This window comes from Blennius ocellaris (assembly GCF_963422515.1).
Source record: "Blennius ocellaris genome assembly, chromosome: 8".
Classification (NCBI taxonomy): domain Eukaryota; kingdom Metazoa; phylum Chordata; class Actinopteri; order Blenniiformes; family Blenniidae; genus Blennius; species Blennius ocellaris.
Genome location: NC_137657.1, coordinates 8,520,369 through 8,642,264, shown reverse-complemented (window position 1 = coordinate 8,642,264; position 121,896 = coordinate 8,520,369). Strand labels below are relative to the sequence as shown.

Here is a 121,896-nt window from a genome sequence, read left to right as displayed (position 1 = left end):
ATGGTTTAGAAAAAAGAAAAGCATCACTTCCCCTCATTACAACAGAGGTGCTGTAGAGTTTCTGTGTTTTTCTGAGCAGCACTCACATTTACCAGCTACTCCCATGCGATACAAGTGTTTTGTTTTTGGGTTTTTTTTTTATGTAATTGCACTTGACCGTTTCTTCTTTCAGCCTGTCACACATTGCTGCCTGTGCCATAACATCGATGTGGCACTTTGAACACAAGTGCTCTACAACCAAGGCTTCTCTTTGTGCCCACCGCAAATCCTATGTAACAACAATAAAAAAAAATTTAAAAAAAAAAAAAAAAAGGTAATAAAACAACCTTTTGGCTAGTTTCTTGAATCTTTTAATTGTGCTGGTGTGTCCAAAATAGACCATCTTTTTGGGGGAGGGGACAAAAAAAAAAAAAAAATATCACATGTAACACTTGGATGAGAAATAGCAAGCAAAAAGAAAAAAACTTAAGCCTCTTTATTTTTAGTCCACACAACCCATGCTTCAAGTCACTTAATGTTCAAGAGCGTACAGAGGTCGAGCTCATCGGCTGTTTCCACATCACACAGACCTCCTTTGGTCTTGTTTTCAAATTTGTATACATCCACAGGTGTTATGGATCTAACTGTGATTATGGTATGCTTTCTTTTTCTTTCTTTTTTTTTTTTTAATAAAAATTGCAGAGACATTACGATGAAACAAGACGGCTATCTAAAAAAAAAAAAAAAAAAAAAAAAAAAAAGAAATACAACTAAGCATCAAAATAACAGCACAAAAAAAAAATCAGCTGAAACAGTCTCAGCAAATCCAGTGCAACCCAAGACACGTTCTGCTTTATACTAGCTGAAAAACTAAAAACGGGCACATCTTAAGAATCATAGAATTTGTATTTCCTGATTATAATTCAAATTTCTCAATGTACATGTTCCCTGAACAATTACTTTTACACAGTACCTTAAAAGATAAATTACAAAATGGAGTATTCCCTTTCCACTGGACATGATTTACTTTGTAAAACCCCTGAAAGAACTTGACAGGCTTACACAGTTTACACTTGATATTGCTACATTTCTCAAAGATTTTTAACAAAAGGAATTCTTTTAGTTTTGCATATATTCTTAGGTTTTTGTGGGTTTTTTTGGCGTGCGTCTGCACCAGTAATGTCAAAATTATCTTCAAATAGCACCAAAAAAGACGAGCGTGCGGCCCCGCGAGCGGCCGGGCGCTCGTTAAACGTCGCTTTTTAGAAATAGTACGTAGCAAGTGTGCAGTGCAGTCAAATCATCAACCACAAAGAGATTTGATTTTTTTTCCTTTTTTTTTTTTTTTTTTTTAATGGTAAAGAAGTAAACAACACTATCTGTAGATGCACAAAGCTGACCCTCAATTGACTGACTTGACTTCACTTTGAGATCTTAAAATGTTTCTTCCGAGTTGGACACAGCGCTCACTGACTTGTTTGGTACAATAATGCACTTTTCAATCTGGCTTGAATTTGAAATTTCTACAAAATATCTTTGCCCATAATTCAGGTTGCCTGCCTGTTTTAAAAGGAAGAAGGGGGAAAAAAAAAAATAATAATAATAATAAAACAGGCTTTCGGGATCAGTTCAGTCAAAAGAAACGGCTGACTTGTAATGTGTGAGGCGTCTAAAAAGTCGATATAAAAACATATATCCAAATTTTAGCTCCTGCAAGTGAAGTATGTAAATGTTTACATTTCCAAAAAAATAGTTTCTTTTACCATAATTACTCGTGACATTATTTCAACATATAGCACCAGCTTGTAGATCATGCCAAGCCTTGGGTTTGGTCTAAAGAGCAAATCTGTGCTGCACTACAAGTGTAATGCAGACAGCAGTGAGACAAACTGACAAATCTTCAAAGAACTTAAAGTGCCACTCCAATCCCACGCCCGCTTCCCAGACTCCAGCTATCTAACACCACAGTATGTGTTTTCCTATCTAAGACAACTGATGGGGCGCTTCAAGCATTTCCATGAGGAAAGTGTCAATAGGCGTGTCGCCGATCAGCTTGAAGAAGAACAGATGCTCCAAACACTTCAAGCCAATGGATCTCAGTGCCGGCAGTCGAAGGAGGAGCTTTGCAAACCTGCAAGTGAAAGAGGGGGGGAAAAAAACCCAAAGATCAGTTCCATTGATTGAATAAACGATCCACCAGATGAGATGCAGCCCGAGAAGAAGCGCTGGATCTTTACCTTCCCTGCTGCTCTGGATACTTCTGTTTGCAGTAGGCTTCCAATGATGCATAGACCTTTTCTCTGAGCAGCTCCACCTCGCTGGTGTTGGACAATCCTTTAGCATCTGCAGGAAAAGCTCATTAATGAACGCAAAAGCAAACGGTTATCAAAAAACGTGTCCTGGATGCGACTCTCGTCACGTACCTGGGTTGAAGAGGACGATGGCTCGGAGGCAGCCCAGTTCTGTTTTGTCCATTTGCATATCTCTCATTTTATTGACGAGCTCGGTGAGAACCCTGAATCAGGGCGGGAGAGGTTATTGTGAGACGACAATTCATGAGACGAATTCAACGTTAAACAGTAAAAGATGATAAATACCTGTCAAATATGGCGCCGACTTCTGCACTCTGCACGCTCTCTCTGCGTATAAACACGACACAAATGAGTACTTATTCAGATACTTGCTGTTACGTTGGGTCGTTTTCTAGAGGCAGCCCGAACTCACCGGTCAAAAATGGCTCCCACTCCTGCGCTGTGCGCGCTGTCGCGCTGCAGCTCTGAGGCCAAGAGGACGCCGTCCTTTAAGGGGATGGAGCGATGGGAGAACGATGCAATCAGGAGCTCATTCCACCCTGACAAGGAAAAATAACGACACGTTAACACGGCAGTGAAAACAGAACATTTCAACTGGTCACATCCACTTAAATATTCTTTGACTCCAGTGGAAACGAGCTGGAAAACAGTCTTTTATTTTGATATAGGATTTTCGTTCACCGTGTCCTCAAAGTTTCTTTTCTACACATTAATATAAACAATAACTCAGACTAATTAGACATCACCAGAGGCAACAAAAGTGGCTGGAACGTGTTCTCGAAGATCATCCTGAATATAGTTTAAAAAAAAAAAGTTATTTAGCAAAACTCCTGCCAGTTCAAACTTCCCACGTGTCCATGTGAGGTAAATCTCAGGAGAACGCCTGTCGGCAGAAGTGGAAATATCTTCTGGACCGCCATTTTGATTAGAATTCCACAAGTGTGCAGCGTGTTTGTCCACGCATGGACGAATGTGCATGCACGGAACGCGTACCGACACCAAGCCTGTAGTATGAATGGAAGTAAGTGCGGTCTGCCAACGTCTAATGCATGAAGTATGAAATAGCCTTCACAATAAAAGCTTCATCTGACGGGTGGGGGGCTCACAGATGGTTTGTGCAACAATGGTGAAGATGGTTCAATGTGTTTGTACCTGCACGCAGAAGGATGACCTGATCATCAAGCGGTAGCTCGGAGAAATGAGGGATCCTCTTGGCCCACTCCACCAGAGCAAACAGCTGCTTGTCTGCTGTCTGACAGATGTTGGTGACGGTGTCATGGGGCTGAAATCGGGGAAAAAAAAAAAAATTAAAAATTAAAAATAACATCAAATCTTCCCGATGACTTTTGAAGCAGCTTTAATAATGTGCAGAGTCAGCAGTCAGACACTCACAGAATTCCCCGCAGAGCCTCCGTCAGAGTGAAGCTCAGTCTTCTGGTCCACGGCCGTCTCTGCCTCCAGAATCTTCTCCACCGGCATCTCGTCATTCACTCCGATGCTGAAGTCCATCTCTCCCTCGCGCTCTCGGTTCCTCTGGCGCTCCTCTTGAACCGCTGCATGAGGGGGGGAAAAAAAACAACAACACACACACACACACAAAAAGAATAGAAAATTTAGGAATAGAAAATTGAAATCCAGAAGTTTCACAGTAATTTATATGCAAAATGTATTTTCAGGGTTTATGATGAAAATGTCAAACTGAGACATTTCCAAATCAGTAAACTGTCCGTTTTCAATGAAACGTCAGTCCTTTAAAAGTAAATGTGTGTGAAACAATATCAACATTTTCTAAATTACAATTACAAGCAGAGCTTAGCTGTCAGAGTTAAGTAATGACTTCTACACTCTGGATGCTCGCTAAGGTGCTGGTCAATAATCAAGTTCTTTACAGAGCAGAAAGGCTTCAGATTGAACAACACTGTCATTCACAAGAGTCCTAAGAGTCCAACAATCACGAAGCCAAAATAGTTCTGGATGGCTTCACAGTTCACAATGTCTCTTAAATGTTTAACAAGAGCAAAAAAAAAGTTCATGCAAACAACACGTGTTTAGTTCAAGCTCATCTGTAGAAACCAATGCTGATCGTATTTCAGGAGAAAGGATACTTCTGAAGGTTTTTCCACTTTTTCTTGTCAAAGTATATGAAGGTTGACAAGAACTTCAGCCTCAGCAAATTTGATGTAATTGTTTTTATTTTGACTGAACATTCATATCAGCATAATTTATCAAGCAACTGGCAGGATAAAGTGGATAAAGTGGAGCATGATGTGAGTTACACTTAAAGAATATTCTACAACTTCAGATTGAAGAGCTGAGTGTGGTTGTACGTCTTACATAATGAGAGTTAAGTTACTGATTTGTAGAAACTGTTCTCATAATGTTAATCTACTTATTTGTGTACAAGTCAAATTTGTACTAGTTTAAATATTTCATTTGATTGTATTTCTCGATTAGAGCATTAAAGCCGTCTCTGATCTGGACGCCTGCCTCAGTAACTGAAACAAATAATGATTCTGCCATTATTGTTTTTTGGGTTGGATTTTTTCTTAACAATCAACGTCTTACACTATGCAATCATATTACAAAAAGTCTGCTTTTTAAGTGACATTAAAATCACAGTATCTTAAGTATTTCAATGACATACTCATCCATCTCTCATCTTTTCCATCTTCTTCTATCCACTTTGCATGTTTGATCGCTATTGAAAAATGACAAGAAGGTAGAATTGGAGAAATGAAGGGAAGCTGCGGAGAGGGGATCGTTCTAGAAGCCAGCCCCGATACACTCGTCTCTGCCCTTTTGTTAAGCTCATCTAATGGCTAGTGGAACCGGTGTCAAACACAACCTCAAATATCACTTCACTGGCCTTCAGTTCACAACTATTTACAACTTATTTTAAGTCATTGTACAAACATTAATTTAGCCAAGCGCTGTCACTGCATGTCAAATAACTCACAACAAAACATGACCCTTTAAAGTTACTCTACCAGAATCCACAGAGGAAACATTTTAAATATAGGAGTCAGTTTTGGTTGTTGAAGTCCATCTCTAATAGGTTGTTAACTTTCTGAAGGAAATTCGTCATTACACGCACACAAACACGTATTTCCAGCATTCAAATTTCGCAGAACAGCCCCCAATTTGTTGACATCATGGCGGCCACTGAAACTCCAACATTCCCGAGGCGTTGTGTGCAATCGATCTCAACTTGCAATGGGAAAGACCATCCATGATCATTTCACCACATTTAAGACGCCCGTGGCTTGAAAACGCTTGCTTTGAGAAAAGTGGCTTTTTTCCACCCCAATCGGTCAAATTTTGTTGAGATTTTCTCTGCGAGCTGCCGCAACGCCTTCTTTCATATCCCAGAAACCCATGCGCACAGTTTTTTGAAGATCACGTCACTTAGCGAAACATAAACACAGTTTGATGGCTACAAATTCCGGTTTGTTTCAACATATTGATTTTGGCGTGATCGATTTAGTGGCAATGGTCTTGTTTTCATCTATTGTCTTTATTCTCTGTGATACCTTTTATACGAAGTGTGTTTTAATAGATTTTTTTTTCTTTCTGGTAGAGTAACTTTAAATGCCGAACAAGTTGTCAGTGTGCTTCGCATACCTTCTCTCTTCATTCCCATGGCCAGGCACTTCTGGTAGCGGCAGTACTGGCAGCGATTACGCTGGCGTTTGTCCACCAGGCACTCTTTGTTATCCCTGCAGGTGTAGCTCAGGTCTTTACGTACAGTACGTTTAAAGAAGCCTTTGCAACCCTCACAGCTGTACACTCCGTAATGTTTACCTGTGAATCACACAGAAAAATGCAGCCACATTTAGAACGAAAAAACACCCAAACAGGAAACAAAGGCATCTGACTGTAAAGGATTTAAACTAGCACGGCACAACTTAGTCTCCTGCTGATGTTCTTTCACTAATGGTAATCCTGTTCGTAGAAAGTTAACTCACCAGACGAGCGATCTCCACAGATGACACACATTCGTTTCTGAGACAGCATTATTCCCGGGCTGTGAGCCGGCATGGGCCTCAGGCCAAACGGAGGCTTAATATCTTCAGAGCTGCTGATTGAGTGCATCGCTGATGTGGGCGCTGAAGAAGAGATCTGAAAAAACAGGAAAACACGGCAGAATGTCATGTAGGTGTGTTTAGGTAGTTTATCCAACTATGAGCTTTTCTTTGAGCAGACTACACCTACTGATAATCACAACTTACAATTATCATTTCAGCAACAGAGATACAATCCAAATGCAGATTATTTGTTATATAACACAGTTAAATGCACAATAGCATCGACTAACAAGCTATACACATGATCATTTCCTTATTTTAGCAGTCATCAGTTTCCTAAAGCCGCTCAAGAAACAAGTTTAATTATGTATTATCATTATACATAAGTGCATCTCACATTATGACCCTTGCAAAGCAACTATGTCTTTCCTCCTTCGATGCTCTAGTTCCCATAATTGCGAAGTTGTCTATGAAAAGGAGCTACTGTTTGGCCGACTGTGTTCGTTTCTGTATTATCTGGGCATACTTTTTTCCCATTAAACAATCATTACAGATTTTGCCTTTCGAATTGGCTACCTGGCTGTTGCTGATGGGTCCAAATCCCACAGAGGGTGAGACAACGGGGGAGTTCAGGGAGGGACTGATGACCGAGAAAGGAGAACCCAAGACAGTGGCGGAGCTGTTGGCTGTTGAGCTGTTGGGTTGCTGTGAGGACATGGCTTGTAAGCGGCCGGTTGAGGAGAACGTTTGTCCTGTCTGAAGGATATCAATCTGACAGGGACAAAACAACACGTCAGAGACAATGCTTCATATTATCAAGCAAACATCTTGTTCATTATGTCTTAACCAGGTTTTACTGTGGCTTGCAGGTGAAACAAAACAGAGCTTGTCACTTTTTAACCGAAGCTGCAAAACATTGCCAGCCTCTCTGCAAGAAGGGATCACTTTGTTCTTTGGCGTTTATCATTCATTTTCTGCAACTTTGAGTAAAAACTGGAAATATGCCGACTTGGATAAGGGGGCCTATAAATGAAGTATTTATTTTAATTGGAGCAGAATAAAAAGGAAACGTGATTAGAGCCTTTTGGCTGCGACACACTGAGACTAACAAACGTAGCAGTTAACGTTAGATAGGCCACGTATTAAACAACTACGGCAGGGAAAAATGGCCTTTAGACAGACACCACACGGGTTTAATAAATGCGTTACACAAAAGACATAATACATTAATAATTAAACTGTGTCTAGCTGGATAATAGATTTTTTAAGTGGTATGTGAACATTATGTGGTGTTTGTTGTCGTTAGCCTTTGCGTTTCAAGCTAACGAGACGCAATAATGTTACATAAAAAAATTAATCCGCATGCAACCGCTTTAATAAATGATTGAAGTGCATCTTGAATGTCAATATGAATGACCAATTGAGATGATTCAAATCGATGGTGTTGTTTCGTGTCATTTGACATGATTGGCTCGGTGTGGAGCAAGCTAGCCTGCAAACCCATAAAAACTCGACGGAGCGGAGTTAGCCTCGGTTAGCGTCAGGCTAGCTGTTACTAATGTTTCGTATATGTGTAATAAAGCAGAAATACAGCAAATGTAGAGTTAAAAATGTGAAGTTTGGCGATTGCACGGTCATTAAAAAAATCACCTGGATATTATTCCGCCAGACAAAAAGACAAAAAAACGTGTTTTCTATCTTACGAGCGTTAGCCTGTTAGCTCCGGCCGCCGCTAACATCGGCCCGACGCGCAGGGTTCATGCTGTTAGCCCGAAAAGAAGCCGACGAAATAGTCCAAACGGCCTCATTTAAAAAAAAAAGAAAAAAGAAAAGAAAATCAGATTCACTCACCAGACACACCGTCGAAGCATGGTTGGGTAAGCAGTTGTCCGTGTGCGCGTGTGTGTGTGCGGATCCTAAACGGGCGGCGGACAGCGGCACGACCGACACTCAGAGCCGGTTCATCCTTCGGTTTGACGCTGCTGTTGTTGTTTACAGGCCATGTTGGCTCCGTGCCAATCTCCAGCAGAGCCAAAATGTCTCATGGGACCACCCATAACACACAGTCATATGACACCCCGCAGCACTCCCTTCACTCCTTTATCACACTCAGTCTCATTCTGTTTTTAATATTTACACAATTGTATGCACAGTTTAGTCCGCTTTCCCCCCAACTCGTGTTGCTTTTAAACTGGTTAAATCTTCCGACAACAATTGTAACAAAGTGAAGCTATTTTTAGACTAATATGATATGTAGGACATGTCCCTGAAGTAATCTTATTTATTTATATAGATATAGATAGAGAGATAGATAGATAGATAGATAGATAGATAGATAGATAGATAGATAGATAGATAGACGGACAGACAGACAGACAGACAGACAGACAGACAGACAGACTGACAGACAGACAGACAGATAGACAGATAGACAGATAGATAGATAGATAGATAGATAGATAGGTAGACAGACCGATAGAATATGTTGTTGCGCAATGTGTCTGTGTGACAGCACAACACCAATATTATAAATTCACCAAATACATCCGAGGTCAGACATGCCAAATGAACAACCGTCAAAAATGAATGTGTACAATCACAAGTTCTATCTGAAAGGAATGAGAATGAAAAATTTAATTATGCGCATATAATATATTGAGGAGTTCCCAAGGTGCTTTTACACTATTAACCACAATATACATAACTTTAAAGTACACTGTAAATCCTCTATCATTTCTTTCTACTTGAACTCACTTGTTTGCACTATTTTACTGTTTTGCACCAATCCCACCAGAACAGATTCCTTGTATTGTGAAAACTATAATGGGCAACAAATCCATTTCTGATTCTGATTCACTCAGTCACACATGCATTCACTACAACTGTTATTGTTGTGGCTGTTGTAGCAGTGAAAACATATAATCACATACTGACTGTGACATTATTTACATTCTTACAAGAGTTAAAAGTGCAGTGTGAGTCATCCATGTTGGGGAATGTGAGGAGGTGGGAGGGTGTGACCGAGAGCAGAGCTTGTGTGTCATTTTAGAGACAATATCTGTGATTTCTATTGCAGATAGGCTGTCACACCGCTGTGTGTGTGTGTGTGTGTGTGTGTGTGTGTGTGTGTGTGTGTGTGTGTGTGTGTGTGTGTGTGTGTGTGTGTGTGTGTGTGTGTGTGTGTGTGTGTGTGTGTGTGTGTGTGTGCACAACTTCTTCTTGCCTCACCGATTTTTGTTCAGTAATAGTTTCCACTATCCAAAATATTCAACCCAATGCTTTTCAACCATGGTGAAGAATGACTTGCTGTTTGGGGTATGACTGCAGTTCTTTTTTTTTTTTTAACCACATTTACAGCACAATTTTGAATGTAATTGAATGTTTTCAATGCCATTGCTTGTTCTGACAAAATTACCAATCATGTAAATAAACAATGAAAAATCACAGTTTTTTTCCACTATGTCCATTTTAAGTCTTTTTCTACTCAGCTCATAGCTGACAGATGGTCGACTGAATATACTTTAATACAGTGCATTTGCATTATTTTGTAATGACATCTGAGCATATTTTAATATAATCTTTACCTGGCAGCATTTCACCATACACACATGACAAGGTAACTTGAAAAACTGCTTTGTCTGTATCTGCTCCTCCGGAGGAGTTTCAGAACTCGACAAGTGGCATTCTTAGTTCAGACACTGAGCTGCTCAGAGCAAACAGCACCTCGTGGTCGGGGCAGAACCAGAACATTACGCTGATATTGTATTTTTGCTTGATTTTCTATTAATTATTGTGTTGCTGTTTCCCATCAGAATGACTGAAAGTCGACTTATTGTGATGAGAAGGACTTCAACACAGTCTTTAATTCTATTTTCAGGTTTGTACCACACATGACTTTTTTAAGTCTCACAATGTTTTTTGACTATTGTTAACCGCTGTGACTGCTTCTTGTCCCACAGTATTTTGTTCCCTCACCCTGGGATCTCTAGAGTACCACTTCGTTGATCTCTCAAGAAGCTACATAGACGCAAAGAGCTATTGCAGAGAGATGTACACTGATTTAGCGACAGTTCCCAACTCTGAACATATGCAAAACATGATCGCTTTGGTTTCAAATAAAACGACAAGAGCCTGGATAGGACTGGAGTCCAGAGGAGTATGGATGTGGCATTGGTCTTTGATTGATCAAAAGACTGACTTTTTTAAGTGGAGATCTGGTGAACCGCAAGGAAATAACGAAGATACGTGTGCAGCAATGGATTCGAATGGCGAGTGGTTTGAGAGTGACTGTGGAACTAAAAGAAAGTTTGTTTGCCAGAGTGAGTAAAGCGATGACATCTCAGTGAAGTTTTTCTAAAGATCACAGGCATGTTTAAATACAGCACAACAACACTGTTGTTTGTGTTCAAAGTGCAAAACTTTGGTCTTGCAGATAATGGTGATACCGGCGGTCACATTTTTGTTGCCGAAGCCAAATCGTGGAGGAACGCTCAGAGCCACTGCAGGGGCTTATCGTCAGATCTCGTGAGCATACACTCAGCAGAAGAGAATACAGCGGTGCAAAATGTGTCCGCTTCCCAAAACGTATGGATCGGCCTCTTCAAAGATCCATGGATCTGGTCGGATGGGAGTAATTCATCATTCCGCTTGTGGAAACCCTTTCAGCCCAATTACCTGAAGGGCCAGAACTGTACAGTTGCTCTATTCAAAGATGGAGGCAAGTGGAACGATCTAAAATGCAGTGGGAAACGTGATTTTGTTTGTCATGGAGGTAAGTTTTAACGTTTTATATTACTATTAGAATCTGATCGAACAGAAAATCATTACTTAAACACAGTAAAGAAAAAAAACCCTGTCAAATCAATTACTGTGAAAGTGTCCTAGTTAAGAGCTTGTGCTACAACATTTCTTTCTATTCTTCTTATATGTAAATGAGACCTCATAAGATATTGGAAAAAGTAGAAAAACTGCTGGAGGTCATGTCCAAGATTCATGTTTCTGTGTTAACACATTGTAATTAAAGGTTTTTCTTCAGGATATTATGTGCCCACATCAGACTTATCTTCTTACGTAATGATCGTAAAAAAAAAAAAAAAAAAACATTTTAAAGAAGATTTCAGAAATGAAACATGACATAAATACTTCTATAAATCAATCACTGAATTACTATGCAAGACCTCAGAATACAGATAGAAATAAAGCTTAACAGTTTAGTGTCTGGAAATTCTCCTTAAGCGATGATTTCCCAATTTGCATGTTAAATTGAATAGCTTTATTGTCATTATATGTCACATATAATGAAATTAGAGATGCTTCTCCCTTTATAAAGTGTATATAAAGGAGACAAATTGTACATGAGACAAATTATAAGATAAAATGATACTGGATTGAATGGCTGGAGATTAAAACACTAATGTCCAGGTCAACAGTTATTTAATGATCTGTTATTTGATAATATATACATGCATCATTCACTCAAGAAAACAGCCTAAATTTTAAACATTATCACAATGAAGATTGCTCTTGGGAGGAACTGAGTGATAGAATTTCATACATCAACATTGGAATATTTATCCTCATAATCTGAGATTTCTGTCTAAACGCTTTACAACTTCAACCAAATGACAATTAAAATAAAAACAAAATGTGATTTTATTTACATTCCCACAAAATGAACTGATCTCAGAAAACGGTTAGTAATATTGCTCAAAACATAATCCAACAGCTGTCTTCACTGTGTATGTTAATAGCTGTTTGTTTTCACAGCAAGGAAATCATCAACAGCAACAACAACAACAACTGCAAATTCAAGAAGCACAGCAGCAGCAACGTTCACCACAAATTACACAGCCACTCTCACTCCGCCTCCAATTACTTCTGATTCCTTTGGGTCCACTGCCGACCCGACCACCTCGCCTGAAGTCGTCACCACAGCGACAAGTGCCACGGGGCCCACGGGGCCCACGGGGCCCACGGTGCCAAACACCACCCGGTTCGTGTCAAGCACAGAACTCAGCAATGCAACTACGCAAATGCCAAATGTAACGGTGAGCACGGAGACCGTCTCGGCTGCAGCAACACACATAAAGAATACACAACCCATAAATCAATCGTCCACCATCAACACTTGGCATTCAGGTATGTTTATGCCATGATGTGCTCTTTGTGTCTTTGTTGTTGCATATGAATATAAAATAAACAGTGTGTTTGCTGCGTTTCTGCAGGAAATGTTATTTTGATTCAGAAAAACATGACATGGATTGAAGCCATGAGCTACTGCAGGGAGCACCATGTGGATCTCGTCCACGTCACGACCAAAGACCTTCAGGATGAAGTGGCTGAGAAGGCAAAGGACGCCTCATCGGCTCACGTCTGGCTGGGTCTGCGCTACACCTGCAAATTCAAGTTTTGGTTCTGGCTCAGGTCGCTCCCCGGCTGCTATCAGAACTGGGCCCCAGGACATGGACCTGAGGGGGAATATGACTGTGGAGCGAGTGGCGCCGCTGAAGCCACTGGGAGGCAGCGATGGGTCGGTTTACCGGAGACAGAAAAACTGAATTTTCTGTGCTCCATGTGTGATGGATGACAGTGGAGGTCCAAACGTCTTTTCAAATCACAAATATGTTGAAATCTCATACCTGGTGGAAAATAATATATTTGTAGTATGCGTGTTGTATGCACCACAGTCAAGTCTTTTTGTGTGTGTTTTTTTTCTTTTCTGTGTCGCCACATGATGTCATGGCTCTGGCTTTGTTGAAATACATCTGCCTGCTCCATTGTTGAGCCTGAATGTCATTAGACATAAAAAAAAAAAAAAAAAACATTATGCGATGTGTAGGCGTGCACATTCACAGTCATGGGCAGCAAAGAGTGATGTGAGAAAATTGATCTGCTCAGGGTTTTTCTTCCCAGAGGTTACTATTTGCATGTTGACCCCCTGCATTGGGCCCCCAGATAGTCTTCTTTCTTCTGGGGCGCTTTGGCCGATGCGGCCCACGGTCCAGACTGCCCGCTGCCCTTACTGACCTGACCTTCACTAGCAGAAGACACAGCTTACAGACTCTCACCTTCCTGTCTGCAGCCTTGAGGGACGCAGAGCATCAACCGTACGAGGAGGCAGGATATGATTCGACATGTTTAATTTTAACAAAAGCTTGTATGTGCGTCCTCAATGACGGTATAGTTGAATCAATTCAAGCTGTGAAACAAAAAACCTGTTATGATATGAGACCATGTGTCGCAATAAAGTCATTTTTAGTAAGATTTCTCTTTTTGTAAACACTTTTTTTTAAGTTTCAACGTGCCAGTGGGTAAAATCTTTTTGATTCAATAAAACAATATGCGAAGAATATTACTGTAAGATGTCTAAAAATGTTGTATTTAATCCAAGTATTAACATATGTTTCTGCTTCTGAGAAACTAATAAAGATCCTTCTTAAAATTTTAACATTAGTTGATCTAAAGGTTACTTATTTAATGCTACTTTTGCTTGGCAGGCTCAAGTTACTCCACACAGGCCGTGAATGCCAGCACCCATCACTTGTAATTCACCGCTGCATTTTGATAACTGCTCTTGCATTCGTAATGAGGGTCTTGTCACTTGTCAATTACTACGGACCATTACACGAGTGTGTCGCAGCTTAGCGAACCCCCTCCACACACACACACACACACACACACACACACACACACACACACACACACACACACACACACACACACACACACACACACACACACACACACACACGCACACACACACACACACACGAGTGGGTATTGGTCAGTGAGCCTCCCGTCAGTTCAATGTTAATGTCCCATTGGGTCCAGTCAGTCAGCCTCTGGACTCCCCCTCCCCTCCTTTTCTCACCCTCCGCTCCTCTTGTGTGCTGTCCAGCTGGCTCTGACCTTTGACCCCTTCACCCTCACTCCCGACCCCTGGCCACATTCCCACGCCACACCCTTTTGTGTATTTCTCTCCTTGCGAGCCCAGTGGTCACTCCCTCTGAATATTTAGAGATTATGGTTAGACATAACTCATTTCCAATGGGATCAGTGTAATGCCACCTCATTCAGCCTAATCCTCCAGCCACGAGATACTCCAAAATGTGAAACTTGTAATTAAAAATGTGTGTCAAAATCACAAATCCAGGTTTTAAAAAATATATATATTTTTAGTAAACATTAAATGCTTCAGGTTAAAGTCATTTTCACCCCAAAATACAAATCAGATGATCACATAAAACACTCAATGCCCCAATTAAACAATGTAACTTGAATGAAGATATTAGTAACATTCAAATAAATTCCGAATAATCATTTTGGAACCTGATTTGGAAAAAAGATTCAAACTTCACATCTCACAACCTGCCATGCGCACTTCTCCCTTTCCTCTAACTCCTTTTTGGTTTTTTTACCCCAGGCCTGCACCCCTCTATAGATCCCACCCTTCTTTTCCTTCTGTCACTTTCCCAGTTAATTGTAGAAAAGGAGATTTTCTCCATTGAAGGCCGGTCTCTTAGGTAACCTCACTACTGCATGAAATGAGATGGATAGTCGGGAGAACATAGAGAGGACAGGCAAACTGAAGCAGTAGCAGTCGAGGATGGACGCAGAGCGGAGTGGACTTCACACGACATACTTAGAAAATAGAAGAGTTTAAGACACAGTGATGCCGGTTAATATCTCTGGGACTATCATTACTATATTAGAGATTGCTCACGATGTAAGTATTGCAATAGTTTACACTGCTTTATCTGTTTATCAGTAAGTTTCAAATCAACTTTCCAGGTCAGCTAATGAGCAACGATTGAAAACCACAGATTTTACAGCAGATATCTCAGCACTTGTTTCACTTGTATTTGAATGACGCGCCATCTCATCATCCATCTGTTGCAGGATTTGATCCCTGGACTAAATGACGCTATTGCAGCTCAATCTGACTCCGACTGGGAATCTGGAGCTGATTGTCCAAACGCAATTCTTGAAATACTTCTCTGTAGTCAGGAGTTGTGGATGGACATCATGCCCCCGGCTCTCACACACTTCCTCTGAACTGTTAAGATTAACAGGAGGATTCAAGTGATCAGATGCAATGTAACTCATGATGAAAAATGTTTTGGGGGCCTTTTCTGGATTTAAGGATGTTTGAAGTTAATACCAATGATGACATGAGAGACAGAACTTTCATATTTTCATTACGTAGTGGTCAAAAGTTATTTAACTATCTCCAGCACTGCTGCAATGGATGTCAATTTTAGATAGATTTGACATTTTACAGCAGAAAGATTTGGGAATTTTTGCATTTAGTTACATCTACTTCAAAAATTACCAGTATCAACCTATTTTATCTCAGTTTTCTTTTTTAATCTGTCCACTTGCGCAGAAGTCCCACATTCATTAAAAGGAGGGGGTTTGTGCTGCCACTGTTGTCCCACTGGAGGGGTAAATCAGTGTCTAAGCTCAGTAAAAAAAAAAAAGAAAAATCACATTTAGTCCATTAAAATTAGTTTTTTTATTTCAAATATTCATACTGCTTAATAATACAAAACTGTAAATTAAAAAACAAAATGCTCTTGCTGTCTTTCCTCCTTTTAATTAAATAACAGTTTTTTTAATCATTTAAAATTGGTTATTAGAATTGTTGTGGGACAAAAACAGGAGGGAGTGACCAGGAATGTGAGACTCCAGCCCGAGTAAAAATATTCATAGATCAAGATCGTAGCTTTTTGCAGGCAAAGAAAAATGAAGCCTGACGTACAAATGTCATCACATTATATTCACCACTTTACCCAAATTGTCTTTATAGTCTTGCAGCACATCTTCGATGTTAATGATGAATATGATGAAAAGAATCTAGAAAATCAAAACCAAATTTCCTCAGCCCTTCCAGACCTTTAAAAATGACCTCTGTCTGAAGCTTGGATCAGAAATTCAACTTGGATAATTAAAATGTATTCAACTACATTTAGAGCATAACTAATTGAGATAGATTGTTGCAACCATATTTATTTTATTCAAAATGAAAATGCAATTGGTGTGTTTATAATGTAATTGAGATGAAGTGATTGATGCTGTCACCTCACACCAGAAAGGTTCCCTTTGAAGCCGTCAGTCATTGACCTGGACTCTTTTCTCAATGCCTTTCTTAGTTTTGTTTTTTTACTTCACTTTTTATTTTCAGCTACACAACTAGAAATTGTCTGTTTATGTGTGTGAGTGACTGTGTGTCTTTCTGCAGCGATCTGTCATCTATAGCCTGTGTGTAAGATATACATGAATTCATGTTTCAAAAAGATACAAGTATTAAGTTTTCTCCTACTTTACCTTTTTTAAATGTCTATAAACATACAAACATACTGGAACCAAGTTATATTCAGTGTGTGTGTGTGTGTGTGTGTGTGTGTGTGTGTGTGTGTGTGTGTGTGTGTGTGTGTGTGTGTGTGTGTGTGTGTGTGTGTGTGTGTGGGTGTGTATGTGTGCACTCTCGAGAAATAACATTTACATAATATTGATGTTAACCAGGATTTGTTTTCAGCCTATTTGGGGAGTTGTCAAAGAGAGAAACCAATAAAAACAGATGACAATCATCACATGGTGACAAGCCTTCAGGACAACCATGTGGAATACAAAACAAATATTTGTCACTTCCCTTGTTTTCTGCCACTTTCTGTTGAAGGAAAATAAAGTTTTAAACATTTTTTCTGTGTGTTTGTCTATTCTCTTCAATCTGTATTGGAAATATGACATGATGCACTAAATAGTTGAGAAGTTTATGAGAAAGTCAGCTCATTCTATCATTTTCTTCTTTTTTTTTTCTTCTGTTATTTTCAAATCCTTCTCTTAACTATTTCCTCATAACTATTTCCTCACCCTCTCTCACAAACCCAGGTTTTGTTTTCTCTGATTTCTTTTAAATCACGTGATTTAGGGGAAATCCCACCCACTGGCAGCGACCGATGAGAGATAGTGAGGGACGGTTACATATTGTGAAACAGAAACAAACACTTTTCAGTGCTGCAAGCCAAGTAGGGATACAAGATGGTCAAACATGTGTTAGCACCTCCATTATAACCACATTTTTCTTTGTTTTTACACAAATCTGCAATGATTTGATCCTTTTTTATTTCTCGCCCTTGTCCTGTTCAGCAACATAGGCAGACAATATGATGTGATTGAGAGCCTTCTGATGACTTAACAGTTTTTGCTCTTGCAACAGGAGGAGACTAAGAGTCTTCTTATGTTGCTGCCTTTATTAGAAGTTGGCATGGGGGGCCCAAAGAGAGAGAAGATTAAGAAGAGACAGAGGGAAAGGGGGGGGGGGATCCAAATATGTTCCAACTGTTATGAGGTTAAACCAGCCCGGGCAGCTCTCTCTAGAAAGTTACACGATTTTCTAGATTAAATCAGCCTGAGCAGCTCTATCAAGACAGTAACAGACTGGTGATAAATGTGTTTCAAGGTTGGATCATATCCGAAGGGGAGGGTAGTGAAAGAGCCACATATTGAGAAATTCACAAGACTTACAAAACTCACAGTCAATGAAAAGCCGGAGTCAGTGCAGGAGAAGAAACAGATGCTGCACAATGGAGGGACACACCGTGTTGCTGCTGCTCCTGATCGTGGCTGTGGAGGCTTCAGCACAAAACAGGGACACGTAAGAACACCTGATTGCATCTGAATGATGAGAATCTGAGTCGTGATTTCACAATTGTTTGGCTGTTTGTGATTGATACAAAATGCTTGCAGTCCAAATCGTAAGTAAACATTTATCAAATCTTTGCACTGGTTTCCTGTAGTTCAATTCACAACTGCGTCGACAAAACTGTGAATGGCTTAATGGAAGGATATGTCTGTGATCATTGTTTCTTATGATGGATTTCCTTTATTTCCCTGCAAAGCACAGTGGTCTACCTTGTGTGTGAGGGGTGCTTTATCAATGTATTTGCCTTTGTCAATGTAATCATTTTACTCTGTATTAGAGTTTCACATTCATACATGTACTATAGTGATGTTGTTTAGGATGTTACATATCCTTCATATCTTAATCAGTACTGTTAATCCCAAAACTTTTTTTTTCAAAATAATGATATGAAATTCCACTGGCAATTTGCCATCGGCAACTTTGATTATTAATTTAAACTTTTGCCAATCCCTTGCTTTTATTTTTTTATTTATTTATAGTATTTAATGCAATTACTTCTAGATATATTTATTTATTTATTTATTTATTTATTTATTTATTTATTTATTTATTTATTTATTTATTTATTTATTTATTTATTTATTTATTTATTTATTTATTTATTTATTCATATTTCTTCAGGATTCATTTTCAACAGAACGAGCCAAAGATTAAAATTTTCGTTGTCACACTTCCAATCATCACTATTTCCACAAAGTTTCATCCATGGGATTTTTGAAGCTCCTATCTGAAGTCTTTTTCTGAACAAACTTTTAGCTATATATTGCTTGAGTGTTTTTACTTATAAGAAGCCAGTATCTGTTCATCATATGTTTGTTTCTTTTCCTCCAGCTTATACTTAATGTAGTACTGTTTTTAAGATTGAACCTGTTTAAATGACTTGCTGAGGTGATGTCAATTATTTTTATGTCAATGGGTTTTACCTCAATAATAAAAAACAAAAAGAACGTAAACTCTCAGCTCATCTGGATCAAACATGCGGAACCTTCTTTCACTTTTTCATGGCAGAAACATCTGGAACAGATTCCTTTGAAACCTGCAGGGTGGCTCCAAGTCAAGCTCATTCTATAAAGCGATGCATCTTTAATTATTGTATTGCATTTGCATTCTGTCCTGGTTCATATTTGAAAAAAGTACTGCTAATGTAAAGCATTTGTATGGCCTCGTATTTGAATGTAAATAAAGTTGCCTTTCCTTTTCCTATGATTATTCATTTGAGACTATATGTGACTGTAAATTGCCCCTCGGTGTGAATGTGCATTTAGAGACATTTCTCCGCTTCATGTGCAGATTCTTCATCTCAGCGCCGACTGTGTTTCATCGGGGTGTGAGCGAGAAGGTGGCCGTCCAGATGGGAAGTCTTCACCTGGGAAACACCGTCTCTCTTTACCTGGAGGATGAGACTTCTGGTGTTGTCGTATCTGCGGTCAAAACTGTTACATGCCAGACTGAAAGTACCATCACCACTGTTGAACTGAAGGTGTGGAAACTTTCCAACTTCTAACGAAACAAGATACACAGATGTGACATGTCTTTAACTTTCTTTTTTTTTTTTTCATCTTCACAGATAAACTGGGAGGATTGGTCAAATTTGAATAAGAAGAGTCGGACCCCCTACCTTTTGCTCGTGGCAGAATGTCCGTCTTTCAGTCCTCGGCATATAACAAGGGTCCTGGTATCACAACACAGGGGACACATCTTCATTCAGACCGATCAGCCAGTCTACTACCCGACACAGCAAGGTGAAGTGAACACACATGACAGGGCAACATACTTTGAAAACGTTTTCATTATAATACATTTTAAAAGTTGTTTTGAGATGATTTGTGTTGTGTTAGTGAGTTACAGGATATTCACTCTTGACCACACGTTGAGGCCTCACGAGGAAATGTTCTATCTGTCAGTATTTGTGAGTATTGCTTGGCCAATAAAATATTTTATTTTGTTTATTTTGTTTATTTTTCAGGGACCATGTGCAAAAACATTCGTCTTGAAGAAAAAATGCTTCACACCAGATTTTAGCCATTTTAGCAGTCCCTGAATAGATTGAACAAGAAACTACAAATAAAACATTTTAGTTGCTTTTATTTCTGTTGTCACTTTTTTCAGCTTGTTTCACTTCAAACCTTCTCTAAACTATCAAATAAATACATTTTGGCCACAAGGAGGAAATGGGGAAAATTTAGCACGACATTAAAAAAAGATATTAAGTTATTCATTGCTGTTTTTTATGACAATCGTTTGATTTAATTTGATGTAGTTTTATTTATGAATACCTTCAAATACACAAAGGTGTTTAATCTTGAAGATGATTGAATGTTTAGTCATTTTGAGACTGTTTGAAGTCAATGAAGTGATTTGTGGGGGGGAAAGCAGAGAAATTATACAGCTTTTAAGTTAATAGAGTTTTTGTATACTTTTGGTAGTAAATGTTGGGGGAGCATAAGGCTGCAGGTTGAGATTTGAGAACATTATTCACAATGTTCTCATGTTCTGATGACGATTCAATACACTTGTTTCATCTCTCAATGAAGCAATTTGTGCTTTTACTGACAGAATGCTGATGGAAGCAGAGTATTGAAGATCTTGAGGTCTGCATTGAGAGGAATGTACAAAGGAACGTTCCCCATACCCAGCGTGTCCAAGTATGTTCAAACATATTCATCTGGGACAAACCAAGCATTTAATTTGACTTTGATACGTTTGCTATTTTTTCTTGAAGAACTGGAACATGGAATATAACGGCGCATTATGAAGGCGGTGACGCAAATGCTGCTTTCCGAGAGTTCAGTGTGCAAAAATTTGGTAAGATATAAATAATCCTCCGAACCTGATTATATTTTCTCCCTCTAAAAACATTTTTTACTGTTATACTCTAGTTCTACCCAGTTTTGATGTGAACATCGAAATGGAGCAGAAATACATTTTGTTGGGAGACAAGGAGCTGGTTTTCAATGTCTCAGCAATGTAAGTGTTGTTTCAATACACATTTACAAGAAACTGGGAAAGCTACCATCATTTTCCAGTTAAGTGTGTTCACATGACAACAAGGAAACACGCCATTACATTTTCTCTCTAAAATTATATTCAAGTCATCGCATAGCTCTGAATAATTTCAATTCATTGGAAAATCCAAGTTATCTTTGTGCTGCTTGTTTTAAATCTGGTAAAATAAATAAAATAAATAAAACTTCCATCATATGAAAGAACCAAAACATGCTTGACCTTTAATGTCAACAAATTCAAGAAGTACACAAACTACATTAGATTGCATTCATGAAGTACAGACATAACATTATAGTTTCAACTGTTTTTTTTTTCAATGGATTGAAGCTGTTTTTGCTATTTCATAGGTTTTGGCAGTGACATTCAAATGGTTAAAACTTTTTTTATACATCTTCAGCTGTTTTGACATTCAAGATGTTTCCTCTGTGCAAATAACAAATACATTAAAATATTTATTCCTGTTTTACCTCCTTGCATGAAATAATTGAGTTTTTGTCTTTGTTCATAAATTCAACTCAACTGAATGTTTCAGGGAGCCTCGAGGCGACGAGAAGCCAAAAGTGGCCACATGTTGCAGACCACTGGCCTATATGTTTAAAATATGTTTGCAAGCTGTCCTTGTGTCTGTTTCAACTCCAACACTTACTCCAATTTTTTCTGTAGGTATTCATATGGTGAGAAAGTTAATGGAGCATACCACTGTCAAATGGGAGTCTCAACAAAAGATGGAAATACGTATAATATCATAAAGGGGCTGGAAGCATCTGGCTTGGTGAGATTTGAATGCATCTTTCTAAAAAAAAAATTCAACATCTAATCACCTTGTATTACATTGATAATATAACATACAAATTCTTGCAGGTCCAAAATGGAAAGGCGACAGTTTCTCGCCAGTCAGAAGAGATAGACTCAAAGCTCCGTGAACACATGAAGAAAAGCCTCGCTGAACTGTCGAGGAACGAAGAAAAACTCTATGTGAAAGTGTTTGTCACCAACATTCGAAGTAATGCACTCACCCTCACTCTGTTGTTTTATTCCTGTAAAACTCAGCACTCATGAATGGGATGAAACATTGTCATCTTATTAGAGGAAATCCAATGACATTATGATGATATGTCATTATGTTTAAAGATTTAACTATATAAAGCATCACTGTATTTAATAGTAATAAAAAGTATAATTTCTAGTGTAGAGCAGCATTATTTAATCACATGAAGTGTCATTCTTAGTCCAGATTGAAAATACCTTGCAGAATATTGAGATAAACTTAAATATTTATTTATAAATATGTATTTATAATTAGAGCATGTTTCATGGCGTTATATGTGAAATTGAATTGAACTGAAACTGTAATTCAACCAAAACGTTCCTATAAAGTGACTGTCCTGGGTAAACAAGAACAGTTACTACATATCAGAAGTAGTAAAAGTAGTAATAATATATTTATGATCCTATAAACATATTAACCTCCTTGTACTTGTCTAAAAGAAGAAAAACAAACAAACATTAAGAGTCCAATATTTTTCTTTTTTAAATATATTTTTTTCTATTAGGTGGTGAAATGCAAGAGGCAGACATTGACCTTCCTGTTTTCTCCCACAAATACACCATGGACCTTTCTCGAACTCGTTCTCATTTTATTCCTGGATTTCCTCTGGATGTGGTGGTACGGCTGAAATCAACAAATGGGCTTTGCTCGAGACTGGTGATAATATATCTCAGGTTTCTTGTTGTTGTAGGTTTCCTTGCATCTTCCAGACGGCTCCCCAGCAGCCGCTGTTCCTGTAAAAATTGAGCTACAAATGCCTTCAAGGGAAGCGACAGAACGCATCACTGATCAGGAGGGGGCAGCGTCTGCGCTCTTTAACGTTGATGCTGACCTGACTGAGATTACAGTTGAGGTAAGTATCCCTGAACTTACTTTGGGGATACTTCAGGTCTGTTTTGATGGTTTTCACCTCCGTTGGCTCCAATAGGTGTCTGCTGGTGACCTTCGAGAGAGGAAAATAATAAGAAGTGTCTCATCTCCAAGGAACAGCTACCTTTACATGTCTGTCACCAATAGGATCTACTCAGTTAATGAGGCACTTTCTGTGATGTACAGCGCAAGAAATTCTCCTCTGGAAGGGTACATATACTACATGGTGAGGGGAATCTGATTGATATGAGTTGTAAGAGTGTGTTTTCCAGTATGATGAAACACTGTTGTGTGTGTGTGTGTGTGTGTGTGTGTGTGTGTGTGTGTGTGTGTGTGTGTGTGTGTGTGTGTGTGTGTGTGTGTGTGTGTGTGTGTGTGTGTGTGTGTGTGTGTGTGTGTGTGTGTGTGTGGTGTGTTTTGCAGGTGCTGAGCCGTGGGGTCATTGCTCAACAAGGTTCTATTAGAATTGGCACATCAGTAAAACAGATCCTGCAGATAACGTCTGATATGGTTCCATCTTTCCGTCTGGTTGGCTACTTTCACGACCTGGGTGGAAACATCATAGCCAACTCGGTGTGGGTAGATGTCAGGGATGAATGTAAGATAAAAGTCGAGGTGAGTAAACAAAGCAGATAAGAGTGAGGCAGTAAACAAACAGAACTTTACCTCCGCGGTTTCTGCGATTGAATTCATTTGTCACATAGGTGGATTTGTTTTATTGTTAGGTAAAGCTCAGAGAGAATAATGTCAATACTGCAAAATGTGATTTATCTTTGCAAACAGCATCATTTGCATGTTATTTGTCATATTCTGAAGATTTATCAACAACATTATCTTAGGTGAATCAACTCGGACCATCCCAACCTGGAAAATCCTCGACACTGTTCATTGATTTGCATGGACAACGGGCCACAGTGGCTCTGCTGGCTGTAGATAAGGCCTTCTACGCTCTCAATACCGACAATAAGCTCACTTCGAAACAGGTCACTCTTACACACTTCTTGTATTGTCACTTGTTTAGCATATATTTTAAGAACGATAGAAGAGTCTGAGTTTTTCTCAGGTGTTTTCCAGTATGAAGTCTTATGACCTTGGCTGCTCATACGGTGGGGGCTCTGACTCAGCGTCAGTACTCGTGGATGCTGGTCTGTCTTTTGTGTCTCGGCACCAGTCAGCCGTCAGAAAAGGTTAAAAAAAACTTTACTTTTTAATAATTTTGTCACTTTTAAAATAACTTTCTTGTGACTTTATTTCTTTTTGAGTTTTATAAGTTAGCCCTTTAAATCAACAAGAGATGACACTGCTGATACATAACAAGCAAAAACAAAATTAACACACTTTAATCATCAAAAATAGATATAATGAATAGGATGGCTGTTATATTTATTCATTGCAGATTGAGGATATTTTTAACTATTTTGACATATTAATGGTTATTATATTATTGGCCATCATTATGTTATTGTTACATCCATTTTTAGTTAAAAATACCACGAACAACATCCAAACTCTGTTGAAAACCAGGAATCTTCTCATTTATTCCTCACTGATGATGTTTCTCCGTCACACAACTCTTCCAGATTTCAGCTGTAATCCAGCGCCTGCCCGTCAAGGTCGCTCGATAGATCTTGAATTGGAAAGGATGATCTTAAGTAAGAAAAGTTTCTTACTTTTCTGTGAAGCAGCTTGAAGTCAGCTACGTTTGATGAAGTGAACGATCAACGCGTGTGTTGTTCTTCTCTGAATGTGACTTTCAGAGTCAAACTTTAACGACACCCAGCTGCAGGACTGTTGCCTTCAAGGGTTTTCTCTCATCCCGATGCGGCGGACCTGCGAGGAGAGGAAAGCGAGGGTCCTTCTGGTCGGGGGGAATCATGCTTGTGCCGATGCCTTTCTAAAATGCTGCACTGATGGAGAACGTCTGAGACAAAAAAAAATGCGAGAGGATTCTCAGAATGGCTTTAGCAGGAGTGAGATGATAGTGTTATTTTTACATTCGAAAATGATCGTCCAGGTTTGGTCCGATTGTCCTGATTGAATAGTTTTTCTCTTTCAGCTGCAACCGAAATAGACATTGAGCAGTTTTTTCTGGGAACAGCAAACCAGTATATCCGTCGATATTTCCCACACAGCTTTGAATTCAAAGAATTCGACGTGAATGGCAAAAAAAGGTTAGCGCAACATTTAATGCATTTTTTGACCACAATTTGTTGTTAAATCCCTGAAAATTATCTCACCCTCAAATCAGTATAGCTGGATATGTGACATTTGTGCCAGTGTAATGATTGTCTTCACTTAAAACTCTGACAGCCATTCTTTGAGATTGCCGGACTCCATCACCACTTGGGAGATTCAGGTCCTTACTTTATCTGCAGCCACTGGTAATAAAAACCTCCAGACCACGACATACCTGGCAAAAATGATGAATCACCAGTCTTGGAGGTTTTTCATTCAGTTGTTTAATTTTGTACAAAAAGTACAGATTACAGACATGCCACAAAACTAAAATAATTTAAAATGGCAACTTCCTGACTTTAAGAAACACTAAAAGAAAATATTGTGGTAGTCAATAACAATTGTTTTTTTTAGATCGAGAAGAGGGAAAAAAACATGGAATCACTCAATTTTGAGGACAAAATGATGGAATCACCCTATAAATTTCCATTGATAGAACCAACACCCGCATCAGAAGAAATCTGCTCATTAGTTAGCGCTTAAAAAGGAGTGTTTACACCTCTGAGAGCTGTTGCACCAAGTGGATTGACATGAATCATTGCTCCAACACGAGAGATGTCGGTTGAAACAAAGGAGAGGATTATCAAACCTAAATCCTCATGGACTGTTGCAAAAGACGTCTTCGTCAACGTCTGGGGCCGAACTGTAAGAAACAGCCTAAAAGAAATGGGATTTACATCCAGAAAAGCTAAACAAAAGCCATCATTAAGATCTAAACAGAAGAAAACAAAAAGGTTCAAATGGGCTAAGAATAAGCAATGGTGGACTAAGGATGACTGGATGAAAGTTGTAATCAGTGATGAATCGTGAATCTGCATTGGGCAAGTGATGGTAGTGGAACTTTTGTTTGGTGCCGTTCCAATGAGATTTATGAAGACGACTGCCTGAAAAAAACATGCACATTTCCACAACCATCAATGATATGGGGCTGCATGTCAGGTAAAGTCACTGGAGAGATAGCAGTCATTATATCTTCAATAAATGCACAAGTTTACATTGACATTTTGGACATTTTCTTTATTCGATCAATTGAATGGATGTTTGGGGATGATGACATAATTTTCAAATAGTCCAGATCTCAATCCAATTGAAAATCTGTGGTGGAAATTGAAGAAAATGGTCCATGACAAGGCTCCAACCTGCAAAGCTGATCTGGCAACATCAATCAGAGAAAGTTGGAGTCAGATTGATGAAGAGTACTGTTTGTCACTTCTTAAGTCCATGCCTCAGAGACAGCCAGAGGTGGTGCAACAAAGTACTCGTGGTTTGTTGTAGTGGGGTTTTTTTTGTTTATTTGTTTTTCCATGATTCCGTAATTTTTTTCCACAGAATTGAGTGATTCCATAAGTTTTCCCTCTGCTTGATCTAAAAAAGCAATTGTTATTGAGTACCACTTTTTTTTTTTTCTCAAAGCCAGAACGTTGCCATTTTAAATTACTTTAGTTTTGTGGCATGTCTGTGAACAACTGAATGAACAACCTCTAAGACTGGTGATTCCATCATTTTTGCCAGGGGTTGTACACCCAACAATGACCAAACGATTTGACTCAATGTCATCTTCGTATTTCCTTCAGGTTTTTGTGTAGTTAAGCCGACTGAGGTCAAAGCCTTTAAGGAATCATTTGTTTCTCTGAGGCTCCCATATTCAGTGAAAAAATACGAGCAGCTGACCATTTCACCGGTTGTGTACAACTACGGTGATGAACGCCTACAGGTAAATGCAACAAACAGTATATAAACAGAAACTTTCAGTTCAAAAAAGGAAAAAAAAAGAATCCTCATCGTGATGCTTGCTTTCTCCCTGCATGTCCATAGGTGGCTGTGAATATGGAACAAACCGAAGGACTTTGCTCTCCGGGTTCAGCCTCCACAACATCTTTCGTCAACATTACCGTGGAGCCGCAGTCTTCTCAGTTTGTCTCCTTCTCTGCTGTTCCCATGAGAACCGGTTCAATACCAATCAAAATACGTCTGTTCAACATAGAGCATGAGATGGGACAAGATGCGATTCTAAAACCTCTGTTTGTGCAGGTTAGTGCTGATATTATTAGTTAATATAATTAAAGGGTTAACCCTAACCCTATTTAAGATAAACTCAACAACAAGTAATATTTCAGCAAGATTGAGGGATTTGTCAAACGATCTTGAAATCATCTGGTATCGAGTTGTATTTGAAAAGACACAAGGTTTATTTTAGATTTAATCCACTTCAAGCTGAGAGGTCATTTATATAAGATAGTTCAAGTTAGTATCAAGTGGTAAAATATAGCTTGAAATATTTTTCCGTGCAAATTTAAAGGTCTTAATATTCAAAATCATGTCTTATTTCAGAAATCTTACCAAGGCAATTTTCACATTTGTTATTAGAGGGGTATTTCCATCTCGCTCAATTATGTTTTGGGGGAGAATCATTATAATCCAAGCCACACTGAGGTGCTGAATATGCAAAACATACTGAGGATCTGGTTTGGTGACAATATTAAAAACGGCTCAATGTTGCACATGTATTTCATGAGAAAGTTTAACTTGTCTAGGTTTTGTGAAAATATATTAACATAATTGTAAACTTTTCAGAAAGGAAAACGAAAACATGATAAAAAAAAATGCTGTAGCTGAAGCTGTTTGCCATCAGGTTGTTATACGTTACCTCCTGAGAGAATGGAGGTGTATATTTGTTTGTTGACTGAAGTGAGTTTGACACCCCTGCGTTAGTTAAATATAACCAAGCAAGTGACATATGGTTATTGTGTTGTTTCTACTCTTGTGTAGATGGAAGGATTCGAAAAAAGAGAGGAGCAAACCCAGCTGATTATACTGGATGGTGAGTTGTTTTAGTAGTTCTCAGTGACACACACTTGAAGGTTTGTCATTAGCTTAAAGTTTCAACCCTTCTCTTTGTGGAAACAGGAAAAACCAGAAGGATTATCACTCTTGATGGAACTATACCGAACAACACGGTGCCTCAGTCCGACTCCAACATCTTCATCTCACTGGAAGGTACTGGACGCTCTAGACTCGCACACAATTCAACACCACGTCCTTCTCACCAGCCTCCATGTGTTCACCCAACAGGCAACGGATTCAGCAGTTCACACGCGAAAAACCTCCTTTCTCCTGAAAGGGTTGGTGGTTTGATCCGACTCCCTGGTCAATGCGTAGAACAGACAATGCAGGGGCTGGTCCCTACAGCTTTAGCCATCCGATACCTCGACATGAGTGAACAGTGGTTCGAGCTGCCTGCCGGTAAAAGAGATCAAGCTCTTGATAATCTGGAGAAAGGTAGGAACATAAACCGATAACTGCAGAGTTATTTGTGTTTTTTTTTTTTTATGTTTAGATATTGGTAATGGCAATACCTTTGGCAGAAACTGATCACCATTGAGTAATTAGTAATGAAGTGATCTTCTTACTCAACACTTCTGCCAGGGATTAAATCAGTTGCAGAAGCTGCTGTCTTTCTCTGTCCTGCTCCTGCAACAGTGCTTGAGATGTGTTCACAACCCCAAGGTCTATGAAAGATGTTTGCTGCCGTCTGTCTCTTGATTATGTATCTGCCAGCGTCTGTATGGCTGCTGAAAGGTGCTGTGCTTACGGTTTAAAAGCTGGACTTTGATCGTGTGCAGCATCATTTGACAATACTGACGGAACCTCATCTGAACATAAAGGTCCAGTCCAGTTTAGCATTAAGTGACCAGGACTTGTGTGTGCAGGGGGCAGAGGGGGGAGGGAGGGCATAGCCTGTATAGAGTTCAGCTTCCAAACAGCCTGTTGAATGAAGCTCTTCCCTGATTTCAATTCAATTCATAGTCATATCTAGATGCTATTATCAGAGAGAAACCCAAGAAATCCACATGAGTGACGGTGGAAAGAAAAAACTCCTTCTAACAGAGAGAATCCTTTGCAGAAACCCAACTCAGAGGTGGCGGCACCTGCTGGCCGGTTAGTGTGAGAGGATAGAGGAGAGAAAGATAGGACAGACAGACAGATTGGGGTAGAATGGGATTCAGACCCTGGTTCGGGCAAGGGTAGGGAGTCGCACCCTGAGCAGTGTTGGTCAGGGAAGGGATACAAAATCCAGCTCGGATATGGGGGTAGGGAGACAGACCCCGATGGCAGCCGACTGAAGGAGGTGTGTGACGGGTGGGTGGGATCGCTCACAATGGAGTAGATGACCTGGAGGGAGGGGAGAGAGACACCAACAATGTTCTTCGCTGCTCCTACGTTGTACTGGAAGGTCCTGCGGCAGGAGGCGGAGTAGGAACCGTACCGCACAACGATGCAGCTGGACAGGATGCTCTCGATGCTGCCTCTGTAAAATGTGGACATAATGGGAGCTGGAGGCTCTAGCTCTTCTCAGTTTGCACAGGAAGTATCTCAACTTCCGTTGTTGTGCTTTCTTGGCCAGTAATGTGGTGTTGATGGTCCATGATCTTCTGTGACATGCACACCGAGGAACATTGGTACATGTGAGATTTTGACTGGTACGACTGTTAGGCATGTGTTGCTTGGCTGCAGGAACTGTGAATCATGGACCCCATACCTAACACATGTGTTGATTAATCATGGAGGAGTCTATATAAACATTCACACTGCAGAACAAACCGCCACACCACCACAGAGATTCAAAATGAAATACAGGCCTCATTTATATCACATAGGGTTCAAAGTTTATGCTAGTCCCGTTGGTGATTATAGTCAGCCGTTAGCATTTGGTGGCTAACTGCTAAATGGTGTTTACTATATGATATTAGCCTCCTGTGCTGACAAAAACACAGGAGCACAATGAAAATTTCCTGTTTTGAAATGCTTCTGATTAATTTTAAAGATGTTGTAATTGGGAATGTCCATCTGGGTAGCATAGGTGAGGGTAGTAGGATTTTTTTTCAACTATTGTTTTTTAAGTTGAAGTAGATTTTCTCCCACAGGTTTTCTGCGCATCATTGGTCACAGACACCAACAAAGCAACGGTGCTTATAATGTATTCAGTGGAGTACCCTACAGCACTTGGTGAGTATTTGTTTTGTTACAGTAGATGTCTTAAATCGCTAGCTTTTATAAATATAATGTGAATCATCTTCTATCTTTCAAGGACTCTACAAGACTCCTCCTCAACTTTCCCTTTGACTTATCTAACTTGTTGTATCTTCTTGTCATCAGGATAACTGCCTATGTCGTCAAGGTATTATCGCTGGTGGCGCAACGTCAGACTGTGGTTGTTGGACAGCAGGGCCGGAAAGGTCGAGTCGTCCCACTAGAAGGGATCAGGAAACCAGTCCGATATTTACTCTCTGTGCAGAAGCCTGATGGATCATTCAGTGACCCGCACCCTGTTTTACACAGAGACATCTTGGTAACCTTTCTTAAGAGTTAAAACATGAAATAAACTTTGGATATGATAATAACAAACTTCTCTGCTGCAATATATGTGTGTTTGATGCAGAAAGGCAAAGACCAAGATGCATCCATGACGGCTTTTATAACTATTGCACTGAAGCATTCCCTTCAATTTCTGGACACGGAAAGGCAGAGTGATGCGGTGAGATAACACAAACTTATACTGTCCCACATAATTCTTGAGCTGCATTTCCACAACACCCAGTTGTCTAACACTAATTAACAAGCATGCTAACTTGCCAGGATAAGGTCTTTTATAGTCGTAAATATTGCACATTTGCACAACTGGTGGCAAGAATGTTTTTGACCAGATTTTACTGCTGTTCCCTAGGAAGCAAGTATTTCAAGAGCAACATCATATCTCATGTCCAACGTAGGCAACCTTCAGCATCCCCATGCTGTTGCCACCACAGCATATTGCCTCTCCATCTGCCTGCCGAAGGGAACAGATCTTTCAGCTATTTGGACAAAACTCCAGGGAATGGCCACAAAAGGCAAGTATGGTTGTTACAGAGTTGAATCTTCTTCTGTTATGTTTTTAATTTCATTGAGACGTTCTGGATATATGTAAAGATGGAAAATCAATGAAAGGAGTGTTAGTCAACTGGCTGCCAATCAAACTTTTGCACTGCGCAGCAAATAAAGATATTCAGGAGTACAACATGTATCAGAATCAGAACGTGTATTCTCATTGCGTAATAATTAAAAGAAAAACTTGTAGTATTGGATGGCATTAGAAATGGGTACATATATTTTTTTGTACATAAATGGTCTTTTTAACAACTTTTCAAGGATTAATGTGCACTTAAAGGGGCATTTCTAGTTTTGTTTGACAGTATTGTTTCACCTGGCAACTTTTATTGAAAATGGTAATATTGAAAAACCTTAACATCTTTATAGCAATACGACAGGCCCATTAATATGAATTTGAGTAAATATCAGATTAATCCTTTTGTAATAACACATTTTTAACTATTTTTTTTTAAGCTGAAAAGAAACATATTCATTTATTCTTTATTGAATCAAATGTGTGAATGAATTGCGTAAAAGGTTGGTGACCCCTGCTCTATAGGCTATGGCTAGAGAAGTTTTTGTTAAAAGCAAATATTTTAGCGATTTAACAAATAGTATATATTAGAGCTTATACCCTTTTTTTCTATAAATTTTAGTTTATAGTATCTTTCCATTAATGTCATCATGTTGCCTCCCACAGTTTGTTCGTAACATTTCACTGTTTTGCATTATCAGCGGAAAATGGCTGTAATTATTGGACAGCTGATGCTGATGGGAGGTCAGCGGATGCCATCACTGTGGAAACGACAGCTTATGTCCTCCTGACTGCGGTGGAGCTGGAACACATGAAGTGGGCTGACGAAACAGCCTGCTGGCTGACCATGCAAGAAAACTACTTTGGAGGCTATAGGTCAACACAGGTCATTGCTTGAAGTGGATAAAGTCCCTGTCTTTGTCTGCTCTTTTGGTGTGAACAGACTGTTGATAGTTTCTTATCATTCAGGATACCGTGGTGGCCCTTGAAGCCCTCGCAGAGTATGAGCTAAAGAGATCAAGCAGTACTGAAGGTCATGTCAAAGCGGAGTTCACAACGCCATCAGAGGCCAACATTATAACTCTCGAACTGGAAAATAGGAAAGAGAAAGTAGAAACAGACCTGAAGGTATTACACAACCTTCCTCGCAGCATTCTGCAGTACACACTTGTGATTATTCCATTCTTGTTCATTTTTCCTGCATCTCTTCTCAGATATTCGCAGGAAACAACATTAATGTGCAGCTGACAGGAAAAGGAGAGGTCAAGTTTAAAGTGAGTCTAATTCATGTGCGTAATGTATATATTATGAACACAGAAATAATTGAAGGAATCCTCCTGGCAGGTTCTGAAAAAGTTCCATGTCCTGGAAACTCAGGATGACTGTGCTCAGCTGTCTATCAATGTGACCGTCGAGGGAAAAGTGAAGTATACTGGTGAGCTTCTGTCACCACCGACAAATCATAACAAGTGATAAAAGCCTTCAGAGTCAGGGTAGGCTTACACTATGTTGCCGGTAGCCACGGCAGCTCCGTTTGCCTGAAACGTAGTGCGCCTTGGGATTTTAGGGAATTCTGAGGAAGGTCTGGCACGTTTTTCACAATCTGTCAAGGCTTTGTATGAATGAAATGTGGACGTTTGAAGCATGTTTAGGGCCGAAGGGCCATCAAAAGTGAAGGTAATCATTGTTTTCTGAGACTTTTGAGGGGTGCATACATACCTCTTGAATTCGTTTTCAGTGGCATGGTCTGAAGAAGCCGTTCTGTTGTTGCCCAGAGTCGAGTAGAACACCCCTACCGGACCCGTCTCCTCGCAGACGTGGTAGACCGGAGTAGAACGCAACGCGTTGGCTCCACAAACCGTCGCACGCCGGGATAAACCGCGATTGAATGTGATGAAATGGCTACCATACACCGAAGCTTTGCCGTGAGAACCGTGACGAAGCGCGTCGTCATAAAATGAGAAACAACCGTGACAGAACGCTCACTACACGTCACTTCCTCTTTACCTTCCCGTCCCACTACAGACCACCTCCAAGTTTTATAATGGCCAAAGGACAGTTTAAAAATCTGGCACGCCACCCACAGAAATCATGACCTGTTACGTTTGCGCATCTCGCCCCACCCGCGTTGTCTCACGTGGGAACATAGTGTAAACCTACCTTTACAATAATCCCTGTCTTTCTAGCCAAGATCATGGAAAATTATGACTATTACGACTATGGTGCTGATGAGCTGAAACAGGATCAAGTGCCACAATCATCAGTTGAGTGGTTTGACGCTCGTACACGGACCAGGAGAGCTCTTGATAACGGGCTGGATAAGGACAACGTTGTCACCTACAAAGTCTGTGTCAGGTTAGTTGAATGAAGTCCATTGGTTTTAATGAGATTTGCAGAAAAAAGTGATGGATCGTGTATAACGTCTGTGTTTTTCTTTGTTTTTCCTGTTTGCGGTAACAGTCTGGCTAGCAGTCTCACGGGTATGGCTATAGCTGATATCACTCTGCTGAGCGGGTTTGAGGCTGATATCCATGACCTGGACATGGTTGGTAGTTTTCACTGTCTGTTCTCTATTATCCTTCATATTTGAAACATCTGTGGTTGTAGAAGAAACTGCATGAGTGATTGTGAATACGTTGAAGGCGAATCATTGAAGAAGATTACAGACAAAATCTGATTGGTTGAAGGTGCGAGTTTATGGACATAAAAATCATAACTAGAGATAACTTGGTACTCAGTCATCAATATCTCAGATTTAATGTAAATATATTAATTTGATTGTTTAATGAATGTTTTCTTTTCCAAACAGCTCAAACTGCCACCTGAACAATACATTACCCATTATGAAGTCTCTGGTGGAAGAGTGATCCTCTATTTTAATGAGGTAAACCTCAAAATCCCCAAATCCATTAAACTGGAGCCTACATGTCCATTATTGATCTATTTTCTTCCTTTGTAGCTCTTTGAACAGAACCAATGCATCGAGTTTGACGCTGAGCAAAGAGTGCCTGTCGGGCTCCTTCAGCCTGCTCCGGCTGTGTTTTATGATTATTATGAACCAAGTAAGCTTGTATTTTATTTTTATATTTGTTATTGTGATTGATTTTGTTGAAACAACATAAATTCATCACTTGCTCTTTGCTTGCAGGTAAAAGGTGCACTATGTTCTACTCGGCTCCACTGAGAAGCAAGATGGTCTCCAAACTGTGTTCAGAAGACGTGTGCCAGTGTGCAGAAAGTAGGCCATCACTCTCTAGACGAGATCTTACATGAACCGCTAGCACTTTAACGGCCATGAAATTTAAATGCAAAATGAAAATGCATACGTTCAGTGTGATCATGTTTTTGATGATCAAGTTCACTGTTTGATGACTTAAATCGTCAAAATGGTGTTTATTTTAATGTTCTACTGTCACTCACCTGAATGACTATCTGAACCATATAATAACACAACAACAACAACAACAATAATAAAAATCTCTGTTACCCCCAAGCTAAAGTTCTGCTGGTAAGGTAGCGTTTCCTGGCGGGTTGTAGTCAATACCACCTAACCCTAAGACCAAGACCAGAGCATCCAAGACCAAGAGTTAAAGGGGCTGAGACTAAATAATGACCAAGACTGCTCTTGAATAGTACAACACTAGATAGTGTAAAAGATTAAACGTTGTCTTTTTACACATGGCTCCAGTCTCTTAGCGGTCTGACACAATCAGAACCAAGAAAAACATTACTGACAGAATATAAGGTCACACTGACCAGCACTTCATATATAGTTTTACCTTTCAGTAAGTATTTATTTAACCTGTTCGTATTTTCTTCAGGACCATGTCATAAAGTACAAGAAACCTTTCAGCTGAATAACCGAAACCGAAAACTCACCAAGCATGACCGTGCACAGCATGCCTGTTTCTCACCGACAGTGGATTACGGTCAGTAATGTACAAACTATAACTAGCACCTTTATTTTGAGTATCGCAAATGTGGTAATTCTTAATAATAATTACCAGTCATGCAAATTAAATAAGTCACATTAAACTTGTCTTGTCTTCCAGCATACATTGTGAACGTCCTGAGTGACTCTGTGGCAAGTAACTTTGTAATGTACAGGACCAATGTGACTGAGGTCCTACGTTCAAGTGAGTAAGATCAACATCATCATCATCATCATCATCATCAGATGCTGTAAAACTAACTGAAACTCAACATTTCCATCTATTTCTGCTAGATACACTGATGAGCGCCGATTCTATTCAAGTGTTTGCTGTGAGGCTTCATTGCAAAGCTCGGTTAGATGTGGGACAATCTTATCTCATCATGGGCAAGGATGGTGTCACAACCAACTCAGACAGAGTGTAAGTGTCTTCAAATATTCTGAATGATACACTGAATTATTGTCACTCTGTTTACACCCTTGATTTTTTTTTTTCCCAAAATCTTTTTGTAGGATACAGCATCTGTTGGAATCCAACACCTGGGTTGAAAAAGTGCCTTTGAAGGGAGATTGTCAAAAAAGTGCTCACAGATTGTCTTGTCGACATTTTCATCAGTTCATAGATGAGTACAAGACCGATGGCTGCCTGCAGTGAAACAAAACATCTGTAACTTTGACCTTCAGTTTATCACATCACGGTTACAGCATTCATGCTTCAGTTATATTGCTTCTAAAATCAGTTTACAGACAGTCAAGGATCAAACTACTGCCTGGTGGCTTGATTACCACTTGGTGTTTGGTTTGTTGTGTTCAGTGTATATATAATGAGAGTGATAACAGAATAACAAATAAACAGATGTAACGAGCCTCAGTCAGACGACGCATTAATGTCTGATTCAGCATGATTTCATTACAATAACTACTAATGTCCTTTTTTATGAGTGAAATAAACACTCTTTTACTTGCCACTGTGTGTATTTTCATTATATGGTCTGGTCTAGGTTTTTTTTTTAGATAATCACTTGAAATGAATTTAACACAACAACAACAAAAAAGGTGTATTTGTTTCTTTATGTATCCCAATAGTGTGATTCAGTTTGGCTTGATATAGCTTTCCTGTCCAATATGTTTATTTTTTTATGGGTTTTTTTTTCTTCTTTTACGGGCAGCAAAGGATATGAGAGGGGTCTCTGTATTCAGTCAACCCAAGGTGAAGTCCCCCCCCCCCTTGAGGTGGGGGAGGGAAGTGTGCTTCTGAGTACATGGGGCTGATTTTCTGCCTTGTGTTGGACTTGCAGGGTAACAAAATGTGGATCCATCAGCACTTCGTAGATCCTCAAGCAGATAAAAGTCGTGAGAGGCTTGACATGAGCGCTCTGGTCAGATCAGAAATGAGCATTCGACGGTCCTGGGCACACGCATGTCATTCAAAAACCGAAATTCAGAAGGAAGGTAATGGGAGAAAGGTTGGGGGGGGGGGGGTTGAGGGTGTGAGGGGGTGGCTGAAGACGCCAGTAACAAGCAAAGGCTTATGTGCTTATATTATTCTAATCTCTGAGGCCAGGTCCAACGTAAGCAACACGGGGGTACTGACCATCACTTCAATCACAGCCGGATCAATGGCAGCACTGTTTCAGCCTCACCATTAGACATTTCATTAAATCTGAATCAATAAAGACTACATAAATACTGACTTCAGCAACACATATATTCATCTGGCTACAAGCAGTACATTTAAAACGATGATCGTTCTACTTTAGCTGCCTCAGAACTAGTCAGCGATGTGTCATGACTAAGCAGTGTGGACACGTGTGAACACGGACTTAATAAGTGCAGAGCCGCTCCGGTGGTATAAGCATTTTTCAGGCGCAATACGTGCAATATTTAATTGACATTTGACAGTGCAGCTCGTCTGTACGGCGCTTAAAAGTACATGCACACAACAAAAGATGCTTTGACATCAGTGATGCGTTGATGGTTGCACTGTATAGACACATACACCAGGTGTAACACACACCGACGGGCCGTCACATGCCAAATGTGCTTAAGCAGCAAAAAGAGGCCTGCCCAGGGTGGAAATGCTCTTGTATGATCAGGTGTATTTTCTCAGGTGTGCATTAGTCTGTCGAAGGTGTGTCCAGCCATCTTTCCAAAGGCCACCATGGGGTCAGCGGTGTGAGGGTGGTCGAAGGCACAGGAAAGAGTAAAGTGAAGGCGGAGATGCTTCTGGCAGCCGGATTGGGACCACCCACTCAGGAATACACAGTTCAAAGACAATTGCCATTTGCTTTTCACCTCAATATGGAGGCGACTCAATCTGTTATGAAAGTGCCTTCATTGATCCACAATATGCAGCCCGAAGATCATTCTTAATTAAGACAAATAATGATGGGTGTTACCCTTTTATTATTCATGGTGTGAAACACGCCACAATATGTGGTACATTTGTCTCAGTGTATTTAAGCATTACCCTCAATAGTTTCAGAACAATTTAAAGCATGAATTATGGAAATGGATTACATTAAAGGTGCGTGACGTGATATATTTATAATCCGTCATACAAGCCACACAAATCAGTGGCATGAACTATTATATGTAATAATTTTTTCTGTTTTTCCAGCCATTTCTCATTTTGGAGGATCTTCTTTGCCTTGACAAGGTGTGTTCTTCATTTCTTTTCCTTCTGCATCCTTCCTTTTACAAGTCTCACTATTTTGACTGGCTCAGCATAAAGTTTCGGCCCCCACAGACTTGGAATGACCACAAAACCTACATCTGTATGGTTCTTTTTATGTAATCATTATTTACTACATGGCAGTGATGCAACAGTGGACCGTGGCGTACTTATCTTTCACGCTCAGAACATGCAGTACCTACAACAAGTTCAGCATGTTTGGAGCAAAAAATATCCAGTGGTAAATGTTTTAGTATGAAGGGTTTTTCACATGCCCACACTGACATATTTAGACATAACAGCAGTAGAATATGAGCATTCATCACTGTGGCACAGCTGCTGTGAAGAAGTTAGTCTTACTGTATCATGTGTATATTTCTGTATGTAAAAATGTGCAATTATATAAGCTGTTGTTTTTGCATGAGGAGAATGTCACTTATACATGCCCTTCATCGACTTGTCTTCATGTGGTTTACAAAAGGTGGGCTGGTGGGTGGCCATTTGGTCAAAGATGCAGCGCCTCCACAGAGCGTTCCTTAAATCTGGTGGATATTTGGTCACTTACATAACTCCCACGTAGTTACATCTCATTACCTCCAACAAACAGTCAATTCATATGGCAAGAGGTTCCTGTCCCCCAGAGTCAGCGCTGAATACCTGCAGTGTTGCAGCGTGTATTCCAGCTGAATCATGATTCTCAGACCAGGGCTTTATTCAACCAAAGGCCTGTGTTGATGGTAGTGATGTCTGGCGTAAGTCAAACTGCCTCCAGCAGACAGTGACATAAGTAAAACCAGCCATGCAAAGCAAGTCCTTAAAGTGAGAAAAAAAAGCCTCAATTTAAAAGTCTGCAAATGTGATTGTGTTAAATGTTGAATTTAGTGAGACTGAATATGTCGAGGTGCAAACTAAATTTACACATTTACCCCCAAAATGTGCATTACACCTAAAGTCTTTTCTTCATGCATTGGATTCCAAGACAGTAAGTCCTGACCATATTGGATAGACAAATTTTTGTAAAAATTCCACTCTTTTTAGGAGTCCAATACAAATATTTTCCGTGGTGGTTGAGAGTGGGACCACTCGGTGCGGTGGAGGGGCGTAGAGGGGTGTAGGGTGGGGAGGTGTACAGGGGGGGCTCCTTAAGTAGGAGCCGACTTTATCACTCTCCTCCTTTCTAGTAGTGGTCCTTTCCCTCACCTCTCTCCTCCCAGACCAGATGCATCAAGTCCAGTGAGCTATCCCTATCAGATGGAGGAAGAAACCCAAAGACAAAGATAAAACCAAGAACAAATTCATTACTCTGGTAAGTTTGGGTTTGTTTGGGGGTTTTTTCTTTCTGCGTTGTCATTTATAATATTATCGTGATAACACAAATCATTTAAAATAATTGAATTTGTATTTCACTTCAAAGGCTTCTTTTCTTTCAGTTTTCAATGTCTGTAAAGAAAAGGGGCTGGATTTTCTGGATTTTCTGGGTTTTAAATAACAGAGGAAAGTTGCAAAGTTGCAATGTGAATTTTATTCAACTAGACCATACACAAGTGGACAGATTTAGTTCTGAGTTCATGTAGTTGTGCCACATTTAATTTCACTTAATGTGACAAATTTTTCATTTCATCAAGATGAGATGTAGTTGTGTGATTTATACTTCACAAAAAATAACGACCTATTAGGTCAGTCAAGCATTGATCAAGTAATACATGCACATTAAATCAAGATCAAAAAAGAATCTCTTTATGTTGAAAAGTTTCATAAAATATTTATCTGTAGCATAGTTTTAATTTTATTTCTCCAGATTTGAAGCCACTGCTGGACTTTACTTCATTTAGTTGTTTTATGAGGTGTGGGTCCAGCAGATTATGTAACCGCCTGTATAGTGAAAGACATACAGTGTCCCCGGGATCCGTACAGTGAAGCTCTGTTAGCTGCCTGCTTGTCTCACTTGTAGACTCTGGATTTTCCCGCTCACCTCCTTCTTCCTTCATGTGCAGAATCCACTTTTTGTTTGTCTGCTGATTATTTTGTGCAGTTCTGAATTAATTTTGTTACTTACACCTATATATATATATATATATATATATATATATATATATATATATATATATATATATATATATATATATATATATATAATGTGGGTTTTTTTGTGACACACTACCTTTTATTCTGCTTTTTAAAACTGGAATATCTTAACAAGCAGTGACCGATATACTGCATCTCAGATCACAGGACATAATGAAATAAAACTATACCTTAAAAAAGAATTTATTTTGACAAAAATGTATGACTTTGCCTCAAAATCTTTCACAAATCTTGAACTTCTTATCTTGAAAGGTAAGCTATTTCAAGGCAGGAGCATCCACAGTGAATGGGACCTCTGTGAATGTGACATTGAAAATAGGGAAACTGTTCTCAAAGTGACTGCACGTATTTCCTGCATTTAAACTGGGTCATAATTCACATCTTCCTCTTTTTCCATTTCCAGGAGAGACCTGGCAAAATCCTCTCAACCAACTGGTCTCAAAAATATAGAGGGAGGAGTTCATAGCTTTACAGTAACACACGTACAGACCGTCCAAAGGCTAAAGCATCTCTGGTCCCGGCTGCTGGATCAAAATGCTGTTTAATCTAGGACTTCTCCTCCTTCTTACCCCATTTCCCTCCTTTCAAACCACGACCAATGAGAAGAGAGAAACCACAGGAAGCGACGTGACCAAACCCAATGCTGTTTTCACCCTTTCAAACCCAAAAACCACTGCTGCCCTTGCCAAACAGACCATTAACCCTACCCCCAAGCCAAACACAGGCAATCAGACAGTTTTAGCCACTCCAGCTCCCAACCAAAAACCTTCAACTGTAGATAATACAGCAAATGCTAAAAGCAAGTCCAGTTCACAAGCTTCAAATGTTCAGTCAAATTCCACCAGGTCTACCCCGGCCACTACTGCTAAAACCTCCAAAGATAAACCCCAACACTCTGTCAATCAGACTGTTTCAATCAAACCTCCTTCGGGGAGTGTAGCAAAGATGGTCAAAGACAAGGCTGCGCCCACCACAGTTCAAAATGTTCCGTCAACAGCCCCTAAAGCAGCACCTACCAGCGGCACAAAAACCGTCAAAACCAAGCCGGTAGGAACAGTGAATCAAACCGTTGTTGCGAAAGCTCCCCATGCCAGTGATGTAATAACCAAAGACAAGCCCACTGCAACCAAAGTGCCATCAGGAAAGGTTGCCACAACCACTGAGAAAGCTTCCACCAACCAGACCAACCTGATCAAAGTTCCTACCACCACCACCACTAAAGAAAAGCCCGCCCCTTCACAGCCAATCAAGGTGGTCATCAGTGAAGGCTGTGAGTCGGGTAATACCAAGGAGCAGGAGCTGAAGCTGAAGCCCGGCGCTCCTCTGGTGATGACGCATAAGATCAGCTTGCTGCCTGGTGGTTGCACAGGTGGATGTGAAGCGGAGATGGCTGCGCTGAAAGGACGCGTGGCCCGCCTGGAAGAGGAGATGTCCGGTTTAAAAAACAAATGTACAATGTCCTTTTTCTCACCATATTTAAATTGATTGATTATAGCTTTGGTAAACTAATTAAAAAATCTTGTTTGTTATTTTGCAGGTCCATGTTCAGCAAACTGTCCAAACGATTGCAGTGGCAATGGTGACTGTGAGAAGGGTAAATGTGTTTGCCACCAGGGATTCATTGGGTCAGACTGCAGCAAGTGTGTGCAAGGAGTTGAATGTCATAAAAGTAAGTCAGATTCTACTTCTATTGTGGGTGGGGTTATCTGCTCTTTGACTGATTCCACACTCTACTCTGCAATTTCAGAGGTTTCCAAAGGAAAGGCCAAGGTAATGGTGGAGACAATGACCCTGCACAAAAACAAAGAAAACCTGCAGGAGAAAACCACCAGAGTAGAGCAGACAGTCTTCCAGAAGAAGAAAGTTTCTGAAGCTAAAGGAACAGATGCTAAAGCCACTATTACCAAAGCAGGTGTTGCAAAAACACAAGTGAAGCAGGACACATCAGTAAAGAAAACAACTACCAAGAGTTCATCAAGCACAACAAAGTCCATTCGCCCAACAGTTGGTCAAGTTCTCTTGAAACATGATGGAAGAAAGCAGGAGGAGGCTCGTAAAGGAAAGACAACAATCTTGTCTACAAGAAAAGTTGTGCAAAAATCTGATCCCAGGCTTGTGAAGGAGGGAGAAGGCAGTAAGACAACCTTTAAAGTTGACCAGCTGAGAGATGAACCTCAGAATAACGTAACGCAGATCAATGTAAAAAAGATCAATGGCACATCTAAAATTGTCACCATTCTCACTAAAGTCACTGGGACAAACAAAACAACGACAGCCAAGGGGTCGCTGGAGCAGTCCACTCTGGCAGATAAGAACACCACTCAGTCATCTGGACAAAAACAAATTAAGATAACTAAAGTGGACACAGTAAATGTTGACAACCGAAAAACTGAGACTGGCAAGACTGGCAAAGGGAAAAATGCACAGAAGAGTCAGTACATAGTGAATACAACATATACAGTGACATCAGATGAGACTAAAGCTGTTCAGGACAAAACATCGATCCATGGCTCTGGGGTGAGCACTAAGAAGACCGGAGGGTCAGGATTAGGCTCTGTTCGAGCTGTGAATATCTCTTCCTACAGCTTCACTATCACATGGTCTGCACCTCAAGGAATGTTCAAAAACTTTACCGTGATCAGAAGAGAGCCAAGGGCAGACGGTGAAGACGACGAACATGAGGCGTTCGAAGAGGAAGTTCTCGATGGAGAGAAGCTCTACACAACTAAGAATTCAACTGACATCCTGGTACAGATCGAGAGCACCAACACAACGGTTTTCTCTGGAAAAACTGCGGGATCAAGAGGTAAAGCTGAAACCAAGAGGATCTCTATGGTGGTGCCCGGCAGCGTACGCAATGTGGAGTTCAGCAATCTCCGTGCAAACACACGCTATGTGCTCCATGTATACGGCACAACAGCAGAAAGAAGATCAAAGATTCATAGAGTGATTACAACCACAGGTAATTTATACAAAAATCTGCCAACAGAGCCAACACAGTTGATGCTGGAATCAATTCATAAAATCTTTTTAAAAAATCCCCGTTAGGCCCTGAGCCAGCAACAGAGATGGTTTTCAGCAATGTGACAGAGTCGTCTCTCACTGTATCCTGGACCAAACCAAAGGCAACGTTCACAAGCTTCAGGGTCACATACACCAACATTGTCACAGGTCAGTCAAATACTGCTTCTGAACCACATCCCAAGGTTGAATGTTCCCAAAACAGCAAACCTCCTGCTAACCACAATCTGTAATCACGGAATCTTTTTGACGTCATGTGGATTAAGTGTCTGATTGTGAGGCTTGTGATCATGTTATCAGGTGAGAGCCGCTTGGTGATGGTGTCCTCTCAGCAGTCCACTGTGACTCTTTCCAAACTGTCGGCTGGATCCTCTTACATCGTCACAGTCAGTGCAACACTGGGCCGAACTCAGAGCGACATGCTTACGGCCCTCATGACCACAGGTAAACTCCAAGACACGCCATGTATGAACTTTTGGTTGCTTTGGTCCTGTCACATAACATGGAAATGTATATGTGTTATGATTTAATGTCTTTGCTGCAGTGCCTGCTCCTCCAACACATCTTCAAGTCGTCAATGTGACAGACACCAGAGCTTTGCTGCAGTGGACTCCCAGTCTGGGAAAAGTCGATCGCTTCATCATCAGCTATGAGTCCTCCAAGAGTGAGTGTGGCTGGGGTCAGCAAATCATTAGTGGCAAAGCGCTAATGACTGTGCTAAGTGTTTTCAATTTTTCACTCCGCCACAGCCCCCAATGTGACCGTGACAGTGATGCTGTCAGGAAATTCGGTGGAGCACCAGCTTAGAGGCTTGCAGAGAGGTACCCTGTACACTGTTAAGGTGCTGAGCCAAAAAGACAGTCTTCAGAGTATGGCCATCGCGACGACATTCACCACTGCAAATGGTGAGCTATGGAAGAGGAAGATTTGTAATAAAATAAAAAGTTATTATATGCATTTGGTTCTCAAAATGTGGGAAGGGTCTTCGGAGTTGCTTAAATTTCTGGTGGGGTTCTGGTTCTCCTACACTTTGAAAACTGCTGCATGCATGTAAAGTTAAAGTGAATTAATTTCTTGTGTCTCCCAGTGGTCAAAGCCAGTGAGGTCAACGCTCGCTCTGCGGTGCTGACCTGGAGAACCACCATAGTTTATCACAGCTACAGAGTGATCTATCAGGTAGTAGGAGAGGAGTCAAAGGTGAGTGCCAGTCTTTCCTTTGTGGCATGTCTTAAACAACAACGAAAGAAAAGAGCCACAACTTGAGGAAGGTAACAACAGTTCAATTCCACGTGCATATTTTTGATGTTCATTTCAGGAGTTGTTCCTGGAGTCCAGCATCACAGAGTACAAGCTCACGGGATTATTGCCCATGTCACGCTACATTGTTCTGGTGCAAGGCGAGATTGATGGACACTACACGTCTGTTGTCACCACAGACTTCATCACAGGTATGATCAAATATTAAGATATCATATTTTCAACATTCACCTAAACATTTGACTTAAATTTTCTTGCAGGAAAACTCCGGTTCCCGTACCCAACTGAGTGCTCTCAGGAGCTTCTGAATGGAGCTCTACAGTCTGGAGAAGTTGACATCTACCCACAAGGAAAAGAGGCTGGAGCAGTGAGAGTCTACTGTGACATGGAGACTGACGGGGGCGGCTGGACGGTGAGACTCACTGCATTTACTTGAGTCAAACTTGGATGTATGAATATAACAGTTTTTCGACTGATGACCGTCTGTTCTGTAGGTGTTCCAGAGGAGGATGAACGGCAAAACGGACTTCTACAGAACCTGGAGTGAATACAGGGCGGGCTTTGGGAACCTGAGTGAAGAGTTCTGGCTTGGTACAGTTATAGCTAACGCTGATTAATATTGCATCTGGGTCAAAGTAGTTTTTGGTAAATCGGCCTAAAACTGCACACTCTCTCCCTAATCCAAACAGGAAATGAGATCCTGCATGACCTGACGAGCGTCGGCCCTGTGAGTTTGAGAGTGGACATGCAGTCAGGAAATCATACCGCTTACGCTCACTACTCCGATTTCACTATTGATTCAGAGGAGAGGCAATATGCTCTTACAGTGTCTGGCTACACTGGGACAGCAGGTAACCTTTGAAAGGTGGATATTCTTAAACATTTCACACTGTCAATCTAAATGGCAATGCTTTCCTCTGCCAGGTGACTCTATGAGGTACCATAATGGACGTCCATTTTCAACACGAGACAAGGACTCGGATCCCCTGGGGATCCACTGTGCCAGGGCCTACATGGGAGGCTGGTGGTACAAGAATTGCTACAAGACCAACCTCAATGGTTTATATGGCACCAACAGTGATAACCAGGTATTATTAATCATTCCTGAACTTTATGTCTTATCTGAGACACCTCACGCTGACTAAATTAAATTGACCTTCCAATTCCTCTTCTGATACAGGGTGTCGTCTGGATAGACTGGAAAGGAAAAGACTCCTCCATCCCCTTCACTGAGATGAAGTTCAGACCGTCCAGGTTCTCCCCCGCAACTCATGGCTAAGCGAGAAAGCCTGATGTCTGACAAGTTATGATGATCCAGAAATCTAACTGACAGCAGATCTACATGTTGCTCCTCAACTGAAATTGCATGTTTTTTGGGGGATTTGATAGCTACAGCAACGGCTATCAGTTCGTTTGATGGTATTTCTGAGCTGATCTCATGGGAAATATAACAAAAAAAGTGGAGAATTTTATGGCGTCCTTTTGTATAGTGCTGTGCTGTTCCGCCTGACTCATCCATCCAACCCATTTTTATTTTAATACCTTCTTGTGCACCACCATGATATGCCACCCCACTACTACTGTAATTGAATATGCACTGTCTGACACCATTGGAATAAATGTGGCAAAAAAGTGGGTCTGAAGAGTCTTGTTTTCTTGTTTTTGTTCTTTGAAAGACTCAAATAAAAATGCCCAAAACTTTTACACCAACGAGTTCTTACTTTGCTTTGAATAGAAAAAAACAGCCAAACAGACCGTCATGTCCACAGTGCCGTGTTATCAAGCCCTTCGGTACGACGTCACCTCATTTATCAGCCTGACTCTTTGTTGTGTTTTAAATCCATCTCATCAGATATGTTGACCCAAATTAGATTTACACATCCTTGAGTTTAGTTTAAAAAAAAAACTAAAAAAAGTTCAACTGACAAGCAACAAGCCCATGGCGTGACTATAAAGAGGAAGAGCAGTGTGGTGACTGATCTTCTGATGTGAACACCGGCAAGCAGACACAAAATGATAGCTGAGGTGTCAATAGTGACTGTGGGAGCTGTATTATTCCTGGTTCTGCTCTTAATGGTGCTAATCCAGAGATCTAGAAAGAAAGATGTGCAACAAAAGCCCAAGGAAAGACAACCTAAAGGTAAATATCTGCTTAATCTTCTTAAATGTGTCGTATATGACATGTACGTTATATGCAAATCGTTAAACCAGGCAAATTTGAAACTGTTTTTTTTTTTCTTTTTCTAACTGTCCTGAAGCTGAATCTAGATTCTTGCAGTATCTCTATCAGTTTCTTCCCCACTCCTCATGTCCCTCCACAATCCCCGGCCCCACCGGCTCCTTCCTCATCGGCAACATGATGGAGCTGACACAAAACCATCTGCCGATCCACCTGACCAGTCTGGCACGGCGTTACGGGAACATTTACCGCCTCAAATGTGGAAACACAAGTGATTATTTTTACAAATGGACTCTCGACATTACAAGTGGACACTCAGCTTCATTATAGCAAGTGCCGATGTGAGGTGATGGATTTTTAACTGCCTTGTCTGTTTTCTTTAAAGCCATGGTGGTGCTTAATAGTAGCGAAATCATTAAAGAAGCGTTGGTGAAGAAATGGTCCGACTTTGCTGGGAGGCCAATTTCCTACACAGGTGAAGTTCTCAGGTATTGTTACTTTCTCGACGGGGTTATTGCATGTTCTCCCAATGACGTGTCCTGATACGCATCAGGCGATATTGTGTCTGGGGGAGGGAGCAACATCTCCCTGGGGGACTACACTGAGACGTGGAGGGCGCATCGCAGTCTGGTACACGGTGCCCTGCGGCGCTGCTGCCAGCAGTCGCTGCACGATGTGATCGAGAGACAGGCACTCAAACTCCGAAAGGTATAGAAAAACCCTTGTTTCAGTTCTTTACAATTTGTGAAGACCGCCAACCAAATGTTCGAGTACTTCTAAAGTAACCCTACAGATGGATGTGACAGTTGGGTTTGTTTACTGTTTAGGTGTTGATAGACTATCAAGACAAAGCTGTAGATCTGGCTGATGACTTCACCGTGGCAGCCAGTAACGTCATCACTACTTTGGCTTTCGGGACAGAAGTAAGAATGTCTGACTCGAACTAGTTTAGAAATTGTTGAGTTGTTTTTGTTAGTATGGCTTCTGTATGTTGTTTTTTTATTGTTTGGTTTTTTTTTCTAGTATGATAAGACGTCTCCAGAGCTGCAGCAGCTGCACAGTTGTCTGAATGAAATAGTTGGTCTTTGGGGCTCCGCCTGGATTTCAGCTCTGGACACTTTCCCACTGCTAAGAGTAAACATGCACCACCTACAGACTTTAAATTGTATCCAAGAGCAGAAACAGGATTTGAATGCGTTTTGTAATCTACTCTATCCTAGAAATTACCCAATCCCGTGTTTGCTCGTCTGCTGAAGGAGGTGGCCAGAAGAGATGAAATCATAAGATCACACATCAACAACTACAAGGTTGGAAAAGAAAAACAATACAAACATTTGATATGATATCATGTGTTCGTCATACTAAAGATAAATGAAGTTCTTAAAATGCTTTTAGTGCTTACGAAAAAGGATAATAGTTGAGGATTCTAACTTTTTTCTTTTTCCATTTTAGTGTGATTTCTGTATAAAAGTTTAAAAGGAAAACTCAAACTATTAATAACTAACAACTCTGCTCTAATATATTGTCTTTGTGTGTGTGTGTGTGTGTGTGTGTGTGTGTGTGTGTGTGTGTGTGTGTGTGTGTGTGTGTGTGTGTGTGTGTGTGTGTGTGTGTGTGTGTGTGTGTGTGTGTGTGTGTGTGTGTGTGTGTGTGTGTGTGTGTGTGTGTGTGTTTTAATGCACATATTGCTTTATGGATGCAGTTAGAAGAACACAAAAATGAGGAAGTCATTACTGCATCCCTCCTTCAGGGCCTCGACAAACATCACAACACAGAACAAGAGGAGGTACGGACAGTTAATGATTATGAGTGTGCATTTATGAGTTCTACGATCATTTCTCAGTACAATGGTGAAAGAACTAGAGCTTTAAGTTTACCCCGATGCCTGTTTGTGTCCAGATCTTGACGGATGTCCATGTTCACATGGCCACAGTGGACCTGCTCATTGGAGGAACAGAAACCATTGCCGCCTGGCTCAACTGGACTGTGGCCTTTCTATTGCACAGACCAGAGGCACCGCACTTTTAAAACGTTTTGTCGCTAAACAAAATACGTACAAACCTTGAAGTTTATCTCACTGCCTCTCTCTCTCTCTCTGTCTGTCCGAGCTTCAGGTGCAGACCAGTGTGTATGAGGAGCTTTGTACAGTGCTGGAGGAACGATACCCCAAATACAGCGACAGGCACAGGCTTCCCGTCCTCGGCGCTCTGATCAGCGAGGTGCTCAGACTCAGACCCGTCGCCCCTCTGGCAGTGCCACACAGAGCCGTCCGAGACAGCAGGTCAGCTGAGATACAGGGAACAAGTGAAGAGTCGGAAAGAACATAAAGTCCTATTGCCATGACTCGTGACTTGCTTTCATAACTTTATGTAAGCCGTCTGCATTTATTCATCTTGGCTGTTTAGTTGCAGCTTCTTCTTTTGTAATTACCTCTGAAATAGTTTCTACATTTGTCAAGAATGCAGTGAATCTTCAACCCAAATGAGTGATGTCGTTCTAACTCAAAGAGACATTTTAACAACATATTCATGTGTAGTTTAAACATTTTAAAAATGTCGGTGTTTTTACAGATTGGTTTTTAAGGTGTTCAAAATCGACATGCAGACATTTCTTTACATTTAAAGCTTGATAAGAATAATCGATTCATAATATATGGAAAAACATGACACATTTAATACAGCTTTGGAATATATTCCAACACTGAACATGGCTATGAAGAAAGATTTGATTTGAACCAATAATGTGACCCAACTATTAAAAAAAAAAAGTAGTTCACAATGGATTCATGTTGGTATGTTGTAACAGAAGCATGATCAGGCAGATCAGTACATAAACCTGAAACACAATCATTTCTTATCAAAGCCTGGATGTGTTTGAGTTGCTTTTTAAAATACGAGGTGGGGCTCTCTATAGGGATGCATCAGAGTTTAAAGCTGACACAGTGGCACGGGAAAAAAACAAAACAAGGGTGAGAGGTATGCAATTCCTTGGCATTTCGTATATTTTTTCCCTCCATCTTTCTAAAAGACTTCATCATGAAAAGAAATTAGAGATGAGTAGAACTAATAACTTATCAAATTATATCGAGTGCATTCAGCCATCCATCTTTTACTGTGTACTACTTTACACCACTCAGGTCACTACAGCGGATCACAGCACCCCATCAGTGAAACGATGGACACGTCAATAGTATTAACACACATTTTGAGAACTGAATTCATTGTCAGTGTAATTCAAAACAATACTATTCAGTGAAAACTCACAGTTTTGAGGTGTTGACGTGACCTTATGACTCATTCTGGCTAATGTAGAACTCATGCTCGTGTTCAGTATCGCAGGTCACTTCATCCCTAAGGACACGGTCATCATTCCCAACCTGTTCGGAGCTCACCATGACCCTGAAGTTTGGGACGAACCATACAGCTTCAAACCAGGTCGCTGCTCAAAGTATTGAAGTGAAGGGCATCTTTGTAACTTGACCTATCTGACCTGAAATAATCATCTTTATTATAGAGCGCTTCTTGCAAGGAGGGGGAGGCTCCCCCCGTGCTCTGATCCCTTTTGGAGGGGGCGCTCGGCTGTGTCTGGGGGAGTCTGTCGCTAAAATGGAGCTCTTCCTGTTCACCGCGTACCTGCTGAGGGATTTCCAGTTCATCCCTGCTGCGGACGAGGCCGCTCTGCCTGACCTCACAGGAGTCGCCAGCGTGGTGCTCAAAGTCAAGACCTTCAAAGTTAAAGCACGTCCAAGACCTACCACTGACGTCTGAATCACTGTCTGCAATGTAATATATGTCTGATTTCTGTGTGCAGACATGTTCTTTTTTTAAGATTTCCAAATAAAAAATTATAGTTACAAAAAAAAGAAAAAAAAATCTCCATACATATGTATATATGGAGATATATATATATATGTATATATGTGTGTGTGTGTGTGTGTGTGTGTGTGTGTGTGTGTGTGTGTGTGTATATATATATATATATATTTATCGCCACATTGATATTACTGTAATGGATCCACACTAATATTATCAACACGAACTATAAATTCGAATGGATCTGACAGCGCCCCTTAGTGGACATACACGAAACGTGCAACACAGAGTGAAGCAAAAGTGTCACACAGCGTAATGCCTAATGTTTTCACTTTTATCATAACTGCTGGAACATGCTTTTACAAATGAGTACATGATTTCACAAAGGAGTACACACAAAGCGTCCCATATTGAATTACTGCTTTGTAAAAGACTGTCACAGTACAGAAAACAAGCCTTTGTTTCCTATTTGGACAAGTCTTAAAATAAAAGTGAGTGGTCTAGGTGTCATTTCCTGAAGAAAGTTTTCTGCAGAAGCTTCTGCTATCTCAGGATTTTGCAATAAGCAGCAAACATCTTTTTGGGGAACGATGAAACTTGTATTTTTGTTAGGACTTTGTGTTCTTTGTGGTTCACGGGCAGCAGCAGGATTTCATCCTAATGGTAATATGGAAACATCTTTTCTATGCACACTTATTGAAATCCCTTCAGAAAATTGTTTTTTATCCTAATTGTTATGAGTGGTTTCACTTTGTTATTTTTTTGCTGATAAAAACTACTTGATCTTTAACAATAATATAAATAACACCAAACTCAAAGACACAAACGTGACATGTAATTGAGGTTAAACAAGTGAATTTCCATTTTCAAAGAAACTGAACTTTTTTTTATTGGAGTCATTTGGTGAAATGATTCCATATGTTTGTTTTTCTTAGCAGATCCTTTGCTGGTGGTTGGGTTAGAAGGAGAAACTGTTACTCTGCCATGTGGCATATCTCCTATTCAATCCTGCTCCTCTGTTAAGTGGAACATGGAGGAAAGGCTGGAAACTGGGGTGAAGGTTGGAGAAATGACGAGGGACTGCTCTCTGCAGATTAATAACCTGCAGCTGAACGACGCACAGATTTACACTTGTGACAGTGGAACGCTCAATTCTCGTGTTTCACTTAAGATACTTCAAGGTAGGTTTTGTTGGGGTTGTATGCATAATGCAGATCAAACACACAGCTGTGGGCCTTTTAAATGGCTCCTTGGATGACTTTTTTATAACGTGAGAAGAAATGGATGGATTGAGGTGGATAAAGCGGAATAGAAGATGGATGGATGTTGTATCTCGTCCAGCTGTCATAACATTAGAATATTACCTCAGAATTCCAATGTATGACAGCGATGTCCACAGTAAAGACATTTCCCTTTGTTCACATTAAGGTTCTGTAAAAGAAAGTCTTCATTAAATGACGTTTTCAGAGAATACTTGCATTTTTTTTGCATGTAGAAAATGTGGGAGTTGTCACCACTTACAGATCAGGATGTAGGATGTATATGAGTCCTTAATTAAAAATGTGTTAAAGATTGTCCGAAGAGGACTTGATGAAAATTTCACTGCCGTTTGTTTTGTTTTGTTTGTCTTGTTTTTGTTTTTATACAGTCACTTCTACGTCTGATCCTGCAGAGGGCAGAATAGCGCTTCACTGTGTCCTCAACAGGTATAAAGGGTATGAGCCCTGCAACAACAGCACAGGAGCACACGTGAGGTGGAGCTCCCAGGATGGTTCACCACTTAAAGGGGACAGGTTTGAGTTGGAGAATCATTCTGATTGCTTCTCTATTCTGAAATTCACTACAAAACCAACTGACCATCACAGGAAATGGAAATGCCTTCTAACTCATAACGATGTGCTCAAAGTCACCAGCTACACGACAAGAGTAAAAGGTACCCTGATGCTTTCTTGCTCCAAATTAAAGTTGTGGTTCACACTGTGTGAAGTGTAACACAAACTGGTTTTCCCTAGATGGCCTGGAGGAACTGGTCGCCTCAGTTGGCCAGTCTCTTTCACTGCCTTGTCGCACTTCCTCTTTCGATGTGGAAGGCAGTGTGAAGTGGACCTTCTGTGAAAAGCCTCTGACAGATCATCACGCTTCTGCTTGTGATCAAACAAGGTCGTCTGACATAATGAAGGACTCGTCATTGGTCATTAGTGAAGTGAAAGGTTTCCATGCTGGATACTACCAATGCTCAGAGTCCAGTGGTCAGCGAAGGGTGTTTAACAAAATCGTGCTGCACACTCTTGATGGTGAGAAAAGAAAACTCTGTAAATAACACCTAGAACTTGCAGTAATGTCTGGTCTCGAAGACGATTCAATGCTTTCTACACAGTTATTGCAGCGTCTGGACCAGGAGGGGACAATCTCACCCTGATTTGTGTGCTCACGTGTGCTGCGCAATGTGGAAAAGATTTCAACTTAACTTGGCCTGAAAGGAACCACAGAGGCCAGCAGAGTGAATTGATGACCGTCAACAACACGATTGTGAGGGAGTTGTTTCTCTCTGTTGGATCAGTGAGAGACGAGATGATCTGTTCTGCTCACAGAGAGGGCGAAGTGATGGCGTCAAAGCAGTGGAAGGGTGTAAACTGTACGTATGTTTAATGATCAGGGAACGTCCAAAGACGTTCGCAGGAGGACAGCAAATATTCGATTCAATGCATTTTCTGTTCATAGCTCTTCAGACTCCAGCATGGTTATTACTTCCATTGGGCCTTTTGCTATGTGCTGCAGCAGGTGGAATCTACATATACATGAAGAAGAGGCAAAAGAACAATGCAGGTACTGAATCTGGGTAAATCTAGCACCCTTGAACAAACTTTAATGAAAATGGTAATATCGTCCCTTCATTTCTGTTTGCAGCAAAGGCGCCATCAAGTATTGGAATGGTAACATGAAATGCTTTAAGAACAAAACCTTGAAAAAATCTTGGAATATTTATTTGTTTGAATCAACATATTAGATTTCTCATTGATGTGGTTCTTATCTAATAACATCATCAGATTTGCACAACACATATACAACAGCAACTGGAAACTCAAACTTTGTTAATCACTTGAGAAATCAAAGGGAGCATGAGCAACAAAGCTTTAATATACAAAATAATGGCAAACATGATGTACTAACGCCTCTATTCTTCTTTTCAAGACGCATGTTTACGATGTGATTCAAGACATAAACCACGAGGAACAACAGCAGCCAAGACAAAGAGAAGCAGCTCAAATCACAGACGATTTCTATGATTTATTACAGCCTGTGAACTAAATGGAAACAATTTTTTTTTTTAAATGGTCTAAAACAGCACACCCTCTCGTCACAGGAAGAAATATTGACATTTTAAACTGCCTTTCCCGTGAACAACATAATTTCATTCAGAAATTACACAAAAAACATTTTGTACTTACAACACAGACGATGACATGAACTAATACGAGACTCATGAGAGGCAGGTCACACATCACACAAATGTTCTCAGTCCAAAGATGGTCCAGATTAAACACCAAGTTGTTAAGATTTAGGAGAAAAATCTTCCTTTTCCTGAGTCGACCTAATTGACTGTGATAAAGGAGAGAAAATGAATTTCTTCACATTTTACAGCCCAATATGATTGAAAATATTCGTGCTTGTGTCATTAGATTAATACTCACAGGTTTGCAGCCTTTCATCCCCAGAGAAATAAAGACTATTGATGCGGTGGTATTCAGGATCTGATGTTTTTTTTTTTTTTTTAAGTTGTCAGTCAAGATTGAAACAAAGAAGAGTTTCAATAAGGAAACAATGGGGGGGGGGGGGGGGGGGGGGGGGGGGGATGGGTTCTCATGTGAATATTTTGAAACATGTAAACTCTGATACATCTTTTCTGAGGTCCGAGTCACAGGAAACTGGAGTTATTAATACATTCAGTGGTGTAGTTACAGTGGGGTAGTATTTCTAGTGTCCCCTCAATTGACTCAAGTTTATTTGCACAACTCAAAGACATGAGTTTAAATAAAGTGTTTGTCCTGTGATAAACTTCTCTTCTACCTTGGCGATGACGTAATGGCTTTCATGGGCTGTGTTTTGTTTCTGTTCCCCAAATACTGTCACTGAGTTTGTTTATACTGACCTCCTTATAAAGCTACGTCGGAGCGTCTTTCTATTAAGATACATACAAGGCTGGTGTCTTCCTAACACTCAGTTCAGCATCTGTAAGTTTTGCTTGTGCCTGAGACTAATGCGCATTTAAATGTTCAGTGAGTAGAAATAAACATCTACGTAAATGAACGCAACTTCAACATTTATTTAAAAAAGCAGAATTTTATGATGTCAACCTGAAGATGACTGTGTGAAGTGCTGCTAGTAACAAAATAAGAATGTTTAACAAACTTATGCCAGCCTTGTTAGTGCCTCCCTCAACACAATCCAGACTGCAACTACCGACTGAAAAGATAAGTCAAAGCTTTAAAAGTCTAGGAAAAAGACTGAATTTCAAGAGTGAATCAACACAATCAACACTTACATATTGGCCTTTTATATGAACAGTATTTTGTCTGTGGTTTGTGTTCTCGTTAACTTTAATTAAAACAAAAATACTTTTCTGAAATGTCATGGTCAGACTTTTTTTTCTTCTTCTTGGGTTCTAAGTAATCAAAGTATAACAAATATTGTCTAAACAAGGCTATTTTTCATCATAGACAAAATCTATTTCAATTTATTAAAGTCATCATTAAACACAGATTATTTTCAGTTTTAATCCTCTCTTTAAAACTCTCAGCCATGACGTTTAACATATTTTACTTCATCGGGTTTTCAAACTTTAACCCAAACGGACTTTCCTTCATCAGCATAGTTACACCTTGAAAACCTCAGTTAGAAATTATTGGTTGTGCAGGAAAAAAAACTCACAGTTCCATGTCCAGTTAGTGTTTTTTGAGAACTGATAGTATAAATGCAATGGAAGCACAGTTGTTGAACATTTATTCTGTGGAGAGAATGTGTTTCCTGTGACTCTGACTATTAATGTATTTGTTTAATAGCTGACGATGCTTGACTTATAGATCTTCCTTGTAAATGTTCACTTACCCTGTAAATCCGATGGATTCAAATTTACATAATTGTTCATCATTGTAGGTATACCTGAAAATAAACAAAAACCTAAACTATAATATAATTTCAGTAAATTTATCTGCCTGAAAGAGATTAAAGTCTGTTCAAACCTGCAGTCTGTCGCAGCACTGTAACTTTCCTCTTCCGTTGTTTGTAGTAAAAGAATAATCCCAAAAAGGCAGAAGCCATCAACCCCATACTGACTAAAACTACCACTGTGATCAAAGTCGCACTGTTCTCAGCTTCCCATTGTGGTCCTAGTAGAAGTACAAGTTATCTGTTAAAACACAGTTCATGAAATAATATCTGTGTAGTTTTAATAATTATATTGTACTAATAATGCAAACTGACCTTGCAGAGTTTGTGTCGGGGTGATTGGAGCTTGTGTCGGGGTGTTTGAGGCTGTTGCTGCTTCAAACGTGTCCTCTGCATCTTCAGGAAATAGAGAGATGTTATGTTTTCCGTCTCTGACAAAACCAAATGTAACATTTGATAATAGTACAAATTACCTTGGACACTCAGTTTGACGTCGAAGCAGTACTTAGTTTTTCCAAGAACATAACCACATTGATACCAGCCGCTGTCACTGTGACTCACATTCTGGATTACCAGTGATGTGTCGTCTATTTCAACCCTCTGAGAGTCAACAGGTACGGAGATAGATCCTCTCAGCATTGCCCAGGAGACTTTTAGTGGCCTTCGCTCCTCTGATGTGAGGACATCAGAGCACTGCAGCCTGGCGGAGGAGTCGGACTTCACCTTCACTGGAGGAAGGGCTTTGCATTCTGACAGATAATGAAACATCTTGAGATTATATAAGATTATCATTGAACACTGCAGTATTATAATCTTTTCACACTACCTTTTACTATCAAAGTCGTGTTTCTCATCAGAACACGATCCCATCCTTGCCAGATTTCACAGCTGTACGTCCCTTCATCAGATTTTTGCAGGTTTTTCAGATGAAAACGCATCAGTCCATTTCCATCGGTTTCCCACAACATTCGTTGAGCTTGTTGAGCCTTTTTGGGCCACTCAAAGATGACCTTCGGTTTATTGTCCTTGGTGTACTTTATCACCTTGACTCTGTAGGGGACTTGTGCTTCAATTTCATCTGAATTCACCATAAAGAGAGCAACAGCTTCATGTGCTGAACCTCTCTGGATCTCTGTGGAGGCCAGTTCAATCAAAGAATTATGATATTTAAAAAAGAAAAAAACAGTGTAAGAAGTTGCATCAAAAGAGTAAATCATAAAGAAGTCATTCTTAGATAGACTCACCTCTGCATTCTGATGACACAATTATCAGGATCAGCGAAAACAAAACATGAACATAGACTTGAGCCATTGTGAAGAGCAAGTGAAGAGGAAATTATTATCTGAAACCTTTTGATGAATTTCCACCCACTTATGACTCCAAGCTACAGAAAACCCTCATCTTGTAACTACCTGCAGCTTTCACTTCAGGTTTTTGTGAACTTTTGATTCAGTTCATCAGCAGCGCCACCACATGGCCAATACAGACCTTTACATCCACGTCTTGACTGCTGATTGGAAAGACTTAAATAGAAGCAGTCTTCAGGTGAAACCAGCCATCATGGTTTAGGATTAAATGTTTGTGATCATAGATGCCATGACTTTTTAATTCTGTAAGAGTAAGTTGTCTGACATGTTGGAGCTACACTGAACAAAATTATTAATGCAACAATTTTGTTTTTACTCCCATTTCTCATGAGCTGAACTCAGAAAACCAGTCAGTATCTGGTGTGACCACCATTTGCCTCACGCTGTGAAACACATCTCCTTCACATAGAGATGGTTGTGGATGAATGACACAACAATGGGCCTCATGATCTCATCACGGCATCGCTGTGCATTCAAAATGCCATCAATAAAATGCACCGGTGTTCATTGTCCAGAACATACGCCTGCCCTTACCAGAACCCCGCCGCCACTTGAACCACAACCTTGACATCAGCTAACCGCTCACCCACATGACACCACACACGCTGTCTGCCATCTGCCCTGAGCAGTGAAAACCGGGACTCAACCATGAAGAGAAGCCCTCTATAAAGTGCCGAATGTGAGCATTTGCCCACTCAAGTCAGTTACGACGACAAACTGCAGTCAGGTGGAGAACCTGATGAGGACGACGAGCATGCAGATGAGCTTCCCTGAGACGGTTTCTGACAGTTTGTGCAGATATTCTTTGGTTATGTAAAGCGATTGTTGCAGCAGCTTTCCGGGTGGCTGGTCTCAGACAATCATGGAGCTGAACATGCTGGATGTGGAGGTCCAGGGCTGCTGTGGTTACACCTGGTCTGCGGTTGTGAGGCTAGTTGGATGTACTGCCAAATTCTCTGAAACACCTTTGGCTAATGGCAGAGAAATGAACATTGAATTCACAGGCAAATGGAATGTTGACTGTCCACCAGAGCTGGTGGACATTCCGGCAGTCAGCGTGCCAATTGCACGCTCCCTCAAGACTTGCGACATCTGTGGCATTGCGCTGTGTGTTCAAAAAGCACATTTCAGAGTGCCTTGCCACCCTAAGGCACACCCGTGCAATAATCATGCTGTCTTATCAGCATCTTGATACGCCGCACCTGTGAGGTGGGATGGATTATCTTGGTGCTTATCAACACACATTTAGACAGATTTGTGAACAAGATCTTTGAGTTCAGCTCAGGAAAAATGTGGGCAAAAACAAAAGTGTTGCATTCATACTTTTGATCAGTATATGTTGCCTCTGAACTCAAACCATTTCTCACCACTCGAGCAGATGACACACATGAATGTCTATCAGTCAAGATGTGGCTCATCGTCAGTGTCTTGTGGTTGCAAACAGTTTAAAAAAAACACAATTGAAAGCTGCAGGTAGTTTCATGATGGGAGTTTTGTTGAGCTTGAGATCATGAGTGGGAGGAAACTCATCAAACAGTTTTAGAGGAGATTCATTTTGTCTTCATTTACATGCACAATGGCTCAATTATATGTTCAGGTTTTGTTTTTGTTGATCCTGATAATTGTGTCATCAGAATGCAGAGGTGAGTCGATCTAAGAATGACTTTGTTATGGAAAATTATTATATGCTATTGAAGAATTCTGTTCTTCTCTGCATCCTGCTAAAATGTTTTTATTTTTGTCTGTGTGACTCTGGCCTTATAATCTTATTTACGGACTTGGCGGACATGCTTTCCCTTCGCTTCAGCGCAGCTGCATCATGACGGTGAGAGAGAGAAAGGTTTCTCACCCACTGGCGTGGGAACCGCATGTGGGTTCTCACCCCTGTGTTTTCGACCTCTCCGTCCTGGTGTAATCAGTAAACTCACCCCCGCCCTCCGCATCCCTTAAAATGTTAGCTCGAATGTTGAACGGGGCACGTGCCCAGAGCAGATTGATCAGATTGACTTGTGAGGTCTACATTGTGCATGTGTCCGTTGAAGCTTCAATAAATATTCCTGACAGAAGAACTCTCTTTCCCGACTTCACTCCAAAAGCAGTTACAAGAAAAAATCCTGCGCAACTTATGATTTACTGTCTTGATGTATGTTCTTACAGTGTTATTCTTTAAAATATCATAATTCTTTGATTGAACTGGCCTCCACAGAGATCCAGAGAGGTTCAGCACATGAAGCTGTTGCTCTCTTTATGGTGAATTCAGATGAAATTGAAGCACAAGTCCCCTACAGAGTCAAGGTGATAAAGTACACCAAGGACAATAAACCAAAGGTCATCTTTGAGTGGCCCAAAAAGGCTCAACAAGCTCAACGAATGTTGTGGGAAACCGATGGAAATGGACTGATGCGTTTTCATCTGAAAAACCTGCAAAAATCTGATGAAGGGACGTACAGCTGTGAAATCTGGCAAGGATGGGATCGTGTTCTGATGAGAAACACGACTTTGATAGTAAAAGGTAGTGTGAAAAGATTATAATACTGCAGTGTTCAATGATAATCTTATATAATCTCAAGATGTTTCATTATCTGTCAGAATGCAAAGCCCTTCCTCCAGTGAAGGTGAAGTCCGACTCCTCCGCCAGGCTGCAGTGCTCTGATGTCCTCACATCAGAGGAGCGAAGGCCACTAAAAGTCTCCTGGGCAATGCTGAGAGGATCTATCTCCGTACCTGTTGACTCTCAGAGGGTTGAAATAGACGACACATCACTGGTAATCCAGAATGTGAGTCACAGTGACAGCGGCTGGTATCAATGTGGTTATGTTCTTGGAAAAACTAAGTACTGCTTCGACGTCAAACTGAGTGTCCAAGGTAATTTGTATTATTAGCAAATGTTACATTTGGTTTTGTCAGAGATGGAAAACATAACATCTCTCTATTTCCTGAAGATGCAGAGGACACGTTTGAAGCAGCAACAGCCTCAAACACCCCGACACAAGCTCCAATCACCTCGACACAAACTCCAATCACCCCGACACAAACTCCAAACACCCCGACACAAACCCCAAACACCCCGACACAAACTCTGCAAGGTCAGTTTGCATTACTAGTACAATATAATTATTAAAACTACACAGATATTATTTAAAGAACTGTGTTGTAACAGATAACATGTACTTCTTCTAGGACCACAATGGGAAGCTGAGTGCAGTTTGATTTTGATCACGGTGGTAGTTTCAATCAATATGGGGTTGATGGCTCCTGCCTTTTTGGGATTATTCTTTTAATGCAGACAACAGAGGAGGAAAGTTACAGCACAGCCTCAGACTGCAGGTTTGATCACACTCTTATCTCTTTCAACCCTTATTTAAATCTACTCAAGTGATACTATAATTCAGCTTTCTGTCTTTTCTCCAGGCGCATCTACAGTGACTGTGGACAATTATGAAATGTTGATTCAATCACATTCACAGGGTAAGTGAAAATAAACAAGAAGTCAAGCATCGTCATCTCTCAAACAAATACATTAATAGTCAGAGTCACAGGAAACACATTCTCTCCACAGAATTAAGGTTCATTAACTGTGCTTCCACTACATTTCTACCATCAATTCTCAAAAACACTAAATCAACTCTGAGCACCATTTATATACAGTTTAGGACTTTACTGGTTAGTATTCTATTCATGTAATGAATTTATTTTATTTTCTGTACAAACAATAATTTCTAACTGAACTTTTCAAAGTGTAACTTTGCTGATGAAGGACATCAGTGTGGGTTTATATCTAAAAACCAGATGAAGGTAAACTAGGATAGAAATCATAGCTAATATTGCTGAAATTAATAAACATTAATGAACTGAAACAGACTTTGCCTATGATGAACAATAGCCTTGTTTAAATGACATTTGCTTTGCTCATTTTGCTTCGAGCACAAGAAGGATTTAAATAGTGATGTTTCAGAAAAACTGTTTTATATTGAAGTAAACTGGAACATAAACCACAGAAAATAAAATACTGTGCAGTTTAACTTGCATGCAGACTTTACACAGGAAGAGGTCAAGTCACAAATACCACTGTGGTCTTTGTGCTAAAGCTACACCCCTATAATTATTAATACATTTCCTGTTTCTCATGTCCAAACACAGAAGGAACGGAGCAATATGAATGTTTGAATGTTTCAAATCAATCGTAAGTACTGATCTTCTTTCCTTGCTAACTTCATTATCAAAACAAGGTGTTTTTGACAAGTTTTTTTTTTAATATCTCAGATCCTGCACACCAATGCAAGAATAATGTTTATTATTATTATGGGATGAAAGGCTGCACACCTGTGAGTATTAATTTAAAGTCACAACCACGTCTTTAAAATCATGTTACACTGAAAAAAATGTGACTAATTAAATTTTCTCTCCTTTAATTCAGTCAACTATTCGGTCGACTCAGGAAAAGGAAGATTTTTTCTCTTAAATCTCAACAACTTGGTGTTTAATCTGGATCATCTTTGGACTGAGAACATTTGCGTGATATGTAACCTGCTTTTATGTAATCATCTATATTGTCACTATAAAATATTTATCATGTTCTTTCTGAATGAAATGAAACGAAATTGTTCTTGCCATTCATGTTTATCCAAGCTTCTTCACTCATGCTACCTTTGATTTCTTAATGAGAGAAATGTTTCAAATGATTAATGTACAAATTGAGCTTTCAGCTACTAAATCATGGTCCCGGCATACGTGGTATATGTGTTGTACCAAACTGATGATGTTAGAATGATAGGAACCACATCTAATTTTAATTCTAACATGTTGATGTAAAAAAACAAAACCATAAATAAACAATTTTTACAATCTTTTGTTCTTAAAGCGCTTCATCTCACTATGAACACTTGATGGCTCCTGTGCTGCAATCAGAAATGAAGGACACCATCACCATTGTCATCAAGGTTTTCAAATCAATATTGAAATATAGTGACCGGTTAAGGACGTCAGTTGTACCCAGATTCAGTACCTGCATCCTTCCTGTGCCTCTTCTTCATGTATATGTACTAATCCTATTAGAATGAGATTGACAAATGTCTCACAATGTAGTATTTAGTAGAATGTATTAGAATGCACCATTTAAGGACTAACAATCTTTTTTTTTTGTAAATAGACAACAACTAACTAATGGAAGACAGGTGGAATGCTGAGGCGGTGGCTGTTCACGCAGGAATATATTTTAACAATGGACAGTAGAGCAACTGTATCGACACAATCAGTGACTGCAACATGGCAAAGTGAAGCAAAGAATTGGAATATTTAAACTTCTGAATCATAATATGAAAGCCTTCAATCACTTTGTGTTGTTTACTCAGCTTCTGTCAAATGCAGAAATTATGTATTTATACTATTTTTGAGAAGAAATCATCCATCCATCCATGTTCTATATGGTTTTATCCAGCTGAGCAACTCCAAGCATTTTCTATGTTTGTTTATTTTTTACTAAGCAATTCAAACTCATTTCCTGCCAAAAACGCAGTGAATTTCTTTATTTGCATCACCCAGTTGACCTCTGCACAACGCAGCCTTAAATGTAACAGAGGAACTTCACCAGGGCTAAATGAAACTGTTGCTACACTTCCTCTTTTGTCTTGATTTACTGAAGCACCATCACAACCGCTTGCTATTGGTGTCACAGTTTCTGAGCACCGCTCACAGATATGGACAAAACTGTTCAAGGTTAGTCTGGTTTCTTTCTGTCATCTTGTGTTCCGGTTAATATATTTGCTCCAGGTGCATTGTTTGTTTTTGTTTTCTGGTGGTTAATTCAAACGGCTACTTGTTCTTTACAGGCGGTAAAGCATATGGTCTTCTAAAGTCGCAACAGGAAGACAAATTAAACTCCATAAATGAGGTGAGTACTGACAACTCACAAGGTTTGAGGTTGTCATCAGGTCACATATCTGTGTAGAATTTCAACATAAAAACACAAAACTTATGAGCTACTTATCCCTTATCTTATCCACAGGCTTTTCTGACTGATCCCAAGTATGCAGAGGAGGAAGACCTGGCTTCAAAGCTTGAAATGTTTAGAAGTAAGCATTCAAGGACGGTCATGTGCTAAAGTTGTATTTTTTTATCATCTGCTATGCAGTCCTATATTTCAAAACAACGTTTGTTTGCTTTGCAGAGAAATACATGGAGTTTGATCTCAACGACAAAGGGGAAATAGGTAAAATAGGTCAGGGTGCTTATATACAACAAACATACACATTTTCAAAACATTTTCTTGTGATCAATAATTTTTACAGATATGATGGGCCTGAAACGAATGCTGGAAAAACTTGGACTCGCAAAAACCCACTTAGAGTTAAAAAAGATGATGTCTGAGGTGGCCGGAGGGGCGTCGACAGATGTCATCTGCTACAGTGACTTTCTGAATATGATGCTGGGGAAAAGAAATGCAATTCTGAAGCTGTGAGTATTCAAAACATGGAAATATAAAGAACAAGTGGAGATTTAGGTCAAACTGGGGTTTATATGGGAGATTAAAATGAGTGGGTGGGGGGGGGGGGGGGAACAAACAAGTACAGAAACTAACATGTAAGTGATTATTAGAGTGTGTTGGCTCTCTGGTTTCAGGATCTTGATGTTTGAAGGAATGGGAAAAGAGCAGGAGCTGAAAGAAACTGGACCACCTTGCCGGAAAACGTTTTCAGACCTACCCTGAAATAGATGATCTGCAGAAAAAAGAAAAAAAAACGACCACCATCGTGGCTTTTAGCCCTCGGCTTTTAAAACTGAAAAAAGTCCAACATTATAGTGATTGGATTGATTTTGTTGTGTGTCCTGCTACAGATTATTGTTAAATGTAAAACTTTTTCCCACAATTTCTATGTTGTTGTGATTTTTACTTAAACGTCATTAAAAGTTGAAAAGTGAAAGAAATCTGTGATGTTCTTCATTAATTTAGTTTGAGTTGTAATTCGTTGCTCCACACCAAGCAGCACATGCAGTGGTGAACGTTATTTTGAAATCGGACTTACCGGAAGTGGCTTTACTCACCAGACAGAAGGCAAACGACAACACGTCTGTTATTATAATTGTACTTGAACGTCACTAAATGTTAGAATTTAAAGAAAATCGCATTGTTCTTTGTTTATTTAATTTTTAAGTCAGCCTTATTTGCGCTTCATAAATAGAGACACGGGTAAGGGGATAACGTTATTTTGAAGTCCGACTAACCGGAAGTGGCGTCGGTCATAGCAGCGAAGACAAACTAGCCAAAATTTCAGGTTGATGTTTTGATTTTTATCGAATAAAAAGGTGAGTAAAACCCAGTTAGTGTAAGCAACAGTGGAACATGCGTCTACATACATGTTAAGTTCGCTTTGGTTAACTAGTTTACGACCTGCACTGCGCGTGTTAACGCGGTGGCTAGCCAGCGTGCTAACCCTGGAGCTAACGTTGAAAATAGGCAAAACAAACACTGCAGGCTCAGATTATATTTCTTTTTTAAAAAGCCTCTAACATGTCATTCAGTCTAACACGGAAATGTTGACGTATGGTGTTGAATGTGTAATTTTGAAGTTAGTGCAGTTAGCTAGTTGGAGCTATGTGTGTGTGTGTTTTAGTTCCGAAATGTGTGTTTTGTTGATTACATGTTTTGTTGATTAATTGTTGAGTGCAGCTGTACTCGGTTTGTCAGGAGGATGAGCAGCTCAGAGGAGGTTTCCTGGATCTCCTGGTTCTGTGGACTCAGAGGGAACGAGTTCTTCTGCGAGGTGGACACACACACACACACACACACACACACACACACACTTGGCTTGGAGTCGTCAGGAGAAACATGCTTTAAAATTCAATTCAAAATACTTTATTCGTCCAATTTTAAAACGGCCACACTGACTAGTTATGTAAGAACTTAAAAACCTTCTCATATAAAACTGCACACAAACCACATAATAAATATCATTAATACAATAAATAATCATCTCGAGTCCTCATATAAAGTGCATTGTGGTCGGGGTGTCGGAGTTGGTGAGGCTCTGTGAGCGCCGGCAGGGAGAAAACAGGTTTTCAAAAATTGAAAAGAGACGCTTGTACAAAGCCTTAGACATTACCGAATGTGGCATTTGTGGCTATAACCTTGAAGATCCTAAAAACAAGTGAATAGTTTGCGGTTTAGTGACTGTGCTTCTTTCTGTTAAGACGTTTAGGTGATTTCTCAAGATTCCTAAAACAGCCCAGACTTTCCACATGTCGGTTTCAGAACATGTTAAAGTTATCAATGCCATCATTGTTAAAAAGTGCTCGTCATTCATGCGGAAGTAATGTGGGGAAACTGCATATGGGGACAGAGTGTGTGAACTATACACACTTAAACTAGACAAAGGTCGATAAGAGGAAAGACTATAACGGTATAAGTGCAGGAGCTTCCTCTACCAAAAACCACTTCTCACTTTTACTTTTGCCAACAAATTCATAGAAAAAAATGTTTTTACCGCTTACTTCTGTTAGTTTGCCCGTGCCTTACCGATTAATTAAAAAGTGACTTGGTTTTTCTAAACAATATAGTTAAAGAGAATTAAAAAAACAAACAATAAAATTCACTTCATTTAAACCCATAGTTGTCATGTCAAGGTCATGGAAGTGCATCGTCCAATCTTAAATAACAAAATGCACTTCCTTTGCCAGCAGGGCTCCTAAATCTTCCATCCTGGTCTTTTCTTAAGAGATAAACAGCTGCCGTGTGTTTGTTGTTCCCTCTGCACCGCAGGGGGCCAGCACCTTCAGAGACATGTGAGGGGAAATGCAGCTGAAATAAAAATACCAGGGGATTGTGTGATCAGTGTATCACACACCGGTTTGTCTGCACGCAAACGCTCCATTGCTAATTTTATCCCCCACTCACTTTCTTCACTGGCAGCACCCAACTAATCCCGTTAAGCTCTTGCGTAACGACTCCACATCAGTGCTGAAGCAATGTGCTGCTGCGAGAGGAATTCATGCCATTAATAGCCGTTGATTATCTCGTCCTGCTGTTATAGGTTGATGAGGACTACATTCAGGACAAGTTTAACCTGACGGGCCTGAACGAGCAGGTTCCTCACTACCGCCAGGCTCTGGACATGATCCTCGACCTGGAGCCGGGTGAGATGATCGGGTGGTTTCGAAGCAGTGCGGTCTCGTACGTTACGACGATTTATTCAACGTCACTGGCTTTTCTCTTTAAAGATGAGGAGCTAGAAGACAACCCCAACCAGAGCGACCTGATCGAGCAGGCGGCGGAGATGCTCTACGGCCTCATACACGCACGTTACATCCTCACAAACAGAGGCATCGCACAAATGGTGAGCCGTTATCTTGTCGACATTAAACTCCCGTTAACTCTCGATAAGCAGCGGGAATTTACCACTTTGTTCTTCACAGCTGGAAAAGTACCAACAAGGAGATTTTGGTTATTGCCCCAGGGTCTACTGTGAGAACCAGCCCATGCTTCCTATTGGTAATGCTCGCTTTTCTTCACCGTCACAATAAAGAAACCCCCCGCCCCCCTTGACGTCTGTAATGAGGAAACTCTCCTCTGTCGTAGGTTTGTCCGACATCCCCGGCGAAGCCATGGTGAAGCTTTATTGCCCCAAGTGTATGGACGTGTACACCCCCAAGTCGTCCCGACACCACCACACAGACGGAGCCTACTTCGGCACGGGCTTCCCACACATGCTGTTCATGGTGCACCCAGAGTATCGTCCAAAGCGTCCCGCCAACCAGTTCGTGCCCAGGTTCGTACCTTTTTTTTTTTAAAGCCTCCATTACGCAATGTTTTCAAGTGAAAAAACGCCAAACTTGGTGTCAACAATGTGCATCTGTCGGATCTTTTTGTTTCCAGGTTATATGGCTTTAAGATTCACCCCATGGCTTATCAGCTCCAGCTGCAGGCCGCTTCCACTTTCAAGAGCCCGGCCAAGACGGTTCGATAAGACCTCGGACTCAAAGACTGAGCTGTTTACAACCCCCGTTTGAAGCACTGGATTCACAAATTCCAAAATAAATGCCTGTACAGTTCTGCAAACTCAACTTTTATTTTAATTTTTTTTTGTTTTTCAACCGGTTCAGATTTAGTTCCGTCAAGTTCTTGTCCATTAAAGGTTAATCTTCTAATCGATGTCAGTCCGTCTCTCCGAGTGCGGAGGTTGTTGAGGACTTGGACTCCGTGGATTTGCAGGTGATTGAATGTAACAAGAAATCTCATCACCAGCCCAAGAAAGATTTGCCTTATCGATGATCGTCAAGACTCCGGAACGAGTTTAGCTTTAGCAGGACGCCATTAGGGTGCTCCGTTCAAGAGTATAGAAACGCCAAATTAGACCGTCTGAGCTAATCTTCAAAGTAACCCGAGCTTGATATATCGGTTGTATTGTTCAGTTCTTATTGTCCAGATGTTACTGTATTCATAGCACATGTTTACATCATGATTATAAAAACCTGCAGAACATCCATGAAGCAAGTATTAAATATTTCCTACTGAGATGTGTCTCTTGTGTACTTCACAGATGAAAAGGCCAACGAAAAATGCAAAATAATGCTTATTTTATTGTTTTCATAAAAAGACAGGGAGAAGTCACAAAGCAACAATAGTTTCCATTTTCTAAAAGCTACTTTTTTTTTCTTTTTTTTTTAATAATTCCCTTGACGTGAAATTCTACATTTCATTAAGGAGAGGTTGCAGTTGTTGGTCGTGTAGCTACAATACCAATGGCTTCATTTTGGGGTTTTAAAAAAAAACAAAAGTGCTAACAAACATGCTATCTAGAAAGGATTCATATATTTTCTTCTCTATGGAAAAAGTACAAGAAAACAGCGAGTGAGAGAGCGACCTAGTCGGGACTACGTGGTTAAAAAGGCTTTACAAACTCGGTTGATAATGAAATGCAATATTTAAACATGGTGACATCTCTAGTGGAAAACCAGCTCGAGTTGAAACATCACAGTACATCAAATCACATGAAACAGTTTTTTCTTCTTTCTACTTTACAAATAAATTACTGTATAGTAGAATATGTAAAAAAAAAAAAAATTTTTTGCTCCTGTGATAAAAAGCCACGTATCGCGGGGCAGCTGCCTTTGTCTCATACGCGTGGTTACTGTGACAGACGAGCAATTTTTTTTTTCTTTTTAATCCTTTTCTATTCACTCACCTCACCTGACTGGACATGAAATGTACATTTACAATAGAGATGGATATACATACATGGGACATTCCTCGTACAATCATATGGAGGTCTGTGTTGGTGTTACAAACAATATCAAAACCTGAGATTAAAAACAGACCGAAGCTTGTAAAACTTTCTTACCAACCACAAATATGTTCAAAGCGACTTTCTGAAACTGGGGGGGGGGGGGGGGGGGGGGGGGCGGGACACTCCACTGCCTACGCTAAAACGGCGACGACATTCCTGATCGACTCGGTGGACCACGGCGGGGAAAACGAATGAGAACGACTCGGGGCGTCAGGCAAAGACGGGCCTGAACCTTCAGCACGACGGTAACCTACCATTTAAATCAAAAACCTCAAATTTGTACAAATACTATAAAAAAAACATGTACTTCTATAAAATAGAGAAATATTTCAAAATAGATCAATTTGTTTTAAATTACAAGAGTGTGTGTGTGTGTGTGTGTGCGTGTGTGTGTGTAGGCTACGGGTTCTTGGCTGGCTGGGGAAGCAAAACTATTTCAGTTTTGTGTTTTATTTTTGTACCTGAGCAGTGAACGAAGCGAAAAAACTCCAAATCTGAGCAGAAAAACACCTTCGTTCACGTGTCGATTTGAGAGAGGCATGTCATTATTTTTCCTTTGCACAAGTTAAAAACCACGTCGCTCCTGAATCCAGATGGGCAAAGCGATGAGAAGGTCCCTTGAATGTAGTCTTAACGTTCCCCGAGCAGCACCAAGGGAGAAGATGCTGACAAATGGCGTCTACGCTACAACAGGAAACAGTACGTTTTTGTAGAAAATCAACAATGTAAAAACCACTAGAAGGGGGGAAAAAAAGAAGAAAGAAGCATTTTAAAAGCAAACTTAACAGATCACACAACTTAAAAATGCTGGTTTTGGAACCAACAGAATAGGAACTCGCTAAGCTTTCACAACAATGGGATGATGTAAGAGTTTGGAGTCTGTGCGCAGTGCAGCCCTACCTACTATACTGTTTAAGTGGAAAAGAAAAGAAAAAAAAACCTAAAAGGATCTGCAACCCACTCAGTTGTTGATTCGTTTGGGTGCAGATCTATGAGGGATTTTCTTTGCGATATGTGTGAGGAGGGACGTGGAGGGTGCCGAGTCGAGAGGAGGGTCCTGATTCAGTTACAATGCCGATGCTCCTCCACGTTTCTCCTGCAACGCAAACAAGCAGATCCACGTCAGGTCAAAGTTACAAACACACAACTTTGACAGCCCAGCAGGCAACGTGTGTGTAAAGTAGATTTTCCGGGTATCTGGAGTTTACTAGAGTATCTAGTTCTTTCAGCCTCTGAGGATGATTATTCAGTTACATTGAAAAGGTGAAAGCAAGCGGACGGTAGTAGTTTTTACTACGGAAGCTGCAAAAGTGACATTATCGAACGCCTTCTAGTTCCTTTAAAAAAATAAAACCACTTCAAGTGGAATTTACTGTGTTGATATAAAGATTTTTCTTCTTAAAACCATGATATGAGCCGAATCACGATCTGTGTCACTGCTGGTGATTAAAACTGGTGTAGCTACTCTAATGTGATAAGGACTCCCGCCACTACAACCAAAGTATGTCTTAAAAACAAATTGTGCAACATTAAAGACAGTAAGTTATGCATTTCACTACATTTCAAAACCATTGTTTTTTTTTACCGTACTCATGTCCTCTTTACATGATTACAATTGCTTTCTGCACATCTAAAGTGTGAGGATTCAAGCCAACTGCTGCTGCCACCTTGTGTTTAAGTCAACCAATAGTTTGAAGACCTGGAAGTTTATTAATTTATTATCTTTTCACATTTAGTGTCAATCCTTCACTCTGCCTGCCTTAAAAAAAAAACAACCTTTCATTGTAGTAAACTAGTCATCATAGCTCCCGTCACCTTCCGGGAAGCGTCTCTTCACAGCACTCAGCCTGCAAACATGCAACCGGGATTGCTTGTAATTTAACACCAGCCTCATTATCTTGCCTGAGAGGAGACGGTCATCAGATCACACTAACGTTTTCTAAATCAAGTGACCTGCAGCCTGAGCGACCCAACACTGAGAAGAACTAAAGAGGGCGAATGTAGTTTAGTACCTTCTCTTGATCAACGTCAGAATCTGCCGTTATTACGATTCTTTTCTCCACACGAGTCTCTGAAGAGCCGCTTTTCACAACCTGTGCAAGACGGGACATACAAAGTATTTGAAAGGCACGTAGAAACGGGACGTGAAAGGAAGGGGGGTGTGAATCCCACTGCCGACCTTTGAGATGTGAGTGGTGGTGGTGGTGACTGTGGTGCCGCTGATGGTCTCCGAGGTGACGGTGGACGTCGACGTGCCGTCTTTGTCCTCGTCTGTCCCGTCAACGGCTACCTGAAACACACCAGTGGGTGGGGGGGGGGGGGGGGTTCGACTGAGTGACGGCTTACAAACGACTCTATCCTGAGCACCCAGGACCTCCGCCCACCCCCACCACCACCACCCTCCTCCCAGACCTGCTTATCGTCACCTTCTGCTGCCGCCCGAGCGCCCAGAGACCGACGAGGGCCGAGCTGGTCGGAGCCCCTACCTGTGAAGACTGATAGGTGACGGTCTTGGTCGGGACGATAGGGACCTCCGTGGTGGAGATGCCACTGGGCAAGGAGTTGGAGGCAGCAGTGATGGTGACAGTCTGGGTCTGCACCAGAGGGGGCTGTGGACACGGGAGCATAGCTCCATGAGCAGCTATGTAATCAAACACTTGCGCATCTCACAGCAATCACTTCCCTTTCACGCCATGCGTTTCACTGCAACACCCCCCCCCCCCCCCCCCCCCCCCCACACACACACACACACACGCACACATCACCACCACCACCACCACCACCACCACCTCGTCCCTTCACTGAGCATGTTTCAATCATTATTTCTCGAAACAAGAGAGGAACCCCGTGATCTCCACCCCCGTCACCAAGCACTAGAAATGAGCCGCCATGCCGTTAGTGGGTTGGAAAGATGACGTGAGGTCAATGTTTTCATTGTGTGGAGGAGGAGAAGGAGCGACCCGTCACCAGAGTGAGAGACTGAAGCGCGTCACTGTGCGAAACACCTCTGCAGCAGCTCGCGGTACATTCTCATATTTCATTGCCACCGCTACTGATTCGCAGGTGTTGATTGGCCGCGGTGTGCTGCAAAGGAGCCAGCAAGTGCGGCGGCCGCCGGCCAAGCAGGGAGAGAGTCGGCGTGGCACCCGGGGGGAGTCGGGAGGCTACCTGGAAGCAGCGCGTGACCCGCGGACCGTCGCTCCCGAAATAGGAAACCGGGGACGAGCCGGCGATCCGCCCGGGCAACTCCGGCCCTCCGGGACGCCGTCCTTCGTGCTCCCGCGTCTCATCTAAAGCTTTACGGGAGGGAGGCAGCTGGGCCATTTCCACTTCTGCCACCGGCACCGTCCCCAACACTACCGGGTCTTCCCGATCGCGCGGGCCGGTCGTCCACGGGAGCGCTGTGGGCTTCAGCTCTAGCAGTCTCGCTACCGTGGCTCACGGCGGGACTGGGTTTGTCTGAAAAGCCCAAATTACTGCTGGTTTCCTCGCGTGTGGCCTTTGTCTCTGAACCATTGCAACGGAAACTAAAGCTCTAAAAAAAGACATAAAATAGTCACTTTATGATCCTGGTCGTCTCTCACTGATAATGTAAGAATATCAAGCCTGTACATGATTGAAATAACAGTAAACTATGCATATAAGGTATATGTGAGCACAAGTACAAAGTATTGACATTATTTAGTACAACAGATCCCAGGGAAACCAATGGCCTGGTAGTATTTTATGGTTAAATCACCTTTATATCAAATTGATACTTTAAATGATCTCATGTTGGGTTGTATGAGAAGCTTTTCACCCCCATCCCGCTGTAATGCATGGAACTGACATGTCCTTATATTAGGAGATGCAGATAATTGTACTGACAGAAAGCAGACTTTTTTTTTTTTTTTTTTTTTGCAATATTTACAGAGCTTTACTTGGCTGTCTGTTTTCTCACTAGTGGAACTTCAATATTACAGAAAAGAAGCCACCATCATTAACTGAGGAAGAAATGTCACTCAACCCAAAAAGCTTATAGGCTTTGCAGCTTTATATCAATCTAATCTGGTTTTATTTCTGCAAGCTTCACTTCCTCATGGTGAATGAAACAAGTGCTGTTTACACAAAAATAGTCAAGAAATTGGATTTCCCGCAGCTCGACAGTGAGTCTGTCTGTCTACCACAGGAAGACGACTGTGGATGAGAAGCTCAACCAGCCTTACTTCATATATTCTGAACCACAGAGCGGATCATTTGCATAATATTAGCTATATATATATATATATATATAGTATATATGCATCAGTCACTGTGCAAAAGATTTAGGCAACAATGACACAAAATGTTGCAAAGACAGAAGTTGAGGAGATCGTCTCTTGACAGAATGCAAAGTAAATGAACAGAAGATGAATTTAGGGTTGAAACTTTTAGGGTGAAAGTTCAGCAGGGAGATTATTGAAAACACGTTTCAGATCCAAGCACTGATCCGCTGGCTCAAACTCTTCTGTCTCTTCCTTTGCCTCACAAACAGACTGCGATATTGAACATTATGTCCAAGAGTCCTAATTCACCCATTTACCCTAAGATAAGACTTAACATCAGTTATATGATTTGGCTTATTGCCCCTATAAATGTGGACGTCAGGGTAAGTTTTGCAGTAATAACACCATTCCTGTCAGACATGTTGAAAGTGTTTGCACAGTGCCGTTTTAACTTGAAGAATGTGTCCATGCTGATAGCAAAGCCGAGCCTTATCTGTCTTGAACAACATCTATTTCACAAGAAAAAATAAAAAAAAACAGTCATATGATCTGTATATGGAATGCCTTTTATTCTTTGGTCAGGCTTGATTGTCAAACTTCATGCAACAGGGAATGTCTGCAGCTGCTACACGCTGCCTGTCAAGTACTGGTGCAGGACAAGGAGGTTACTAAGTATTACAATTCAGCTGCCTCATCAAGGTTTCCCACCTCAGGAACACAAAAAAAAATAAATGAAAAATACTATACGGTGAAGAAGAACATTGACATTTTCCCCAGAAACGAGACTGATTTGTGTTCTATTGTGCAAATCACGTGGGTCACAGTGGTCAAATTATCCAAGGACTGATAGAAACAGTAGCTCCATGTGTGTATAAAAGTGGGCTCAGAGTGACACGGTCGGACGTTAAAAACTCCCAGATAAAATCCACTTGTTAGCAAATGTTTGATGGAGCGTTAAAAGTCCAAAAAGACATCAGAGAAAATGCAAGAACAGCAGGAGGTTGACAGTCATATTCAATCCTAATCAGTCTCTTTGTAAAACACGTCTGAGTCTGGAGACGGCGGAGAAATTGCGTCGCAGTGGGAAGAAGAAGAAGAAAAAGAAAAAAAAAGTAAAGAATCAAAAGTTCAATAGTTCAGCTTCGCAGGTGGCGCAAAAGGATGGGATGAAGAATGCTGGAATGATGTTGCAGAGGAGGCGAAAGAAGGAGGGCAGGAGGAGAGAAGGCGAGGAGCTGATGGTTAGATGGAGTGGGCGCGGCCTCCGCGCGGGGGGGGGGGGGGGGGGGGGAGGGGGGGGGGGGGGGGGTCACATTCACACCTGTGTGGGCTTGGCGCCGGGTGGAGACGGCCCCTCAGCTGCGTTTGGAGTAGAAGTCTAGCAGGGGGCCGCGCGGGAGGCGGATGACAAACTGAAGGGGAGGAGGAGGAGGAGGGAACAGACATGAGAGAGAGGAATCCGGCGAGGTCAGTAACGACCGACTGAGCTACTGAGACTGTAACATCCAGCAGGCTTCATTCCAGGAGAAATCTTTGTGATCCACAACATGGAAACGTTAATGCAACATGCATTTTTTTTTTTCTTCCCATGTCAGACAAGTCTTGCTTTTTTTTTTTTTTTTTAAAAGAGAGAGAGAAAGTCATCCACACTTGCAGCAAGGCACCTTGAAACTACTGATCTCAAATAACAGTTTGTGAGAAATATTTACAACATGAGCGATTTAAAGAAAGACTAAGCCGGAGGTCTGTAACCTTTACCATCAAAAGAGACGTATTTGTCACTTTCCACCAAATTAAAATTCTTCTGTTTATTCATAAAAGATCACACAGCTCATTCAGTTATTAATGAAGCTTTGTTAAAAAATACATTCGTAATGTTTAGAATTTTAGCTTTTGTAGCCATTTCTTTTCTCATCATGTTTGTACATTCTTGACTGTTTCAAACATTTTGCTCCTTTTATTGCCCATCTTTATTATTAAAGTCACGTTTTAGTCCATCCTCTTTCCAACTGTTTTTTTCCCTGGTTTTTGGCAGTTTTTGCTTTTTCAAACAATTTTTATGAAGGTGAGTCTTTTTGAAAATAACCTCAAAACGCTTTTTTTTTTTTTTTTTTAAATAAGACAATAGGATGAAAATTGTTCTATATATAATGTTCAGAGAGCCAATACAGAGGAACTAAAGAGCCACTGGTTGCGGCCGCCGGGACGAGGAGAACAAAGTGAGGCTTGTTTTTAATTAACACCATAGTCCTCACAGAGACAAATAAGCTTCATTAATGTTCACTTTTCTCAGAGTTTTCCATCAGTACAAATGCTCTTTGACTGGAGCTTCAACCGAATAACAAACTGGCTGGTAAAAGTGTTGTTTATGAGGCTGCTTACATCAAACACATGTTGGTTTTCCGGCACTCAGTGATCAGGTTATTGTGCTTCCAGCTCTAATGCATCCTGACAACACGACATGCTTGAAGGCCTCGCGTTTCCAGTCTGTAAGTGCTTTTGTGTCCGAGCTGTCAGGAAGGCACTCCATGCAATAGGCATGCAAAGTGACTACACATTTATTCATGTGACAACAGCGGAGCTAATTACAATTTTGCACTTCACTGGAAAGCTTTTATGCAGTAATCTGAACTGAAACCATTACTGGCAATAATAACAGTATATTAGCTGTGCTTTGACATCTGTGTTATTGTTTACTACAGAGGGAGATTAATTGCCGACGCAACTGTGAATGAGGCCTTGTCTCTTTATAGAAAATAACAACCAAATCCTTGGAGAGAGCAGCAGCCAAATAAATAAAATCGTGAAAGCAGCAGGAAAAGAAAATGAAGGAAAGGACAGGGGATGAAAGGAAGCTCAATGATGGAAGGAGGGACAGCGAAAAGGGAGAGAAAACTATTTGGTTCGAACGTGCAAAACCTCATGGAAGTGGTCAGCTTGGTGTCATGCAGTAGAAAAGGAAGTCGGGTCTGTCAGTCATGCAGTGCAGACATGTCATGGCTGAGAGGCATCCAGTGCAGGTAAGACCAGTCTTGTTCCTCCAAAAAGATGCCTCGCACAGATCAGTCTGTTGTGTCGGGAAGCGAGAGTCACTGCATGTGTGTGACTGCATTCTCCATACGCATGCGTGTGTTGCAGACCCCATGCTGCAGCTTTGGAGAAGACTGTGCATGCGTACACAATGCTCAAACTCTCAGAGGACCATCGAACAACAACAACAACAAGAACAACAGCAGAAAGAGCCTCTTTGAATCATTCATTCTACTGAATGTAGTATTTCAATTTAAAAAGAAATCTTGTCCAATAACTGCAGAAGTAAATCTAAAACCAAAAAGAATATGGACAATCTCGTGTTTTTACATTACAAATGTCTGTACATTAGATATGGTAGTGTTACTAAACCATAGCAGCAATTGAAACTCTTCTACCATGTCTGACGAGACCAACAATTTCCACCTGTGAGTTGTGTAGCTTTGCACACAGGTCGTTGGATTTTGAGCACCTTAAGAAAGGTTGTATTCATTTTCCCAAACAAAATAGTCTTATAGCTGAGATGTCTCAGAATCCATCCCAATGTAGTTCAAAACACTGCGATTGCTCGACGTTCTTGCCAGACAGGCAAAGCAGCAATTCAGTGTGATTCCAACTGAAAACTTGTTGCCAATTTGTGTATCTTGTCGCCTGTGTTTCTCTAAGTTTTCACAAGTTGTCACAGTCCAGTGAGAGAGGACTGAAATTGAAAGGCGTCACTCAACAACTCCTTCTTATTTGTACACTAGATCAACTTGAGGAGACTCGTCAGCTCCTGCGTGAACACTTACCCCGTCTGCACCGGCCAGAGGCTGACCGTTGATGCCCAGGGTGCGGAAAGGCGAGTGCGTGGACAGGCGCTTGTCCCACTCGCTCGGCCTGCTCTCCGGGACGGACTCCATGAAGTTCCTCTTCAGCTCGCTGATGCTGGCGTGATGCTTGATCAGGTCCTCCTGCGGCTTGTCGAAATCCTGCATGGAGGAAAGATGGGGGGAAGGGGGGGGGGGTGACAGAGGAGTGCAACCAAGACAAAAGGAGCAGGGAAACAATGGAGGGGCAAAATACACAAAGTGAAAGTTTGTTGGGAGTATGGAAGGGAAGTTGAAGGATAAAATGGGAGAAAGGGGAAGATTAACAAAAGGGAGAGAATAAAAAAAAAGGAAGAAAAATCAGTCAGATTGTCACTTTTCAGCTCCTTCAGAGCAAATCGAGCTGATTAAACAAAACAAGCAGAAGCGAGATTAACAGGTGATTCTAAGGAAAACACAAATTAAAGGGGTCCTTTATAGTCTAGCTGTCTACACTATGTGCTGTCTTTACGGATTATCAGCGACTCCTTTCTTTAAAAAAAAAAAAAAGGATTCATGAGCGCTGACTTTGGTTCAACAAGGAGTCGGTGCCATGATTTCATCAAAGTGGATCATTAAGCATTATTAAGTGGGTGGAAGCTAAAAGCTAATTAGCACAGCGTTAAGGATCTGTTTCAGTGCATCAAGGCTGCAGTGAAACGTGTTAAGAGAAACAGGCTGCAAATCAAAGAGCAGGAGAGGCGATGACAGCAGACATGGGTCGAGCTGTTGGAGATGAAGCCCCTGTATAGATGGAAACCTGTTCATTTAGGACAAATGAACAAAAAGCAACAGTGGAAGCATTGACTTGCCAACAATTAGCACCAAGTTGATCTTTGTAGTATTGGGAGCAGTCTTAGGAAACGTACTGCGGTTTCGCTGGTAATCACAACCCATTGTGGTGCTAAAGAACAACTTAATGATAAGTGTTTCTCCAAATTGTCACTTCTTTCAAACACAACACAGCAGAGATTTATAATCAGATTGACTTTCATTTCTATAGCCAAGAGATGCGTTTGCATAATTACTGAGGAAGTGCGATGCCTTGCCGACAAGTTGGAGAAAGAGATGGTGGAAAACAGAGCAGAAGCGGGAACAGGAGAATACTGATGATCTAGAAGTTTAATTCAGTCGAACTGTTAATTAATCAACACTGGCATGAAAAAACCCAAACACATTTGGACTGTACTTGACTGGCTTTGACCTCAGCAGCATCATTAACATGAACACCAGCATTCGCATTTTGTTGGAAGCTCAACAGCACTCTCCTGAATCAACCTGGATTAGAGTTGTGTTGCCACACACACACACACACACACACACACATACACACGCGCACACACATTAATCATGTGATCTACAGCCACTTATTTAAGTCGATGCAGAAAATGTGATTTGTGCCACATGCAAGCGTGATATTAAACAGCAGCCTGTGCGCCAAAGAGCAAGAAAATACAGCCGGAGACCGACCGTTTCCAGAAGGGATACAAACCTCCAACATTAAAAGGCTATGTCTGACATAAATTGAGTCACCCTCAATTTTCTTAGCTCTTTTCTGTGAAAAATGAAAAGAACAAAAAAGGTGTGGTTTGTTTCAGTTCTCCTAAAGGCTGGCATCAGACTGCCACAAGTTGGACATGCATACTATGACGACAGTGTTAATACAACAGACAAATAAGACTGCATGCAAAAAACTCTTTTGGGGCTAAAGTTGCACTACGATAGAACAAAGAAGATACAGCTGACTTAAGATTTCTATTCTCATAATTAAGAAAGAAACAGAATGGCAGCGACAGATATGTTGATAAAACTGAAGTTATCATGCCCCTTAATAATTAAGTGCATTTATGCTATAACCATGCATTTGTGTGCATTCCAGTGTTTACAACAGCAAGCAATGAGAGGAAATGAAGACCATGAAAACTGTTAATCCACAAAAATATTGTTAAAGATATTCTGAGGCAAGCATACTCTCACCGTACTGAAGTTAAACGCTTTATTTACACGGTACCCAATATTTAGAAACCCTACCCATTATTACAGTCTACCGCTCAAACAAACTATGTGCATCGAATCTGATGTAGAATTCATTTCAGACCTAAGCTTTATGAAAGCACAACATAACAAGAAGGCGAGATTAGTTCTTTTTTTTTTTGGTTTTTAAATGAGAAGCTCTGAATCGTCAGGATGAAGGTGGAGAAATGACTACGGTTAACATGTACGGCGCCACGAGTCTGACCTTTCGCAATCGCACCACCTCCACGCTCGACATCTCAGACTCGTGCTACCCGAGGGAGGAGAGAGGGACACGGGTTAGCATCCGCTGCCAGTCGGCTGGAGCGCTTCACGTCTCCCATGCAGAAGAGGCCAGTGAAACTAACCTGGATGTCCCCATTGATGGTGGATATCACTGAAGAGTCTACTTCCCTCTGGGCCCTCCAAGCTGCCGACTACAGCAGCAAGAGAGACACAGTTCATATTCAGACACGCTTTGTGGGATTTCTGCTCCCTGCTGGAGCTTTTTTTTTTTTTTTTTTTTTCTTCTCCGGTTCATTATCAATTAAATAATACTACAGAATAATCTCCCCATCAGCTTCTAGTCACAGAAATGTTAAGTACCTTGACCTCAGCCTCGACTTTAGACGGCTCCACCGCTTCTACTGTGACCTCCAGCTTTCGCTCCTCCTGGCGGCTGGTCTTGATTGGAGTGGAGGTCTGGGGCTGGTCGAAGGGGGCCATGGGGATGCCGGCCTCCATCAGGGCAGCTTGGGAGAAGACCGGAGCACTGACGGGACGCGTGCCCCTCTGTGTGCTTACGGCAACTGCAGGGGGGGGAATGCGGGAAAAAAAAAATGAATAACAGGAAATATGTCTTAGCGTGCAGTTTTGTGGAAGGATCACTCCAGAGAAACAGCACAGTGACACACATAATCACCTCAAACAAGGCAAATCTATCAAACTTTTGGCGGTTAGTCTCCGTGTTATCAGAAAAATCTGAGCGTTTGAAGCATATACTGTACCTGCATCGATTCCCTGTGTTTGAAAAAGCCATGCACGCGTCACGGCCTGAGGCGAGCCGTGCGTATATGAGGACAAAGCGGGATGAACAACAAGCGCTTGTTACGTCTCTCAAAATCCAGCAGCGGATGGAGAAGCTGATGATGTTAAGAGTTAAATGAAGCCGAACTCATGAAATGTTGAGAGTCCATGTCAGTCTGCAGACCACTGTACAATCACAGCCTCTTGAACAACGGTGAAAGCGGGGGACTTGCGACAACAAGCCAGGGTATCTTAGATGTTAGTCGTGAAGCCATGAAAGAACGAGGTGTGAGCTGTTCATCTGCGGGGGAAAATGAACCCGGCGAAGACGAAAAATACCTGACTCCTTGAGGTCTACATCAAGCAGTGTGAACCAGTCATCATTGACATGTGTGCGAGTGAGCGGGCGTCTTTCTTCCACGATTCGTTTCTCAAACTGCGGCCTCCTCTCAGGGATAGTGATCCTTGCTTTGGCCACAGCTGGAGCTCTGACCTCTGCTGGGTCGCGGACACGTTCGGGCACAGCAACTATCACAAACATAACCAGGCGTTAATGCACAAACATTTTCGGAAGAACGTATTTTCCCACAAAACCAATAACGCCGCGTTGAATCACATTTGAATAACTGCAATTTAAAAGCAACTCCAAAATATATTTGAGCTTGACAACGTTATGGCGGATTATACCTGATTTCTTCGGCGCCACATCGAGAAGCACAAACCAATCATCGTCCACCTCTCTGACTGGACGTGGTTTCTGCTGCCACGTCTCCTTCACTATTGTAACGCTCTGCTGCACTCTCTGCTCAGAGACTGCAAACTGCTGCCCTCGGGCTGCTGGCGTCACTTCAGAATACACGCGGACCGGCTCATCCACAGCCACTGACACACAAAGAGTAGCTACAATTAGACTTGAATCAAGTGATCAATGTGACCTAAAATCGCACAGACACCATGTCGGTCAGCCTGGTTCCACTCAGCAGTATACCTGATGTCTTTGCTGAAACATCGTGGAGCTCAGACAAGTCATCGTCCGCTCTTCGCAACTGTGGTGGTTTGATCGCCACCGGCTTCACCGGTGGCCTCACGTCCTCCGTGATGAATTTGGGTTCAGCAGCGGCGTCAACGGCACGCTTGATCGCGGCAACTGGCGTGACAACATGAGGCTAAATCAATCTGATGCAAACATGTCAGCAGATGTGAGCGCGTCGGCGAATGAAAACTACCTGGAGGCACGACAACGGGCCTCGTCTTGATGGCGTCGAAAAGGAGGAACCAGTCATCGCCTCCCACTCGCTCTGATTTTTGGCTCGGTCTAATCTCAGAGACGCTTGTTCTCTCTTGCCTGCTTTCCTCAATAATTATCACCTCCTTCCACGTTCTAGTCTCTGTGGTTGTCACTTCAGCCGCAAATGTCCTCTTCACGTCCGGAGTCATATTAACTGGAGCAAGCGGCATAAACACAAAGACCCCAAGAGGTTTACTGGTGCACGCGCCGAACAACCCATCAGCAGGACGAAAGCTAAAAATGCCATCGTTCCTGAGTGAATTCTGACATGCTGCAAAACTTCTTTTTTTATTATTATTATACCTGCTGGTGTGATTACTGCCTTCTCACGGTCACGGACGGCGTCTAACAGCACAAACCAGTCATCCTCTCTCTCTGGCAGTGGCTGTGAGGGAACTGCTCTGATCTGTTCAACTTCAGTCTGAAGCAACTTTGGCTTCACAACCTTCACTTCAACTGGAACATCTCGATAGATTTTTGGCATCACAGAAACTGAAAAACAATTTATAAATCAAGTTTGGCGACAGATTGTCTTTGGGGTAATAATTTAGAAATAAAATGAGGCTGTAGATACCTGGAGGCACATAGGAAGTCTCTTTGGGAACAACATCAAGAAGCAGAAACCAATCATCCTCCCGCTCCCTCACAGGCTGGAGGACTTTCTGCATCTCCCCCTCTGTCAGTATCACATTCTCTTCAACTACAATCTCCCTCCTGGACTGTACTGCTTTTACTTCAGTCACAGAAGAAATGATCTCTTCCTGATAGACATCAGCCTGGGAAACTACTGCGAAACACAAGGAAATAACACTGTAATGCACTGAAAAACAAAGATGGACGTGTTAAAACGGACTGAAACAGGTTTCAGATCTGCAGTACCTGGTGGCACAAAGGATGGCTTTCTAAGAGCATCAAGCAGCACAAACCAGTCGTCTTCTCTGGCCGCCACAACCCGTTGCAGCGCTACTACTGACTTTTTAGTTGGAAGTTCTTCCGTTTCAGTTCCTCCAACCAAAAACTCCACCTTTTTCTCCCTCCGTACAACAGTTGTTACTTCAATCTGAGACACGCCTTTCTCTGAAGACACTTGAGTACGTTCTGCAACAACAACTAAAACAGAAAGAGATGAAAACTCTTAATGGACAGTACTCATGGCGAGAGAAGCAGCTTATTTGCTCTAATGGCGCTGCAATGCGGCGGGGGCGAAGGCTTGCCAATACCTGGTACATACGACGTTTCTCTGGGAAGGAGATCCAACAACACAAACCAGTCGTCTTCTCGGTCCACCGCTGGCCGTCGTGGAATTTCTTGTTGATATTGTGTCACCTCTTTTATCATCTCTCTCTCTTCTATTACCGGTTCTTCTTTGGCGTCTTCATCTTCTGCAACTTGAGCTACAGCGTCTGAACTCTCTTCCTCCAGCTGGACTTTTTCTTTCACCGCAACTGATGAGTAGAGTCAGGATAGAAGCTTTTTCTTCGTCAAAGGCGGAAAGCGAGCGAGCACAAAAAAAAAAAAAAAAAGCGCAAGAAGCCCAGGAATGGATTTGAACGAGAGTCGCAATACCTGGTGGTACATATGATGTTTCTCTGGGAAGAAGCTCCAGTAACACAAACCAGTCGTCCTCTCTGTCCTTCACTGGCTGTCGGGGGAATTCTTGCAGATGCATCACTGTGTCCTCTCCTACGTCTCTCTGTTCAAGCACTAATAATTCTTCTTTGGCGCCTTCATGTTCTGCAGCTTCAACTCCAGAGGAGGAACCCTCTTCATCCATCTTGACTCGATCCTCCACCGTAACTTATAAGATAGATTTTTTTGAGGGGCATCAGATGCAGCAATGTCCATCTTCTTTTGTAAGCAAGCAAGCAAGCACAAAAAAGCACAAGGACTACAAAAAAAATGCTGAAAAGTGCCATATGGTGGTACATAAGAAGCCCCTGGGATTTCGTGTAGATATCTTGATGCCTTTTCTATTATTGCATTCTTTTTAACTATTCCTCTCATCATATCTTCATGTTCTGCAGGTCAAAACACAAAAACAAATATTTCCTCAATTCTACCTTGAGACCAATATATCTGACAGGTCGGCACTTCATAAGCAAGCGAGCATCAAATAAAGCCAGTGTGAGTGACAATATTTTTTGTTAAACAGAATAAGGCATGGAGCAGTACCTGATGGTACATAAGAAGATTTTCTTGGAATCACATCCAGGAGCACAAACCAGTCATCATCCCTCTCTGTGATGCTCTGTGGCTGTGGGATCTCTGCTACACGCCGTGCTTCCTCTTCTCTGATTTGCCTTTCCTCTACCTCAACCTCTGTTCTCGCCACACGTTCTGTGACCTCTGTCTTTGAAGTGAGATACTCGCCTTCGTCCACCTGGGTACGTTCCACTGGGGCGACTGATCGTGAGAAATGAGGACACGGAAATTGCATTTGAACACGGGAAACCAAAAAAAGGCTTGTTGCAAGAGAAGCAGTCGACGATATGAGCAACACAATATACGAGGTATTTTAATCTCATTCCCTCCAGGACACTGGCACCTTTTACTAGAATATCACAATAAAAACAATATGACAGTTCTTATCAAATTTATTGAAAAATGATTAATACGGAGCAATTCTAAAACATTTTGAAGGAAATATAAGCATTTTATAAAAAGTGGAAGTCAGCCTCCTGAAGCCGAATGATGCCATATTCACCTGCAGGTACGCATGTATGACACTCCCCTGTGTTTGATGTGATGTTGTCACTGTTGTTGTTTCTATCCCTGTATGCACTTTCTCTATCTCTCTCACTGTCCACATGACCTTGTCAATAAATCAATATCGAATCAATGAAGTTTCCACCAGGAAGAGTTTGTCAAATCATTCTTTCGCAATGAGCAGATCTGTTTTGGCACCAGAAGGCCCTCGGATCGATCTCACCGAGGGGATAAACTCCCAGACATGAAGAAAACAAAAGAAAACTGGGGAATGTGGAAGTCTATAAGCCACTGCTTGCTAAAAATGAGCGATTGCTATGGTTTAAGGATACATCCACCTTCAAAACATGTGATCGAATTAAACTGCAAAGCATCCTGAGCGATTACTGCAGCACACATATAAAGCTCATGTGCACTTCATCTTTTGTAAATAACGCAACTGCTTGTTTTTATGTGATATTGAGAGCATTTTTTAATTCAACTCACTTAAAAAAAAAATTGGAAAAGTGTGTAATTTTATAAATGTCTTTTTTTGGCCTTTGGAATAATAGATCACAATTGTCTGGAGGAATGTGGAGAAGATAGATCTTGTTTTTAGAGCTTGGAAATATATAATTCTACGAACAAAACAAAATTTAGTTGGTTAATTTATTATTTTCATGTAAAAAAAAACCAAACATGGCCTTTACTTCTTTACTTATATAGCAATGTAAGTATATTAGAAAGATTAGTCCAAATGCACACCAAAATACTGTACCTGGTGGTATGTAAACAGGTTTGTATGGAGGCAGGTCAAAAAGTAGGAACCACACGTCCAAATCTTCCACCTGAGTCTCGGCCTGAAGCAGCTCCGTGACGTCTCTCCCTGTCCTCTCCTCTAGTAATTCTGATTTTTGCTGCATGACCTGTTCCTCCATGTTCCCCTGGGAAACGGCACCATACTGAATCTGCACACCTTGCATACTTTCCCCTGCCGGTCCTTCTACAATAGTCACGCGCTTCTTAATCTTCCGCTCCATCTTCTGGTATGTTGCTACAGAAGTAGTGCCGACAACGTCTGGAGAGCCAAACTTCTCCTCCACCTCTTCTTGCCATTCTCTTTCTATCTGGCGTAATCTCTCTCTCAAATTATCATCTAGCAGAGTCCCGTCTGACACCTCGATGCTGCTCTCCTGTTTCACCGTGACCCCTTCATCTACAGGCAACAAGTCTTTGAAAAACACCTGCCTTATTTGCTCGCCCAATTCATCTTCGTCAGCATCTTCCGTGTCTATTCCTTCTGTTCTTATTCTCTTCACAGATTTCCTCACCACCCTTTCTGTGACCATCTTAGCTTGTCGTTCCTGCTGCATGGCTCTCATTTCCTCCTTCAACTTCTCCACCTCTTCTTCCCCGAGCTCTTCTTCTATCACTTTCAGGAGTCTCACTGCTTTTTCATCGACCTCTTGCAGCCTTTCCTCGAGGTCCCTCACCTCCCTCAGCTTCATTTCTAAAGCCTCCCCCTCTGCCATCTTGTCTACGATGGTGATTGTTTCCTGCATCCTCTCTATGATCCCCTGAGTACTCAGCTCCTGCTCTGCGTCAGATAGAACAGACTCCTCCTTCTGCAAGTAGCGCTGGCCAGCAGGAGAGACTGGGGAACGACAAGGGAAGTGAAAGAGTGAGCCAGAACACGGACGAGGAGACGGTTTCCCGAGAAAAAGAACAAGAGTATAAAACTCCACAAACAAATGCACGCAAAGAAACTCACACAGAGGTTTTCCACCGGCCTCACTGGAAGACAAGCCGCGGATTCGATCAAAGTTGAAAAACCAATCGTCTTGCTGCATCGGTGATGGTTGCAATAGCCGGTCCATAGAGCTCTTTTTTGACAAGCTGATTTTAGCTGACAACACCAAGAGACACAATACATTTATATTTTGACGTCACATCAAAACCAAATATGAGTGTAGATCGCCACTCTGAATCCAGTGTTGCTCACTGTTCAGTACCGTAAAAGTTGAACGGAGTGAATGAAAAAAAAAAAAAAGGAGCGGTGTAGATACCTGGTTGTTTCACAAAATCAAACGTTGGGCGATAAGGGAAAGGAGGCTGGCGATGCAAGAGGGCCGACCACTCGTCTTTCTTCCTCAGCGGCTGCTCGCCAGTCGGCAGCTCCTCTCCCGCCTCGCCGACAGTCTGGCTAACGGTTTGAGAGGCGGCGCTCTCAGACTGTGCGGCCTGCCAGGTGACTGTGAACGTTTGAGTGGATTGCCCTTCCTCCCAGGACTGAGAGAAAGTCTGCCGAGACTCCCCTCTGGCTGCGAAGACATGACGATGTCATGGCGGTTATGTAATCGTTCTGCTGCAGCGATGACGACCACTGTGAAAGCCTCACAGTGCTTCAAGCATGTTTTTAACCCAGCTGGATGCCAAAGCAGACGGTTGTGAGTCCAGTAAGACAATGTTAGTACAAGTAGGAGGAGGAATGGACGCCTTTAATACTGCAGGACGAGAGCAAGAGACGCACATAACACTGTAAAAGGTCCCAGTTTTATTTTTAGTGACAGCTGCCGGTGATGAGTGAGTCTGTCAGTTAGGAGGTGAAACCAACAAACTGCAAGCAAACGATCCTTGTTTTCCAACTCGGATCAAGCGCACGCTTATGAAATTGCCAAAAACTGATGAACAGCGGGCTCAAGCTGACAATGGTTTTGTGTAGACGAGTCCATGAGTCTCTAAAGATATGCTGGGGTCACATCAAAGAATGGACAAGGTCGGAGTGGCTCCTGAAGGGTGAACTGGGCCAAAAGCAACATTTCCGAGGTTTAAAGCAAGAAAAGGCAAATGGTTCTCAAAAACGAGTGTTAAATGGCGCCGTAAGCAATTAGTGTGCAGCGTCACACACTGACCGGTACCTGAGAGATCAGGGGAAGGCTGCGGTTTGTCAGAAGCCATCATCAGCGACCAGTCATCAACCTCAGACCTGGTTGATGCTGACAGTCTCTGCAGAAACTGTAGAGTGTCCTCTCCAGCTGCAGGAGCGAGACACATCAGCGAGCGGTTTATATAACGCGAAATGCACTTTTCCCTCACCGCTCCACACACTCAGACGTACCTCCGTCTAGGTTTCGGGACAGCCGCTTGCTTGCAGAGCGCGTGAAGCGAGGAGCCGGTCGGTCGATCATGGAACTGGCCTGGCGGGTCTGGGCCTGAGTGCGACCGCTGTACCTGAACTTGGAGCCCAGCACGAGGAAGCGGCGCGACGAGGGAGGCTCCACGGTTGAAACCCTGAGCGGGAGATATAAAGTTTGACCGTGTTAGAAAACATGTCAAACAAAAGACAAGTGTTGATGTTGTGTAACAGACGAAACCTTCAGGGATTAATTCTAAGGTCAGGACCATGAGTGTGTAGCTTTTCCTCTGTGGTTAAACAGCCAAGGAGCCGATAAAAGGCTTAGGCAGCAGTGACCACAGAGCCAATTAACCCGGGGAGAGCAGGAACCTGAGCATGACCTCTGTTGCCAGGCAGAGAAATGTCATTCAGAATCAAGCCGTCTTTACCTGAAGAAGGTGTGATGTTCAACACAAACTTTCCACAGCTTCTTGGAGGCTTTGTAGTTGGGCAGCTTGAAACCGATGGTGCTTTCATACTGCTCTTGCTGGAAGGAAACAAGGTTAAAAAAAAGTTTTTTAAAAATCCATCAAATCACATTATTTGTGTGCATCTTTTATGAATATCTGGAATTGATGCATGGATAAATATAGCTCCCAGCCAAGTCAGAAAAGCCAAAGAACATTTTTAATTGGAAGGGATTAGCATGCATATCATTTACCTCCGACGGCCTGATTTTGATAAAGAAGCTGCTCCGTTTGTAAGAGATCTTGAGCACTTTGGGCCAGGGGAACCGGTTGATCCTCAGCTTGTCCTTGTAAACCATCAAACCACCGGAGCAGACGCCCAGTGTGATGTCGACCCCGTCCAGATCCTGCCACGCAAAAGCACAGGATAAGACAGTTCCAGCATGAAACGCTGAACGCACGCCGCCCTGCACTTACAACAAACTGTCACTGGGAGGCAGACTTTCTCACACATGAGACCGTGTTTGAGGTCATGGAGTTTGAAACGTTATTAATCTCTCTGGGTTTCTGAAAGGGGCCTGACATCAATTTTGTAATTAATCCTGGATGCCACTGATGTAACACAAGCGAGATACACAACAGCAAATATGGCAAATGTTTTAAAAATTAAAGGAAGTACATAAACCGACTTGTTTTTTTGTTTTGTTTTGGGTTTTTTTATTTCTACAACAAAAATATCCAAAGTTTGAATCAAAACAAAGTTTACCTTCGCTTGGTGCAAGTCAACTCCATACATGGCAAGTTTCTTGGCGTTCTCCAGAAACAACATGTCTGCTTGGGCGGGACTCATTGACCTGGACACACATAGATAAGAGAGGCCTTTTATTATTATCCAAACGTTTAAAAAAAACACTAGAGTTTAAAAAAAAAAAGAAAGAAAGAAAAAAGAATGAAACAGTAAAAGATGTCATGCCAGTTCAATCCAATCGGCGGTAATCACCTGTATGTGCGGTGCAACTCCATCACTTTTTCCTCCAGCTCTTTACTCTGCCCGGGGGCCAGGTTCAGATCTTTGACGTAGTCGGCTCCGTGGAGCTCCGGGTCGTACTCGCCCAGCTCGGACTGGGCGGTGTAGGAGCCCAGCAGGGACAGTGTGACGAAGGAGCAGGGGAGGATGCCGAGCATGATGTCCTTCCTCAACTGGACGCAAAGAAAGTACCTGGAGAGGAGGAGAAGAAAGGGGAAAGAAAAAAAAAAGAAGTTAAAATCAGCTTTTCGTGTTAAAATATCAATCCAGAAGTGAAACAATTTGGGTCATCCAGTGATGGAGGTGTTTTTAATCTGAGAAGTTGGGTGGAGAGATTTGTCTCCATCAATGAGAACCTGATGAAGGAAACTGCAGTCAGTGCAGTATTTGGGTATAGTGAAGGTTCCAGACACTCACCTGGTGAGGTCTTCAGTGAGCTGGGCAGGATCCGGAGGGTAAAACTTTGCGCTGAATGTAAACTCGTAGACAGCACCAGAAACCTGTTTCCGGATCTCTTTGCCGGGGTCCAACCACGTCTGAGGAAAAACATCGGGAGGGACAAAAAAATACTAAAGGTTAATGATAAATCTCTTCCCTGTGTCATAGAGATGATCAGTTTGTGCCGCCAGCCCACCTTGCTGGTCGGAGTTTCCCAGTTTGCGAGGCCGAAGTAGTCTTTCTCCATGAGGTTGATATGGTCACAGACCTTTGTGAAAAGTTCTTGCCCTTTAGCATGTTTCTGAAAAGAAAACAGAGAGAGGGTTCAGAAAAAAATGGATCTGGAGCCACACTGTCGCACAAAGAACCCGTGTGATTTGGTCTCTTACGTCGAGTTCACACTCGAACGGAGTGTCGTCCAGTAAGGTGACTTTGCATTGCATGGTTTTCTGATGTTTGGAGCCTTTGGCCTCTTCAGTTTTCTGCTCAGTCTTCTTCTCCTTGGCGGGCTTCTCTTTCTTTGCCTGCTCTGACGTCTTTTCCTCCGGCTTCGCTTCTTCCTCCTCCGGCTCTGCTGGTTGTTCTTCTTGTTTCTCGACTGTGTCTTCCTTTTTCACCTCTTCGGCATCTTCGGGGTCCTCGTTGACTGCAGTTTCTGCTTTCGCCTCCTCCTGAGGGGGCTGACAGAGGAAACGAGACAGTTTAAAAAGTGTATATGAGGAAAAAGAAGACAATACAAGAAAGTCTAACATCATTCAACAGTTATTTGTTTTGTCAGTTATTTATAGCGTATATACTGGAATCTCCCGTTTTTGAGATGTTGTATTTTTCATTGTTATGACTTGAGCTCAGAGTATAAAGAGAAAAAAAAATCAAACATGAATGGAACTAGATGGCGTATAAATTAACCTCCCGGTATATTCTCCAATGTAAAAAGCTCTTTAATTATCGCTGTGAGGCAGTGTGGACGTGCAGATGTCGAGAGTAGCTTTGGCTCAGACCGGCACGAGTGAGTGCTGCTCCAGAGCAGCAGAGGTGCTCCGGCTGAGGGCGGGCGCCACATGATGAAAAATTCATTAGTGGGAAAAGGAAAAAAAAAAAAAAAAAAACAACACAGCTTTGTCGACGACGACTCACTGAAGCCACGTGATCCTGTGTGAAGGGCTTTGTTTAGAACCTGGTAGTGACGTTTAACTCTAAAAGCACCGGAGATTGTGAAGTTTCTGTTGTGTTTAATGCTACAAATTGAGCTCGGAGTTTGGGAGATTTGTCAGATGGGTCAAATATCCAGATGTCATGTCTTTAATTTCTCGTCTTCGGTTCTGACGTAGTGCATCGACTCACCTGCGTCTCTGCGCTGCTCACTGAGTGTTGATCAGGAGTCGCCTCCACCTCCGGCTCAGTTTTAAGCTCGGGCTCTGGAGCAGCGATCGGCGCTTTCACCTTCTCCTCGCTCCCTTTCTCCTCCTTCTTTCCTTTGTTCTTCCCTTTCTCCCGTTTCTTTCCCTTCTCCTGCTTCTCCTCTTTCTTTTCCGCCTCCTTTTCCTTCTCCTCTTTCTTCTTGGGCTCCTCTTTACCCTTCTCCTCCTCCTCCTCCTCCTCCTCCTCCTCCTTTTTTGACTCCTCTTTAGGTTTCTCCTCTTCCTTCTTTTTTGCCTTTTCCTCTTTCACTTTCTCATCCTCCTTCTTCTTAGCCTTTTCCTCCTCTTTCTTCTTTGTCTTTTCAGCCTCCTTGGCTTTCTCCTCTTCTTTCTTCTTTGCCTTCTCCTCCTCTCGCTTCTTTACTCGTTCTTCTTCTTCTGCTTTCTTTTTTGCTTTCTCCTCTTCTCTCTTCTTTACCCTTTCCTCTTCCTCTGCTTTCCTTTTTGCCTTTTCCTCTTCCTTCTTTTTCACCTTGTCCTCCTTCTCTTTTTTCTTTGACTCTTTCTTTTTGTCTCCTTTTTCCTCCTCTTTCTTTCCAGCCTCTGCCTCTTTGCCTTTAACTTCAGCAGCCTCCTTCTTTTCCTCTTCCTTCTTCTCTGACTTTTCCTCCTCTTTTTCTACACTCTGCGGGGCCTCCTCCTCCTCTTTCTTTCTCAACTTCTCCTCTTCCTTTTTACTTTCGCTCACTTTTGCCTCGTTCTTTTCTTCGGCTTTCTTCTTGGCCTCTTTCTTTTTCTTTTTACTGCCTTTTTTCTCAACTTTCTCTTCCACCTTCTCCTTTTCCTCCTTTTCTTGGACTTTTTCCTCCTTCTTCTTCACTTCTTTGACCTCGGGCTTCTCCTCCGGCTTCGCCTCCTTTTCTTCAGGTTTCACCTCGTCTGACTTCTCCTCTTCTGCCTTGTCAGCGTTCTCCTCCTTGTCTGCCTTTTCCTCCGCCGCCTTCTCTGCCTCGAAGCCCTCTCCCTCGGAGCACTGCGAGCGCCGCTTCAGGAAGGACGTGAAGAGGCGAGAGAGGCCTTTGCCCGCGGAGGTCCTGGTACGAGGCTTCAGCTGCTCCTCCTCGGGGGAGGCAGCGACGTCGGCGGCGGGCCCGGGCTCCGCCGCCGCCGCCTCCTCCTCCTCCGCCTCCTGGGGCTTCTTGCGCGACTGCTCGCCCTCCGCCGCCGCCGCTGCCGCCGCCGCCTCGGTCTTCTGCTTGCTCTGCGGTTCGGGTTCGGGCTCGGCACCGCTGGTCTTCTGCTTGCCCTCGGTGTCCGCCTCACTCACAGCGCTCGCCTCTGTTGTCATGGTAGCCACTGGGAAGGAGAGCAGAAGGGAGTCAGGGAGGGTGGAAAGGTCACGGCGCTGTGCAGAGTGTCGGGGTGCACTTCGCGGCTACGCCTGGTACACAGCAAACAAGGTTCGGAGCAACGGGCTGCTCACCTGGGAGCGGGAAAACCTCGCACTTCCCTTTGCTGTGAGCGCAAACAAAAGGTCACGGACGGGCTTACCCACAATGCCTCGGAAAGTGAGGAGTGCATTTCTACGCAAACATTATATACACTAAGGTTTTACTTTTTTTGTCTTGTGGGAAAGTGAATGAACAAATAAATGAATCTAATAAGCAAACAATGACTCTATGAATTGATGAAACATTTGGCAGATGAATTGATGAAAATAGAAATAATTTAAAAAAGAATCCCTCGTTATAGCTCCACTACTCTGGCCCAAGGTATTGAATTCTAAGTTACAACTGCATTTAATTGTCCTCACATCAATACTCACATTATTCCTCAGCAAGCACAACTCAGACTCATTCTTTAAAACATGAATCCAAACCACCACCCACAGACTGCATTTCAACTCAAACACACATCGTCACTCGCAGACACACAAACGTCATGTCGCCGCACAATAGACTCCCTTGTTGAACAGTGTGTCTGTGTCTACAAGGGGCTCTGAGGATGAACTCGAAACGCTGCCCATTGCAGCCTCATTAAATCTCGTTCACACAAAGGAGGCATTCTGCTCTGGATCTGCTTATTAGCACCGCCTGGATCATCCTCGCACAGGATGCCCGGCTGTACGTCTCTCTCTCTCACACACACACACACACACACACTCATCCCACACAGGTCACCTAAGGCATTGGGATTAGGACGCATTACCATATAGTCCTCAAAAGTATACAGTCAATACAATGTGCTAATCACATTTTAACATTCGTCTTTTGTAATCTGCCTGTGATCTGAGGGCAAAACTAAGAACAAAGGTGCCTAAAAATATCACGATGTGTCTCGCTGTCACCGTGTGCAGTTTAATGAGCACAGCCTTGTTTCACTGATGTGGCAGCAAGAGGACAGATCTGGTATATTTAGAAACTTCTAACCAGCTGATTAAATTGCACTAAAATACACTATTATGCAATCACACTGCACCTCTCCCAGGTGAGATCTATCAGTTACAATGGCGGTGATCACGGCCGGCTCCGATATTCACAAAGACAGATAAGCGCCCCCCCCCCCCCCCACCCCCTCCGTCAGGGCCTTGTCTAATTGGTGACTAATGTGGCTGTGTTTGGCTCTTCCATATGTAGTTCAAGTCCCACCCCAGTCTGTAGGGAGGGAGGGAGGGGGAGGGGAGGGGGTGATGCTAGACAGGCAGACAGGCCAATCTTCCAGATGTACAGGGCCGCCCCAAAGGGGCGCAGCCCGGCCCGCCGCTATACCATGTGCTTCTCACTGGCACTACGGGACAGCAGGAGGAGGGGGGGGGGTCTCACACACACACACACGCACACGCACACACGCACACACACACACACACACACACACACACACACACACACACACACAGGACCAAATCCTCTTTAGCCCTCCCATTGTTTGTGTCCAGTGACCAATAACTGTGCTGCACAATATAACTAATCCTGGCAACCCTTCCCCCAACAAGACCCCCCATAGGCCTATTCCCTAGGTCACCACACACACATATGCACACACACACTGGTATGCATCAGTGCTCTTGGGCTCCTCTGGGTCTTTTAATGCTCTGTCATCTCAATTCTGATTGTCAGGAAACAGACATGCTCCTAATGGACCAGCTGAGCTTGTGTCTGCTGCCTCCTCCATTTTGTGTTGCTTTCCTAACATCTCTGCTGTCAGCCAGCTGAGCGGCGTGAACCTTCATCAGCCTTCAATCACGACAGCCACAGCTGATCGGTGTAGCATCCCTGCGTGTAAAGAGTACAATGATAATTAGATGAAATATTACTGTGCAGTGAAAAGAGGAAGAAAAAAAAATAAAATCCGCCCTCAATTGTGCATAATTAGTGTGCGTGATGTGAGAAATTATAGATGAAGTAGGCCACCCCGAGCTCGGAAAAGACCTGCTGGGTCAGGTGCACACACCGGGACTGAGGTTAAATAAGGATTTGATATCGAGCTCCTCTTAATTGAGTCCAATGTGCCTGCAGGAAGCCAATCTGATTGTCTGAAACCATTTGATTTGATTCAGTAAATTTCACTTAAAACTGAATACAGATCAGCCTTAAACTGTGGGACGTTTAAATTATGTATAGTTAATGTGTTTTAATTCAAACAAAGGGGAAAAAAAATGTTAGGAGTGACATGAAACGACGTGTTTGAGATCAAAACTTCATCCAATTACAAAAAAAAAAAAGAAAATCACTTAGATATTAATCGGTTCGGATCGAAAAATGACTATTTAACATTGATGTTGCGGTGCTGACGCATGTACCTGTGAATATGTTTGTGTAGCGAAGTGAGAAGACGCCAATCGATTAAGGAAGATCTCACAGAGGTTGAGGAGGTGCGTTATATAAATAGCTACATGTTCGCAAGATGCAGGGACTCATTAGCTGGGCCTTCGCAGACAAGCTCATATCTATTTCTGTACGCCGTTTCTTTCCTTCACACAACACGCACATGTGCACATGCATCATTTACATATCCGGGCCTTGTTATTCGGGACCGTATTTATTTCGCACGCAAAGCGCTGTTTTTTGCCGGCGTCGACGCCGGGCTGTGAAGAGCACAAGACGTATGAAGACGGTTACAATGCAGGTATAGTAGGACATAAAGAAAGCAGGTTTCCTGGGCACAGCTTAAGGAATTAGAAGGAGTTTAGAGTTAATCGTCCCCCCGAGGGCCCAAGTGAGATTATCTCCATCTACCTGCCTACAGAATCTATCTCACTGTCTCCCTCCACTCTGATTCTCCCTCTCGCAGTTGCTAAGTCTCTTTGCTGTGTGTATGTGTGTGTGTGTGTGTGTGCATGCATCTGTATGGGTGTGTGTGTGTGTGTGTGTGTGTGTATGTGTGTGCGTGCGTGCGTGAGGGGGAGAGAAAGAAGAGCTGGCAGAAGCACAGTGGCGATCCGCTGTGCTGATTCATGGTTTTGTGCCGAGCCCCGCCTACCTGGCTGAAAATCAACAGAAATAAACTGAAGGCCAAGATATCAGTCCTCCGGCCACATGGCGGCTCCTATTAACCTCTCTGCGTAAACACAGACGCACACATGCCAACAGGCACGCCAACACGTGCCTCAATGATCTGTCCGTTAAGTTAACCTACATGAAATGTCCAGCAAACCTGTAAACTGAAAGCCAATGGGCAGGCAGCTACTTCTTTTTTTTCTTCTTTTTTTTTTTTACTTGTGGGTGGGAGCACTCGGACAAAAGGGTGCTGGGGTTAATTTTAATCCAGTTTTCAATGTAAACCTATCCCAAACCACGTTCTACACCAATCAATACACACAGATGGCCCGAGAGCCCCCACGCTGTAACATGAACCGACATGGGAAAAGAATGAAGTAGTCCGATTGATTGACTGCGGTTGCCTTGAAAGCAATTTGGAACTCGCATCCAGCATCGCCTCAGAAGAAGGAGCTTTACATCCGCACCATATTGCACATTTTGCTGCGGGATTAAAAAACAAAGATGGTACAATTTGTTTTATTCCTCCATTTGAATAGGAATAATTGTGTGGATTGATTTCAGAGTTTTGCTTCAAGTTTGAGGCCAATCGAATCACTCCTCGGCCTCATTCACAAAGGAAAAGAGCAAACGGCCACTGTAAGATGTGTAGTGTGTTCCCTCTTTAGTAGCGCTCACACAACAGAGTAGTAGTCTAACTGCACGAATGCATCATAACTCCCAAAAGAGGATTAACACCAGCAAGCTCTTCTAGGACCAGGGTGACCTCACTTTCACACAGCAGAGCCAAAAACATCCTCCAGCATCACTTCGGGCAGCTCTGGCTTCACGACGCTGCTGCAGCAGCAGCAGCAGCAGCACTCAAACCTCAAACCCACCCAGCTCGTCTTATCTGTCATTTCTTAACCTCTCTGTTTAGTTGTGTTGCTCATGCAAAACCCTCATCAGTTCCCGCTGCATTAATACCACCTCCCTCTCTCTCTCTCTCTTTCTTGCCCTCATCCTCCCTACGTCATCTCTGCAGCGCTTCATAAAAGATTATCTGACTATATATATTCAGCAGTATCATCAATGGTGAGGGGGGCTTATTGGATGAGTGCGTTGTGGGTTTGCACAGGCGTGCATGGCGAGAGACACACACTGGCAGATTCTGCCCTCCGGCAAAGATGGGATATTTTTAACACTGTGCACGCTCCTCATGGGGGTTAAATCAAGTCAAGTCAGGCAGAAAGTGAAATTCAAAGCGGCGCGATCCTGGAAGAGGATGAAATAAAAACAACATCTGTACATGTGAGGCAGACTCTTGGAAAACAGCGTTGGCACAGTTCTCAGAGAAAGACTTGAGAAGAGATGTACAAAATGCACCAGTGATGAGTTAAAAGATGAAAGCGTTGCTTCACAGAAAAATACTTACATTGAATACACTACTTTTTCCAGACAATCATAAATGTCAGTAGCTGTTATATAACATGATAGTATTTTTTTTAACGTGTAATGACAATACACGCTGTAAAAAGTGTGAGTTTGGTTAAAAAAAAAGAAAGAAAGAAAGAAAGAAAGAAAAAGCATATTCTTTTAGCAGCATCACAACTTGCACATCCATTCATTTTCACAGAAATACACGTAGAGAAATAAACAACACGTCTCCAACGCGGATCTGATTTATGGAGGATTTATAACGGTGTGATACGCCGCCTCTCGAATTAACTACCGCGAACAAATCATCGTTAAAATAATGCCTGGTAATAAAAAAAAAAAAAAAAAAACCCACTATAAAATTACAACTTTTCCCTCCCACTTCAACAGAATTAAAGCAGAGAGCCGCAGCAGCGTGCCGGGGTATTTAAACAAATCTTGTGTATGAAAATGGCGCCCAATGTACAACAAAACAAACAAACCCAAACTCATCAGCACCGCCCGACGCACGCAAACCCAACATTTCGAGCTTACCTACTCTCGGATTTGCATCAAGGGGGGGAAGCAAACGCCACACAATAAATATCCGACAAAATCCAATATTCCGCTGGTTCAGAGGAGAAACAATGTGTCGGGGCGACACATGCTTTGTTGTGCCGGAGGTGTCCGATGCGCGTAAAGGGGCGGAGCCAGCGAGCGGGGCTCAGTCTCGAGCGGCTCCAGGAGGAGGGCACGCTCACATCCGATCAAAACGGATCGAATACTAACAATAATGAAAGATGATTTAAAAAGTAAAAAAAAACTAAAAAAAACACATGTTTTAAAAAAAGAATAAAAATACGCACTAAATAAGTAGTCTGAAAAGATCATGCGAGTTCAAATGATATAAATAACTAAAAGTAGAAAAAAGTAGAACACAATCTAATTCAAATTCTAATAATGATTACTATTACAATAAATGACACCTACAGAAGCCTTTAAAAAAAAAATCAGTAAGAAAATAAGTGAGAGAGGAAAAAGAGAAAGATGAGAAATTATAAACCAGTGTAGAACATGTGAGTTTGGAGTGATTTCATAATTGTGGAGATATTAGTGGATGGCTTTGGGGAGTGGTGGGCGCAGCTTTGGAGGTTTTTTTTCTGGAGGCCATAATTAATACAACATTTTGTCATGCTTGCAGCTCTTTGGTTACACTTCATGAGTGGAGAAAATTATATATATAGTCTTGTTTTTTGAGAGGATGCATTTACTGCAAAGCAATTAAACAAGAGTGGCAATCCAGAGTGGCAATGAAGCAGCAGCAGTAGCAGCAGTAGCAGCAGGGATCCCCCCCCCCAGGGTTTAATACATTATTGCAGTGCGTTTATCTGCACAGTGTGAGGGTGTCATAAGGGCTTCAACCTTAAGCCAACTATCTAGCCAAGAGGATATCGCTTACAGATTACCAGGGAAGAGAAGAAGTACCTGCTGAGAAACACAATGCCACCCAACCCTGCCTCAATCTAAAATTCAAAAACAAACAAACATGCATATATACGTCCAATCATGTGCCTGCACGCACACACACAAGCGCGTGCGCACACACACGCTCACACACACTCACACACAAGCTGTCTTTCCAGACCGCAGCATGGTCCCCGCCCATCTGCCTGACCCCATTAGAGACATACGTCTCCTGGGCAGAAGGGGGTGGTGAAGGGGTTGACTATTATCTTAACGACACAGAGTAAGGCACCATCATCTTTGTTTTCGGGAGGCATGCGCCACCGCTGCTTTCTCGGCTATTTTGTCCGCTAACCACTAAAGAAAATGTCTTACCAGTTTAAAAAGGTAATTCCACAAATCCAATTGCTTTTTGACTCTCATCAAATCTGTGAGAGGACATGGAGCCAAGCGACGAAAACACAAGAAAATCTCTCTCCCTCTCTTTCCCTCGTGCCGTTAAAAAAAAAAGTGATTTTTCTTTAGACTTTGATCTGGAGCAAAGTGACGAAACAGCAGCCGTGCTGTGCCTTGCCAACCAGGGTGAGGGGGGGGGGGGGGGGGGGGGGGGGGTGTTAAACATTTACTATGGCATGTTGAATTAACATGGACACAAACAGAAAGTAAACAAGAAGTGCATACTTTCAGGTGGAGTTTGATTGTGTTATTCTGGAACGGAGGGAACGTTGGTGTCAAGACAAGGCGAAGGGAAACAAAAGGCGATATGACACATTTGCGTCGGCTGCGGTTGCTTAGGAACCCCCTGCCCTGCCCGGCCCTGTGCCGCCTGCAAGGAGCAGGTGTGGGGCTGGACCCCGGAGAGGGAGGAGAGGGAGGAGAGGAGGAGAGGAGAGGAGGAGCGGCGCTCGCACAGTTCCCCCGAGACGGTGACAGCCTGGAACCACACACACTCTCCTCGCCCCGGCGGACACACCCAAAAAAACACTGACGCACATGCGCCCCGATGGTACCCTTTGCCTCATTTGTTGAAAAGCGCAGGCAAACATGTGATGGAGCAGCGCATTACTCCAGCTGAGTGCATGGGGGTTATGTTTGTTTGGAACATCTTTATCCCCTCCCTGGCACCGTCACTCTGCTGTTACATAATAGCCCATACCACTTCCACCCGATTCATCTCTCTCTGACTTTCAATACTGCATCTGAACCCACAGAGACAAACACGCACACACACAGAGTCGCCTTCTTATGTAAAACAACGTGTGCAGCTTTAAAAAGTCTTGAAATATGACATTTTGAGTGCATGTGACGGAGGCACGGCTGCAGGGTTGTTTTTTTGTGCTCAGATCCGAGCTCTGGAGAGCACTAACAGGATAGATGGTAACGGACCATTAATATTCATAGGGCACCATTATGTTATGAAGAATTTATGAAGCAGGAATGTTCCATGTTTCCGCCCTTTTCTGTCATCAGACGTGCTGCTCCTTCTGGTTAAGGAGTCAAGTTTGAGCCGTCCCGCTCCAAAAAAGACTTGAATTTACACAAGGCGATGAAAGGAGAGTCAGTGCATCATGTTTTGAAGTGTGTCCAACAGAGACAATATGGCAGGAACGACAGGACTTTGCACAGCTGCTCAAAAAAAAAAAAAAAAAAAGCCACTTCATTTGCATCCTCAGACAATGCAAAAAACAATGAGTCAGACTGCTAAACATGGTGCGCCAATGAATATGCATGTGCTTGTCATCAGAGATTTAAAAGACTGTTCAGAAGATCCTCCACCAGGAACCCCGAGGCCCACGGTACACTGCACACATCGTGGCAGACATTCTAGGCCAACTAAAGTGCCTGCTACATTGTGTTTCAGCGTCACCTCATTGCCACTGTAAATGAGCCGGTTGTGTTAGTCTACACTGCCATTTGGTGGCCACAGTGTATACTGCATGCACGTATATTTGTTGACTTCAGTTCCAAGTCAGTGTGATGAAACTGGAGTTGAACATCTATCTATCTATCTATCTATCTATCTATCTATCTATCTATCTATCTATCTATGAAAAAAATTCTACTCAGCTAAACTACAACGAACTACAGAACAACAAATATTACAATAACTTAATTTTACTTCTTACTACAGATGTAGTGTACTCGGGGTTTAAACAGCTGCGTTTTCTCACAACATACTACAGTGAAGATTTAATCCCTACTTCATCTAAGAAGTCAGCAGGAACAGTCTGAGTCGTGGCAGAAGGGAATCCCCGCCGCTTTCAGTCGGCGTCACCTCAGAGGTGGAAAGCATGGCGACGCCATGTGTTCTCCAGAGATAAAGACGTGTTTGCGTGCAGATGCCTCAGGGTGACACGGTCCCAACTACCCCTCCCAAAAACATGTCAGCTCGGGGCACCAGCAGGTCAATTAAAAAAAAAAAAGCTTTCAGGAATTATAGATGCAAGCTTTAACCAGGATTTAGATAATGTTTTGATCCTTATAATGAGTTTGAGGTTGGATGTTAATGAGCATGTCAATGTTGCTTAGATAAAAGTAGTGATGGACACTTTTTCTTAAAGATATATAATGAAAAAGTATTATAATCAGGCATATGTAGGGCATGCACAAGGGAATAGTGCATCAAATTTAAGTAATCAAGTTTACAATGAATGTTATTGAAAAAGATGGAATAGCAGGAATCATATCATGAATATTTCCGCATATGCAATTTTCTTTCCCCCTCCAAGTACGTATTGGAACAGGCGGTGACAGTGTGTTTGATACTCACAACATATAAATGGAGAGGATCATTGCACAGGACAGGAACATCCCAAGATGATGCAGTCAGGTCCAACAGAGAGAGAAAGAGAAAGAATAGTGCTTCAGTTCAGAAAACATTGGAAATATTCACATTACCGTATTCAAGAAGTACTTGTACTTGCAAATTTACTCACGTTACAATTTAAACCCTTTAATCTACTGAGCTGCTTTAAAATCACAAGCTCATAAGTGCTGCGTACTTCCTCAGTTTGAATCAATATTCAAACCTTTTTTTTGTAGGCCCTACATATATTTAACAAACATAAAAACAACATTTTCTAGATTTATATTTGTTTACATGACAATATTTTCTGTTTGTCTGATAAATGTTCTTTGAATGTATTTATTTTATGCTGGCATGTTACATCGAACTCATTCATTCTACTGACAGTACAGTTAAAAGGTTACTTATACTTCTAACAGTTTTGAAAAGTGTTTATATTTTCCTTGGCAGTATTTATAAATAAGAAAACGTTGAGCAAATGCAAGCTCTACATATAATAGACCATTAGAAATATGACAAAATTAAAAACTAAACTACATTTTGCATGCTAAAACTAAATCATATGAAAATATTCTCTTGTGTGTTTGACCTTGAGACCATCGAGCAGAAGAAGAAGAATGAGATTTTTAGCTCAGCCCCTGCAGGACCACTGTTTATCTCAGACTGTCTGCTTTCTAATAAATAGGTTAAATACCTTTAGAGCACTTTGGAACCAAACAGTCTTGGTGGAAATCTCCAAGACAACCTTTTACAATCAAACCTCGTCATTCTGTGTGGGTAATGTTGCTTTATATCGTGGGGGTGTGTTGAGTTGTTTTGTGTCTGCTCACACGGCGGCTGTCTCTGACCTCGCCGCGTTTTAATCCGTCTGCGTTTGCAAGTGAACTCTCAACGAACCGGCGACGGCGCGAGACAAGCCAGAGCCGCGCGTAAAAAATGTCGGTAAATAACAAACCAGTAAATAATGCGGTGTGAGGCGAGTCGTACCTGAGCGGACAGGAGTCTCCTCTCGCGGGTTTTACTCCGCCCTCGGCTCTGTTGCCATAATTCCGGGTGCTCACCTGCAGGAACAGGTCGGAAAGTGTCGCTCGTGCTTCTTTCCAGTCCGCGAGGCGGTGACGCAGCCGCGATGACGCAGCGCGAGGTGGAGGATCAGAGGAGGGAGTCGCGCTCTGACTGAACGAGCCAAACACTGCACAGAAACTATACAGTGTTTGATTCCCTTTTAATCGAATAGCAGCACTTTTACTTTTCATTTGGTAAAACGTTGTAGTTACTTGAATGCAAAATATGTATTTTTCATCCCTGCAGGCTAAAGTTTAGTAGTCAGTGTGTGAGCAGGTGTGGAAGTGGAGGAAATAAACTATTGATATTCACCTTGAGGGAAATACATGTACTGTCGTAGCTTCATTAACATCAGTTGTTTTTAATCGAAGTCTTTTAACACAATTTTATACAAGTATAACAATTATTTAAAAAAAAACACATATATATCTTCTTGCAAATTTACATTTGAGTATAAAGCATTATCCTCACATTATTACATCAACAGTGAAAGGTACATAAACAAACCATAGCCTTACTTCCTCAGGGATTAATAAAGTGTTTCTATTCTATTCTATTCTATTCTACTGTATTCTATTGTATTCTATTGTATTGTATTGTATTGTATTCTATTCTATTCTATTCTATTCTGTTCTATTCTATCTAATCTTTAACGTTATTTCAGCTTTAAATGTAGCATCTGTCTCACTTGTTACCAAACAGCGACTCCATGAAGTAAACAATGCTGGCTTCAGAGAGGACATTAGTGAGTTTTCTCTATTATATAGCTACACATTACTGATTTAAAGGGCGAATATAAAAGAGCAAATGTCAAACTTCAAACTTTCTTTTTTTACACATCGGTCCATATTTGTTTGATTGTAGTATATTAAATAGTTTCTTGAAGCATTCCTTCTTCAATGATTACAAAAAAATGAAAGAAATACATGAACTGAAAAGATAATATTTTTTTTAAAAATGCAAGTAAAGACATAAACGTGGCCAAAATTAAAACAGTAGAAAGATTTTTCCACTTCAACGCCCTTGACGTTCCAGCCGTTGCCACCATGTCGTCTCACAGGCACTGATACATTTTGGTAACAATATGAACTCCCATTCATTTCCCTCTCTTTTTAATATTCTGGAGCTTTTTGCACTGCATGCTCACACTTCTCTCTATTATCACGCAGAACAGCCAGGATCCACCCAGAATGATTATCCTCCAGCAGCCTGGGTGTCTGCGCAGAAGATAAGAGCAACTGTCAGCACAAGACCCCACCAGTCCCGACTCGCTCGCTGCATACCTGCACTTAAACGTCGGTGGGCTGCTGATGAACACGTGTCGCCCCCTGTTGAAGAGCGTCTTTATTGCATTTACGTGATAAAAAAAAAAAAAAAGCTTATTTATGAGATAACACAGCATAAACGACTGTGTGAATGTTTCATCTCGCCCCCAATCTGTAATAATCCTGTAATAAAAACGTCTTTTTCCCCCCATTATGGACTAACTAACTATGATACTCTATTATAATTCCCTGAGCCTAAATCAAGGAGTTTAGGCTGTTGTCATGTTGTTGTTATTCAACTGACTTTATCAAGGTAAAAGTTAAGTTGTTAAAGTGAAAAAGTGGCCCAGACACGATTCAAAGACAATAATTAGATACAGTGAAACGTTACATCCATGCAGGCTTACACCTTTTTAGTAAACGAGCGACTGACTAAATGTAATTTTATCAAGGCTCGTATGGGATGTGTGTGTATGTAATCTGAACATATATCTAGATTTATGTCCTTGATTTCACTTGGATAATGTTGAAATGTGTGTTTCACTTTAAAAAAAAAAAAGAAAGAAAGAAAGAAAAGAAAATGTCACTGGACATGATATCATCCAGGTGCCTTCTATCCAGGGTTGTGGAGAACAAGAGCCAAAAATTATGGTGCAATTCAGGACATACACACTGGACAGGTCACCACAGGGCAAACACACATACAGACCACACGCACTCATATCCACACCGACATGCAATTTAGGGTTGTCAATTGCTTGTTTGTTATAAAAGCTGTGAACCAGAGGTACGAAAATATAAGCAAGAGAAAATGTTCATTCCAACTTATGTTGAATTTTCTTTTTTGTTTCTATTCGAGGAAAACATTAATTTAGCCAACAAATGTATAATAAGAAATAATTACACCATTTGAACCATTAAACTGTGTATTTCCATTAGTCTATATAATATCACTTTTACAAGTTTAATTGGCTCTACTCTCATCAAGAATGTAGATCTATTCCTGGTTACACATGCCTTCCTTTAACTTAGTGAAAACAAACGTTTTTAAAGGCTCTCCAGCTCCCGGTGAGCTGATGATCTGCATCAGTCCTCACTGAGAGCAGTCAGGTGAGGAAACACATTGTTCTGCGGCTGCGACCAGGAAGAGCGCACCGTGGAGATATAATCACCGCCACAACGTTTCTCTCCATGCGCGTGTGTGTCCTGAGAATATAAAGAACTCGGCGTCGCGAGGCAGAAGTTATGACTTTAACATGGCTGACACGGGTCCGTTTTTAACTTCATGTATTATTTTCTACCTGTCTGTCGGAGCCGCGATATTTCAAATCCTCGAGGAGTCCAACTGGGTTTCTGCCAAAGACAAGTACATCCTGCAGAAGGAAAACATTCTGAGGAACTATGCCTGTCTGACCAAAGAAGGACTGGAGGAGATATTGGAGGTAAGGGCGCATTCAAATCACGACTTTAGGAGGTAGTATTTATTGTTTAGATACTTTTTTTTAAGGGGTCTCTTATCTTACGGAGGCTCAGCGGAGATTGGCCACGCGGTCGAAGCAAAGCGCAAAAGAGGCAATTCCGCCAGTCTGTTGACACTCAACATCTCAAGTAACCAGACACACCTCAAACCGGTTATTCAAGTTTTACCACATTAACAGAAAAAGTGTTTGAATGATTCTCATTTTGCATAAAACGATTGCTCTATCAGTTCACTTATATCATGAAATTGACGGAGACGTGCGCCTTTTACGCACAGCACGCCTTCGGAATGTTTGCGCAAGGAGCGCCCCGATGTGAAATTCAATGCTGTCACGCAAAACTCGGCTTGTGTTTGAGTTTTACAAAGGCAAAATTAACGACTTTTTTTTTCTCTTTTCTTTAAATCTAGTCGAGCAACATGAAAGTCGAAGTGCGTCAGTTTGGTTTGAGGTTTTGAGGATTGATTCACTGTGTTTTACGCTCCAGATTGTGTCAGAGGCCGCGGGCCAAGGTGTGACCATCACCGGGGAAAATCACCGCAGCACCTGGGACTGGGCCAACTCGGTCATATTTGCTGCCTCCATTGTAACCACCATAGGTGTGTATGAAATCTCCCCCAGGCTTCTTCACATACTGTTAAGTGCATTACCAATTAAATTAACGCAAAAAGAAGGACAAAATCAACAGCTGTTTTCCTTCTTATAAATACAGCCTCGATCTCTAATTTAACAGCTCTTGTTGTTTACCATCGTAGTATAACGGCTAAAAAAACCTGCCAAAAACCGTCAAAACCGACTTTGGCCTGTAGTTTAGGAAAACGTGAAACGATAGAAAAGATCAACACAGGTAATAAATGTTCTTTTTTACGTGTGTTTGTTGTTTATTTTCTTCTATTTATTTGTTTTAATTACATGTTTTATCTCTGGATAACCTGGACTCTGGTTATTATCAGAATGGAAAGGAAACACACTAATAGGTGGTGAGAGGACATTATAAGATGCATGGAGCTTTTAAAGAACTATTTTAAAGTTTGCAGACAAGGATGTTATTATCAGCCAACAACAATACAATGAGACAAACCCAATTGTATGGAACTTTCTTAAAAGTTAAAAGTGTGTAAAACTTGATCACTGTAATACCAAGCTGAGTAAAATCCTATTTGTTTTGGGAAACGTCTGTCTCATTTATATATTAATCTTTTTTTTTTTTTTTTTACATTTTCACTGTTTTGATTGGACTTTTTGGAAAGATCCTTACCAATAATGTTCACTTAAAGTCAGCTGGGATCACTTCCAGTCCCTCATGAGCGTAACTTGGATGAAGTAGTACCACAGACGAACGTGACAAAGGCCCCAAAGTGATGTAGTGGCGAGCGCTCGATACACAGTGAGAATGCCTCGAATGGGAGTGAGAATGTGTCATTTTCCAGCCAAGAGAAGCAGATTTTTTGTTAAAGAAAGGATTTATAAGTAAAGAAATTGCGCGATGAAACCGGATCGGAGGTTTTCTAGTAAAGCAAAATTATTTCCACCTCGGAAGTGTCCGCTGAATAAAGAACTGGTTAGCAATTGTTCAGACACTATTAAAAACCTTTACTGCACCTGAAAAACTTCCTTTCACTTCATGTGATCCACAGGATATGGTAACGTCGCCCCCAAGACAAAAGGTGGGCGCGTTTTCTGCATCGTCTACGGCCTGTTTGGGATCCCACTGTGTCTGGTGTGGATAAGCCGGCTGGGTTCGTTCTTTGGCGATCGGGCCAAACGACTGTCCGGGATTCTAATACGTAAAGGTGTTTCAGTGGTGAGAATCTGATACGTGGGGGTAGAAGCATTTGTCTGAGTTTTAAGATAAAACATTTGTGTTTTTTGCTTTCCTTCATTACAGAAAAAGGTCCAATTCACCTGCACTGCCATCTTCCTTTTATGGGGCCTGTTGGTGCACCTGGTGATTCCGCCATTCGTCTTCATGTCACTGGAAGGGTGGAGTTACTTGGAGGGCATTTACTTTTCTTTCATCACACTCACGACTGTTGGATTTGGAGATTATGTGGCAGGTGGGAGTCTGAATCTTGGTGTGATTTGTAATATGTGAACTGCGAAATGTTCTAACGGCGACTCTCATTTCAGGTGTGAATCCGGAAATTGAGTACCCTCGCCTGTACCGAGCATTTGCAGAGTTATGGATCTACATGGGCCTGGCCTGGCTGTCTCTGTTCTTCAGCTGGAAGGTCAACATGGTGGTAGAAGCTCACAAAGTGCTGCGGAAAAGGAGACACAAGAATAGACAGTATGAGGAAGCCAAGCCCGAAGAAGAAAAGCCGGAGGACGACGTGAGACCGACCGTCATCGATATCTTTCACTTCCAGTCGGAGCCGGACGAAGACTACAGCACCATCATCAAAGAGATTGGAATAGAGGCAAAAAGAAAAAAGCCGACGGACAAAATCAATCGGTCAAAGAGCTGCAGTGACATCTTGGCCAACAACATCCAGACGCTGGAGCGCTCTCCACGCCACAGACGTATGATCAGCATCAGCGAAGTGTTCTCCAGCGTCAAGGCCGACATGGAGAAAAGCAAACGAGACAAGCAGCAGCCGACGATACACGAAATCCTGAGAGACCCCGAACCCGCAGACGCCGTGACAGGAGACGATAAGGGGAAGGCGGACAGCCGTGCCTCTGATTCAGACGGAGATGGTATCGTCTTCACGGTGCCTACCTCAGATAATCCGGAAGAAAAGAGCATGCAGCACCCTGCTGGAGGGGAGACGCGGTTCACAATATCAAAGGTCGTCGAGGAGGACTTGTTAGTGGATACGACCGAGAAAGGGTGAAAGAACCAGTCGGGGTAGTTTGTGATAGGTAGTTATATTTAATACAATAGCAAATACTGTTACAAATCAAACAGCAGGTTGTGGAGACACCACATAAGTTTTCAGATGATTTCCTGGCGCTCATTCGACTTTTTAGCTGCAAACGATGAGCCTTCAGTTGCTCAAGATCAAACTTTTTGCACTGCTATTTATGCAATATGAATGTCATGAAATGTAAACACTTGTGACCGTATGTTGAAAACGTGCACTGACCGGACTATTTCCAATCACAGTACAGGGCTTTGTGGAAGGCCGAACCAATAAGCAGGTGGTGATGTTGGAGCCAATAATTACACGTCCGTGGTCAATGTACTCCTGGCTCACCGCCGGCCGCTCTGAGAGAACGTTCTGGATCGTGAGGATCTCGGGGAGAAATGTAAGAAAAGAAAAGAAAAAAAATTAAACAAAGAATAATATTAATGATACTGTCACTAGACGAACCTCAACCTCAGATCTGGGCGGATCCTCGGGGGTTGAATGGCACCAGCTTTGCTGAATTCGGATGACAACCGAGCCACAAGTCGCCCGTCTTCTGGTCCACGTCGATATTATCACAGAGCGATCGACTGCAGTTTGAACGTCACACGCAGGAAAACAACACTTGATCCAGGATAACTGACACAAGACACTCATGTGTAATGATCGATTAGATGGAAACAGTCCAAATTAATACCAAAGCATCAACCCCATGTCCTGTGAAATAGTCCACCGATGACAAGCTGACTTTGATGAAGTCGGAGCACTGCCATTTTCTAATTTTGAGAATTGAGCCAGCAGCCTGTTATTGTTTGTCTCTGAAGGTGAGAAAATTCACCCCACTTGTGCACATTCTATTTACATTAAATGTCATTTGTTTGATCAAAAATATCTGTGGCTGTAGTTTTTATATTTATGATGCAGGTATGAGTGTGAAAAGACAAAAAATAAAAAAAACTGATTTATGCAGAACTGTCAAGCGTTACAGAGGAGTAGGTGTAATAGAAACACACAATACAACCTTTAGATTAACATCTGTGACCCAGTTTTATTCTCAAAATGTGCATTCAAATCCACAATGACGTGAAACGTGCACAGTTACAAACACGTCGACGACGGTAAATACATCTTTTCCTATTAGGTATAATTATTTTCCACAAGATGTGCCAATAGCAGGCCAGCAAAACATATTCACAGGCGTTTGAAAACAAAATCATCTTTGCACTTGAGGGATCCTCAGACACGCCCAGAGGGTTTCGCTTCAATCAGATCCTGTTTTTCCTGCTGGACGCTTTTTTTTAACGTACAAAACCTGCTCCTTACATGATAAAGTAGTGATCATTCAAGATTTTATTGTAAAGAGAAACCCCACCCGCCCCCTCCTTATTTTTTTTTTTACCATAGAAGAAATGCACTTTAGGATCGGTGGAAATTCACGGCCTGTTGAATCTATTTTCTTTCCAGTGCAGCCGCTTATTCGGATTTGTGAGTGCCACATAGTTCTGTACCAAATCCCTGAGTGAGATGCCTTTTCCTGCACCGTCGTTTACCCATAAATTAGTACAGGTGGCACTCGCCCCCCCCAAAAAAACACACAACTTGTCAACTTTGCTTTCGACACAGTCCTCACTCGTCTGTGTGATTAATATAAAAAGGGGAGATTCAATACTTTATCTTTAATTCAATAATGCATTTCTTTTTTTTTTCTTTTCTTTAAAGAACAGCCTGCAATATTTATTCCAAGTCACAACACAAGGCTTTATGGAACACGCTGCCAATGAGCAGCTTTCCTCCGTAGACGGTCGCGACAGACGAGCCCATGATCACCTGGCCGTCGTCCATATACACCTGAGTCACCACCGGTTTGTCGGTGTGGATGTTCTGGATACGGATGACCTGAAGTCGTAAACAAAGCCGGTGAGAAACGAGAAAAGATTTATAGATGTTCCCATTTTCAGTAAAATCTGGATTAAAAATTTAAAAAAATTAAAATAAAAAGCATAAAAACAAAATGCACAAACCTCTGATCCAGGTGGGTCTTTGGGGTCAAACATAAAAAGCTTCCATGCGTTCGGGTGACAGCCTGACCAAAGGTCGCCAGTCTCTGGGTCGACTTCGATATTGTCGCAGAGCGAGCCCACGGTCACGGACTGGTGACATAACCAGAGAAAAGATTGTCAGGCGGGCGATTTTCACACATTTCTATCTCTCCCACAGGCTCACACACGAAATAACCAACGTAACGTTTATATTGTGATTTAATAACGCCACGGTAACAACTCTCACCTGTTGTGTTAACTTAATTTAGATTTTTCAAACTGAAGCTTGGTCCAAGATGCATGTGATGTCACTGTGGTTACTTACTCCTTCAAGGGTCAACTAAAGACCTATTTATTTCTTCAGGCTTTCGCTTAGTTCTTTTAGGGATGTTATGTATATCAATGTGTTGTCTTGGCCTTTTAAATCTGTATTTGCATTTTATCCCCGTTTTATGTTTTTTTTTACTGAAACTGTGAAGCGCTTTGTGACCTTGGTCTGCGAAAGGCGCTATATAAATAAAGTTTTACTTACTTTACTTACTTGCAATTAGAAGAATATCTTGCACAATTATCTCAAATATCAAACTGTTTTCTTTATTGTACACATTCACACAGATGTTAAAATTTAAATAATTGAAGTGCCCCCCCCCCTCAAAGCGGTGGTGACATGAAATGACTCGTGTGTGTGTATGTGTGTGTGTGTGTGTGTGTGTGTGTGTGCATTGCACACTGCAGTCATGACATGCACTTTGAAGAGTGTGTGCGCTCTAAGGTTTGCAGTTTATGCTTCTGATGCAGCGAGAGAGGCAGTACAACCTGTACTTGCAGCGATTGCTTCAGATGGAAGACATTTAAAAATGTATCTTTTATACAAACTAAACCATGTAATGAGCTGTGGAGCAAACAACAACATACAAAATGCATCCGTTACCTTCACACGGGCCAATGAGTTGTCATCTTTTCGTTCCAACACATGCACATCCTGGTCAAGTACATCCGCAACATATATGTGCCTTCAAACAAGAAAATAAGACGGCATAGGAAATTCAGACCCGATGAAAGGTAAAACAGCTGAGCTGGCATTTCGTGCAGAACGATTCTGACCTTTTGTCGGGCGAGATGTTGATCCCGTTTGCAAAGTAATAACCTTCAGACACCACTTTGACGTCCCCTGGACTGTAGTACACAACGTTAGACCAAGGCTGAGCCAGGATGGGCTCCACCACACCTTTGAGGATTTCGTTGGAGAAGTAGTGATCGTTGGTGGCGTAGAAACTGTCGACTCCCACCGCGACGACGTCGTTCACACTGGGAGGAAAACATCACCATCATGCGTGTTATATACATGAATATACACACTTTTAGACGAAAAATGTTAAAAAAAAAAAAGTACTAGATTTACCACATATAGGAAGAATATGCCGCGGTGTATTCAGATGAAATGCGTCACTATGGCGTACCTGTAGAGAAGCTCGTGTTTGATGGTCTTCACGTGCAGCAGAGAGAGGTCGTCTTCGAGAAACCTGAAGAGCTCCACTTGGCTTTTGTGTTCAGGATGACTGACCACGAACAGATACACTGCGTCGTCTAAATGATGCGAAGCGAGGAAAACGTTGGACATAGAAACTCGTAACTAACCCAGTGACTTATAATGTTTGATAATTAAAAAAAAAAAAAAAAAAGGAGTAATAGAGAGTACACGTCAAATCTTTTACCACGTGGGTCGATGTAAGCGCTGATGCCGTGCGGGTTGAAAGACTCCAGATCGAAGTTTCTCGGCATGCGCAGCTCCGCAGGTTTCATCCGCGGATCTTGTACGTCGAGGGAGAAGATCTTTCCGGTTACTTCTGTTTGAGGCATTCCAGGATATTTGAGGCCCTGGAAGCGTTGACGTCAGTGTCAAGTTAGACAATGTTAAAAAAAAAAACTGTGTGACATCCCAGTGCAGAAGTTCTGATCGTGCTGATGATTTCAAGCATGTCGAACCAGATTCAAAGCAAAACATTAGTCGTACCCCCCCCCCCCCCCCAATATAACAACCTGATCCATCACAGCCACTGGAGCGCATCATGAGGTTGTGTTAATATAAAACAGAACAAGTTGATCTTTGGATGAAAGTTCAGGATGATAAAAGACCTGCTTTCTTCAGAGAGATAATCTTGAAGGCCAGAGTTTTTATGTTTTGGTGTTTTTTGTGTCTTTATACGAAGTCCCACAGCACTGCAACAGTGTTTTGTCTAAGTTGGTGTTTTAATAAAACAAGAAAATGAATGAATCCATACTGATTTGTGACTCAAAATACAGAAACACGAGGCAACTGGAAAGCTCCCACAACCATTTTTTTCATTTACAAGGCTTCACTCACTGAACTTAACGAGCTACAGAAGAAAAATGTATGGCAAGAGACTAAACTTCTCTATATGCCAGCAAATGAAAAGTTTTGTTTCTGAAGACCTCATCCTTGTTGTAACCGTCTGTCCTACAGCTCAATTGCACAAAGACATCAAAACAAGGGGCCATGATGCTCATAATAATCTGGACAATTCGTCGTAAAGAATCAGCAGATCATCAGGTTTCTCCTATAAAGAAATACTTTCAGCTATTAACTTCCATTGTGCTCAGATGTTACTTATCTTTTTGTCCTACTCATTATTTCACATCACCAGCATAAGGGGAAAGAAAGGCTGTACCTGCAGGCAACCTTTGTTATAATATCACCTGAATGAGATGTACAGCAAGATGAAGTGTTCACATAAAGATAATAGTTGTAAAAAGTAGTCAATAATACAAATATTACAGTCAGGCTGAGGGTGTATGAACACATACAAGGGAACATTAAAACCTGGTCTTTTCATAGATTATGATGGGTAATCTTTTACAGTGTGTGGACTGAGTTTATTTAGGAGAGTCACTCTCCATGTGTTTGACCTTTAATGGACAGGTCAGTACCCCAGGATCTGCTCCAGAAACCTGCCATCCTTATTAGGTGTACAAGATAGAAAGACCACTGGGAATGTGATCTGATTGTTAAAAAATATATATATTGTTATAAAATATATAGTTAAAAATTTATCGTTATTGTGTTATCAGAGGATTCACCTTATTCTTTTGTTGGAGCGTGAATACATTCGCGGGACAGACCGTTTTTTGTTTGCTTTTTTAAGTCATATGAGGTCAATCTGGGCTGTAACGGAATCCTCTCTGGTATTTTCCGAGAGGAAGTATTTCCTTGTTTGTGAATTCCTCTGACATTATCTGACAGTGCAGGGAAAAGCTTCAAAGTTCAGTGTTTGCTGCATGCATTGCACTTTTAAAACTAATGACTGGGGATCATGCAAGACGATCGAGGCTCGATATGTTTATCAAATGTCTGTTTTAAGTATCGATCGGTGGTTGCAGGTTTAGCTGATCTGCAACACAAATACTCACAGCGCTGATAAAGGCGCGCCCGTTGCCCAGAACCGTGATGTCCTCTGACCCGAAATCTGCAAAACATGATTGTTAGGCGGCTCATTTTCGATGCGTCTGCATGCATTTTGCTCGTTTACCCAGGTTTTTCAGTAGGACACAGTTGGGTAGATGTTTATTGACCAGCTCCCTGGAGGCGAGAGTCCGTTTTCTGCAGCACAGGAGTGAAATCACACCACTGCAGGTGACCAGCAATAACCCCCCCACCAAAAAAAAAGTACAATCTTGTGAAGAAAAGCGGGTATAAATTGTTTCTTTATACGTTACCTGAAGTTGAGAATCCTCTCCCCCAACAGCGCCGATATCGCAGCTATTACAAGCGAGATATAGACAACCTTCCCCATGGTGGAGATCAAACTTTTCACAGTTCGAGAGGGAGCGACCACTGGGTTAGAGGCGTGACAACATGATGCGTTCATGGATGTCGGAAATAGTTAAATCAAACATGTTCAGTGTTATTCTTTTATCCCTTTTATCCCTTAAATAAATAATTCTACTTTATCGATTCATATAATAAGCTCTGGCCTTTTATATCCGACAATATGTACAATTTTATTTTGAACATCAGAATTTCTTACATTAAATTACGGTTTATATAATGGATTTATGGCTATTCTTGAACCTTCATGTATGAGAAAATTCATATGCAAAAGCTTCTATAAGAACAGAACATATGCTACATTACATCATTTCTACTTTTAAAAAAATTAAGCGAAAGGACCAACGTCATAGAATTCCCATGTTTGATATGAGTACTTGAATGCAGCAACTATGGCTGGAGTTGCTGGAGTTGAATTCACAGTCTGGTGGATAAAAGTTAAGGAATTTCCTTTTTTCTTTTTCTTTTTTTTTAATACTAGCGGAGTCCGTTCAGACGCAGCCCAATGTTGACACAAGAAATTTGTATAGGCTACATAAAAACACAAACACACAAATCCAAAAAGGATCTTCTTCTTCTTCTTCTTCTTCTTCTTCCCTACCCTATTTGACTTAACAAAGAAACAACTCTGAATTCTTTGGTCTTTAATGTTTTTTAATGGGGTTTTTTAAACAGGGTTTATATATAAAACATTACGAAGGTTTGCTTTTGATTAATGTTTCTTCCGCACTCTGACAAACGCGTGTAATCTGTACAGTCACTGCTCACTCCAAGTCACAGTACAGTGCTTTATGGAAGGCAGTGCCAATGAGCAGCTTTCCTCCGTAGGCTGCCGCAACAGACGAGCCCATGATCACATGACCATCGTCCATAAACACCTGAGTCACCACGGGCTGATCAGAGTGGATGTTCTGGATGCGGATGACCTGGAGGAAATATCAAGAAGTATCCATCAATAACAATGTGGATGCAGATTTCATATTTTTCTGTTCTTGTCACGAAGAGCTTCTGGCTGAAGGGAAAAGACAAACCTCTGCTCCGGGCGGGTCTTTAGGGTCCATCATGAAGGCTTTCCATCCATTAGGGTGGCAGCCTAACCACAGGTCGCCGGATTCTAGCTCAACTTCAACATTGTCACAGAGAGAGCCCACATCCACAGTCTGGTGACACAAGTTAGGATTAGACCAACTTTAACAACAACAACAACAATAACTCATTGTTAATTTAATTAGGGCTAGGGTCATCCCTAATTTAATTTAATTTAATTTAATTTAATTTAATTTAATTTAATTGTGGCCATGAAAAAATAAAATAAACAACCAAAAGATATCTCACCAGTGAAAAAAACAACAGCAGAACAATATAATCTGGTTGCAAATCCAAAAAGGAGTGGGACTTATTAAACTAACTTATTAAATCCAATCTCTTGCCCACAAATAAAAAATTTTTAGCTTCTACTTATTTAACAATAAATGTATTTATGCATGTTAGAACTATAGTATTATGAATAATAATAATAATACTAATAATAAAAAGAAGAAGAAGAAGTAAAGCATTAATTACCTTCACTAAGGCCAAAGAGCTGTTATGTTTTCGCTCCATCACATGCACCTTGTGGTCAAACAGATCCACCACATATATGTGCCTATAAATAGAAGAGATTCAGACTTCAGAAACATAAATGTGCGTTTCCACAGTTGTAGAAAAAAATAAATCCTTCTTACCTTCCGTCTGGTGAAATGTTGATTCCATTTGCAAAGTAATACCCCTGAGAGACCACTCTCACTTCTTCCGGACTGTAATACACAACATCACACCAAGGCTGTGCAAGAATCGGCTCCACAAACGCTTTGAGGAGTTTGTGGGAGAAGTAGTGATCATTGGTGGCGTAGAAGCTGTCGACTCCCACTGCAACGATGTCATTCACACTGGGGGTGGGTAAAAAAAAAAAAGAAAAACCCACTCAGAATACTACGTTTCAGCATGTGATCAGTAAACATATACCACATTAATTAGAGTCAGGTTTTTGAAGTGTACCTGTGGAGAAGCTCATGTTTGATGGTTTTCACATGCACAAGAGAGATGTCTTCCTCATCAAATATGAAGAGCTCCACTTGGCTTTTGTGTTGAGGATGATTGACCACAAACAGATATATCTCATCTAAGAAACAATGAGAAACAAAGGGCCATGAAGGAAATAGTGAAGATAGACTGAAAGAGTTCAAACAGAGAGGGGGCATACAGTTCCTGTCACTGATGATATAAAGCCTGATACTGTGAACAGGTACAATTTCAATCACCTGAAGACATGAAGTCCTGTGTTCTGTGCAGATTGTAAAGTTTCCCAAGTCTTTGGTGATAAACTGGATCACGTGAATACAATCTGACGCGACTTGTTATACAAGTTCGGGAGTCTTTCTTTTAATTGAACCGTCAGAAACGCATCTTTAGTTGCAGGATGTCTTTGAAAAAAAAACAACAACAAAAAAACAATGGGGTAATGCTTATTCCTCCTTCTGCATACTGTATATGCCTTATGTGCTTCATCACAGAGATATACTGTACAATTAGTGAACGATTTCTTCATTTGTATTCAGTGTCAAATGTACAGGCACACCCAAAACTGTCCTGTTTATTGTACCCAGAAGGTAACTACTGTCTTTAATCACTGCCAGTGATTGCAGCAGGTTTGGCCGCATATTGTGCGCACCCATGCACACACACACACACACACACACACACACACACACACACACACACACACACACACACACACACACACACACACACACACACACACACACACACACACACACACCTAAACACATAAAAAACCAACACTTGAAGGGAAGCAGCCTTCAGTTCAAGTGAACTAAAAAGAAATTATTTACTTTACATAAAATGCATCTTTGGAGATATATATATATATATATATATATATATATATATATACACACACAAAAACACACACACAAACTATATATCTATAGTGTGTGTGTGTGTGTGTGTGTGTGTGTGTGTGTGTGTGTGTGTGTGTGTGTGTGTGTGTGTGTGTGTGTGTGTGTGTGATTATAGACTCTACCGGTTGGATCGATGTACACACTGATGCCGTGAGGATTGAATGACTCCAGATCAAAGTTCCCACTAATGTGCATCTCCATCACACTCAGACCAGGATCTTGTAGGTCCAGGTAGAAGATTTTTCCGGGTGCATCTGACGCCGGCAGTCCTGGATACTTAAGTCCCTTAAAGTCAAATATAAATGAAAGATATTGCTAAAAAAAAAAAATCAAATTATGAACAAACGGCTATGGTTTGTAATGTCAACACCAGCCGTGCTCCTCACTTTAATACTCCCATCATTCAGTTTAAACACTTACAGCACTGATGAAAGCAACTCCATCATCAAGGATCGTTATGTCTTCGGATCCATTGACTGGGAAGAAAATGAAAAGTCTCTCCTGTTAAATTTCCTAAACGTCACACCAGTCATCCGGCTGCATTTTGATAAATACCAACCAAGATTTTTCAGGAAACTACAGTTGGGAAGATGATTCTGCACCAGCTCTCTGGAAGCCAGACTCCTTTTCCTGCAGATTTTCCAACATAATAATAAGTTAAAAAAAAAAAAAAAAAAAAAAAAAGCAGTTTGGAATAAACATCTAACCACATGATGACACTCTTGAGTTCTACATTACCTCAAGTTGATGGCTCTCTCTCCCAAAAGCGCTGACAAGGCAGCGATGGCAAGTGTGACGAAGACCTTTCCCATAGTGAAATCATGAAGACGACGCTTCAAAAATGCGTTAAATTGAGCGACTGTTGAGTCCAGGCGCGTCCCCACAGGCGCGTCTCGAGGCGCGTCCCCGGAGGCGCGTCCCCAGAGGCGCGTCTCGAGGCGCGTCTGCAGGCTGCGTTCAAGACCGTCGGAAATAATCCCAAAACACACGTCTTCAGACGTCTACTTCCTTTCTTGTTGTCTTTGGTTGACCTTTATATCACACAACGCATTCGTTGTGTGATTGAGCAGCATCAGTACAACAAGTCATGAGCGAAATCAAGATAATTATTCAAATTCATTGAACTAAAAATGTATAGTGATGGATATTTGCCAGCACAACAAAGTTTAATGATAAAAATCTTTAGCAAATGGAAGGGCCTAATCAGTTTATTATTGTTCATTATCAATGGAAATTGAACCTGAAAGCTTCTGATTGGGAGGCGACCTCTTCACGCCACTGAGCCACAGCCACCCCCAGACTTACTTACTGAACCCACTGTACAACTACAGTATCTCCCATATTGGTATATACGAGATATAATTGATTTAAATCAAAATTTTCCCTTAGTTTAAGAGCATTCGTACACTTTAGAAAAGTTCACGAGATCATACAGCATGAACAAGTTGAACATTTTCAAGAAAATTAGGTGAAGTCTAAACATAAAGCTGCTTTCAACTATGCTGCTTGGTGGAAAATAAGCTTCTTTTGTTCGGCTGTGAAAGAAACCAGAGCACCTGGTGAACCTGGAGAACGAGTCCCTTCAACGCACAATGATGAGGGTCCAATGGTGGAATGGGAATGTTCATATGCAAAACATCTGTGTGGACGCATCGTTTCTTCTTTCAGGATGCCGTGCCAATTTCAAATTTGCCCTGTTCCTCGCCAGATCATTCTCTTAACGGCTTTTCATCCTTCTATATTCTTTCCATCGATGGCTGTGCTGTGATGAGTGCATCTCTCTCCACCGTCAGACTCCTGGGCCTCAAGTTCAAAAGCTTTTCCCTTTCAAGAGATCGTTGTACCGGTAGGTTGTGTACAATTTCTCTCAGTCAAACTAGATTGCACAAGCTCTCCATTCCTTTGTTCTCATTCTCCAAAACCTGTTCTGCCTGTTTTTTCATTTGTTTGACCAGCGACTTGTACTCGTTTGTACCTGTAGGAGCCATTCTTTTTTGTTGTGCATGTATTTCACTTTTAACCACAAGGGGTGGTGTTGTTTCTGTTGCGTTTCCTTGCCAGCAGCAGGTGCCCAGCTGCTTAAGATCAGGGAAGTAATTAGTTTGAGTTGAATGGTGGTGGGGAAAACACACAGTTTTACCTAGATCCAGAGGAACAGAGAAACCTGGTAATTTCTGTTTTGTTATTTACCTTTATAATTTTGTTACAATAAATGGGAACCTCACCCAAAGAGACAACCTGCAAATCTTCATTTTTATTTTTTCTCTGGAGTTGAGTCAAGCACCTTCTCAACCACCATTTCATGTGACTATAAAGTTTTGGTTTTTTGGATAGTCACAACATAAAGTAAAACTGTTTGCCCTGGATGAAGGACAAATAAGGAGGTTTGCCTTGGAATCAAGAAAAAGGCAATATTGGAAGGAGGCTGCTGCTTTGATCAGGAGGCCATGGATCTCCCCCCCCCCCCCCCCCCCCATCACCAGACAGAGCCAGATGAGAAAGGTAAAGGAATCACCGCAGACAATAAAACTGCATGACCAAAAGCAACTGAGCCTGTTTGAGTGATTTAAGGAAACTGGACAATGGAACAATGGAGGAGAATAATTATCACCTGTGAATGAATGCTATGCTTCTGCTGTTGACGTCACATGTTGACGTATTTTCCATGTGGAAATGGAGGAAAATGCTGACGTTGAAAAGGTTATGTCTGAGGAGTCAACTGCAAAAAGTGATGTGGCAACTGCAAAAGGTGACGTTGAAAAAAGAGAACGAAAATTAACTCCAAAAGGTTTTTCACTGCTTCTGGAAAATCTACAAAAGAACCGTAAATTAAGCTTAAACCAAGCATCCAAAATAAAGCTGCAGATTGATAATCTGTTATCTGTTGAAATAACAACTGATACTTGGAGCAGTGTTGAAAATCTTTTAAAGGAGTTTTGCAAGTTGTGTGATGCTGCTGCTGAAACTCACAACACATTGTTGGAAATGCCACTGCCTGAAGAAGAGTATGAAAGGCAACAAACATGGTTTGAACAGAAAGCTAAGGTTAATGAAATGTTCATGTGTGATGTGAATAAATGGTTGAAGGATGCTCCAAAACATCGAGACAAAAGTCTGTAATCCAGGATGAGATGCAACCAGACGCTGACCAGGAGGATAATATTCAACCCAATGACAGTATTTCAAATGTTTCCCCCCTTGGAAAAACACGGGTCTCATCCAAATCTAAATCTTCTATCACAAGTTCTGCATGTTAAAGAGCCAAGGCTGATCATGCAGCACTAGTTCAACGTATGGCTGCTCTGGACAAGAAACATGCACTGGAAGCTCAAGAGGAAATACTGGAAATGGAAACCCAACTAGCTGCTGCTACAGCTAAACTCGCCATCCTGGAAAGCAGCAGCATGGTAAAAAGTGGCGCAGCACCATCTAATGGAATGAACTCATATTTCAATAAAGCCACAAAATCAAAAACGGAAGTTACACAAAGGCCAAAGTCACTACAACAACTACCTTCACACCTTCGTGATGCACGTCCTAAGGAAATAAAGTATCCGCAAACACAATTCACAGAAAACTTTACTTCAGTACAACCAATGCAGTCCTTTCAAGGGCCACTGGGGGGCAATACAAATGTCTTTAATCCATTACCAAGCAATGTTTGTATCACTCCACAAAGCACAAATGTAAATGGAATTCAGAATATTGGCAACATAATGCAGCGACAAACTGAAATCACTGCTCAGCTGGTTCAACAACAGCAATCAGCATCTCTTCCACCAAGAACAATACCTATATTTGATGGTGACCCTCTACAGTATGGACCTTTTATCATGGCATTTGAACAGGCGGTTGAAAGAAAAGTCAGTAATTTCCAGGACTGCTTGTACTATTTAGAACAGTACACCAGGGGGCAGCCAAGAGAACTGGTCAGGAGCTGCTATTACATGCCAAGTGATCAAGGCTATGACAGAGCCAAGTGTTTGTTAAAGGAACACTTTGGCAATGAAATGAAGATTGGAGCAGCTTACATGGAAAAAGCCTTAAGTTGGCCATCAATAAAGGCGGAGGATGCTGGCTCTCTTCAAACCTACACGTTGTTTTTGAGAGGATGTTGCAACATGATGGAAAGTCTACAGTACATAGCAGAGATGAATGTACCATCAAACTTGAAACAGCTTGTGATGAAACTTCCCTACAAATTACGAGAAAGATGGAGAGCAGCTGTTTGTGACCTACAGGAGAGACGTGGAAGTAGAGTTTTGTTCTCTGATTTGGTCAACTTTCTGGAACATCACATCAAAATTCTCTCTGATCCTGTCTTTGGTAATCTACAAGACACACAAACTGCTACATCCAAAGGAAGCGCTCCCACAAGAATTTCACCCAGGAATAAAAATCCTGCAACTGTGGCAGCTGTCAGCACTTCAACAAGTTTAAACTCTGCAGAAACGCCACTTTCCCATGCCTTTTCTCTATCAAAAAGCAAGACATCATGTTGCATATGTAAAGAGGATCACACAATAGAAGATTGTGTTCATCTTAAGAACAAAGTGCATCGTGAGAAACTTGATCTTTTAAGGCAAAGCGGTGTTTGTTTTGGTTGTCTTAAACCAGGTCATATCAGCAAGAGCTGCAAAAAACGTTTAATATGTGATGTATGCAACTCCAGACATCCCACAATGCTTCACAATTCAGCTAAATTCAGAACATTTGAACAGTCGAACAACACTGTTGTCCCTCAGCAGACCTGTGCTCGTACTGGGGCCGGTACACAGGAATGTGTTCTCTCAATTGTACCTGTACAAGTAAAGGTTAAGAATGGAAACAAAATTTTGACCACTTATGCTTTCCTTGATCCAGGAAGCTCTGCTACCTTTTGTACAGAACGCTTGATGAGACAACTGAACATGGACAGTATCCAAACACACATTTTCCTGCGAACTATGGGACAAGCACATACTGTAAAGACTCATGTTCTGACTGGATTGCAAGTAGCTGGTTGTGATGACAACAGGTTTCTAGACTTACCTGAGGTTTACACTCAGCAAACCATGCCAGTTACAAGAAACAATATCGTACCAGAAAAAGATATCAGACGATGGCCTTACCTGCAAAAGATTGATGTTCCTGAGCTTGAAGTTGGAGTGGATTTGTTGATTGGCACAAATGCCTCAAAGCTTTTGGAACCTTGGGAAATCATTAACAGCTGTAACGATGGACCCTATGCTGTTCGAACCCTATTGGGATGGGTGGTGAATGGCCCACTTAGAGGAAGTGGAAGTGATGTAGGAAAGAATGGCTGCCCTACTGTCACCGTCAACAGAATCTCCATTGATAAAGTGGAACAGTTGTTAATTACACAATACAATCAAGATTTCAATGAAAGGTCATGTGATGACACTTTATTGTCAAGAGAAGACATTAGGTTTCTCCACATTATGGAAAAAACAATTTGTCTTGAAAACAACCACTACTGTGTTGATTTACCCTTTAAAGTGGATGATGTCATGATGCCAAACAATCGGTGCATTGCTGAACAGCGTGTTATGGGTTTGAAAAGAAAGTTTCAGAGGAACAAGGAGTATCATCAGGAGTATGTGCACTTCCTTTATGATGTCATTAAAAGTGGTTATGCAGAACAGGTGCCTCAACAGCAACTGAATGGAATTGAAGGTCAAATCTGGTACATACCACATCATGGGGTGTATCATCCTAAGAAGAAAACATTAAGAGTTGTATTCGACTGTGGAGCAAGTTTCAAAGGCACATCTTTGAACAGCCAGCTGTTACAAGGTCCTGATCTCACAAATTCCCTTTTTGGCGTTCTTCTGAGATTTAGGCAAGAACCAGTTGCCATAATGACCGACGTTCAAGCAATGTATCACCAAGTGAAAGTTTCTCCGAAACATGTTGATTTTCTTCGGTTTTTGTGGTGGAATAATGGCGATGTGACACAACCTTTGGTGGACTTCAGAATGAAAGTTCATATATTTGGAGCAACTTCATCACCGAGCTGTGCTAATTATGCATTGAAGAGAGTTGCTGATGACAACAAGGCTCATTATAGTGATGAAGTGTTACAGACCATCAAACAAAACTTTTACGTGGATGATTGTTTAAAGTCTGTGACCTCAGAACAGGAAGCTTTGCAAATGGTACAAGATCTCACTGCTGCATGTGCCAAAGGAGGCTTTCAACTCTCAAAGTGGATGAGCAACAGTCGAGCAGTTATTGCAAGCATCCCTGAGGAAAAACTTTCCAAAGCATCCAAAGAGCTCAATTTGGATAAAGACAACCTACCTGTTGAAAGAGTTCTTGGATTGCACTGGTGTGCGGAATCAGACATGTTCATGTTCAAGATTGCACTGGAAAGTCGTCCATGTACCCGCCGTGGAATCTTGTCAGTGGTCAATTCTATCTATGACCCTCTTGGTTTCTTGTCACCGTTCACCCTGCCTCCCAAACTGATGCTCCAGGAGATGTGCAAAAGAAAAATTGGTTGGGATGAAACAATATCACAAACCTTTCTCCAGAAGTGGACACAGTGGTTGACAAGTCTTCACAAGTTGTCACTGTTAAAGGTGGAACGGTGTATCAAGCCAAAGAGCTTTGGAAAGGTAAACAATGCACAGCTGCATCACTTCTCAGATGCTAGTGAGTATGGGTATGGCACTGTTTCTTACCTGAGATTGAAAGGCATCTCTGATGAAGTAAACATTGCATTCATGGTTGGAAAGTCCAGAGTCGCTCCCATGAAACAAACCACAATACCAAGGCTTGAACTCACAGCTGC

At 41.7% G+C, this 121,896-nt stretch overlaps 9 protein-coding genes across 20 annotated transcripts; 6 read left to right on the top strand and 3 right to left on the bottom strand.

Annotated features, from left to right (window-relative positions):
• Positions 1–354: 354 nt before the first annotated feature.
• Positions 355–8,071, bottom strand: LOC308133477 (retinoic acid receptor RXR-beta-A-like). 2 transcript variants are annotated; one of them, XM_080500856.1, is made up of 12 exons: positions 8,020–8,071; positions 6,893–7,087; positions 6,257–6,410; positions 5,913–6,092; positions 4,936–4,989; positions 3,684–3,844; positions 3,444–3,573; positions 2,704–2,830; positions 2,577–2,618; positions 2,403–2,494; positions 2,217–2,322; positions 355–2,110 (listed from the first exon to the last, which is right to left on the bottom strand). In XM_080500856.1, the coding sequence occupies exons 1-12, from the start codon at positions 8,053–8,055 to the stop codon at positions 1,963–1,965; spliced, it is 1,425 nt and encodes a 474-aa protein (XP_080356982.1). In that variant the 5' UTR covers positions 8,056–8,071; the 3' UTR covers positions 355–1,962. The 2 variants fall into 2 exon arrangements, with proteins under 2 accessions (XP_080356982.1, XP_080356983.1); XM_080500857.1 differs by lacking the exon at positions 4,936–4,989.
• Positions 8,072–17,887: 9,816 nt separating this feature from the next.
• c4b (complement C4B (Chido/Rodgers blood group)) lies at positions 17,888–36,016 on the top strand. Its single transcript, XM_080500929.1, has 41 exons — positions 17,888–17,972; positions 19,311–19,500; positions 19,588–19,762; positions 19,859–19,929; positions 20,577–20,665; positions 20,743–20,825; positions 20,900–20,987; positions 21,690–21,798; positions 21,888–22,029; positions 22,580–22,692; positions 22,766–22,927; positions 23,003–23,170; positions 23,368–23,559; positions 23,784–23,927; positions 24,008–24,131; positions 24,525–24,596; positions 24,702–24,914; positions 25,001–25,115; positions 25,255–25,325; positions 26,754–26,893; positions 26,995–27,210; positions 27,949–28,000; positions 28,087–28,176; positions 28,252–28,458; positions 30,105–30,186; positions 30,337–30,529; positions 30,620–30,715; positions 30,905–31,067; positions 31,822–32,006; positions 32,090–32,248; positions 32,335–32,394; positions 32,465–32,555; positions 33,307–33,475; positions 33,581–33,665; positions 33,930–34,004; positions 34,080–34,182; positions 34,269–34,358; positions 34,942–35,049; positions 35,173–35,256; positions 35,346–35,472; positions 35,565–36,016. The coding sequence occupies exons 1-41, from the start codon at positions 17,902–17,904 to the stop codon at positions 35,704–35,706; spliced, it is 5,109 nt and encodes a 1,702-aa protein (XP_080357055.1). The 5' UTR covers positions 17,888–17,901; the 3' UTR covers positions 35,707–36,016.
• Positions 36,017–38,906: 2,890 nt separating this feature from the next.
• tnxba (tenascin XBa) lies at positions 38,907–45,725 on the top strand. The gene is made up of 15 exons (XM_080500764.1): positions 38,907–39,031; positions 40,214–41,260; positions 41,348–41,479; positions 41,558–42,772; positions 42,859–42,981; positions 43,132–43,275; positions 43,376–43,495; positions 43,581–43,736; positions 43,919–44,028; positions 44,147–44,279; positions 44,349–44,500; positions 44,583–44,679; positions 44,778–44,939; positions 45,013–45,176; positions 45,269–45,725. Exons 2-15 carry the CDS (start codon positions 40,345–40,347, stop codon positions 45,365–45,367), a joined length of 3,723 nt encoding a protein of 1,240 aa, XP_080356890.1. The 5' UTR covers positions 38,907–39,031; positions 40,214–40,344; the 3' UTR covers positions 45,368–45,725.
• A 376-nt stretch (positions 45,726–46,101) lies between these two features.
• On the top strand, positions 46,102–50,034 carry cyp21a2 (cytochrome P450, family 21, subfamily A, polypeptide 2; the record flags this gene model as incomplete). Its single annotated transcript, XM_080501314.1, has 11 exons — positions 46,102–46,228; positions 46,347–46,538; positions 46,653–46,742; positions 46,821–46,975; positions 47,095–47,190; positions 47,291–47,401; positions 47,488–47,574; positions 48,167–48,280; positions 48,382–48,548; positions 49,598–49,701; positions 49,781–50,034. The coding sequence occupies 11 exons, from the start codon at positions 46,102–46,104 to the stop codon at positions 50,032–50,034; spliced, it is 1,497 nt and encodes a 498-aa protein (XP_080357440.1).
• A 12,251-nt stretch (positions 50,035–62,285) lies between these two features.
• Positions 62,286–63,471, top strand: LOC308133971 (allograft inflammatory factor 1-like). The gene is made up of 6 exons (XM_080501543.1): positions 62,286–62,327; positions 62,441–62,502; positions 62,617–62,683; positions 62,779–62,820; positions 62,900–63,065; positions 63,231–63,471. The coding sequence occupies exons 1-6, from the start codon at positions 62,309–62,311 to the stop codon at positions 63,316–63,318; spliced, it is 444 nt and encodes a 147-aa protein (XP_080357669.1). The 5' UTR covers positions 62,286–62,308; the 3' UTR covers positions 63,319–63,471.
• A 361-nt stretch (positions 63,472–63,832) lies between these two features.
• Positions 63,833–67,106, top strand: LOC308133055 (casein kinase II subunit beta-like). 3 transcript variants are annotated; one of them, XM_080500324.1, is made up of 7 exons: positions 63,833–63,914; positions 64,297–64,372; positions 65,639–65,741; positions 65,826–65,941; positions 66,021–66,096; positions 66,184–66,373; positions 66,481–67,106. In XM_080500324.1, exons 2-7 carry the CDS (start codon positions 64,301–64,303, stop codon positions 66,569–66,571), a joined length of 648 nt encoding a protein of 215 aa, XP_080356450.1. In that variant the 5' UTR covers positions 63,833–63,914; positions 64,297–64,300; the 3' UTR covers positions 66,572–67,106. The 3 variants fall into 3 exon arrangements, with proteins under 3 accessions (XP_080356450.1, XP_080356448.1, XP_080356449.1); XM_080500322.1 differs by having other exon boundaries at positions 65,639–65,941; XM_080500323.1 differs by having other exon boundaries at positions 64,279–64,372; positions 65,639–65,941.
• A 908-nt stretch (positions 67,107–68,014) lies between these two features.
• On the bottom strand, positions 68,015–99,686 carry LOC308133720 (uncharacterized protein). Of its 9 annotated transcripts, XR_013936744.1 has the most exons (34): positions 95,880–96,008; positions 89,417–90,789; positions 88,462–88,752; positions 88,269–88,373; positions 88,052–88,170; positions 87,608–87,826; positions 87,374–87,461; positions 86,862–87,014; positions 86,590–86,687; positions 86,144–86,316; positions 85,944–86,060; positions 85,092–85,346; positions 84,797–84,931; positions 83,804–84,679; positions 82,513–82,743; positions 81,907–82,137; positions 81,561–81,785; positions 81,220–81,450; positions 80,915–81,127; positions 80,644–80,832; positions 80,279–80,494; positions 80,041–80,199; positions 79,740–79,934; positions 79,392–79,580; positions 78,633–78,835; positions 78,395–78,463; positions 78,253–78,297; positions 77,506–77,568; positions 75,957–76,136; positions 70,378–70,500; positions 70,071–70,181; positions 69,904–69,984; positions 68,853–68,987; positions 68,015–68,626 (listed from the first exon to the last, which is right to left on the bottom strand). XR_013936744.1 is itself a non-coding variant. In XM_080501211.1 (33 exons), exons 2-33 carry the CDS (start codon positions 90,779–90,781, stop codon positions 68,958–68,960), a joined length of 6,978 nt encoding a protein of 2,325 aa, XP_080357337.1. In that variant the 5' UTR covers positions 90,782–90,789; positions 99,559–99,686; the 3' UTR covers positions 68,015–68,957. The 9 variants fall into 9 exon arrangements, 8 of the variants coding, with proteins under 8 accessions (XP_080357337.1, XP_080357336.1, XP_080357338.1 ...); XM_080501211.1 differs by lacking the exon at positions 95,880–96,008 and adding an exon at positions 99,559–99,686 and having other exon boundaries at positions 68,015–68,987; XM_080501210.1 differs by having other exon boundaries at positions 68,015–68,987.
• Positions 99,687–103,180: 3,494 nt separating this feature from the next.
• On the top strand, positions 103,181–107,089 carry LOC308133585 (potassium channel subfamily K member 5-like; the record flags this gene model as incomplete). The annotated part of the gene is made up of 5 exons (XM_080501034.1): positions 103,181–103,366; positions 103,890–104,001; positions 105,040–105,206; positions 105,291–105,459; positions 105,533–107,089. 5 exons carry the CDS (start codon positions 103,181–103,183, stop codon positions 106,237–106,239), a joined length of 1,341 nt encoding a protein of 446 aa, XP_080357160.1. The 3' UTR covers positions 106,240–107,089.
• A 198-nt stretch (positions 107,090–107,287) lies between these two features.
• LOC308133801 (uncharacterized protein) lies at positions 107,288–115,938 on the bottom strand. Its single transcript, XM_080501313.1, has 19 exons — positions 115,839–115,938; positions 115,660–115,730; positions 115,521–115,576; positions 115,223–115,385; positions 114,178–114,301; positions 113,865–114,068; positions 113,704–113,785; positions 113,172–113,300; positions 112,909–113,066; positions 112,532–112,545; positions 112,029–112,146; positions 111,842–111,912; positions 111,723–111,778; positions 110,009–110,171; positions 109,754–109,880; positions 109,398–109,601; positions 109,225–109,306; positions 108,276–108,404; positions 107,288–108,150 (listed from the first exon to the last, which is right to left on the bottom strand). The coding sequence occupies exons 1-19, from the start codon at positions 115,910–115,912 to the stop codon at positions 107,989–107,991; spliced, it is 2,187 nt and encodes a 728-aa protein (XP_080357439.1). The 5' UTR covers positions 115,913–115,938; the 3' UTR covers positions 107,288–107,988.
• Between the last annotated feature and the right edge of the window lie 5,958 nt (positions 115,939–121,896).

Coding starts and splice junctions, on each gene's coding strand:
- LOC308133477 (XM_080500856.1), bottom strand. CDS start 8,055: ATGTTAGCGGCGGCCGGAGCTAACAGGCTAACGCTC. Junction 3,845..4,935: donor AAAAGATGAGAGATGGATGA/GTATGTCATTGA, acceptor CCCCTCATGCAG/CGGTTCAAGAGGAGCGCCAG. Junction 2,323..2,402: donor CATCGTCCTCTTCAACCCAG/GTACGTGACGAG, acceptor CTTTTCCTGCAG/ATGCTAAAGGATTGTCCAAC.
- c4b (XM_080500929.1), top strand. CDS start 17,902: ATGGAGGGACACACCGTGTTGCTGCTGCTCCTGATCGTGGCTGTGGAG. Junction 23,928..24,007: donor ATAAGCTCACTTCGAAACAG/GTCACTCTTACA, acceptor AGTTTTTCTCAG/GTGTTTTCCAGTATGAAGTC. Junction 25,116..25,254: donor GACGTGAATGGCAAAAAAAG/GTTAGCGCAACA, acceptor AAACTCTGACAG/CCATTCTTTGAGATTGCCGG.
- tnxba (XM_080500764.1), top strand. CDS start 40,345: ATGCTGTTTAATCTAGGACTTCTCCTCCTTCTTACCCCATTTCCCTCC. Junction 41,261..41,347: donor GTCCGGTTTAAAAAACAAAT/GTACAATGTCCT, acceptor GTTATTTTGCAG/GTCCATGTTCAGCAAACTGT. Junction 44,029..44,146: donor TAGTAGGAGAGGAGTCAAAG/GTGAGTGCCAGT, acceptor TGTTCATTTCAG/GAGTTGTTCCTGGAGTCCAG.
- LOC308133971 (XM_080501543.1), top strand. Junction 62,503..62,616: donor AATTAAACTCCATAAATGAG/GTGAGTACTGAC, acceptor TCTTATCCACAG/GCTTTTCTGACTGATCCCAA. Junction 62,821..62,899: donor CAACGACAAAGGGGAAATAG/GTAAAATAGGTC, acceptor TAATTTTTACAG/ATATGATGGGCCTGAAACGA.
- LOC308133055 (XM_080500322.1), top strand. CDS start 64,301: ATGAGCAGCTCAGAGGAGGTTTCCTGGATCTCCTGGTTCTGTGGACTC. Junction 65,942..66,020: donor ACAGAGGCATCGCACAAATG/GTGAGCCGTTAT, acceptor TGTTCTTCACAG/CTGGAAAAGTACCAACAAGG. Junction 66,097..66,183: donor CCAGCCCATGCTTCCTATTG/GTAATGCTCGCT, acceptor CCTCTGTCGTAG/GTTTGTCCGACATCCCCGGC.
- LOC308133720 (XM_080501211.1), bottom strand. CDS start 90,781: ATGACAACAGAGGCGAGCGCTGTGAGTGAGGCGGACACCGAGGGCAAG. Junction 86,688..86,861: donor TCAAAATCAGGCCGTCGGAG/GTAAATGATATG, acceptor GTTTCCTTCCAG/CAAGAGCAGTATGAAAGCAC. Junction 86,317..86,589: donor GAACATCACACCTTCTTCAG/GTAAAGACGGCT, acceptor TCTCCCGCTCAG/GGTTTCAACCGTGGAGCCTC.
- LOC308133801 (XM_080501313.1), bottom strand. CDS start 115,912: ATGGGAAAGGTCTTCGTCACACTTGCCATCGCTGCCTTGTCAGCGCTT. Junction 113,067..113,171: donor AAGACCCGCCCGGAGCAGAG/GTTTGTCTTTTC, acceptor TATTTCCTCCAG/GTCATCCGCATCCAGAACAT. Junction 110,172..111,722: donor GGCGCGCCTTTATCAGCGCT/GTGAGTATTTGT, acceptor CAACGCTTCCAG/GGCCTCAAATATCCTGGAAT.